Here is a 142994-nt window from a genome sequence, read left to right on the forward strand (position 1 = left end):
ACAGGCTCACACCACCACTCCTGGCTATTTTTGTATCTTTAGTAGAGATGGGGTTTCACTCATGTTGGCCAGGCTGGTCTTGAACTCCTGACCTCAGGTGATCCGCCTGCCTCGGCCTCCCAAACTGCTGGGAATACAGGCGTGAGCCATCATGCCCAGCCTCAGTCCCTAAAAGGTTTCTAACTGGAGCTTGAAACCTGAAACTTAACTCATAACATTCCAATTCAGATGCAATCACATGGGTAGCACTTTCAGATTTTACAAAGTGCTTTCATATCCATGATCTTAATTGACCCTCTTAGGGAATGCAGGGAGGGTTGGAATCAGGTCTCCAGTTCATTGGAGAAAACAGTCTCTCAGCAGTTCCCAACAGCAATAGTGATGGTGTCGGCCCAGGAGCCTGATCTATCTCTCAATCTTGGCTCCTCTTCCCCATGCGGTTATTAGTTAATCCCCATCCTGAAAGAATTCTGAGCGTTTGCCTGGGGGTGGCGATGGGGTTAGAACGTGACTCTAAGATCCTCAGAAGTGAGGCTTGTATTAGTAAAGTTGAAAGTAGTCATGGCCAATCTAAACTGCTGCTACTGTTTTTCTGGCTTTTGTCCCGGAGTTGAGACAGAGCAGAGAATTTAGCAAGGCTTGGGTGGAGCTGGGTGTTTCAGGAAAGGACTCAAGAGCCAGGAAATGCCCACTGTTCAGTTGCCCAAGGCCTGGATGAATGGATAGAAATGGGTTTCGCTGTGAATGAATGCTTTTCCTTCACCCTTAAACCATCTTTCGCAACTTTGTGAAACCATGATTCGCGACTTTGCGAGTCAAATAGTGTGAGATCTAATATCAAAGAGTTTTTTAATGAAATAAGCAACACTCATAAGAGACAACAATCACATCAAAGGATAAATCCACTATGGTTGCAATTATGAGAAACAAATTCTCTGAAAGAAAAAAGACAAGCGAGGCCAGGTGTGAAAGCTCATGCCTGTAATCCCAGAACTTTGGGAGGCTGAGGAGAGAGGAATGCTTGAGGCCAGGAGTTTGAGACCAGCCTGGGCAACACAGTGAGGCCCCATTTCTATGAGAAATAAAAAAAATTAACCAGATGTAGTGGTGTGTGCCTGTAATCCCAGCTACTTGGGAGTCTGAGGCATGAGAATCATTTGAGCCCAGGAGATGGAGGTTGCAGTGAGCCAAGATTGCACCACAGCACTCCAGCTTGGGTGACAGAGCGAGACTCTGCCTTGGAAAAAAAAAGAAAAAAAGAAAGAAAGAAAGACAGAAAAATTTGTGTTTGGGCCAGTCACTGTGGCTCACACCTGTAATCCCAGCACTCTCAGAGGCTAAGGCACTTAAGGCCAGGAGTTCATGACTAGCCTGAGCAATATAGTGAGACCCACCTCTACTAAAAAGAAAAGAAAGAAAGAAAGAAAAGCTCTGTGAGGGAAGGGACCTTGTGTGTTTTCCTTATTTGTAGGTCCCTGATGCCTGGTACATAGTTGTTTCTCTCTCATTCTCTCTCTCTATATATATATACACACATACACATTATATATATGTACACATTATATATATAGATATATATATATACACACACACATTATCTCTCTATATATAGATATATATATAGAGAAAGAGAGATAGAGCAAGCTGGGCATGGTGGCTCATGCCTGTAATCCCAGCATTTTGGGAGGCCGAGGTGGGCAGATCACTTGAGGTCAGGAGTTCAAGACCAGCTTGGCCAACATGGTGAAATCCTGTCTCTACTAAAAATACAAAAATTAGCCGGGCATGGTGACAGGCACCTGTAATTCCAGCTACTGGGGAGGCTGAGGCAGGAGAATTGCTTGAACCTGGGAGGCAGCAGTTGCAGTGAGCTGAGACCTCGCCATTGCACTCCAGCCTGGGCAACACGAGCGAAATTCCATCTCAAGAAGAGAAAAAAAAAAAAAAGAGAGAGAGATACTTTTTTTTTTAAAAGAGATAGGGTCTTACCCTGTTGCCCAGGTTGGAGTGCAGTAGCGCGATCATAGCTCACTGCAGCCTTGCACTCCTGGGCTCAAGAGATCCTCTTGCCTCAGTCTCTTGAGTTTATCTTGAATTTATATATTTTAATGAGTAAATGAATAAGTGAGGAATTCATTGCTTCATTTGTAAGAGTCCAGCAGGAAGCCCAATAAATTGTAGTTGTAGACACCGGGGAAGTGAAACACATTAGGTAAGGGAGCCTCACTCCTCAATGGAAAAAGGGGAAGTGAGGAGAAACTTCAGAGCAGCAAAGATGAACCTGACAGCAATTCAGTTCAGCCTTGCGGAATCCAGTGATGTGAGATAAAATCACTCAGTCTTTAACGGACACTGCTGAGCTTCTGATTACCCTGCCCTGGAGCCCCTGTCTGGCCTCTTTCTGTGATAGGATTCATGGGCTATTGTTTAAGTTTTGATCTCTATTATTTGTAGCTCAAAGCATCCCAACAGACATAATCTCTGTTGTAAATACTTGGCGTATAATCACATAACTTTTTTTTTTTTTTTTAGGGACTGGGTCTCACTCTGTTGCCGAGGCTGGAGTGCAGTGGCATGACTGTGGCTCATTGCAGTCTTGACCTCCTGGGCTCAAGTGATCCTCCTGCCTCAGCCTCCCGAGTAGCTGGGATTACAGGCATGTGCCACCATGCCTGGCTAATTTTGTATTTTTAGTAGAGACGGGGTTTCTCCATGTTGGTCAGGCTGGTCTCAAACTCCCGACCTCAGGTGATCCACTCCCCTTGGCCTCCCAAAGTGCTGGGATTACAGGCGTGAGCCACTGTGCCTGGCCTTTTTTTTTCTTTTCTTTTTTTAAAGACAGAGTCTCTTGTTCTATTGCCCAGGCTGGAATGCAGTGGTGTGAATTTTAAATTTTTTTGTAGAGATGAGTATTGGGGGAAATTCAGCCAGATATCGGGAGAAATTCACCCCTGATATCTCACATAGAATATTCTTTTCTATTTTCCCTAAGTGTCAGCCAGTCTGAGAAATAAAGGGACAGAGTACAAAAGAGAGAAATTTTCAAGCTGGGTGTCCAGGGGAGACATCACATGTCAGCAGGTTCGGTGATGCCCCCTGAGCCGTAAAACCAGCAAGTTTTTATTAGTGATTTTCAAAAGGGGAGGGAGTGTACGAATAGGGTGTGGGTCACAGAGCTCACATGCTTCACAAGGTAATAAGATGTCACAAGGCAAATGGAGGCAGGGCGAATTCACTGGACCACAGGACAGGGCGAAATTCAAATTGCTAATGAAGTTTCGGGAATGCATTGTCATTGATAACATCTTATCAGAAGCCAGAGTTTGAGAGCAGACAACCGGTCTGACCAAAATTTATTAGGCGGGAATTTCCTCGTCCTAATAAGCCTGGGAGCACTACAGGAGACTGGGGCTTATCTCATCCCTACAGCTTTGACCATAAATGATGGCTGCCCCCCGAAGCGGCCATTTCAGAGGCCTCCCCTCAGAGACGCATTCTCTTTCTCAGGGATGTTCCTTGCTGAGAAAAAGAATTCAGTGATATTTCTCCCATTTGCTTTTGAAAGAAGAGAAATATGGCTCTTCCACCTGGCTCACCGACAGTCAGACTTTAAGGTTATCTGTCTTGTTCCCTGAACATTGCTGTTATCCTGTTCTTTTTTCAAGTTGCCTAGATTTCATATTGTTCAAACACACATGCTCTACAAACAATTTGTGCAGTTAACGCAATCATCACCAGGTCCTGAGGCAACATACATCCTCCTCGGCTTACGAGATGACAGGATTAAGAGATTAAAGTAAAGACAGGCATAGGAAATCACAAGAGTATTGATTGGGGAAGTGATAAGTGTCCATGAAATCTTCACAATTTATGTTCAGAGATTGCAGTAAAGACAGGCGTAAGAAATTATAAAAGTATTAATTTGGGGAACTAATAAATGTCCATGAAATCTTCACAATTTATGTTCTTCTGCCATGGCTTCAGCTGGTCCCTCCATTTGGGGTTCCTGGCTTCCCGCAACATCTCTCCTTTTCTTTTTATATAAAAGTGCCATGGTGATGAAGGCTTGTTCATTCTCTCGATTTTGACACAGAATTCTTTGACTGGTTTGGCGCACTAAAAACAAGCCGATTAAACAGAGAAACATAATTCCAAAATTTACTACAGTGGAGCACCCCCCCCCCATAGACTTAATCCAAGTCATGGGACTTAATCCATAAAGATTTTATGCCACCTGATCTAACACCTCAGCTCCAGGCACAATGGATAAGTGAACTTGAGAGGCTTCAAAAATTTGTTTCTTTAATTTAGTTATGTCCAATGATAAATTTTCTTCCGTACCCAGAAGGTGTCCTTTGACCATTTCCCATGAATGATCAGTCTCCTTATAGGAATATGGGGGTGATACAGAAATCTGAAGTATTCCAATTGCACTGCATTTGCATGCGGTGTTCGAGACTCACCACCCGATGTCCAAGCCAAATAACAGATTGTCTTAAATCATTAATTTGATTTGCCAATTTTTGATCGATGCCTTGTTGAGAATTCCACATTTGGGTGGAATTGGCTTTCCAATCATTAACAAAATGAGCCGTTTGAATGGATTGGTGTAGTGCCATTCCACCAGTGGTGGCCATTGCAGTGACTGTAATTAGGCCCATGATAACAGCGATTAAAGTGAAAAGAAACCTCTTAGATCTTTTTTAGAATTTGCTGTAACACTTCATTAATTAAATGTATTGAGGGGGATGATTCCCAAGGTCTGGGCAAAGTTACTGGAATCCAGATTCCTTCTCAAGCTCCAACCAACATTACACTTTTCCTGGAGTCAAAATGAGAGTTAATACAAGTGTATAAATGACAATTAATGCATTGGACAGTTTGATTGTTCATCCAAATTTTGATATTTCCCACTAACAGCATGTAAGGAGGCTTAACACAACTCTGTATGGGAACAGTCAGGTTAGAGGTAAGTAAAGCAGAATGTCTGAATCTACGTTAATACTAAGAAAGTGGGACGGTAGTGGGGACAACAGACAGAATAGTTTTCCCTTCCCATACTCACAGTCCAGACATGGCAATAGCCAATTTCCAAAGTTCTGGGTGTTCTGGGCTCAGAATGGGGAGTATCATATGAGGCCTGGGCGGGAGGTAATGCCTTTATCTTCCCATTTTAAGGGAAAGAATGAGCTGAACCTCTTATGCAAAGTAGAATGATGATTCTTGTTCTCCTGATAAGAAATAAAATAAGTGGCCTCCAGGCATTCCCTTCCACCAGAGGAGCAATTGTTTTTTAAATAGCCCTTTGGTGCCCAGTCTGTTACTAAACCATATGAGTCATTTTTTAATATTACTGCATGTGAGTTAACACAATCTTCCCAAATTAAAGTTTTAGATGGGCCCTCAAAATTTTTAGGGCATGGTTTTCCTGCAGGTTTATACTGAAAGTATGGGGTATCTCCCATTACTCCCCATTTCATTTGTTTTAAAAGAGAAAGGGAGAGGCCAGAGACCAAATGTCCCAGTTTATCTGTAGCTGATCTTTCCAGAAGATAAGCAGCCCAGACTTGAGTTTCTAGATGGGTACAACCAGGTGCATGTCTGAGGCACAGAGGGGGGTATTTATAACCCATGGTAACATTAAATGCAGTGCCTTCTTCTCCTGCTTGAGCAGGGCAATGGTCATCTGTAGCTCCAGGCATCCACACACTATCATTAGTGGAGATTTCTGCAGAAGCATCAATCCAGGTGAGAGGTTGAATAAGTGGAGGAAAAGGCACGTAAGCCCAACAAGAATAATTATGTGTAGTAGGTAAATCAGTGTGAGAGGAAACTGGTGAGACAGAAAGTATAAGGAGGAAAATCATTAAATAAAACCTATTGTAAGCAAGATTGAGTGTTGAAGGAGGAAGAGAACAGAGGGATGTCATTTTAAGGCTAATAGAAATGGTGAGATTTTTAGGTTTACAAGGAGAAAAAGAAAGGTAATTAGAAGTGGGATTAGTTAGATGGGTCTCCATTGCCATCAGGGAGGACTGAATCAGACCCATTGTGATTTGGTGTGCCTGTTTCTGAGGAATCCGCACAGATCTCACCATGTCTGAGGGCAGTCTCTGACACAGGTGTCTTTTCTCTGTGGTTTTCTTTTGATGATCTCTTGGTGAAACACAAGCATATCCTGTTTCCCACGTTAAGTAGAATAAGAGACAATATTTAAAAGTTTGGGAAAATCCTGTAAGGCAGTAATTACAGCAAAAAATTCTGCCTTTTGAGCAGAGGTATAAGAGGTAGAAATAAGTTTGTCTGTAGGTCTTAAATAATTAATATTATCCAAAGTTTTTGGAAGTCATTTAAAGTTTTTAAAGAATCTCTCCTAATTTGAAGTTTTTGAGGTTGTATACGTTGTTTATCGACCACCGTTCCTAAATATTGAACAGGAGTGGTCTGTTGAATTTTATCCTGAGTGATGTGTAATCCAGCCTCTGTAACATGGCAGTTCAAAATTTGATAACTGTCAACTAATTTTTTATCAGTGGGGGCAGCAATTAAAACATCATCAGTATAATGATGAATATAGGCCTCAGGAAAGTGGGCTTGAACTAGTGAAACACTTGTCCAATATAAAGCTGGCAGATTGTAGGGCTATTCAGCATTTCCTGAGGAAGTACTTTCTATTGATAATGAGCTACAGGCTCCTGATTATTAATAGATGGTACAGTAAAAGCAAATTTTTCACAATCTGATTTATGTAAAGCAATATGAAAAAAGCAATCTTTAAGATCAATAACTATGAGAGGCCAATTTTTAGGTATTAGAGCAGGGGCAGGCATGCCAGGTTGGACAGCCCCCATAGGTTTAATTACAGTGTTAATGGCCTTTAAATCAGTTATCATCTGCCATTTGCCTGATTTCTTTTCTATTAGAAACACAGGAGAATTCCAGGGGAAAAGAGAAGGTTCCACATTTCCAAGTTGTAACTGTTCAGAAATCAATTGAGTTAAAGCCTCCAGTTTTTCTTTAGAAAGTGGCCACTGATGAATCCAAACGGGTGTGTCAGATTTCCACTGCAAAGGGATAGGATCAGGAGGCGTGGCAGTGGCCGCCACTAAAAAGGATAACCTAAACCAGCCCTGTCTTCTTTTATAGTAACTGGGAGGGGTTTAATAATCCCTTCATGCTTTGGACCGAGACTGAGTCCAGGAACAAACCCCATGTTTTCCATCATATGCTGACTGGGAGCACTGTAAGAGTTATGTAGAATATTAATTTCAGCCTCAGTATTTACTAGGCTCTCAAACTTCATTCCTTGAATGTGTATGGTGCAGGTGCACCGTTGTTTAGAAATTACATTAATCCAATAAGCGGCCTTTTCACCGCTGGAGCCCATCCCCTGGCCACGTGTCTTATATCCTTTGTTTAAAATGATATTAGGTAGTAAAAGCAATTGAGCTTGTTTAACAGTAGTAAAAGAAACAGGAGCTTGGCCTGGGGAGTGTAATTTATACCAAGGTCTCATACACACCTTTGTTACTTGTTTTGTGGTAAGAGTATCAAAGCCTAATTGGGCGTAAGTATCAGAGAAACTATTGGAGCCTGTGAGCTTGAGTAGCTAGAATGCCAATAGTTTGATTTAGCTGAGCCTGCAGACGGGCCTCCTTTGCCCACCAGGCTGAGATGGGGTTAGAACAGCTTTTTGTCAAAAGGTCACAGTCTAAAGGAAGCAAAACAACCTAAGTACAAAAATTTTCAATACCATTTTAACATAAGGAAAAATAGGACCATATTGAACTGAGTACAAGCATCCTTAAATTGTTTTAAAAAAGTAAGATTGAACGGTGCATATCGACGCAGACTGGTTGAGGAACTGAAATGACAGGAGGTTGAGGGGCTGTAGTGATCGGGGAGGGCCTGGAGAATTATAGATAAATTGTAGTTTGGTCCTGGAGCCATTAGCTGATGCCAGAGGTTTGAAGAGAAAAGAATTAGCATACTTATGGTCCCAGGCTGTGTGAATCGTGGCCGTGGGAGTTTCAATTACCGGCTCTTCATGAAAAGAAGTAAGATGAGTAGGGGGTAGTGTTAAGCCAAAGTCACCAGAGTTAGACATTGAATTTTCAGCATCATTAGGTGGGGGAGGAGTAGCTGAAGGGAGAGTCCGTGAAACTGAGGAAAAGGCACAAAACTGCAGCAACTGCTGGGGGTCACGGGATCTGCACGCCACTAAGACGGCATGCACCAAGGCCCAACCACCCCAAACAGTGACAGGAACAAAATTCCCTGTTGAGACCAGTTTCCGGAATGCTGTACCAACACAATCACATAGTTTTACATATACGGTTCATTTTTTAGGAAACCAAGGACAGTATTTTCCTACCGCCCTGAATAGAGTGACCATATTTTCCATGGGCACTCAAACCCTTTTCTGTTTTAACCAGAGTTTAATATAGAAGAGATAGGTATAATTTTTATACTCCATGTGACCCATAGTTAACGCGGACCATACACAGACTACTCACCACTCGTCAGGGAGTTGAACATGCGTATCTGTGGACCAAACCGATGATGTTTCTCCACACCTACCAAAGGGAATCGGGTTCCCTCATGCACTTAGGAAAAAAGAAAGACCACGTGGGTGCCAGATATCAGGGGAAATTCAGCCAGATATCGGGAGAAATTCACCCCTGATGTTTCACGTAGGTTCTTTTCTATTTTCCCTAAGTGCTGGCCAGTCTGAGAAATAAAGGGACAGAGTACAAAAGTGAGAAATTTTCAAGCTGGGTGTCCAGGGGAGACATCACATGTCAGCAGGTTCGGTGATGCCCCCTGAGCCGTAAAACCAGCAAGTTTTTATTAGTGATTTTCAAAAGGGGAGGGAGTGTATGAATAGGGTGTGGGTCACAGAGCTCACATGCTTCACAAGGTAATAAGATGTCACAAGGCAAACGGAGGCAGGGCGAGATCACTGGACCACAGGACCGGTGCAAAATTCAAATTGCTAATGAAGTTTCGGGAATGCATTGTCATTGATAACATCTTATCAGAAGCCAGAGTTTGAGAGCAGACAACCGGTCTGACCAAAATTTATTAGGCGGGAATTTCCTCGTCCTAATAAGCCTGGGAGCACTACAGGAGACTGGGGCTTATCTCATCCCTACAGCTTTGACCATAAATGATGGCCACCCCCCGAAGCGGCCATTTCAGAGGCCTCCCCTCAGAGACGCATTCTCTTTCTCAGGGATGTTCCTTGCTGAGAAAAAGAATTCAGCAATATTTCTCCCATTTGCTTTTGAAAGAAGAGAAATATGGCTCTGTTCCGCCTGGCTCACCGGCAGTCAGAATTTAAGGTTATCTGTTTTGTTCCCTGAACATTGCTGTTATTCTGTTCTTTTTCAAGGTGCCCAGATTTCATGTTGTTCAAACACACATGCTCTACAAACAATTTGTGCACTTAACGCAATCGTCACCAGGTCCTGAGGCAACATACATCCTCCTCGGCTTACGAGATGACAGGATTAAGAGATTAAAGTAAAGACAGGCATAGGAAATCACAAGGGTATTGATTGGGGAAGTGATAAGTGTCCATGAAATCTTCACAATTTATGTTCAGAGACTGCAGTAAAGACAGGCGTAAGAAATTATAAAAGTATTAATTTGGGGAACTAATAAATGTCCATGAAATCTTCACAATTTATGTTCTTCTGCCATGGCTTCAGCCGATCCCTCCATTTGGGGTTCCTGGCTTCCCGCAACAGATGATGTCTTGCTATGTTATCAGTCTCGAACTCCTAGCTTCAAGTGATCCTCCCACCTCAGCCCCACGAAGTCCTGGGATTATAGGCGTGAGCCACTGCACCCAGCCTAGTTACATAAATTCCATGTGCCTCAGTTTCTTCATCTGCAAAATGGGGCTAGAATACCTTCTTCATAGGGTTTCTATGAAGGGTCAGTGAGTGAACACATGCTAATCACTTAGAACCATGTCTGGCACTGAGTAAATTCTCAATCAGTGTCAATTTTTATTATGTATTATTATTATTATTATAAAATACAGTATGTCATTATAGTATGTATTGACTATTTGTTCTACATTTTCAATTTTCAAGAATTAGGCACTTTTAGTTATATTTTCCATATTTTCTGTTTTTACCTTAATCTATCATTTCTGATTTTACCTTAATCAGGGATGTGGTATGTATCATTTCTGCCTTTCTGTGGCATGAAATTGGAATGGCATTTGTGAAATGTGTTTTAGTGCTTAAAAAGCTATGTTTTATTCATATTTTTTATTTTATTTTATTTATTTATTTTTTTGAGACAGAGTGTTGCTCTGTCGCCCAGGCTGGAGTGCAGTGGTGCGATCTCGGCTCACTGAAACCTCTGCCTCCCAGGCTCAAGCGATTCTAATGCCTCAGCCTCCCAAGTAGCTGGGATTACTTAAAGGCATGTGCCACCATGCCTGGCTAATTTTTGTATTTTTAGTGGAGATGGGGTTTCGCCATGTTGGCCAGGCTGGTCTCAAACTCCTGGCCTCAAGTGATCCATCCGCCCTCGCCTCCCAAAGTGCTGGGATTACAGGTGTGAGCCACCACACACCGACACACAGCCTATTCATCTTTTTTTTAAAGACAGGATCTTGCTCTTTTGCCCAGGCTGGAGTGCAGGAGTGCAGTACATCATAGCTCACTGCAACCTTGAACTCCTAAGCTCAAGCCATCCTCCTGCCCTTGACCTTCCAAGTAGTTGGCACTACAGGCATGACATACATCTAGTAATGCTACCTTATTAGCTGTGTCATTCAGATCAACCAGTTAATTTGCATGCCTATAACTACATCTGAATTTGTGGTCTCTGTCTTTTTTTTGACGGAGTCTTGCTTTGTCCCCCAGGCTGGAGTGCAGTGACATGATCTCAGCTCACTGCAACCTCCACCTCCTGGGTTCAAGTGATTCTTCTGCCTCAGCCTCCCAAGTAGCTGGGACTATAGATGCCCACCACACCCGGCTAATTTTTGTATTTTTAGTAGAGACGGGGTTTCACCATGTTGACCAGGCTGGTGTGGAACTCCTGACCTCAAGTCATCTGCCCACCTTGGCCTCCCAAAGTGCTGAGACTATAGGCATGAGCCACTGTGCCCAGCCTGTCCTCTCTTTTCTACTTTCTAAATCTTTGCAATATCCACTTCTCCTTTCTGTGTTTGAACTGGGTATTTATTATTCCAACCTCTTCTCAAATTCCTGTTTGTTTTTAGGCTTAGTGTCTTACCTGTGAGACTTTCCCACTCTCTACCCTCCAAATCATTTTCATCATCAAGATTCTGGAAAAAGATATTCAACCCATGGCTCTTCTAGCTCCCTGGTGAGTCCCATATTAAGCCACATTTCCCCTTGCTCTGTCTGTGAGCAGGAAGTGCCTGAAACCAGATGTTATTTCTAGATATGGTCAAGATTCAGCCTCCTTATGTTTCCCTGTCATGACCTTGACACTCGGCTTTGGACCACATTATTGCTTTTCTTTTCTTTTCTTTTTTTTTAAAGACAGGGTATTGCTCTGTCATCCAGGCTTGAGTGCAGTGGTGTGATCATAGCTCACTGCAGCCTTGATCCTCCAGAGCATGGGTGATCCTCCCACCTCAGCCTCCCGAGTAGCTAGAACTACAAGTGTGTGCTACCATATCTGGCTAATTTTTGTAATTTTAGTGGAGATGAGGTTTCACCATGTTGGCCAGGCTGGTCTCAAACTCCTGACCTTAAGTGATCTGTGTGCCTCGGCCTCCCAAAGTGCTGGGATTACAGGCATGAGTCAACACATCCAGCCATTGGCTCCAGTTCTATTTTGAAATGGTTCTCATCTTTTCCTATCCTTAGACTAATTTTTTGAGGGCAAAAGATATTATGGAACCACCCACTATAGCTTATGTAGCCTTAGTTGGCATTTTTATGACCAGGGAAAGGGGTTTTCAATGTGAGCTAAAGAGCTAGGAGCTAGATCAATAATATCTTCAACCCTTCTCTCCATTCTTTCTTTTTTTCTTTATTACCTCTGCTTTACTCCCAAAACCAGTGGAAGGCATTCTTTGTCTTTTTTTTTTTTTTTTTGGACAGAGTCTCGCTGTATCGCCAGGCTAGAGTGCAATGGCACGATCTCAGCTCACTGCAACCTCTGCCTCCTGGGTTCAAGTGATTCTCCTGCCTCAGCCTCCAAAGTAGCTGGGACTACAGGCGCTCGCCACCATGCCCGGCTAATTTTTGTATGTTTTAGTAGAGATGGGGTTTCACCATGTTGGCCAGGATGGTCTCGATCTCTTGATCTTGTGATCCTCCTGCCTCGGCATCCCAAAGTGCTGGGATTACAGGCATGAGCCACCGCACCCTGCCAGCATTCTTTGTCTTGTCCACAGCTAAAGTTTCCATTATTTATTTATTCAACCAAACTGCATCAAACTCCTTTTAATGTAGCACATAACCATGCTCAATCTTGGGAGTACGCATTTGGATAATTCAAAATTGTTGCCTTCAAAAAGCTATAGTGAGAGAAATAACCTCATAAACAATAAGATTACAGTGTGAGGACTGCTAATAGAGTTATGTGTAACAGAGCTTGGGGCTAAGCAGGAAAATTAGGGCAGGCTTCTCAGAAGAGGTGACAACTTGAGTTGGCCCTTGGAGAGCAAGTAGGAGTTTCTAAGGAAAACAAAAAGAAGCAGAAGGATGGTATTCCAGACACACCCAACAGTCAATTGTACTATTAGTTTGATACAAACGTAATTGCAATTTTGGCCATGACTTTAATTACTTTAATTACATTTGCACCCACCTAATAATTATCTGAAACTGCATGACAAATGACCCTAAGCTTAGAGGTTTAAAACAACAGTAATTATTTCTTATCTCCCTTGATTTCTTTTCTTAAATTTTAAAAAATTTTTGGCCGGGTGCAGTGGCTCACATCTGTAATCCCAGCACCACAGTAGCAAAAATAGCTGCAGTGGTTCCAGGTTTTACATCACACTAGGAGGAGAAAAAACACCTTTGTCCTGAGATCCACTTTGATCAGATGCATGCCCACACTTGAACCAACGACTTATGTCAGAGCAATAGAATAGTTGGGTTGTCTTAGTGTAGTTCACATGATCCACCCTCAGACCTGGGACAAAGTCAATTCTTCCCAAACCCCATAGTCCTCCAAGTGGAAATTGGGAGTCGCTGGGAAGGGGGAAACTGGATGCTGGGGAGATAACCACAAGTGTCCAACACAAAATCAATTGTGATGTGGTTCATCTAAGCAACATTCAGTGAGCCCCAGCCAGATAAGTTGCTGGGTCCTGGGATAAAGCCATGAGCAGGACATAGTCACTGCTCTCAAGGCAGCCATTGTTTATCACTCCTCAAGAATATAAGCTCCTTAAAGGTAAGGAGGTTTCCTCTCTTGTTCACATCCATTTCCCTGAGCCTGGAGCAGCACCTGGCACATAGTTAATACCTGTTGAGTGAAGAGTCTAGTGGAAAGATGGGCATAATCTACAAATCATCACACCATATACAGTTTAATGCTAGCTCTAGGGACTTTGAGGGGCCAGGGGGTGTGATCCACGCTTTTACTTCTCCTCCTTCTTCTCTTCCTTCTGTTTGTGGCTCCCCCAGGGTGAGAGATTGAGAGGAAAGAACTGGAGGGATGGCAGGGGTTCCACATGCCTGGTACCCATTTGTGGTTGGAAATGCCCTGATTCTCTGTAGACTCCAAGCTGGGTCCATCTCTTGCTTGTGGTCCCCAGTAGCTGAAGTACAGCTGAGGTGTTCCTGGGGGTGCTATTTAGCTTTACCATAGCTCTCTTCTCTGCTGAGGAGCCCCTTGGAGTGAGAGACGCCTGCCTCCCCTCAGGGCTTTGCCTCCACCCTTTCTCCAACTTCTGTGTTCCTTCATGTGGAACCAGGAAGCCCCTGTCTCCCTCAATTTCCCCACTTTATTTAAGCATATGAAACTTTTCTGGAGGAAAGCTCTTGTTGAATCTGCAGCCTCTCCCCAAACCCCAAGGCCTGTAAAGCTCTGAATACAGAGGCCCTGAGCTGAATGTGACAGTAATGATACTTATATCAGGTCAAGGATGCCTAAGGACCATGGTTACTTTGTCAAATTGTACAAGATGTTTCATCCAGAGCGTGCTTAGGGTAATGATAATGATATGTGGCAGAGAGAGCTAGTTGCCTCCATGTGCTTTCCTCTTCTTCCTTTAGTAATGCAACCCCATTAATTGGCACACAGATACTTAGGATAACACTACATTTCCCAGTCACCACTGCAGTTGTGTGTGGCCATGTGACTAAGTCCTGGCCAATGAGATGTGAAGGAAATGATGTGTGCAACATTTGGTGTCACCTTTAAAGGAAAGGGGCCTTCCCACCCTTTTTTTTTCTTTGTTATGAGACAGAGTCTCACTCTGTCACCCAGGCTGGAGTGCAGTGTCATGCTCTTGGCTTACTGCAACCAACCTCTGCCTTCCAGGTTCAAGCGATTCTCCTGCCTCAGCCTCCCAAGGAGCTGGGACTATAAGCGCCCGCCACAATGGCTGGCTAATTTTTGTATTTTTAGTAAAGGCGGGGTTTCACCATGTTTGCCAGGCTGGTCTTGAACTCCTGACCTCATGTGAACCCACTTCGACCTCCCAAAATGCTGGGATTACAGGTGTGAGCCACTGTGCCTGGCTTTTTTTTTTTTTTTTTTTTGATACAGATTCTTGCTCTGTTACCCAGGCTGGAGTAAAGTGGTGCAATCTTGGCTCACTGCAGCCTTGACCTCCCAGGCTCAGGTGATCCTCCCACCTCAGCCTCCCAAGTAGCAGGGACCACAGGCACACGCCACCATGCCCAGCTATTTTTTTTTTTGTAATTTTTATAGAGACAAGGTTGTGTCACGTTGCTGGGCTGGTCTTGAACTCGTGGGCTCAAGTGATCTGCCTGCCTCGGCCTTCTAAAGTGCTGGGATTACAGACATACGCCAACGTGCCTGGCCTCAATTCTTTTTTTTTTTTTTTGAGACAGAGTCTCACTCTGTAAGGCTGTAATACAGTGTTGCCCAGGCTGTAATACAGTGTTGTAATACAGGCTGTAATACAGTGGCTTGTACCGTAAGGCTGTAATACAGTGTTGCCCAGGCTGTAATACAGTGGCTTGAGCTCGGCTCACTGCAACCTCTGCCTCCTGGGTTCAAGTGATTCTCCTGCCTCAGCCTCCCGAGTAGCTGGGATTGCAGGCATGTGCCACCACACCCAGCTAATTTTTGTATTTTTAGTAGAGATGGGGTTTCACCATGTTGGTCAGGCTGGTCTTGAACTCCTGACCTCAGGTGATCTGCCTGCCTCGGCCTCCCAAAGTGCTGGGATTACAGGCATGAGCCACCACTCCCTGCCAGGCACCACTTCTTTTTATCCTTCCTGTCAGCCCAAGGGTGGACTTGGCGGTGGGCCGTCTTTGACCAGGCAGATGAAGACAAAACCCTCAGGATGACAGAGCAACGTGCTGTAGGGAGCCTGGATCTCCAACACAATGGAGCCTCTGTAACCCCCAAATGCTGATGCTGGGGCCATCAAAGGACAGTCTGGGCTAAGCCTCTGTGATTTTGGGTCTTATTACAGCAGTTGAACCTTAGTCTCCACCAATACAAATAATCATCTTTGCCGGTGGGGGGCACATCTTACATGCCAGGCACTGTGCTAAGCTTTTCACATGCATTATTTAATTTGACCCTTACAAAAACTCTGTTAAGTCACACATCAGTTAGGGCCTTTTGGGGAAAAACAACAGAACAAGTAGAACATGAGATTTACTGAGTACCAAGTAGCCTATTCCAGGAATTAGTAGTGTTGTTTCCTGCCCTGCTCAGGTTAGGCCCTGAGCAACTCCTGCTTTCAAGGTTGGGAGGCAAGAGCAACTATTTTAGAGATGGTGAAATGGCTGTCACTGCCCTGCAAGTCACCTCCGGCCAACCATGCTCTTTGTGTGACCTTGGTCGAAACACCTGGGACTCACAAAGCCTGTGGTAGAACAATTTGCTTGGCCTGCCAGATATTTGGCCTGCTGCGTGGGCAACTGAGGCAGCAAGGGAAGCATCCAGAATGCTTCCCACTGAGCGACAGGCAGCTTTCAGCCACCAACCTCTGTGTGTCATCGAGGGTGCGCTGGCCAGGTCATCCATCAACCCAACGCAGTTGGTAGAATGATTACAGCGAATGTTGACTACATGCACTTTGGCATCTATTATTATCTCATTTAACTATCACAATCACCCCAAGATGTTAGTATAATTATTGCCCCCATTTTCCAGATGAGGACAGTGAGGTCCAGAGAGTAAGTTGTTCAAGGGCATACTTATAGACCTAGGATATTTTTATTCTTATTTTATTTTATTTTTTTGAGATGAGATCTTGCTCTGTTGCCCAGGCTGGAGGGCAGTGGTGTGATCTTGGCTCATTGCAATCTCCACCTCCTGAGTTCAAGTGATTTTCTTGCCTCAGCCTCCTGAGTAGCTGGGATTACATGCGTGTGCCACCATTCCCGGCTAATTTTTGTATTTTTAGTAGAGACAGGGTTTCGCTATATTGTCCAGGCTGGTTTCAAACTTCTGACTTCAGGTGATCCACCTGCCTTAGTCTCCCAAAGTGCTGGGATTACAGGTGTTAGCCACCGCGCCTGGCATAGACCTAGGATTTTAGTGCCCTTAGTCTGATTCCAGACCCAAAGGCTTAACAAGATGGCTGAGGATGACATTCGGGTGGAATTTTTCTTTCTTTCTTTCTTTCTTTCTTTTTTTTTTTTTTTAAAGACAGGGTCTTGCTGTGTTGCCCAAGCTGGAGTGCAGTGGTGCAATCATAGCTCACTGCAGCCTCAATCTCCTGGGCTCAAGTGATTCTCCCACCCCAGCCTCCTGGGTAGCTGGGGTTGTCTCACGTGTCCATGTGAAGAGACCACCAAACAGGCTTCATGTGAGCAACAAGGCTGTTTATTTCACCTGGGTGCAGGCGGGCTGAGTCCAAAAAGAGAGTCAGCAAAGGGTGGTGGATTATCATTAGTTCTTATTTATTTATTTATTTATTTATTTATTTTATTTTATTTTTTATTATTATACTTTAGGTTTTATGGTACATGTGTGCAATGTGCAGGTTAGTTACATATGTATACATGTGCCATGCTGGTGCGCTGCACCCACTAACTCGTCATCTAGCATTAGGTATATCTCCCAATGCTATCCCTCCCCCCTCCCCCCACCCCACAACAGTCCCTGAAGTGTGATGTTCCCCTTCCTGTGTCCATGTGTTCTCATCGTTCAATTCCCACCTATGAGTGAGAATATGTGGTGTTTGGTTTTTTGTTCTTGCAATAGTTTACTGAGAATAATGATTTCCAATTTCATCCATGTCCGTACAAAGGACATGAACTCATCATTTTTTATGGCTGCATAGTATTCCATGGTGTATATGTGCCACATTTTCTTAATCCAGTCTATCATTGTTGGACATTTGGGTTGGTTCCAAGTCTTTGCTATTGTGAATAATGCCGCAATAAACATACGTGTGCATGTGTCTTTATAGCAGCATGATCTATAGTCCTTTGGGTATATACCCAGTAATGGGATGGCTGGGTCAAATGGAATTTCTAGTTCTAGATCCCTGAGGAATCACCACACTGACTTCCACAAGGGTTGAACTAGTTTACAGTCCCACCAACAGTGTAAGTGTTCCTATTTCTCTACATCCTCTCCAGCACCTGTTGTTTCCTGACTTTTTAATGATTGCCATTCTAACTGGTGTGAGATGGTATCTCATTGTGATTTTGATTTGCATTTCTCTGATGGCCAGTGATGGTGAGCATTTTTTCATGTGTTTTTTGGCTGCATAAATGTCTTCTTTTGAGAAGTGTCTGTTCATGTCCTTCGCCCACTTTTTGATGGGGTTGTTTGTTTTTTTCTTGTAAATTTGTTGGAGTTCATTGTAGATTCTGGATATTAGCCCTTTGTCAGATGAGTAGGTTGCGAAAATTTTCTCCCATTTTGTAGGTTGCCTGTTCACTCTCATGGTAGTTTCTTTTGCTGTGCAGAAGCTCTTTAGTTTAATTAGATCCCATTTGGCAATTTTGGCTTTTGTTGCCATTGCTTTTGGTGTTTTAGACATGAAGCCCTTGCCCATGCCTATGTCCTCAATGGTAATGCCTAGGTTTTCTTCTAGGGTTTTTATGGTTTAGGTCTAACATTTAAGTCTTTAATCCATCTTGAATTGATTTTTGTATAAGGTGTAAGGAAGGGATCCAGTTTCAGCTTTCTCCATATGGCTAGCCAGTTTTCCCAGCACCATTTATTAAATAGGGAATCCTTTCCCCATTTCTTGTTTTTCTCAGGTTTGTCAAAGATCAGATAGTTGTAGATATGTGGCGTTATTTCTGAGGGCTCTGTTCTGTTCCATTGATCTATATCTCTGTTTTGGTACCAGTACCATGCTGTTTTGGTTACTGTAGCCTCGTAGTATAGTTTGAAGTCAGGTAGTGTCATGCCTCCAGCTTTGTTCTTTTGGCTTAGGATTGACTTGGCGATGCGGGCTCTTTTTTGGTTCCATATGAACTTTAAAGTAGTTTTTTCCAATTCTGTGAAGAAAGTCATTGGTAGCTTGATGGGGATGGCATTGAATCTATAAATTACCTTGGGCCATATGGCCATTTTCATGATATTGATTCTTCCTATCCATGAGCATGGAATGTTCTTCCATTTGTTTGTGTCCTCTTTTATTTCCTTGAGCAGTGGTTTGTAGTTCTCCTTGAAGAGGTCCTTCACATCCCTTGTAAGTTGGATTCCTAGGTATTTTATTCTCTTTGAAGCAATTGTGAATGGGAGTTCACTCATCATTTGGCTCTCTGTTTGTCTGTTATTGGTGTATAAGAATGCTTGTGATTTTTGCACATTGATTTTGTATCCTGAGACTTTGCTGAAGTTGCTTATCAGCTTAAGGAGATTTTGGGCTGAGACAATGGGGTTTTCTAGATATAAAATCATGTTGTCTGCAAACAGGGACAATTTGACTTCCTCTTTTCCTAATTGAATACCCTTTATTTCCTTCTCCTGCCTAATTGCCCTGGCCAGAACTTCCAACACTATGTTGAATAGAAGTGGTGAGAGAGGGCATCCCTGTCTTGTGCCAGTTTTCAAAGGGAATGCTTCCAGTTTTTGCCCATTCAGTATGATATTGGCTGTGGGTTTGTCATAGATAGCTCTTATTATTTTGAGATATGTCCCATCAATACCTAATTTATTGAGAGTTTTTAGCCTGAAGGGCTGTTGAATTTTGTTAAAGGCCTTTTCTGCATCTATTGAGATAATCATGTGGTTTTTGTCTTTGGTTCGTTTATACGATGAATTATGTTTATTGATTTGCATATGTTGATCCAGCCTTGCATCCCAGGGATGAAGCCCACTTGATCATGGTGGATAAGCTTTTTGATGTGCTGCTGGATTCGCTTTGCCAGTATTTTATTGAGGATTTTTGGATCAATGTTCATCAAGGATATTGGCCTAAAATTCTCTTTTTTGGTTGTGTCTCTGCCCGGCTTTGGTATCAGGATGATGCTGGCCTCATAAAATGAGTTAAGGAGGATTCCCTCTTTTTCTATTGATTGGAATAGTTTCAGAAGGAATGGTACCAGCTCCTCCTTGTACCTCTGGTAGAATTCGGCTGTGAACCCATCTGGTCCTGGATTTTTTTGTTGGTAAGCTATTGATTATTGCCACAATTTCAGCTCCTGTTATTGGTCTATTCAGAGATTTAACTTCTTCCTGGTTTAGTCTTGGGAGGGTGTATGTGTTGAGGAATTTATCCATTTCTTCTAGATTTTCTAGTTTATTTGCGTAGAGGTGTTTGTAGTATTCTCTGATGGTAGTTTGTATTTCTGTGGGATCGGTGGTGATATCCCCTTTATCATTTTTTATTGCATCTATTTGATTCTTCTCTCTTTTTTTCTTTATTAATCTTGCTAGCGGTCTATCAATTTTGTTGATCCTTTCAAAAAACCAGCTCCTGGATTCGTTAATTTTTTGAAGGGTTTTTTGTGTCTCTATTTCCTTCAGTTCTGCTCTGATTTTAGTTATTTCTTGCCTTCTGCTAGCTTTTGAATGTGTTTGCTCTTGCTTTTCTAGTTCTTTTAATTGTGATGTTAGGGTGTCAATTTTGGATCTTTCCTAGTTTCTCTTATGGGCATTTAGTGCTATAAATTTCCCTCTACACACTGCTTTGAATGCATCCCAGAGATTCTGGTATGTTGTGTCTTGGTTCTCGTTGGTTTCAAAGAACATCTTTATTTCTGCCTTCATTTCGTTATGTACCCAGTAGTCATTCAGGAGCAGGTTGTTCAGTTTCCGTGTAGTTGAGCGGTTTTGAGTGAGATTCTTAATCCTGAGTTCTAGCTTGATTGCACTGTGATCTGAGAGATAGTTTGTTATAATTTCTGTTCTTTTACATTTACTGAGGAGAGCTTTACTTCCAAGTATGTGGTCAATTTTGAAATAGGTGTGGTGTGGTGCTGAAAAAAATGTATATTCTATTGATTTGGGGTGGAGAGTTCTGTAGATGTCTATTAGGTCTGCTTGGTGCAGAGCTGAGTTCAATTCCTGGGTATCCTTGTTGACTTTCTGTCTCGTTGATCTGTCTAATGTTGGCAGTGGGGTGTTAAAGTTTCCCATTATTAATGTGTGGGAGTTAAGTCTCTTTGTAGGTCACTCAGGACTTGCTTTATGAATCTGGGTGCTCCTGTATTGGGTGCATATATATTTAGGATAGTTAGCTCTTCTTGTTGAATTAATCCCTTTACCATTATGTAATGGCCTTCTTTGTCTCTTTTGATCTTTGTTGGTTTAAAGTCTGTTTTATCAGAGACTAGGATTGCAATCCCTGCCTTTTTTTGTTTTCCGTTTGCTTGGTAGATCTTCCTCCATCCTTTTATTTTGAGCCTATGTGTGTCTCTGCATGTGAGATGGGTTTCCTGAATACAGCACACTGATGGGTCTTGAGTCTATCCAATTTGCCAGTCTGTGTCTTTTAATTGGAGCATTTAGTCCATTTACATTTAAAGTTAATATTGTTATGTGTGAATTTGATCCTGTCATTATGATGTTAGCTGGTTATTTTGCTCGTTAGTTGATGCAGTCTCTTCCCAGTCTCGATGGTCTTTACATTTTGGCATGATTTTGCAGTGGCTGGTACCAGTTGTGCCTTTCCATGTTTAGCACTTCCTTCAGGAGCTCTTTTAGGGCAGGCCTGGTGGTGACAAAATCTCTCAGCATTTGCTTGTCTGTAAAGTATTTTATTTCTCCTTCACTTATGAAGCTTAGTTTGGCTGGATATGAAATTCTGGGTTGAAAATTCTTTTCTTTAAGAATGTTGAATATTGGCCCCCACTCTCTTCTGGCTTATAGGGTTTCTGCCAAGAGATCTGCTGTTAGTCTGATGGGCTTCCCTTTGAGGGTAACCCGACCTTTCTCTCTGGCTGCCCTTAACATTTTTTCCTTCATTTCAACTTTGGTGAATCTGACAATTATGTGTCTTGGAGTTGCTCTTCTCCAGGAGTATCTTTGTGGCATTCTCTGTATTTCCTGAATCTGAATGTTGGCCTGCCTTGCTAGATTGGGGAAGTTCTCCTGGATAATATCCTGCAGAGTGTTTTCCAACTTGGTTCCATTCTCCCCGTCACTTTCAGGTACACCAATCAGACGTAGATTTGGTCTTTTCACATAGTCCCACATTTCTTGAAGGTTTTGCTCATTTCTTTTTATTCTTTTTTCTCTAAACTTCCCTTCTCACTTCATTTCATTCATGTCATCTTCCATGGCTGATACCCTTTCTTCCATTTGATCGCATCGGCTCCTGAGGCTTCTGCATTCTTCACGTAGTTCTTGAGCCTTGGTTTTCAGCTCCATCAGCTCCTTTAAGCACTTCTCTGTATTGGTTATTCTAGTTATACATTCTTCTAAATTTTTTTCAAAGTTTTCAACTTCTTTGCCTTTGGTTTGAATATCCTCCCATAGCTCGGAGTAATTTGATTGTCTGAAGCCTTCTTCTCTCAGCTCGTCAAAGTCATTCTCCGTCCAGCTTTGTTCCGTTGCTGGTGAGGAACTGCGTTCCTTTGGAGGAGGAGAGGTACTCTGCTTTTTAGAGTTTCCAGTTTTTCTGCTCTGTTTTTTCCCCATCTTTGTGGTTTTATCTACTTTTGGTCTTTGATGATGGTGATGTACAGATGGGTTTTTGGTGTGGATGTCCTTTCTGTTAGTTTTCCTTCTAACAGACAGGACCCTCAGCTGCAGGTCTGTTGGAGTACCTGGCCGGCTGTGTGAGGTGTCAGTCTGCCCCTGCTGGAGGGTGCTCCCAATCAGGCTGCTCAGGGGTCAGGGGTCAGGGACCCACTTGAGGAGGCAGTCTGCCTGTTCTCAGATCTCCAGCTGCTTGCTGGGAGAACCACTGCTCTCCTCAAAGCTGTCAGACAGGGACATTTAAGTCTGCAGAGGTTACTGCTGTCTTTTTGTTTGTCTGTGCCTTGCCCCCAGAGGTGGAGCCTACAGAGGCAGGCAGGCCTCCTTGAGCTGTGGTGGGCTCCACCCAGTTCAAGCTTCCTGGCTGCTTTGTTTACCTAAGCGAGCCTGGGCAATGGCAGGCGCCCCTCCCCCAGCCTCGCTGCCGCCTTGCTGTTTGATCTCAGACTGCTGTGCTAGCAATCAACGAGACTCCGTGGGCGTAGGACCCTCTGAGCCAGTTGCGGGCTATAATCTCCTGGTGCACCATTTCCTAAGCCCCTCAGAAAAGCACAGTATTTGGGTGGGAGTGGCCCGATATTCCAGGTGCCGTCTGTCACCCCTGGAAAGGGAACTCCCTGACCCCTTGTGCTTCCCGAGTGAGGCAATGCCTCGCCCCTGCTTCGGCTGGTGCACGGTGCACTCACCCACTGACCTGCGCCCACTGTCTGGCACTCCCTAGTGAGATGAACACGGTACCTCAGATGGAAATGCAGAAATCACCTGTCTTCTGCGTCGCTCACGCTGGGAGCTGTAGACCAGAGCTGTTCCTATTCAGCCATCTTGGCTCCTCCCCCTTATCATTAGTTCTTATAGGTTTTGGGATAGGCAGTGGAGTTAGGAGCAATGTTTTGTGGGCAGGGGGTGGATCTCACAAAGTACATTCTCAAGGGTGGGGAGAATTACAAAGAGCCTTCTTAAGGGTGGGGGAGATTACAAAGTACATTGATCAGTTAGAGTGGGGCAGAAACAAATCACAATGGTGGAATGTCATCAGTTAAGGCTATTTTCACTTCTTTTGTGGATCTTCAGTTGCTTCAGGCCATCTGGATGTATACGTGCAGGTCACAGGGGATATGGTGGCTTAGCTTGGGCTCAGAGGCCTGACAGGATCACAGGAACTTTTCTTGACAGTCCAGTGCAATGGAAAAACAGTATTTTGTTCTTGTTCTTCCCACAACTTTCTCAGGAGGGTGGATCTTGTAGCAAGTTTCTTCGAGTGTGGTGAGCGAAGCAAATTGGAGGAGCTCAGACAGAGATAATTTGTCTGTGTAGACAAGGAAAGAAATTTGGAGAGGTGGGACTGGGAGATTTTGTTGGGAAGAGAGAAGCCGTGACCCTGGGTGCTGTGCAGGAGAAGGGAAGATGAAGACCTGATACCTTCATTCCCCTGAGAGCAAAGCTGGAAAATGTTGAAGAATGTGGCAAAGAAGGTTTGCGAAGTTGAGTATAGAGGGTCATGTGATGCAAAACCCACTTGTTTGAAGGAGGTGGGCCAGTGAGCCTGCCAATCCCTGGGGGAAGAGTGGTCCCATCAGAGGGAACAGCCAGTGCCATGGCCTTCAGGTGGTGGTGTGCCTGGCAGGTTTGAGGAACGGCAAGGAGACCAGGGTGGCTGCTGCCCCAGAAAATGAAGTAAGCTCAGAGAGGTAAGGATTGGGGGCTGGGATGACAGGTCATGCAGGTCCTTGTAGGTTGTAGAAAGGACTGGCTTTTACTATCAGTAACGTGGGAGCCTTTGCAAGGTTTTGAGCAGAGGAGTGGCATGATATGTCTTGTGTTTTGAAACAATCCCTCTGACTGCTGTACTGAAAATTGACTTTGGCTGGGCACGGTGGCTCACACATGTAATCCCAGCACTTTGGGAGGCTGAGGTTGGAGGATGGCTTGAGGCTAGGAGTTTGAGACCAGCCTGGGCAACTTGGTGAGACCCCGTCTCTACAAAAAGATTGAAAAATTACCTGGACATGGGGGCGCCTGCCTGTAGTACCAGCTATTTAGGAGGCTGAGGTGGGAGGATCATTTGAACCCAGGAGTTGGAAAAAAAAAAAAAAGGCAGTCAAAGGACTGAGCTCTGAGATCCTTCTGAAGAGGTTGGGAGAAGAGGAGAATCAGCAAGAGAAACTGAGAAGGAGGGTCCAGGGTGGTAGGCGGGAAGCAGGAGCATGTGGGGTCAGAGGACAGATGTAGAAATCGGTTCCAGGAAGCGAGGGCTGAGTGTCGGAAGCTGCTGCTGAGTCACTCAAGATGAAGACAGAACTCATCACTGGAGTCACTCAGGCAGCTTTGGTGACCTTGATAAAAATAGTTTAGGTGGAGTAGGTGCCGGGTTGGAGCACAGCCTTGGTTGGAATGGGATTAAGGGAGGATGTGAGCAGTAGAACAGGGTGCAGACAACACAGACAACTACTTTGGAGAAGTTTTGCAAAAGGGAAGTAAAAAATGGGCAGTGGTTGATGAGGGGAGTGGAATCAAAGAAAGGCTTGTTTGCTTTTTCAGTAGGAGAAATGAATTGTTTCTGATGGGAACACCAAATTTCTATATACGTATTTTGTATTCTTTCTGAGGGTCTTATATACTTATTCCAGAGCCAATACTGTACTTTTACCTACTGTGGCTTTAGAATATTGCTTTGATAGGGTATTCGTTATGGAATAACATGACATTGTAAGGTAGGTCCCATTGCTTTATAGGCTATTCCTGTGTGTTTTCTAGTCCAGTCAATTTTTGAATCAGCACATCAAATTCTAGAAAAATTCTGCTGGGTGAGATTATAATGAGTTTGAGTATAAATGGAGAACCAACATCTGTACTGACACCTGTAGTCTTGTCATCCATGAAGATGACATAGCTCTCTATTCTTTTTTTTTTTTTTTTTTTTTTGAGATGGGGTGTTGCTCTGTTGCCCAGGCTGGAGTGTGGTGGCACAATCTCAGTTCACTGAAACCCCTGCCTCCCGGGTACAAGCAATTCTCATGCCTCAGCCTCCCGAGCAGCTGGGATTACAGGCATGCACCATGATGCCCAGCTAATTTTTGTATTTTTTGTAGAGATGGGATTTCACCATGTTGGCCAGGCTGGTCTCAAACTCCTGGCCTCAAGTGATCCCCCCATTTCAGCCTCCCAAAGTGCTAGGATTACAGGAGTGAGCTACTGCACCAGGTCAATAATCTTTTTTTTTTTTTTTGAGGACAAAGTCTCGCTCTGTTGCCCAGGCTGGAGTGCAGTGGCATGATCTCGGCTCACTGCAACCTCCACCTCCCGGGTTCAAGCGATTCTCCTTTCTCAGCCACCCAAGTAGCTGGGACTACAGGCGCACGCCACCATGTCTGGCTAATTTTTGTATTTTTTAGCAGAGACGGGCTTTGCCATGTTGGCCAGGCTGGTCTCAAACTCCTGACCTCAGGTGATCCACCCGCCTCAGCCTCCCAAAGTGCTGGGATTAGAAACGTGAGCCATCATGCCCGGCCAGTAATTTGTTTAATTACATATCTTTTATAAGCTCTTTCTTTCTTCCTTTTTTTTTTTTTTGAGACAAGGTCTCACTCTGTTGCCCAGGCTGGAGTGCAGTAGTGTGATCATGGCTCACTGCAGCCTCCAACACTTGGGCTCAAAATGTTCAAGGGACATTTTGTGAAGTGCGTTTTCAGGGAGATAGTTTGATTTCCCACACCTGTTTGATACATATTAATAATTAATTAATTAATTAATTATTTAATTAAAAAAATTTAAGCGATGGGGTCTTATTATGTTGCCCAGGCTAGAGTACAGTGTATGGTGGCATGATCATAGCTCACTGCAACCTCGACCCCTTGAGTGCAAGTGGTCCTCCTGCCTCAGCTTCCTGAGTAGCTGATAATTAAAAGAAAATTTTTTTTAAGAGACAGAATCTTCCTATGTTGCCCAGGTTGGTCTTGAATTCCTGGGCTCAAGCAATCCTCCCACTCTGGACTCCCAAAGTGCTGGGATTACAGGCAATGAGCCATTGTGCCTGGCATTAGCTCCTTCTTTTCCTCACTTTCCCACCAATGTTTCCGGAATCACCTTCCAGATAAATTACTTACACTTGAAGCCTTGTCTCAGAGTCCACTTACAGGGGAAATCAAGCTAAGATTTTATCAAGAGTGGGGATGGGGGACAGGTAGGAGGGAACAGCCAACAGCTTATAGATATGTCCCCACCCACGGTCACCAGGTCAGGTGCACACTTGGTGGTGGCTCATTGAGAAAGCCTCTGCAGGTTGGACAGCCAGTCTGAGATCTTGCCTATATGTTTACAGAGAGTGGACCCTTGGCCACTGTTCAGGGCAAGGAGGGGCCTCCACGTCTGAGTTCAAGCAGCCCCCATAGTGGCCAGAGTGTGAAAACTTTTCCCAAAGCAAACCCAGCTGATCTACTAAACTCCCCCCCCGGCACCCTGGTTGGTATCTTCTCATCTTGGGCTCATGACTTCATTCTTCCTTTCCTCAGCCTCTTTACCTGCTAACAAATACAGGTAACCTGTTGTTTTAAATTATCTATTGGTATTTTTTATGAGTCTTTTTTTTTGTATAAAGGTCTTCTTTCTTTTTGTTCTCTTTGGGACATGGTCTTGCTCTGTTGCCCAGGCTGGAGTGCAGTGTTGAGGTCATAGCTCGCTGTAGCCTCAAACTCCTGGGCTCAAGTGATCCTCTTGCCTTGGCCTCCCAAAGCGTTGGGATCACAGGCATGAGCCACTGCACCCAGCCTGTATAAATGTTTTAAGTACAAATAATATAGAAAAGAATATTAAAGTCATCTTGTAGCAGATTGAATACAACCACAAATTCCTCCCATTGGGAGGTGGGATCTGTGTCCCCTTTGCTTGAATGTGGATGAGCTCTGTGACTGCCTGATCAATGGAACGTGGTGCAGATGACTTGGCACCGGTTTCCAGATCAAGACCTTAGTAGCCTGGAAATTTCTGCTTCCTGTCTGTTGGAACACTTGCTCTTGAAGTCCAGCCACCATGCTGCGAGAAGCCCAAGCCACATGGAGAGGGCACGTGGGGGTGCCCAGGTGACAGCCCCAACTGAGCTCCTAGCCCACGGCCAACTGCCAGCTGTGGGAGTAACCCATTTAGGGAGCCCAGCCCAATTGAGCTTTGGATTACTCTAGCCCTGGTCATGATCCGACTGCAATCATGTGAGAGACCCCGCTGAGAACTGCTGAGGCCAGGTGATTCACAGATACGCAAGAGATTATAATACGCTGCTGTTTTTAACTACGAAGTTTTGGAGTAGCTCACTCTGCAGCAATAGATACTGGAACATACCTGTAATCCTTCCATCTTGGAGATAACGACTATTAACATTTGGTTTTCCTGCATATATATATATAAAATTTTTGTATGTATGTACTTATTTAATTTTAATTTTTTATTTTTTGAGACTGAGTCAAGCTCTATTGCCCAGGCTGGAGTGCAATCGTGCAATCTCAGCTCACTGCAACCTCCACCTCCCAGGTTCAAGTGATTCTCCTGCCTCAGCCTCCCAAGTAACTAGGATTACAGGTGCCCGCTACCACGCCTGGCTAATTGTTGTAGTTTTAGTAGAGATGGGGTTTCACCACGTTGGCGAGGCTGGTCTCAAACTCCTAACCTCAGGTGATCCTCCCACCTCGGCCTCCCAAAGTGCTGGGATTACTGGCGTGAGCCACCATGCCCTGCCTATATATATTTTAGAGACAGGGTCTGGCTCTGTTTTCCAGGCTGGAGTGCAGTGGTGCAATCATATCTCACTGCAGCCTCAACCTCCTTGGCTCAAGCGATCCTCCCACCTCAGCCTCTTGAGTAGCTGGGACCACAGGTGTGCATCACTATGCCCAGCTAATTTTTTAAAATTTTTTTGTAGAGTCAGGGTCTTGCTGTGTTGCCCAGGCTGGTCTTGAGTTCCTGAGCTCAAATGATCCCTCTGCCTTGGCCTCCCAAAGTGCTGAGATTACAAGCAGGAGTCACCATACCTGGCTATATATAAAAATTATAAACAGATAATTTTTAACCAAATGTACATAATTTTAATTGCTTTTTCTTTTTTTCAGCCGGCAAGCATTTTTTTCCATCTAGTCATCAGGAAAGTAGAACTAGAGGCAAAAGAAAATGTGTTGAACGGTGAAACCCTGTCTCTACTGAAAATACAAAAAATTAGCCAGGCGTGGTGGCATGCGCCTGTAATCCCAGCTACTTGGGAGGCTGAGGCAGGAGAATCACTTGAACCTGAGAGGCAGAGGTTGCAGTGAGCCGAGATCACGCCACTGCACTCCAGCCTGGGCGACAGAGGGAGACTCCGTTTCACAAAAAAAAAAAAAAAAGAAAATGTGTTGAGAAAGAGTGAACAAAATCATTGGCTTGAGAATCACATTGGCGGTCACATAAAGGTGAGGTTTGTGTTCCATGTATGTGTGGAAGGATACCTATTTTCCTGTGCCTTTGAAAACAGAATTAAAAGTGACAGACACAGGGAAGGGTAAGGATATATCACAGAGTGAAGTATCATTGAACCATTCCTCTGTTGAATATTCAGGTTTTTTTTAGCTTTTCACTATTAACAATAATGCTGCAATGAACAAGCTTGCAAATATATATATATATATATATATATATATATTTTTTTTTTTTTTTAGAGATAGAGTCTTGCTCTGTCGCCTAGGCTGGGGTGCAGTGGCACAATCTCTGCTCACTGCAACCTCCGCCTCCAGGGTTCAAGTGATTCTGCTGCCTCAGCCTCCCAGGTGGGATTACAGGTGACTGCCACCACGCCTGGCTAATTTTTTTGTCTTTTTAGTACAGATGAGGTTTCACCATGTTGGGCAGGCTGGTTTCAATTGCTGACCTCAAGTGATCCACCCGCCTCAGCCTCCCAAAATGCTAGGATTACAGGCATGAGCCACCGTGCCCAGCCAAGCTTGTACATATATTTTTGACTACACTTCTTAACTATTCTTAGGATAAATTACTAGAAGTGAAAATTCTTGGGTGAAGAGCTTGAGGCCTTTAAACACACGCACACACACACACACACACACAAAATAGGCTGGATGCAGTGGCTCACACCTGTAATCTCAGCACTTTGGGAGGCTGAGGAAGGAGGATCACTCGAGTCTAGGAGGTTGAGAATAGCCTGAACAACATAGCAAGATCTTGTCTCTACAAAAAATTAAAAAAAATTAGCTGGCTATGGCAGCACGTGCCTGTAGTACCAGCTACTCGGAAGGCTGAGGTAGGAGGATCGCTTGAGCCCAGGAGGTTGATTGAAGCTGCAGTGAGCTGTGATTACACCACTGCACTCCAGCCTGGGAACAGAGCTAGACTCTGTCTCTAAAAAAAGCACAAAATAATACTTAAAAAGCACCAGGTATGCCTGTACTTGAGTTGTCCTTGTTGATGACTACAAATGAGGACAGCTCTGGCTGAAGGGCGCTCCCATTTCCATGGGCTGAAGGAGGGACATTTTGCAAAGTGTGTTTTCAGGAAGACACAGAGTTTTACCTCCTACACTTGTTTGATCTGTATTAATGTTTGCTTATTTATTTATTTAATTTTTTTTTTGAGACAGGGTCTCACTCTGTCACCTGGGCTGGAGTGCAGTGGCATTATTGAGGCTTATTGCAGTTTCAGACTCCTGAGCTCAAACAATCCTCCTGCCTCAGACTCCGGAGTAGCTAGGACTACAGGCATGTGCCACCACGCTTGGCTAATTTTTTAAATGTATTTTTTTGTAGAGACGGGGTCTCCCTATGTTGCCCAGGCTGGAGTGCAGTGGTATGATCATAGCTCACTGCAGCCTGGACCTCGGGCTCAAGTAACTCTCACACCTCAGCCTCTTGAGTAGCAGGGGCTACAGGCACGCACCACCATGCCCAGCTAATTAAAAATATTTTTTTGTAGAGACAGGGTCTCTCTATGTTGCCCAGGCTGGTTTCAAACTCCCAGGCTCAAGCAATCCTCCTGCCTTGGCCTCCCAAAGTGCTGGCATTACAGGCGTGAGCCACTGTGCCTGGCCCGTATTAATGTTTAGAACACGAATTCCAGGAGGCAGGCTAAGTCTATTCAGCTTGTTCATATGCTTGGGCCAACCCAAGAAACAAGTGGGTGACAAATGGCACCTTTTGGATAGTGGTATTGACTTTGAGGGTTTGGGCCAGGAAGCTGGGGAGGAAGGGTAGGCAGGCTGTGGGCAGTCCTGGGAGGAAGACCAGGCAGGGCTATGTGCTCACTGAGCCTCCGCCCTCTTCCTTTGAATTTCTGATAGACTTCTGCCTCCTACTTCTCCTTTTCTGCCCTTCCTTGCTTTGGTGGCTTCCTTGGGGTTCCTCAGTGGTGCCTGCAACCCCCGGTTCACCTCCTTCCAGGTTCTGGCTCCTTCCAGCCATGGCTCTCAGAGGCCTTCTGTTAACAGGTGCATGGGGGTGGGGCAGGGGACTCTGGTTGGGGAGGAGGGGAACTTTTGGGTCTGTCATAAATAGAGGGCCCAGAATATGTAGGAGTCAGTCTGGGGAGAGGCAAAGGGGATTTGGGGAAGGAGAAAGGGTTCAAGAAGAAGCAGGGAGAACAGCTAGACCCAGACAGGCTGGCCAGGGAAGCCTGGTTGAATGACCACATTCATGGACTGTGCAAGGCTGCTTGCCAGTCCCCTTGCTTCACATATGAGGAGACGGAGGCCCAGGGAGGAGAAGTGACATGGCCCAGGGTGCACAGCAGGTGTGAGACCCCCTTCCTGAGTGCTTCCTCCTGGATCACCTCTCACCATCTCCACTTTGCCTCCGGTTCTATTTTCAAAGGTCCCAGGTGCAAATGTTTGTTGAATGACTGATGAATGAAAATGGTTTGAGTTTGTTTCCTTTTATGCTTCTTTGTTGTGGAAAATGAAATTCTCCTCAAAAGGGAAGGAAATATTTGAGAGCTGCATAGGAAGGAAATTATCTAATTAAGAATGTATAGAAACTTCATTGTTGGGCAAATCATTGTGGTGACACCGGGGGAAGAAGCCATTTGGGTGCTCAGAAGGGAGGCTGGAATTCAGAGCAGGACTGGATGTGCCCCACAACGGTGGTTCTTAGGTCAGGAGTCAGCAAACAGTGGCCTGGGGGCCCGATATGGCCCACCACCTGTTTTTGCACAACTTGCCAGCCAGAGATTGAAGATGAACACTGATAATCAATTTGATGATAGGGAGCACCACCCCCAAAGAATTCTATTTGTCTCATTTGTAAACCTGTATTACAAACAAATTGTACTCAATCATTATGTTTGGAATTTCCCTAATGACAAATTTGTAGAAAAGTATTTTCTGTCTTGTTATATAAGTACTTGTGCAACATATTCTATCAGTCTCTTGGTCTGCAAAACCTAAAATTTACTATCTGGCTGTTTATAGAAAAAGTGTGCTAATCCCTGCCCCAGGCTATCAGAGCTGGACCTGGGAGGCAGACATCTGGATGCTGGGTTAGTTAGGCTGACCGAATGGATGGGAAAGGGAATGGAGCAGGAAGACATGCTGCTATCTTTTTTTTTTTTTTTTTTTGATACAGGGTCTTGCTCTGTTGCCCAGGCTGCAGTGCAGTGGCATGATCATGGTTCACTGCAGCCTTGACCTCCTGGGTTCAAGCAATCCTCCCACCTCAGCCTCCTGAGTAGCTGGGACTACAGACATGTACCACTACACCCGGCTAATTTTTTATTTTTTGTAGAGATGGGGTCTCACTGTGTTGCCTAGGCTGGTCTTAAACTCCTGAGCCCAGGTGATCCTCCCATGTCAGCTTCTTAAATTATTGGGATAACAGGCCTGAGCCACCACGCCCAGCCATTGCTTTCTTTTAAATTATTATTAGTTTTTGTTTTTTTTGTGTGTGTTTAATTTTGAGATAGGATCTCTCTCTGTTGCTCAGGCTGGAGTGCAGTGGCACAATCAGGGCTCACTGCAGCCTCAACTTCCTGGGCTCAAGTAATCCTCCTGCCTCAGCCTTCCAAAGTGCTAGGACTACAGCCCCTAGCTGGCATGCTACTTTCCTCTGCTTGACCCTTCCCCCATTCTCCCTTTAGCCTTGACCTTATGTCATGGATTCAACTTGGACACTGAAAACGCAATGACCTTCCAAGAGAACGCAAGGGGCTTCGGGCAGAGCGTGGTCCAGCTTCAGGGATCCAGGTGAGACCCTCAGATGGAGCCCCCTTTCTCAGTGCTTTCTCTCCAAGACTTACATACCTGAAAAATATCAGCGATTTCATTGAGTGATTTTTTCAATAGATAAATCAATTCAAAATATACAACAAATTCATCTTTTGAATTTACAGTGTTCTAAATTCAAAAGATGCAAAAGGATGTAAGAGTAAAAATCTCTTCCTTACTCCCTTCCCCTAGTTCCCTTCCCAGGAGGGACCTGACGAATGGTTTCTTGTGTGTTCCTTCGGGGAGACTCTGTGTGTACATAACACATACACGTTCCCTCCCTCAGCCAACACACCATGTGTAGCACACATTGTACTGAAATTAAGGCCTGCCTGCAGGCTGCCGCCTATTTTTGTGAGTAAATTTTATTGAAAACAACCCCGTCCACTTGTCACTTACTGTTTATTGCCTCTCCATCCCTCCCTCCCTCCCTCCCTTCCTCCCTCCCTCGCTTCCTTCCTCTCTCTCTCATTCCCTGCTTCCCTCTTTCCCTCCTTCTCTCCTTTCCTTCCCTCCCTCCCTCCCTTCCTTCCTTCCTTCCTTTCTTCCTTCTTCCTTCCTTCCTTCCATTTCTTTATTCCTTTCCTTTCTGACACGGTCTTGTTCTGTCATTCAGCCTGGAGTGCACGAGTGCAATCATAGCTCACTGTAGACTCAAACTCCTGGGCTCAAGCAATCCTCCCACCTTAGCCTCCTGAGTAGCTGGGACTACAGACATGTGCCACCACACCTGGCTAATTTTTTGATTTTTTTGTGTAGACGAGGTCTCACTCTGTTGCCCAATCTGGTCTCAAACTCCTGGCCTCAAGTCATCCTCTTGCTTGGGCCTCCCAACTTGCTGGGATGATAGGCGTAAACCACTGTGCCTGGCTATGGCCACTTTTGAGCTGTAATGGCAGAATTCAGGAGCTGTGATAGAGGTTGTATGGACCATGAAGCCTAAAACATTTACCTTTACAGAAACAGTATTTGTGGAGGTGATAGTACCTTTCCAGAAGAAGGGGGCTGGTCTCTGCTCTTTGCTTTATCTCCCATAATACAGCCCAGTGATTTGAGTCCATTAATCCCATGTTATGCTTGCATTGCATGCCAGAATTGGGAGATACTATAATTTATTTATTTATTTATTTATTTATTTATTATTTTTATTTTTTTTAGAGACTCGCTCTGTCGCCCAGGCTGGAGTGCAGTGGCATGATCTTGGCTCACTGCAACTTCCGCCTCCTGGGTTCAAGCAATTCTCCTGCCTCAGCCTCCTGAGTAGCTTGGATTGCAGGTGCCTGCCACCACGCCTGGCTAATTTTTGTATTTTTGTAGAGACAGGGTTTCACCATGTTGGCCAGGTTGGTCTCGAACTCCTGAGCTCAGGTGATCCACCTGCCTCGGCCTCCCAAAGTGCTGGGATTACAGGCTTGAGCCACCACGCCTGGCTTGTAATCTCCTTTTACGTTACATTAGATCTCTTGTTAATGAACATTTAGATTGTTCCCAAACTTTTGCTCTATGAACAATGCTGTCATTTTGCACATGTGCAAGCCTATTTGGAAGTAAAGGCTAGGACTGGGATTGTGGTATCCAGGGGTACATGAGCACGTGCAATTTTAATAGATTTTTCCAGATCACCCTCTACAGTGGTGGCAGCAATTTACACTCACACCAGAAATTCATGAAAATACCTACTTCCTCATACTCCCTCACTCATTTGCCAACTCAGTGTGCTATCAAGCTTACTGATCTCTGCAAATCGAGTAGGTGAGAAGTGGTATCTTAATTTAGCTTTAAATTGCTTCTTTTTTTTTTTTTTTATGAGAGAGGCACTTTGTGAACATGTTTTTCTTATCTGTTGGCCACTTTTCTTTCTTTTTTTTTTTTTTACTAGTTTGTATAAGCTTTGAGTACACTGAGGAAAGTAGTCTGGGGTATGAGTTGTGAATCTCTCTCCCTTGTGTATTATTTTTCTTTTCAGTATGCTTATGGTAGTTTATCACATATAGAAATTTATTTATTTATTTATTTATTTATATATATATATATATATATTTATTTATTTATTGAGACGGAGTCTCGCTCTGTCGCCCAGGCTGGAGTGCAGTGGAGTGATCTTGGCTCACTGCAACCTCTGCCTCCTGGGTTCAAGCGATTCTCCTGCCTCAGCCTCCCGAGTAGCTGGGACTACAGGTGTGTGCCACCACGCCTGGCTAATTTTTTTGTATTTTTAGTAGAGATGGGGTTTCACCATGTTAGCCAGGATGGTCTCGATCTCCTGACCTCGTGATCCACTTGCCTCAGCCTCCCAAAGTGCAGGGATTACAGGTGTGAGCCACTGAGCCTGGCCCAGAAATTTATTGAAAATGACTGTGTGGAGGCCGGGTACAGGGACTCACGCCTGTAATCCCAGCATTTCGGGAGGCTGAGCTGGGCTGGTAGCTTGAAGCCAGGAGTTCGAGACTACCCTGGCCAACATAAGGAAACCTCATCTCTACTAAAAATACACAAATTAGCCAAGCATGGTGGCACACACCTGTAATCCCAGCTACTCAGGAGGTTGAGGCAGGAGGAATGCTTGAACCGGGGAGGCAGAGGTTGCAGCAGTGAGCCGAGATCGCACCACTGTACTCCAGCCTGGGTGATGGAGTGAGAATCTGTCTCAAAGAAAGAAAATAAATAAAAATAAAAATAAATAAAATGACTGTGGGCCGGGTCCAGTGGCTCATGCCTGTAATTCTAGCACTTTGGGAGACTGAGGTGGAAGGATTGCTTGAGCCCAGGAAGCAGAGGTTGCAGTGAGCTATGATTATGCCACTGGACTCCATCTTGGGCAACAGGGTGAGACCCTGTCTCAAAAAAAAAAAAAAAAGGTTGGCCTGGGACTACAGGTGTGTACCACCACACCTGGCTAATTTTTAAAAACATTTTTTGGGGGTAGGGGGTAGGGATAGCATTAGGAGATATACCTAATGCTAAATGACGAGTTGATGGGTGCAGCACACCAGCATGGCACATGTATACATATGTAACTAACCTGCACATGGTGCACATGCACCCTAAAACTTAAAGTATAATAATAAAAAAAAAATTAAAAAAAAAACCAAAAAACATTTTTTGTAGAGATGGGGTCTGGCTATGTTGCCCAGGCTAGTTTCAAACTCCTGGCCTCAAATGATGCTCCTGCCTCAACCTTCCAAGGTGCTGTGATTAAAGGCATGAGCCATGGTGCCCAGCTTGAATTGACCTATTTTTATTTTTAAAATTTATTCATTTATTTTTTTGGACAAAGTCTTGCCCTATCTCCCAGGCTGGAGTGCAGTGGTGCTATCTCGGCTCACTGCAACCTCTGCCTCCCGGGTTCAAGCAATTCTCTTGCCTCAGCCTCCCGTTTAGCTGGGATTACAGGTACGCACTACCATGCCTGGCTAATTTTTTGTATTTTTAGTAGAGACGGGGTTTCACCATGTTGCCCAGGCCGATCTTGAACTCCTGAGCTCAGGCAATCTGCCCCCTTGGCCTCCCAAAGTGCTAGGATTATAAGCATGAGTCACTGTGCCTGGTCCTATTTTTAAATGACTTCTGGTTTTTGTGTCATTCTTAGGAAGACCTTTTCTCATTCTGAGTCTTAACATTTTCCCATTTTTTTCTTTGCTAATTCTTCCTCCTAGTCATACAAATTTAGGAATCCAGGTATGGGCCCCCACCTTCCTCTGGGTGGCAGAACTTCCTCTGTGGTCTCCTTCTCTCCCCACATGTCGGAGTTTTCTCTATTCCCACTTCTCCCCACAGGGTGGTGGTTGGAGCCCCCCAGGAGATAGTGGCTGCCAACCAAAGGGGCAGCCTCTACCAGTGCGACTACAGCACAGGCTCATGCGAGCCCATTCGCCTGCAGGGTGAGTCACTGCCCCGCCGGGCCAGGACTGGGATTCCCACTGTGAACACATAGAGACTTGCCAGGCACTCCTGTGTCCTGGGAATCTGTGGTGGGGACACAGGTGTCTGCCTCCCTACCCTCTCCTCTGCCTGCAGTCTCTACCCCAGACATCCCCAGGCAATCCCTCTGTGTTCCTTTCTTTCCCAAGATTTAGGATCCCCCTTCACCGTCAGACCTCCTTGTCTCCCGCATGGAGGTGACCCCTGCCCAGCTCTTCCACAGCCTTCTCTGTCCCCCGCCGAGGGTGACCATGCCCATATCTGTCCCCGCAGTCCCCGTGGAGGCCGTGAACATGTCTCTGGGCCTGTCCCTGGCAGCCACCACCAGCCCCCCCCAGCTGCTGGTGAGTGGGGCTGGATCAGAGGAGCATCCTAATGGGGGTGTTTGGGGGCCCACACATGGTGGGGCTGGGGGTCTTGTGGAGGGTGGAGGTGCTGGGGTACAAGGACAGGAAGCAGGGGCAGCCCCTTCCACTGGCTCCTGCCCCCTAGGCCTGTGGCCCCACCGTGCACCAGACTTGCAGTGAGAACACGTATGTGAAAGGGCTCTGCTTCCTGTTTGGATCCAACCTGCGGCAGCAGCCCCAGAAGCTCCCAGAGGCCCTCCGAGGTGGGTTGCCTTTGGCAGAGGGAACAGACGGGCAGCAAAAGGCCAGGGGAGGGGGCAGGACTGAGGTGACATCTGCTCAAGGTCTGGGCTCTGGGTGCAGAAGGGTGGGGGAACTGGGTCCCATTAGAGAGAGAAGCTAGGGAGGTGCTAGGGTCTCGTACTTTAGGAAAGCTCCTTGGCTAGGCACAGTGGCTCACACCTGCAATACCAACACTTTGGGAGCCCAGGGGTTTATCAGCCCGGGCAACGTAGTGAGACCCTGTCTCTAAAAAAAAAAAAAAAAAAAAAAAAAAATTAGCTGAGTGTGGTGATGACCACCTGTAGTCTTAGCTATTTGGAGGCCAAGGTGGGAAGATTGCTTGAGGCCATGAGTTCAAGACAAGCCTGGGCAACATAGGGAGACCCCCCCGTCTCTCCAAAAAAAAAAAAAAAAAAAAAAAAAAAATTAGCCAGGTGTGGTGGCACACACCTGTAGTCCCAGCTTCTCAGGAGGATCACTTGAGCATGGGAAGTTGAAGCTGCAGCAAGCTATGATTGCATCACTGTACTCCAACCTGGGTGACAGAGCAAGATCCTGTCTTTAAAAAATAAGTCCAGGTCACACTGCAGAGGAGGGGATGGTGCAAGGTGTCATTGGCAGGAAGTGGGAATCTTGAGGACCATCTTGGGGGGCTGCCTTCCACAACCCTGTTCCCCAAACCTCCATTGATTGAGATTCTGAGTGACTGTATGGATTTTTTTTTTTTTTTTTTTTTTTTTTGAGGCAGAGTCTCGCTCTGTCACACAGGCTGGAGTGCAGTGGCACAATCTCGGCTTACTGCAACCTCTGCCTCCCGGGTTCAAGTGATTCTCCTGCCCCATCTTCCCAAGTAGCTGGGATTACAGGTGCCCGCCACCACGCCCGGCTAATTTTTGTATTTTTAGCAGAGACGGGGTTTCACCATGTTGGCCAGGCTGGTCTCAAACTGCCGAGCTCTGGTGATCTGCCCACCTCGGCCTCCCAAAGTGCTGGGAATGAGGCAGGGAATGAGTGTGGGCATGAGCCCCCATGCCTGGCCAGAATGCATGGATCCTTCAAGCTGCTTTTTCCCACTGCTTTGTTCAATGGCTCTGCTATCTTTTTGCTTGTCTTCATGTTGATTCTGCCACCACAGGCGAATGTTTCTCCCTTGCGTTTTTTTTCTTTCTCAAGCCCTGTTCCTCTATAGTTCACCCTCCACAGACAATCCTCCTTCCTCCACAGAGAAAACAAAAGCTTCAGGCATGGACTCCCTCCACTTTCCCCTTCTCTTATTTTATCTTAATAAGCGGTTTTCCAGTCTTCACTGGAATTTGTTAGACAAATTCTAAAAGAGCTGTAACACCGCACTTTCTCCTTTTTCTCAAATTTCCATAATGACAGCACTCCTGGCAGTGACTCACTGGTTTTAGAGGAAGACCTGTTTCTCCTCTGTCCCATGACTAAAATCTTCCATCTGGGCTTTTGAGAATCTCTCATGTACCAATTAAAGTGATCACCTATCTTTTTTTTTTTTTTGAGACAGGGTCTCACTCTGTCACCTAAGCTGGAGTTCAGTGGCACAATCTCGGCTCACTGCAGCCTCTGCCTCCTGTGCTCAAGAAATTCTTGTGCCTCAGTCTCCAGAGTAGCTGGGATCACAGGTGTGCATATACTGATTTTTGTATTTTTTGTAGAGATGGGGTTTCACCTTTTTGCCCAGGCTGGTCTCGAATTCCTGGGCTCAAGAGATCTTTCCACCTCAGCCTCCCACAGTGCTGGGATCACAGGTGTGAGCCACTGCGCCTGGCCCAGCATCTCTTGAATCACTCGTTTTCTCTCTAGGACATTTAACTTCTCCCTTCCTCTGGCTGTAAACACTCTCATTCTGTCTGTATCTGAAAAGCGATCAACCACCACAATCGATAGCCATGAAAACAATCTTCTCTCTTCCAGTCTCCTCCTCATCTCCTGCCATCTCTCCTCACCCTCACCACCCAAGCTTCCTGAGTGCATTCTCCACCTAGGGGCACTGGGTTCCGGGTTCTCTTTTCACCCACGTGTTCTTCTTTCCTGAAAGCACCCAGTTCTGTGGCTTCAGCTAACACTTCTACCTCTCCCTCTTTAGACCTCACTCTCAGGGTTCAAGACTACTTCTTTAAAAAAGTTTTCATTTATTAAAAAATATATAATACATACACTTGGTTCAAAATTCGAAAGGGTGCGGTAGCTCACACCTGTAATTCCAGCACTTTGGGAGGTCAAGGCAGGAGGATTGTTTGAGGCCAGGAGTTTGGGACCAGCCTAGACAACATAATGACACCCCATCTCTACAAAAAACACAATTAGCCAGGCATGGTGGCACGTGCTTGTGGTCTTAGCTATTCAGGAGGCCTCCCAAAGTGCTGGGGTTACAGGCATGAGCCACTGTGCCCTGCCAGTCTTTCTAAAATACAAAACAAATCACCTCACTTCCTTTTCTAAGAACCTTCCGTGGCTCCCCATTGCCTACAGATAAAGTCGAGCTCCTTATTGGAGTAGAGAGGCCCTTGCCCACTGTTCTTTGCTTAATGCCACTGCTGTGTCTCCATTGCTATCACATACGTTTGTCCCTGTAGTGCTGTTTCCATCAAACGGCATCCTGGATTCTGCCAGAATCCTTTTGAGGCCCTTGTCCCATGTATCAGTAGGAGTCTCAACTGGGACCAAAAGCACATTCCAGTAATGTAACTGCCCAAGGGGTTCACCTTGCCTGCTGCCTAGACAGGGCTGATTCATCAAGACAGCAGAATTGCAATAGAGAAAGAGTAATTCACACAGAGCCGGCTGTGCAGGGGACCAGAGTTTTATTATCACTCGAATCAGTGTCCCCGAGCATTTGAGGAGTAGAGTTTTTAAGGATAACTTTGTAGGTCGCGGGGGAAGCCAGTGAGCTGGGAGTGCTGATTGGTCAGGGATGAAATCATCGGGAGTTGGAGCTGTCTTCTTGTGTTCAATCGGTTCCTGGGTGGGGGCCGCAAGATCGGATGAACCAGTTTATTGATCTGGGCAGTGCCAGCTAATCCATCAAGTGCAAGGTCTGCAAAATAACTCCAGCGCTGATTTTAGGAGCAGTTTAGGGAGGGTCAGAATCTTGTAGCCTCCAGCTGCATGACTCCTAAATCATAATTTCTCATTTTGTGGCTAATGTTAGTCCTACGAAGGCAATCTAGTCCCCAGGCAAGAAGGAGGTCTGCTTTGGGAAAGGGCTGTTACTCTTTGTTTAAACTATAAACTATAAACTAAGTTTCTCCCAAAGTTAGTTCAGCCTACGCCCAGGAATGAACACAGACAGCTTGGAGGTTAGAAGCAAGATGGAGTCAGTTAAGTTAGATCTCTTTCACTGTCTCAGTCATAATTTTGCAAAGGCGGTTTCAGTAAGATTTATTTACAAAGAGGGGGGTTTATTTATAAAGGGAGTAATTATAAAGCTGTGACAGGCCTAAGGGAGCCATCAGGGACTTTCCAAGCCCTGGGCAAGCAGGTCTGTTGCCACTCCTGGGTTTATGGGTTGAGGAGAGGGAGAGCTCACCAGGGTCTGGAGAGAGTCATGTGGAGCTGGCCTCCTTCTGAGGAACAGTTGGTCTTTTGTGAAGGACATAGCTGTCCCCAAGCAACCTCAATGAGAGAACACCAGGACCTCACTGCCCTCCTCCCTCCAGTCTTCTGTTGAGCCCCCTCATCCACCAAATCCAGTGGGAATCCAGAGGGCAACAGAGTCCTGGTGATGGGGTCCCTGCAGGTTGACCTCCCAGGCCACAGAGCTGAGTGGCGATGGGTAGAAAGTGGATTTGGGGATGGGGCAGAAGGCAGAGGAGCACATTCCACAGCACTTTATATGTGTGCGCCATTCCCTTTTCTAGGATCTACACCTTTTGTATATCTGGCAAATCCTTCCTTCCTCCTTTCCTTTCCTTCCCTTTCCTTTCCTTTCCTTTCCTTTCCTTTCCTTTCCTTTCCTTTCCTTTCCTTTCCTTTCCTTTCCTTTCCCTTCCTTTCCCTTCCTTTCCCTTCCTTTCCCTTCCTTTCCCTTCCTTTCCTTTCCTTTCCTTTCCTTTCCTTTCCTTTCCTCTTTCCTTTCCTTTCCTCTTTCCTTTCCTTTCCTTTCCTTTCCTTTCCTTTCCTTTCCTTTCCTTTCCTTTCCTTTTCTTCCTTTCTTCCTTTTCTTCGAAGTCTTGCTCTGTGACCCAGGCTGTAGTGCAGTGGTGCGATCTCAGCTACTTTTTGTATTTTTAATAGAGATGGGGTTTCACCATGTCGGCCAGGCTGGTCTCAAACTCCTGATTTCAAGTGATCCACCTACCTCAGCCTCCCAAAGTGCTGGGATTACAGGTGTGAGCCACCTCGCCCAGCTGGGCAAATTATTTCCTGTTCTTCAAGATCCAGTCAAACATCACCATGTTCCCTGATTCCCTTGGGCAGAATTAACGAAAATTTTCCATACCACTTTGTCCTCATTTATTTACTTATTTATTTATTTTTTAGAGACAGGGTCTTTCTCTGTGGCCCAGGCTGGAGTGCAATGGCGTGATCATAGCTCACTGAAGCCTCAACCTTTTGGGCTGAAGTGATCCCCCACCCTAAGCCTCCTGAGGAGCTGGGACTACAGGCATGTGCCACCGTGCCTGGCTAATTTTTAACGTGTATATATATTACATATATATATATGTAATATATATACACATATATATGTTAAAAATTATATATTATATATAATTTTTATATATATTTAACATATTTTTTTTATAGAGACGGGGTCCTATATTCTCATTGTTCAGCAGAGGGCTGACATGCAAAAAAACCCAAAACACCAAGTGTCGAATTACTTGATTCATACTCTTTTTCCCCTTCCCCAGGGTGTCCTCAAGTGGATAGTGACATCGCCTTCTTGATTGATGGCTCTGGTAGCATCAACCCAAATGACTTTCGGCAGATGAAGGAGTTTGTCTCAACTGTGATGGAGCAATTAAAAAAGTCCAAAACCTTGGTGAGGGCCCATGGGTAGGTTAGGGAAGAGCCCACACGGGGCTGGAAGATACATGGCAACCGGGCCACCACATTCTCCTCCCAGTTCAACTGCAGACATTGCCAAATTGGCAATTGATTATGGTTTGCCTTCCTGAGTCCCTTTTCTGCTCTGTTGGAGGCAGCCTCGGCATTCTTTCAGCCTTTTATAAAGCGGGCAGCTCTAATTGTTAAGGTTGGCATGGGAGATGAAGCCCATGTGTCATTGCTGGCTGAGTTCTATTTTCATTTTTATTTCTTATATTTTTGAGACAGAATCTCACTCTTTCACTCAGGCTGGAGTGCAGTGGCATGATCTCGGCTCACTGCAACCTCCGCCTCCCGGGTTCAAGCAATTCTCTTGCCTCAGCCTCCCGAGTAGCGGGGATTACAGGCACATGCCACCATGCCCGGCTAGTTTTTGTATTTTTAGTAGAGACGGGGTTTCACCATTTTGGCCAGGCTAGTCTCGAACTCCTGACCTCAGGTGATCCACCCACCTCGGCTTCCCAAAGTGCTGGGATTACAGGTGTGAGCCACTCCTCCCGGCCGCTGGCCGTGTTCTAGTATTGAGGAGAGATGGGAGTTGCTGGCAGCTCTCTGTCCTGGTGAGGCAGGGGATTAGGGGCAGCACAGAGGAGGAATTTGGAGACTGGAGTGTTTAAGATCTTTGTGGCGCTTGCTGGGAGATGTCTGAGGGGTGGGGGCACCTTCTCCAGCATCACACCAGCTGCCCCCTCCGCAGTTCTCTTTGATGCAGTACTCTGAAGAATTTCGGATTCACTTTACCTTCAAAGAGTTCCAGAAAAACCCTAACCCGAGATCACTGGTGAAGCCAATAGTGCAGCTGTTGGGGCGGACACACACGGCCACAGGCATCCGCAAAGTGGTGTAAGCTTCCCCTTTTCACTTAGGATGGAGGGAGGAGGAGACACTTAGCTGGGCTTTGATGGATGAAGGGAACCGTTCAGACAGGGGTGGTAGAGGATGCTTCCCCACCGGCAGAGGTGGGGAGGCTGTGTGTGGTGTGTTCGTCAAAGGACAAGTCGTGAGTGAAAGGTGGGAGTGGAGTGGGGAAGTGAGGGAAAGGTGTCTGGAGGGAAGCTACAAAGATCAGCTCAGGCCAGGGGACCAAAGGCAGCTTTACAGCCCGTGGTGAGATATCGCCATGTCTCATTTTGGGAAGTTCACTCTGATTTTGAGGTGTGTGTAGAGGCAAGGATGGGGTTGGAACAGAAGTACAAGAAGCACTGGAGAGTCCTAGAGGGGCTGGGGAGCTGGTGCAGTGCTCTGGGAGAGGTTTCCTGAAGGCCAATTAAGTTTATATATATATATATGTATATATATATATATGTATTTATTTATTTTTTGAGACGGAGTCTCACTCTGTCACCCAGGCTGGAGTGCAGTGGCCTGATCTCGGCTCACTGCAACCTCCACCTCCCGGGTTCAAGCAATTCTCCTGCCTCAGCCTCCTGAGTAGCTAGGATTACATGCGCCGTCCACCACCATCAGCTGATTTTTGTATTTTTAGTAGAGACAGGGTTTCACCATGTTGACCTGGCTGGTCTTGAACTCCTGACCTCAGGTGATTCACCCGACTCAGCTTCCCATAGTGCTGGGATTACAGGTGTCAGCCATAAATATATATATTTTTAAAATTCAAAAGTAATAATACTCAGTTAAAAAACCCAAATTATGCGAAAGTATAAAAACAAAAACCGTGAAGGCTTCCTTTCCCTTCCCTGCTGCTTTTCCAGGTCTCGGGGCAGTTGTGTCTCAGTGCTAAGTCTCAGGGGAGATGGAGCCCCTCCGAGACCTCGCCTAGCTGTATCTGTGTCTGGGACTCTGCTGACATTTCCTTTCTGATGCTAATAGCATCTCTGGCTAGGTGCAGGGGCTCACACCAGCAATGTCAGCACTTTAGGAGGCCGAGGTGGGAGGATCACTTGAGGCCAGGAGTTCGAGACCAATTGACAACATAGTGAGACTCTATCTCTAAAGAGATAAAAAAATAAACCAAGTGTGGTGGTACATGCCTGTAGTCCCAGCTACTCAGGAGGCTGAGGCAGGAGAATCACTTGAGCCCAGGAGTTCAAGTCTGCAGTGAGCTATGATTGTGTCTCTGCACTCCAGCCTGGATAACAGAGTGAGTGTCTATTTCTTAAAAAAAAAAAAAAATAGCGTGTCATCTACTTGCATTTGACTTTGTCCCTCCTGTTTCCTGCACAGACGAGAGCTGTTTAACATCACCCACGGAGCCCGAAAGAATGCCTTTAAGATCCTAGTTGTCATCACAGATGGAGAAAAGTTTGGCGATCCCTTGGGATATGAGGATGTCATCCCTGAGGCAGACAGAGAGGGAGTCATTCGCTACGTCATTGGGGTATGGAATGCAGCTCTCAGGGTGATGCTTCTGTGTAGGGTTTCTATGTGGATCCATCCTCCCTTCAATTTGCAAATATTATTAAAATCAAAGTGACATGAGAGCTAATGCTAGCTCATATACACCGTATCAGCTATCTGTTGCCACATCAATGCTGTGTAATAAACTATCCCAAAATTCAGCAGCTTAAAATAATAAGTAAGCCCGTGGGTCAGCCGGCCAAGAGTTCTGGTCTCAATGGCCTTCCTCACTGTCATTAGCTGCAGGTTGGCAGGCTGCTCTGCTGATCTTGGCCAAGCTCTCTCTGTTTCTGAGGGTTGCCAGCTATGTCATCTGCTGGACCAGATGGCCTTGGGTGGAACCACTGGGGTGACTTGGCCCTTTGGCAACCTGGCTCTCATTCTCCAGGGCTAGCCTGGGTATGTCCTCATGGTGAAGGCAGGAGAGCAAGAGAACAGTGGAGATGTTGCAAGTGCTTTTTCATGCCTCTGCATCATGTTTGATAACATCAATGGATGTCATGAGCGGTGCAAGGTTAGCGATAACCAGGTCCATGCAGGTTTGTGTCTTTCCACAACAACTTTCGTTGATGCTATTTCAATCACAAATGCCACGAGCTGCATGGAATTCCCAAGGAGGCAGTTCTCCTTAGTGCATCCTGTTCCCTCAGACACTCTGGCTCAAGCCACCCACAAGTCAGTCAATATTGCAAACCATATATAATAGTATACTTAATCAATATATAAAAGTTATAGGTTAAACATTCCACAGCAAACAAAGTAACATTTAACATCAGAAGAAAAAGAAAGAGGAGAAAGGATGAATGAAAAGGACTCCTGGTCTGGGCCCAAGGGTCCTGGTCCCATTAGTCCTGCAAGGCAGAGTCTCTGATGCAGCGGAGCCCTTGGCAGCAAATGCCAGGCTCTCATCATGAGCGACTGCGAGGTGTGAGTTCCAACGGCTGCTTTGAGCTGCTGAAGGCCTGATCTCTTCTAGTCACAGAGCTGTCTGGTGAGAACAGACAGAGAAGCATGTGCTTGTTTGCATCCTTATCTGGTTGGATGTAGTCTTTATTTGTCATTTTATTTATTTATTTGTTTATTTATTTATTTATTTATTTATTTATTTATTTATTTATTTTGAGACTGAGTCTTGCTCTATCGCTCAGGCTGGAGTGCAGTGGCATGATCTTGGCTCACTGCAATCTCCACTTCCCGAGTTCAAGCAGTTCTTGGGCCTCAGCCTCCTGAGTAGCTGGGACTACAGGCATGCACCACCATGCCTGGCTAATTTTTTTTTTTTCTGTTGTTAGTAGAGACGGGGTTTCACCATGTTGGCCAGGTTGGTCTTGAACTCCTGACCTCAAGTGATCCACCCACCTTGGCCTTCCAAAGTGTGGGATTATAGGCATGAGTCACTGCACCTGGCCTATTTTAAAAATTTGTTTAAAACAACCTTATCCTTGTTGGCAAAGCACCCTGTGAAATATAGAATGGAGACTTTTTCTAAGATGGAGTCAGTTATGTCAAGGGTGCTCTGTATACAATGGGCTAAAGCAAGACTCATGCCTGAGCCCAGAGGCAATGAAGGGAGCAAATGACTCCACCAAGAGCAGGAGGGCAGAGCAGAGCGCCGGGGGAAAGGGCTTGGATACAGGAAGAGGCAAGGAGTCAGGATCATCAGTGTAATCAAACTACTACAGCACCTGCATGACACAGAAAGCGATATCACCATGGATACATGCCTTGGCACGTAGGACATACTTTCATATAAAGAAAAAGGCTCCCCTTCCTCTAGGGGGAGGTCAGCTCCATACCAGGAGATGTGGCACAGCAGATGGATCAGCAGCCGGGTTTCTGCCCCAACTTACTTCCTTGGCACAGTGCCTTGTGCAGTGTACGACCTGCCCAACTATACCTGGCAACCCTGTCCTAGGGACCTTCTGATGCATTTCCTCACTTGATAAATAATGGTTCAGACCAGTTTCCTGCAGAATTGTCTTTGCCAGGTGATACTGCTAGCCTCAGACCATGATTTGGCCTCTGTTCCTTGGTAACAGGTGGGAGATGCCTTCCGCAGTGAGAAATCCCGCCAAGAGCTTAATACCATCGCATCCAAGCCGGCTCGTGATCACGTGTTCCGGGTGAATAACTTCGAGGCTCTGAAGACCATTCAGAACCAGCTTCGGGAGAAGATCTTTGCGATCGAGGGTGAGTCAGTCATCTGTGTTCCCAGAGCAGCTCCAGAGGCAGCCCCCCACCCCAGAACACATAGTCCCCTCTAGAATCCAGACCTTCCTAACCCTTGGTATCCCCCAGCATCAACTCTCTCCACTTCCTTCAGCTCCCACTCCCAGCCTCACTTGGTCAATTCCTTTGAAGTCAAAGAATCCATACTTTTACCTGTAATTTTGCAAATCTTGGCTATAGGCTGGTAAATTGGAGTATGGGGGAGTCAAATCCCACCCAGTATTTTAACAAAAATTGGATGTGTTGCCAGCAGTAGTCTGTTTGGTTCTCTGTTGTATCCCAATTGTCTAGAATAGTGCCTGGTACTCAGAAGGTGCTCAATAAATGTTTGTTGAATAAAAGGAATTTAGAAATTGGGGGATTTCATATACAGTCTGGGTTTATGGCTTATCTTGAAAAGCTGGAAGATTAGACACCTTGAAGACCTTGAAGACCGCATTCCCACTTGGCAGGAAGTGGCTGGAGGTGAATGGCTGCCACCCTTCTAAGAGGGACGTATGCTGTCCAGCTTGACACAGATCCCGTCGGAGTCTCCTTTGTCTGTGGCCACCAGAGCATTTGGGTTTTCAGTACCTGTTCTAGGTTCTTCTGCTTTCTTTTCTTTTCTTTTTCTTTTTTTTTTGAGACTGAGTCTCGCTCTATTGCCCAGGCTGGAGTGCAGTGGTGTGATCTTGGCTCACCGCAACCTCTGCCTCCCAGGTTCAAGTGATTCTCCTGCCTCAGCCTCCCGAGTAGCTGGGATTACAGGCACATACCACCACGCCCAGCTAATTTTTGTATTTTTGGTAGAGACGGGGTTTCACCATGTTCGCCAGACTGGTCTCTAACTCCTGACCTCAAGTGATCTGCCCATCTCAGGCTCCCAAAATGTTGGGATTACAGGCGTGAACCACCATGCCCGACCTTCTGCTTTCTTTAATGTAGAAACTTCTCCTCTTCACAGGTACTCAGACAGGAAGTAGCAGCTCCTTTGAGCATGAGATGTCTCAGGAAGGCTTCAGCGCTGCCATCACCTCTGTAAGTGGCCCTTCATTAAATTGCAGGGGTGGGGCAGGGGTAGCAAGAAGAGATAGGAGAGATGTGGGGGTTTGGGGACTCTTCTCTGTGATAGGTACTTGGGAAGTAGCTCTGTGAGGGGCAGCGGTGGTCCCTTCTTCCTTCCTCATCAACCCTGTTCTACATCTTTCCCAGAATGGCCCCTTGCTGAGCACTGTGGGGAGCTATGACTGGGCTGGTGGAGCCTTTCTATATACATCAAAGGAGAAAAGCACCTTCATCAACATGACCAGAGTGGATTCAGACATGAATGATGCTTACTTGGGTAAGTGGGGAGGGCAAGAATTACTCTAAGAAGGGGTCAGGATTTGACATAAGTCAACTAGCATAGATGTCTGGGTCTTGAATGAATGGGATACGTATGTATGGGACACCAGTTATGAGGCTCTTGGGATAGCTTTAAAGACAGAAACTTCAATTTTTTTTTTGAGGTGGAGTTACTTTCTTGTCGCCCAGGCTGTAGTGCAATGGCACTCGGCTCACTACAACATCTGCCTCCTGCGCTCAAGTGATTCTCCTACCTCAGCCTCCCGAGTAGCTGGTAATACAAGAATGCACCACCACCCCTGGCTAATTTTTTTTTTTTTTTGAAATGGGGTTTCACTCTTGTTGCCCAGGCTGGAGTGCAATGGCGTGATCTTGGCTCGCCACAACTTCCGCCTCCCAGGTTCAAGTGATTCTCCTCCCTCAGCCTCCTGAGTAGCTGGAATTACAGGCATGTGCCACCACGCCCGGCTAATTTTGTATTTTTAGTAGAGATGGGATTTCTCCATGTCGGTCAGGCTGGTCGCGAACTCCCAACCTCAGGTGATCCACCTGCCTCGGCCTCCCAAAGTGCTGGAATTACAGGCGTGAGCCACTGTGCCCGGTCTTTTTTTGTATTTTTAGTAGAGACTGGGTTTCACCATGTTGGCCAGGCTGGTCTGGAACTCCTGACCTCAGGTGATCCGCCTGCCTCAGACTCTCAAAGTGCTGGGATTATAGGTGTGAGCCACCGCACCCGGCCAGAAACTTCTAAATTAAATTATAATTATGTTCATAAAGAGAAATATAGCGTAGGGATCAGTTACCCCAACACAGCAAGCGTGGGGCTGCCCCAGTGCCCCTACTCAAGGGGTGGGTCTGCAAGGTGGAGGAGGGGGCAGGGAATGCACTTCACCTCTCAGACCCCCACCTTCAGGTTATGCTGCCGCTATCATCTTGCGGAACCGGGTGCAAAGCCTGGTTCTGGGGGCACCTCGATATCAGCACATCGGCCTGGTAGTGATGTTCAGGCAGAACGCTGGCATGTGGGAGTCCAACGCTAATGTCAAGGGCACCCAGGTGAGTGCGGTTTGTGGAGCATGAATGTGCAAACAGAGGCGCCCTGGGGGCATAGAGATTCCAGGAGGGGCATTCAGATGACATGCATGGCCCTCTTGTAAAGGAGCCTTTGGGGGCTATGAGCTGGGGAGTTGTGGGATCAGCTTAGCATTTGAGCATGCTGTGTCCTCAGCTTTTTTAACAATGATAAATAACAATGCTTGCCTGTACAGAGCTCTCTATGGGTCTTTCTGTACTCAGAGCTGGTATTCAACCCATATATAACCAGGATAGCCATGTTAGTTAATAAAATATTGAAATAATTCCGTATTCATTGATAAATGGTGGATTCCCCCTCACCCATGCACTCTGGTGCTTCCCCAGTCTCTGTGGGCTTCCCCATGATCCAGCAACTATGAGGTCAGGCAGGACACTTCACAGACCCTCTAGGATCTGCTCCAGCCACGCCCCTGCTCAGTACCTGTGCAGCTTCAGCTGTTCATTATTTTGAATATCACCACTGCAAAAGCAGCATGGTCACATATTATGTGGGAACTAGTGAGTGAGGCAAAACTCTCTAGTCAAAATCATTCTTGCAAATTCCTGAAATAGGACTGCACCCATGATATGGTGCCTATAGTTCTTTATTTTATTTTTATTTTATTATACTTTAAGTTCTAGGGTACATGTGCACAACATGCAGGTTTGTTACATATGTATACATGTGCCGTGTTGGTGTGCTGCACCCATTAACTCGTCATCTACATTAGGTATATCTGCTAATGCTATCCCTCCCCCCTCCCTCCAGCCCACGACAGGCCCCGGTGCGTGATGTTCCCTACCCAGTGTCCAAGTGTTCTCATTGTTCAATTCCCACCTATGAATGAGAACATGTGGTGTTTGGTTTTCTGTGCTTGCAACAGTTTGCTCAGAATGATGGTTTCCAGCTTCATCCATGTCCGTACAAAGGACATGAACTCATCCTTTTTTATGGCTGCATAGTATTCCATGGTGTATATGTGCCACATTTTCTTAATCCAGTCTATCATTGATGGACATTTGGGTTGGTTCCAAGTCTTTGCTATTGTGAATAGTGCTGCAATAAACATTTGTGTGCATGTGCCTTTATAGCAGCATGATTTATAATCCTTTGGGTATATACCCAGTAATGGGATGGCTGGGTCAAATGGTATTTCTAGTTCTAGATCCTTGAGGAATCACCACACTGTCTTCCACAATGGTTAAACTAGTTTACAGTCCCACCAACAGTGTAAAAGTGTTCCTATTTCTCCACATCCTCTCCAGCACCTGTTGTTTCCTGACTTTTTAATGATCACAATTCTAACTGGTGTGAGATGGTATCTCATTGTAGTTTTGATTTGCATTTCTCTGATGGCCAGTGATGATGAGCATTTTTTCATGTGTCTGTTGGCTGCATAAAAGTCTTCTTTTGAGAAGTGTCTGTTCATATCCTTCGCCCAGTTTTTGATGGGGTAGTTTGATTTTTTCTTGTAAATTTGTTTGAGTTCTTTGTAGATTCTGGATATTAGCCCTTTGTCAGATGGGTAGATTGTAAAAATTTTCTCCCATTCTGTAGGTTGCCTGTTCACTCTGATTGTGGTTTCTTTTGCTGTGCAGAAGCTCTTTAGTTTAATTAGATCCCATTTGTCAATTTTGGCTTTTGTTGCCATTGCTTTTGGTGCTTTAGTCATGAAGTCCTTGCCCATGCTTATGTCCTGAGTGGTATTGCCTAGGTTTCCTTCTAGGGTTTTTATGGTTTTAGGTCTAACATTTAAGTCTTTAATCCATCTTGAATTAATTTTTGTATAAGGTGTAAGGAAGGGATCCAGTTTCAGCTTTCTACATATGGCTAGCCAGTTTTCCCAGCACCATTTATTAAATAGGGAATCCTTTCCCCATTTCTTGTTTTTGTCAGGTTTGTCAAAGATCAGATGGTTGTAGATGTGTGGTATTATTTCTGAGGGCTCTGTTCTGTTCCATTGGTCTATATTTCTGTTTTGGTACCAGTACCATGCTGTTTTGGTTACTGTAGCCTTGTAATATAGTTTGAAGTCAGGTAGTGTGATGCCTCCAGCTTTGTTCTTTTGGCTTAGGATTGACTTGGCAACGCGGGCTCTTTTTTGGTTCCATATGAACTTTAAAGTAGTTTTTTCCAATTCTGTGAAGAAAGTCATTGGTAGCTTGATGGGGAAGGCATTGAATCTGTAATTTACCTTGGGCAGTATGGCCATTTTCACGATATTGATTCTTCCTATCCATGAACATGGAATGTTCTTCCATTTGTTTTTGTCCTCTTTTATTTCCTTGAGCAGTGGTTTGTAGTTCTCCTTGAAGAGGTCCTTCACATCCCTTGTAAGTTGGATTCCTAGGTATTTTATTCTCTTTGAAGCAATTGTGAATGGGAGTTCACTCATGATTTAGCTCTCTGTTTGTCTGTTATTGGTGTATAGGAATGGTTGTGATTTTTGCACACTGATTTTGTATCCTGAGACTTTGCTGAAGTTGCTTATCAGCTTAAGAACATTTTGGGTTGAGACAATGGGGTTTTCTAAATATACAATCATGTCATCTGCAAACAGGGACAATTTGAATACCCTTTATTTCTTTCTTCTGCCTGATTTCCCTGGCCAGAACTTCCAACACTATGTTGAATAGGAGTGGTGAGAGAGGGCATCCCTGTCTTGTGCCAGTTTTCAAAGGGAATGCTTCCAGTTTTTGCCCATTCAGTATGATATTGGCTATGGGTTTGTCATAAATAGCTCTTATTAATTTGAGATACGTCCCATCCATACCTAGTTTATTGAGAGGTTTCAGCATGAATGGCTGTTGAATTTTGTTAAAGGCCTTTTCTGCATCTGTTGAGATAATCATGTGGTTTTTGTCTTTGGTTCGTTTATATGATGAATTATGTTTATTGATTTGCGTATGTTGATCCAGCCTTGCATCCCAGGGATGAAGCCCACTTGATCATGGTGGATAAGCTTTTTGATGTGCTGCTGGATTCAGTTTGCCAGTATTTTATTGAGGATTTTTGCATTGATGTTCATCAGGGATATTGGTCTAAAATTCTCTTTTATTTTGTTGTGTCTCTGCCAGGCTTTGGTATCAGGATGATGCTGGCCTCAAAAAATGAGTTAGGGAGGATTCCCTCTTCTTCTATTGATTTGGATAGTTCAGAAGGAATGGTATTAGCTCCTCTTTGTACCTCTGGTAGAATTCAGCTGTGACTCCATCTGGTCCTGGACTTTTTTTGGTTGGTAGACTATTAATTATTGCCTCAATTTCAGAGCCTGTTATTGGTCTATTCAGAGATTCAACTTCTTCCTGGTTTAGTCTTGGGAGAGTGCATGTGTCGAGGAATTTATCCATTTCTTCTAGATTTTCTAGTTTATTTGCGGAGAGGTGTTTATGGTATTCTCTGATGGTAGTTTGTATTTCTGTGGGATCAGTGGTGATATCCCGTTTGTCATTTTTTATTGCGTCTATTTGATTCTTCTCTCTTTTCTTCTTTACTAGTCTTGCTAGCAGTCTATCAATTTTGTTGACCTTTTCAAAAAACCAGCTCCTGGATTCATTGATTTTTTGAAGGGTTTTTTGTGTCTCTATTTCCTTCAGTTCTGCTCTGATCTTAGTTATTTCTTGCCTTCTGCTAGCTTTTGAATGTGTTTGCTCTTGCTTCTATAGTTCTTTTAATTGTGATGTTAGGGTGTCAATTTTAGATCTTTCCTGCTTTCTCTTGTGGGCATTTAGTGCTATAAATTTCCCTTTACACACTGCTTTAAATGTGTCTCAGGATTCTGGTATGTTGTGTTTTTGTTCTCATTGGTTTCAAAGAACATCTTTATTTCTGCCTTCATTTTGTTATGTATCCAGTAGTCATTCAGGAGCAGGTTGTTCAGTTTCCATGTAGCTGAGCGGTTTTGAGTGAGTTTCTTAATCCTGAGTTCTAGTTTGATTGCACTGTGGTCTGAGAGACAGTTTGTTTTAATTTCTGTTCTTTTACATTTGCTGAGTGCTTTACTTCCAACTATGTGGTCAATTTGGGAATAGGTGTGGTGTGGTGCTGAAGAGAATGTATATTCTATTGATTTGGGGTGGAGAGTTCTGTAGATGTCTATTAGGTCCGCTTGGTGCAGAGCTGAGTTCAATTCCTGGATATCCTTGTTAACTTTCTGTCTCGTTGATCTGTCTAATGTTGACAGTGGGGTGTTAAAGTCTCCCATTATTATTGTGTGGGAGTCTAAGTCTCTTTGCAGATCTCTAAGGACTAGCTGTATGAATCTGGGTGCTCCTGTATTGGATGCACATATATTTAGGATAGTTGGCTCTTCTTGTTGAATTGATCCCTTTACCATTATGTAATGGCCTTCTTTGTCTCTTTTGATCTTTGTTGGTTTAAAGTCTGTTTTATCAGAGACTAGGATTGCAACCCCTGCTTTTTTTTGTTTTCCATTTGCTTAGTAGATCTTCCTCCATCCCTTTATTTTGAGTCTCTGTGTGTCTCTGCACGTGAGATGGGTCTCCTGAATACAGCACACTGATAGGTCTTGACTCTTTATCCAATTTGCCAGTCTGTGTCTTTTAATTGGAACATTTAGCCCATTTACATTTAAGGTTAGTATTGTTATATGTGAATTTGATCCTGTTATTATGATGTTAGCTGGTTATTTTGCTCATTAGTTGATGCAGTTTCTTCCTAGCCTTGATGGTCTTTACAATTTGGCATGATTTTGCAGTGGCTGGTACCGGTTGTTCCTTTCCATGTTTAGTGCTTCCTTCAGGAGCTCTTGTAAGGCAGGCCTGGTGGTGACAAACTCTCTCAGCATTTGCTTGTCTGTAAAGGATTTTATTTCTCCTTCACTTATGAAGCTTAGTTTGGCTGGATATAAAATTCTGGTTGAAAATTCTTTTCTTTAAGAAGGTTGAATATTGGCCCCCACTCTCTTCTGGCTTGTAGAGTTTCTGCTGAGAGATCAGCTGCTAGTCTGATGGGCTTCCCTTTGTGGGTAACCTGACCTTTCTCTCTGGCTGTCCTTAACATTTTTTCCTTCATTTCAACTTTGGTGAATCTGACAATTATGTGTCTTGGAGTTGCTCTTCTCGAGGAGTATCTTTGTGGCATTCTCTGTATTTCCTGAATTTGAATGTTGGCCTGCCTTGCTAGATTGGGGAAGTTCTCCTGGATAATATCCTGTAGAGTGTTTTCCAACTTGGTTCCATTCTCCCTGTTACTTTCAGGTACACCAGTCAGATGTAGATTTGGTCTTTTCACATAGTCTCATATTTCTTGGAGGCTTTGTTCATTTCTTTTTACTCTTTTTTTCTCTGAACTTCTCTTCTTGCTTCATTTCATTCATTTGATCTTCAATCACTGATACCCTTTCTCCACTTGATCGAATTGGCTACTGAAGCTTGTGCATGCATCACGTAGTTCTCATGCCATGGTTTTCAGCTCCATCAGGTCATTTAAGGTCTTCTCTATGCTGTTTATTCTAGTTAGCCATTCGTCTAATCTTTTTTCAAGGTTTTTAGCTTCTTTGTGATGGGTTCGAACATCCTCCTTTAGCTCGGAGAAGTTTTTTATTACCGATCATCTGAAGCCTTCTTCTCTCAACTCATTAAAGTCATTCTCCATCCAGCTTTGTTCCATTGCTGGTGTGAGGAGCTGCGTTCCTTTGGAGGAGAAGAGGTGCTCTGATTTTTAAAATTTTCAGCTTTTCTGCTCTGGTTTCTCCCCATCTTTGTGGTTTTATCTACCTTTGGTCTTTGATGATGGTGACGTACAGATGGGGTTTTGGTGTGGATGTCCTTTCTGTTTGTTAGTTTTCCTTCTAACAGTCAGGACCATCAGCTGCAGGTCTGTTGGAGTTTGCTGGAGTTCCACTCCAGACCCTGTTTTCCTGGGTTTCACCAGTGGAGGCTGCAGAACAGCAAATATTGCAAAACTGCAAATGTTGCTCTCTGATCCTTCCTCTGGAAGCTTTGCCACAGAGGGGCACCCAGCCGTATGAGGTGTAAGTCGGCTTCTACTGGGAGGTGCCCCCCAGTTAGGCTACTCGGGGGTCAGGGACCCACTTGAGGAGGCAGCCTGTCTGTTCTCAGATCTCAAACTCCGTCCTGGGAGAACCACTACTCTCTTCAAAGCTGTCAGACAGGGATGTTTAAGTCTGCAGAAGTTTCTGCTGCCTTTTGTTCAGCTATGCCCTGCCCCCAGAGGTGGAGTCTACAGAGGCAGGCAGGCTTCCTTGAGCTGCGGTGGGCTCCACCCAGTTCGAACTTCCTGGCTGCTTTGTTTACCTACTCAAGCCTCAGCAATGGCAGACGCCCCTCCGCCAGCCTCACTGCCACCTTGCAGCTTGATCTCAAACTGCTGTGCTAGCAGTGAGCAAGGCTCTGTGGGCGTGGGACCCTCTGAGCCAGGCGTGGGATATAATCCCCTGGTGTGCCGTTTGCTAAGACCATTGGAAAAGTGCAGTATTAGGGTGGGAGTGTCCCAATTTTCCACATACTCTCTGTCACGGCTTCCCTTGGCTAGGAAAGAGAATTCCCCGACCCCTTGCACTTCCCAGGTGAGGCGATGCCCCGCCCTGCTTTGGCTCATACTCTGTGGGCTGCACTCACTGTCCTACAAGCCCCAGTGAGATGAACCCAGTACCTCAGTTGGAAATGCAGAAATCACTCGTCTTCTGCGTCGCTCATGCTTGGAGCTGTAGACTGGAGCTGTTCCAATTCGGCCATCTTGGAACCTCCTCTGCCTATAGTTCTTTAAAAAAAAAATTTCAGGCAGGGCATGTTGGCTCATGCCTGTAATCCCAGTGTAGCAGGACAAGCTGCAGACAAAACCCCTCAGACACTGAGTTAAAGAAGGAAGGGCTTTATTCAGCCAGGAGCTACAGCAAGACTCATATCTCCATAAACTGAGCTCCCCGAGTGAGCAATTCCTGTCCTTTTAAAGGCTTAAAACTCTAAATGGGTCCACGTGAGGGGGTCATGATCGATTGAGCAAGCAGGAGATACATGACTGAGGGCTGCATGCACCAGTAAACAGAACGGAACAGAACAGGACAGGGATTTTCACAATGCTTTTCCATACCATGTCTTGAATCTATAGATAACATAACTGGTTAGGTCAGGAGTTGATCTTTAATCAGACCCAGGGTGTGGCGCCGGGCTGTCTGCCTGTAGATTTCATTTCTGCTTTTTAGTTTTTACTTCCTCTTTCTTTGGAGGCAGAAACTGGGCATAAGACAACATGAGGGGTGGTCTCCTCCCTTACCAGCACTTTGGAAGGCTGAGGCAGGTGGATCACCTGAGGTCAGGAGTTTGAGACGAGCCTGGCCAATATGGTGAAACTTTGTCTCTACTAAAAATAAAAAATATATAAAAAAATTAGCCAAACGTGGTGGCGTGTGCCTGTAATCCCAGCTACTTGGGAGGCTGAGGCAGAAGAATCACTTGAACCCGGGAGGTGGAGGTTGCAGTGAGCTGGGATCGTGCCACTGCACTCCAGCCTGGGTGACAGGGCGAGACTTCATCTCAATTAAAAAAAAAAATTTCAACTTTTAGATTCGGGGTACATGTATAGGCTTGTTACATGCATACATTGCATGTTGCTGAGGTTTGGGCTGCAGATCCCATCACACAGGTAGTGAGCATAGTACCTGTGGTGGTTTTTCTTTTTTCTTTTTCTTTTCTTTTCTCTCTCTCTCTCTCTCTTTTTTTTTTTTTAGAGACAGGGTCTCACTATGTTGCCCAGGCTGGTTTTGAACACCTGAGTTCAAGCAATGCTGCCCAGGCTGGTTTTGAACTCCTGAGCTCAAGCAATCCTCCTGCCTTGGCCTCCCAAAATGCTGAGATTACAAGGGTGAGCCACTGAGCTTGGCCCAATAGGTGGTTTTTCAACCCACACCTCCTGCTCCTCCATCTGGTAGTCTGCAATATCTATTGTTCCCATCTTTATGTCTACGTATACGCAATGTTTAGCTCCCACTTATAAGTGAGAACATGCAGTGTTTGATTTTCTGTTCCTGTGTCAATTCACTTAGGATTATAGCCTCCAGCTGCATCCATGTTGCTGCAAAGGACGTGATTCATTCTTTTTTATGGCGGCGTAGTATTTGATGGTGTATATGTACCACATTTTCTTATCCAATCCACCATTGATAGACACCTAGGTTGATTCCATGTATTTCTATTGTGAATAGTGCTGTGATGAACATACGAGCATGTATCTTTTTGGTAGAACAGCTTATTTTCTTTTGGATATGTGGCCAGTAATGGGATTGCTGGGCTGAATAGTAGCCCTGTTTTATATTCTTTGAGAAATCTTCAAACTGCTTTCCACAGTGGCTGGACTAATTTACATTCCCACTGTCCAACAATGTATAAGCCTTCCTTTTCCTTCATTGCCTCACCAGCATCTGTTATTGTCTTTTTAATAATAGCATTCTGACTGGTGTGAGATGGTATCTCATTGCGGTTTATGATTTGCATTTCTCTGGTGATTAGTGATAATGAACTTTCTTTTTCAAATGTTTTTTGGCTACTTGTATGTCTTCCTTTGCGAAGTGTCTGTTTATGTCTTTTACCCACTTTTTAATGGGGTTATTTGTTTCTTGCTTGTTGATTTGTTGAAGTTCCTTATAGATTCTGGATTTCCGACCTTTGTCAGATGTGGTTTGCAAATATTTTCTCCCATTCTGTAAGTTTTCTGTTTACTCTGTTGATAGTTTCTTTTGCTCTACAGAAACTCTTTAATTAGTTCCCACTTGTTGATTTTTGTTTTTGTTGCAGTTGCTTTTGAGGACTTAGCCAAATTTCTTTGCCAAGGCTGCTGTTGAGAAAGTATTTCCTGGGTTTTCCTTCTATGATTTTAATAGTTTGAGGGCTCACATTTAAATCTTTAATCCATGTGATTTAAGTCTTTAATCACATTTAAATCTTTAATACACCTTGAGTTGATTTTTGTATAAGGTGTAAGGAAGGGGTTCAGTTTCATTCTTCTGCATATGGATAGCCAATTATCTCCACACTATTTATTGAATAGGGAGTTCTTTCCCCTTGCTTGCTTCATAGTCTTTATTGAAGATCAGGTGGTTATAGGTGGGTGGCTTTATTTCTGGGCTCTCTGTTCTATTCCATTGGTCTATGTATCTGTTTTTGTACCAGTAACATACTGTTTTGGTTACTATAGCCTCATATTCGGATAGTGTGATGCCTCCAGCTCTGTTATTTTTGCTTAGGATTGCTTTGGCTACTTAGGCTCTTTTTTTGTTCCATATTAATTTTAGAATAGTTTTTTTCTATCTGTGAACAATGGCATTGGTAGTTTGATACAAATAGCATTGAATCTGCAAATTGCTTTGAGCAGTGTGGCCATTTTAACAATATTGATTCTTCCAATCCATGAGCATGGAATACTTTCCGCTTATTTGTGTCGTCTCTGATTTCTTTCAACAGTGTATTTCTCTTTGTAGAGACCTTTTACCTCCTTGGTTAGCTGTGTTCCCAGGTACTTCATTTTTCGTGTCTGCCTGTAGTTCTGTGTGTTTTTAAAATTTTTGTCAGTGGTTCTCTTTGACTTGTAATTAATGCATTGTATGGAGATGAAACCAGTTTCTCCTGATACCTGAACAGCTTGTCATAATTCTTTGCCAATAGTCAAATTCTTCACGTGGTCTCTCTAAACACATACTGGCCATTGATGGTGTCAATGCCTGACATGTATAAGGGATGGGGTGGGGAAAAAAGTGTAGAGGAATTACGGGAAGTCAAGTGTGGATTGGATGCCACTTCTCTGTTTTGGGTGTGTGGTCAGGACCACATGAGGAAGGCTGGCTGGTCAACTCCCACACCCCACACAAGTACACGCACATTACCATCAAGGGTGATAGATGCTTAAAGTGGGACAGTCTGGGAGTTATGAGAGCAAATGGAAGGGGCACCCACAGAAAGGCAGTATGGAAGCCTTCCTGGTGGAAGTGGCAGCTAAGCCAAGGCCTGAAGTGGAAGCACAAGAGAAGTGAAAAGGGGTGTGGGGAAGCAAGGGGCAAGAGGAGGGAGAGAGAATGGAATGAAGGGTCAGAATATGCGTATATGGGGGTGGGAGGAGTGGTGGGAGAAAATGGGAAAGAAGGGTAGGTGTGGCTTATCCCAGAGATGCAGGGCTTGTTCAACATCCCAAATATCAATATTGCAGAAATGGACAAGCTGATCCTGAAGTCCATATGGAAACAGAAGGGATCAATATATTAGACTTATACCTAAATATTTCATGGCCTTTGGCACTATTGTAAATTGTACTGGTTTTTAAATTTAAATTTCCAATTGTTGGAACAGAACAGAGCCCTCAGAAATAATTCCACACATCTACAACCATCTGATCTTTGACAAACCTGACAAAAACAAGAAATGGGGAAATGATTCCCTATTTAATAAATGGTGCTGGGAAAACTGGCTAGCCATATGTAGAAAGCTGAAACTGGATCCCTTCCTTACACCTTATACAAAAATTAATTCAAGATGGATTAAAGACTTGAATGTTAGACCTAAAACCATAAAAACCCTAGAAGAAAACCTAGGCAATACCACTGAGGACATAGGCATGGTCAAGGACTTCATGTCTAAAACACCATGTTGCAATGGCAACAAAAGCCAAAATTGACAAATGGGATCTAATTAAACTAAAGAGCTTCTGCACAGCAAAAGAAACTACCATCAGAGTGAACAGGCAACTTACAGAATGGGAGAAAATTTTTGCAATCTACTCATCTGACAAAGGGCTAATATCCAGAATCTACAAAGAACTCAAACAAATTTACAAGAAAAAAACAACCCCATCAACAAGTGGGTGAAGGATATGAACAGACACTTCTCAAAAGAAGACATTTATGCAGCCAACAGACACATGAAAAAATGCTCATCATCACTGGCCATCAGAGAAATGCAAATCAAAATCACAATGAGATACCATTTCACACCAGTTAGAATGGTGATCATTAAAAAGTCAGGAAACAACAGGTGCTGGAGAGGATGTGGAGAAATAGGAACACTTTTACACTGTTGGTGGGACTGTAAACTAGTTTAACCATTGTGGAAGACAGCGTGGCGATTCCTCAAGGATCTAGAACTAGAAATACCATTTGACCCAGCCATCCCATTACTGGGTATATACCCAAAGGATTATAAATCATGCTGCTATAAAGGCACATGCACACGAATGTTTATTGCAGCACTATTCACAATAGGAAAGACTTGGAACCAACCCAAATGTCCATTAATGATAGACTGGATTAAGACAATGTGGCACATATACACCATGGAATACTATGCAGCCATAAAAAAGGATGAGTTCTTGTCCTTTGTAGGGACATGGATGAAGCTGGAAACCATCATTCTGAGCAAACTGTTGCAAGCACAGAAAACCAAACACCACATGTTCTCATTCATAGGTGGGAATTGAACAATGAGAACACTTGGACACTGGGTAGGGAACATCACACACCGGGGCCTGTCGTGGGCTGGAGGGAGGGGGGAGGGATAGCATTAGCAGATATACCTAATGTAGATGACGAGTTAATGGGTGCAGCACACCAACACGGCACATGTATACATATGTAACAAACCTGCATGTTGTGCACATGTACCCTAGAACTTAAAGTATAATAAAAAAAATAAATTTCCGATTGTTTAGTGATATAGAAATACAACTGGCCGGGCCCAGTGGCTCACACCTGTAATCCTAGCACTTTGGGAGGCCGATGCAGGTTGATCACCTGAGGTCAGGAGTTTGAGATCAGCCTGACCAACATGGAGAAACCCTGTTGCTACTAAAAATACAAAATTAGCCAGGTGTGGTGGCACATGCCTGTAATCTCAGCTACTTGGGAGGCTGAGGCAGGAGAATCGCTTGAATCCGGGAGGCAGAGGTTATGGTGAGCCGAGATCATGCCATTGCACTCCAGCCTGGGCAACAAGTGTGAAACTCCATCTAAAAAAAAAAAAGAAAGAAATACAACTGATTCTTACATATTGATCTTGTATCCAAAACAATCTTAGAAAAGGGGAACAAAGTTGGAGGGTTCACACTTTCCAATTCAAAACTTACAAAGCCATAAAGCCAGAAAGTAAATTAGTGGTTTCCAGGGTCTGGGGGTTGGATTGGGGATTGGAAATACTGCTAACAGATACAGAATTTCTTTCTGGGAAGATGGAAATGTTCTGGAGGTAGTGGTGATGACTACACAACATTGTGAATGTACTAAAACCCAGTTAACTTTATACTTTAAAATGGTAAATTTTATGGTCTATACATTTAATCTAAATTATAAAAGCTACTTTGAAGAAAACAATGTGATTCACCATAACAGCAGATTAAAGAAGAAAAAACATGTAACCACCTGAACAGATATAGAACTATAATTTGACAACATACAACATCGTTTCATGATTAAAAATACTCTCAGCCAACTAGGAACTAAAGGGAACTTCCTCAACCTGAAAAAGAGAATTTACAAAAAGTCTCTACCAGGCATTATACTTAAAAGTGAAAGAGAATGCTTTTCACCTAAAATTGGAAACAAGACGAGAATATCTACTTTTATAATTGCTATTCAACATTGACCTAGCCAATGCAATAAAGCAAGAAAAAGAAGAAAAAAAAATACAAAGAGGAAAGGAAGAAATAAAACCCTTGCTATTTGCAGATGATACAATTGCATGGAAAATTCCAAAGAATCTATAAAAAAGCTATGATAATAGGTTTTTTCAGTAAGTTCTCAGGATATAAGAGCAACGTATAAAAATCAGTTGTATTTCTATAATATAACTGAACAATTGGAAATTTAAATTAAAAAGTACCATTTACAATAGCATAAAATACCATGAAATATTAGGTATAAATCAAACTAAACATGTACAATAATTTTATGCTGAAAAGTGCAAAACACTAATGAGAGAAATAAAAGACCTAAATAAATGGAGAGATACACTGTGGTCATGGATTCGAATATTGGAGTTCCAATATTGTTAAGATGTCAATTCTCCCTGAGTTGATCTACAGATTCAATGCAGTAAAAATCCTGGATAATATTCCACTGTGCACATGTACCACATTTTCTTTATCCATTCATCTGTTGATGGACACTTAAGTTGATTCTATATCTCGGCTATTGTGAATAGTGCTGCGATAAACATGGGAGTGCAGTTATCTTTTCAGTATACTGATTTCCTTTCCTTTGGCAATATACCCAGCACTGGGATTGCTGGATCATATGGTAGTTCCATTTTTAGTTTTCTTGAGGAGCCTCCATATTGTTCTCTATAGTGGCTTTACTAATTTACATTCCCACTAACAGTGCATGAGGGTTCCTCTTTCTCTGCATCTTTGCCAGCATCCATCATTGTTTGTCTTTTCGATAAAAGCCCTTTTAACTGGAATGAGATGATATCTCATTGTGGTTTTCATTTGCATTTTTCTGATACACAAAGGAATATTATTCAGCCATAAGACGAATGAATCTTGTGATTTGCAATAACAGGATTGGAACTGGAGGACATTATGTTAAGTAAAACAACCCGGGCACAGAAAAACAAATATTGCATGTTCTCATTCATGTGTAGGAGCTAAAAATAAATGGATCTCATGGAGGTAGAGAGTAGAATGATGGGTTACTAGAGACTGGGAAGGGTAGCAAGGAGGATGGGGTAAAGAGGGGATGGTTAATGGGTACAAAAATACAGTTAGGAAAAATAAGACCTAGTGTTTGGTAGCACAGTAGGGTGACTATAGTTAACAATAATTTATTGTGTATTTCAAAATAACTACAGGAATGGAATTGGAATGTTCCCAGCAAAAGAAATGATAAATACTTGAGGCAATGGATATCCCAGTTACCCTGATTTGATTATCACACATTGTATGCTTGTATCAAAATATCACATATTCCCTATAAATATGTGCAATTATTATGTATTCATAAAAAAGTAAAAATCCTGGAAGTATATTTTGCAGAATTTAGCCAATTCTAAAATTTATATAAAAAATAAAAAAGTAGAGTATCCAAAATAATTTTGAAAAGAATCTTGATACATACCATTAAGTAGCTGTCACTTTTTATTTATTTATTTAATTTTAAAAAATTAGATTGATATTTTATTATTTTTTAACTTTTACTTTAGGTTTGAGGGTACACATGAAAGTTTGTTATATAAGTAAACTCGTGTCATGGGAGTTTGTTGTACAGAGTATTTCATCACCCAGGTATTAAGCCTAGTAACCAATGGTTATTTTTTCTGCTCCTGCCTCCTCCCAACCTCCACCCTCAAGTAGACCCCAGTGTCTGTTGTTTCCTTCTTTGTGTTCATAAGTTCTTTATTGCTTAGCTCCCACTAATAAGTGAGAACATGCAGTATTTGTTTTTCTGTTCCTGTGTTAGTTTGCTAAGGATAATGGCCTCCAGCTCCATCCATGTTCCCACAAAAGACATGATCTTACTATTTTTTATGGCTGCATAGTATTCCATGGTGTATATGTACCACATTTTTAAAAATCCTATTTGTTATTGGTGGGCATTTAGGTTGATTCCATGTTTTGCTATTGCAACTAGTACTGCAATAAATATTCATGTGCATGTGTCTTTATGGTAGGATGATATATATTCCTCTGGGTATATCCCCAGTAATGGGATTGCTGGGTTGAATGGTAGTTCTGCTTTTAGCTCTTTGAGGAGTTGCCATACTGCTTTCCCCAAGTGGTTGAACTGATTTACCACTCCCACCAACAGTATAAGTGTTCCCTTTTCTCCACAACCTCACCAGCATCTATTTTTTAACTTTTACTAATAGCCATTCTAACTGGTGTGAGATAATGATAATGATATTGAGCTTTTTTTATATGCTTGTTGGCTGCATGTATGTCTTCTTTCGAAAAGTGTCTGTTCATTTCCTTTTCCCACCTTTTAATGGGGTTGTTTTTCTCTTGTAAAATTTTTTAAGTTCCCTGTAGATGTTGGATATTAGACCTTCGTTGGATGCATAGTTTGTGAATATTTTCTTTCATTCTGTATGTTGTCTGTTTACTCTCTTGATAGTTTCTTTTGCTGTGCAGAAGCTCTTGCATTTAATTAGATCCCATTTGTCAATTTTTGCTTTTGTTGAGATTGCTTTTGGTGTCTTTGTCAGGAAATCTTTGCCTATTCCTGTGTCTAGGATGGTGTTGCCTAGGTTGTCTTCCAGGGTTCTTATAGTTTTGGGTTTTACCTTTAAGTCTTTAGTCTATCTTGAGTTGATTTTTGTATATGGTGTAAGGAAGGGGTCCAGCTTCAATCTTCTGCAGATGGCTAGCCAGTTATCCTAGCACCATTTGTTGAATAGGAATTCTTTTCCCCATTGCTTATTTTTGTCGAAGATCAGATGGTCATAGGTGTATGGCCTTATTTCTGGGCTCTCTATTCTGTTCCATTGGTCTATGTGCCTGTTTTTGTACCAGTACCATGCTGTTTTGGTTACTGTAGCCCTGTAGTATAGTTTGAAGTCAGGTAATGTGATGCCTCCTTCTGTGTTCTTTTTGCTTAGGATTGCCTTGGTTATTCAGGTTCTTTTTTGATTCCATATGAATTTTAAAATAGTTTTTCCTAGTTCTGTGAAGAATGTCATTGGTAGCTTAATAGTAATAGCACTGAATCTATAAATTGCTTTGGGAAGTGTGTCCATTTTAATGATATTTATTCTTCCTATCCATGAGCATGAGATGTTTTACCGTTTTTTTGGTGTCATCTCTGATTTCTTTGAACAGTGTTTTATAATTCTCACTGTACAGATCTTTCACCTCCCTGGTTAGCTGTATTCCTAGTTGTTTTATTCTTTTTGTGGCAATTGTGAATAGGATTGCCTTCCTGATTTGGCTCCCAGCTCTTGTTGGTGTATAGGAGTGCTGGTGATTTTTGTACATTGATTTCGTATCCTGAAACTTTGTTGAAGTTATTTATCAGCTGAAGGAGCTCCTCGGCCAAGACTATGGGGTTTTCTAAATATAGAATCATGTTGTCTGCAAACAGGGATAGTTTGACTTTTTGACTTCCTTTCTTCCTATTTGTATGCTCTTTTTTCTTTCTTTTGCCTGATTGCTCTGGCTAGAACTTCCAATACTATGTTTAATAGGATTAGTGAGCAAAGGCATCCTTGTTTTGTGCTGGCTTTCAAGGGGAATGCTTTTGCCCATCCAGTATGATGTTGGCTGTGGGTTTGTTGTAGATGGCTCTTATTATTTTGAGGTATGTTCCTTCAATACCTAGTTTATTGAGAATTTTTAACATAAAGGGGTGTTGATTTTATTAAAGCCTTTTCTTCATCTATTGAGATAATCATGTGGTTTTTGTCTTTAGTTTTGTTTATGTGATGAATCATATTTATTGATTTGCATGTGTTGAACCAACTTTGCACCCCGGGATGAAGCCTACCTGATCATGGTGGATTAGATTTTTGATGTGCTGCTGGATTTGTTTTGCAGGTATTGTGTTGAGGATTTTTGCATTAGTGTTCATCAAGAATATTGGCCTGACATTTTCTTTTTTTGTTAAGCTGACACTTTTTAGTTTGATGCCACCCCATTTGTCTGGTTTGCTTTTGTTGCCTGTGCTTTTGGGGTCATATCCAAAAAATCATTGCTCAGAAGCTTAATTGTCAAGAAGCTTTTCCCTTTGTTTTCTTCTAGTAGTTTTACAGTTTCAGGTCTTGTGTTTAAGTCTTTAATCCATTTTAAGTTGATTTTGTGTATGGTTTGGGATAAAGGCCTAATTTAATCCTTTTGAATATGAATATCGAGTTCTCCCCACACCATTTGTTGAAGAGAATGTCCTTTCTCCTTTGCATATTCTTGGCACCTTTATTGAAGATCAATTGACCATAAATGCATAGTTTTATTTCTAGCCTCCCTGTTCTGTTCCATTGGTTGATGTGTCTGTTTTTATGCCACCACCTTGCTGTTATGATTACTAGAGCTTTCTTGACACGGTATGTTTTGAGATCAGGAATTATGATGCCTCTAGTATTTTTTTCTTGAGGATTGCTTTGGCTATTTGGGGACTTTTGTGGTTCTATATAAATTTTAGTATTTTTTTCTATTTTTGTAAAAAAAAAGTCATTGGGATTTTGATAAGGATTGTACTGAATCAGAAGATTGCATTAATACTCCAATCCATGAACATAGCATATCTTTCCATTTATTTTTGTCTTAACTTCCTTAATCAATGTTTTATAGTTTCAGTGTAAATGTTTTTCACCTCTCTGGTTAAATTTACTCTTAGGTATTTTTTTTGATGCTATTGTAAATGAGATTGTTTCTTGATTTCTTTTTCAGATAGTTCATTGTTAGTGTATAGAAGCACTATTGATTTTTTACACTGATTTTGGAACCCGTAACTTTACTGAATTTATTCATTAGTTCTAGTAGTTATTTTTTGGTGGAGTCTTTAGGGTTTTAAAAATATATTTATATATATATATGTTTTTATATTTGTATCATTTTAAGTGTAAACAGAGACAAATTTCCTTTTTTTATATCTGATTTGGGTCTCTTTCATTTATTTTTCTTTCCTAATTGCTGTGACCAGGACTTCCGGTACTATGTTACATAGAAGTAGTGAGAGTGGGCATCCTTGCCTTTTTCCTCATTTTAGTGGTAAAGCTTTCAATTTTTCACCATTGAGTATAATGTTTGTTGTGGGCTTGTCATATATGGCCTTTATCATATTGAGGTACATTCCTTCTGTAGCGAATTTATTGAGAGTTTTTATTATAAAAGAATGTTGAATTTTGTCAAATGCTTTTTTTTTGCGTATATTGAGATGATCATGTGGTTTTAGTCCTTCATTCTGTTAATGTGATATGTCACATTAATTGATTTGCATATGTGGACTCATCCTTGCATCTTGCATCCCAGGGATAAATCACACTTGATCATGGTTATTATCTTTTTATCTTTTTTTTTTTTTTTTTTTTTTAACAGAGTCTCGCTCTGTTGCCCAGGCTGGAGTGCAGTGGCATTATCTCGGCTCACTGCAAGCTCCACCTCCCAGGTTCATGCCATTCTCCTGCCTCAGCCTCCTGAGTAGCTGAGACTATAGGCGCCCACAACCACGCCCTGCTAATTTTTTTTTTTTTGTATTTTTAGTAGAGATGGAGTTTCACCATGTTAGCCAGGATGGTCTTGATCTCCTGACCTCATGATCCACCCATCTCAGCCTCCCAAAGTGCTGGGATTACAGGTGTGAGCCACCACACCTGGCTGGTTATTATCTTTTTAATGTGCTATTAAATTCAGTTTGCTAGTATTTTGTTGAAGATTTGTGCATCTATGTTTATCAGCGATATTGACCTATAATTATATCTTGTAGAATTTTTGTCTGGCTTTGGTATCAGGGTAATGCTGGACTCAAAATAAATTTGGAAGTGTTCCTTGCTCTTCAGTTTTTTTTACATGAGTTTGAAAAGGATTGACATTAATTCATTTTTTTTTTTGAGATGGAGTTTTGCTCTTGTCGCCCAGGCTGGAGTGCAATGGCACAATCTCGGCTCACTGCAACCTCTGCCTCCTGGGTTCAAGTGATTCTCCTGCCTCAGCCTCCCAAGTAACTGGTATTACAGGTGCTCACCACCACACCCGACTAATTTTTGTATTTTTAGTAGAGACAGTGTTTCACCATGTTGGCCAGGCTGGTCTCAAACTTCTGACCTTAAGTGATCCACCCACCTTGGCCTCCCAAAGTACTGGGATTACAGGCATAAGCCACTGCGCCTGGCAACATTAATTCTTTAAATGTTTGCATTCACCTATGAAACATCAGGTCCTGGGCTTTTCTTTGTTGGGAGGTTTTGGATTACTGGTTCAATCTCCTTACTTATTACTGGTCTTTTCAGATTTTTAAATTTCTTCTTGACTCAGTCCTGGTAGGTTGTATTTTTCTAGGATTTTATCCATTTCTTCCGGTGTATCTAATTTTTTGGCATTAAATATTCATAGTTATCTCCCATGATCCTTTGTATTTTGGTGGCATCTGTTGTAACGCCTCCTCTTTCATTTCTGATTTTATTTACTTGAGTTTTTTTTCTTTAGTTTAGCTAAAGGTTTGTCAATTTCATTTATCTTTTTAAAAAAGCAACTCTGGCTGGGTGTGGTGGCTCACACCTGTAATCCCAGCTCTTTGGAGGCTGAGGTGGGGGGATGGTTTGAACCCAGGAGTTTGAGACCAGCCTGGGCAACATAGTGAGACTCCACCTTTATAAAAATAGATAAAAAAGCAACTCTTAGTTTTATTGACATTTTCTATTGTTTTTCTAGCCTCTATTTGATTTATTTCTGGTTTGATCTTTATCATTTTATTTCTCATGCTGACTTTGAGCTTAGCTTTTTTTCTTTTCTTTTTCTATTTTCTTGATGTGTAAAGTTAGGTTGTTTCTTTCCTTCCTTCCTTTCTTCCTTCCCTCCTCCCTTTCTTCCTTCCTTCCTTCCCTCCTTCCTTCCTATCAAAATTAAAGTTGTGTTTTTATTTTTATTATAAATGGAATGCAACATCATGTAGAAATCAGAAAACACAAACATATTATAAGAATAAAAGAAAAAATTTCCATACCACTAGAAATGATCAATCAATATTTAGGTGATTTTTAATGTAGGTGTTTAACTCTATGAAATTCCCTCTTAAATCTGCTTTTTCTGCACCCAATAAGTTTTGGTATGTTGTGTTTTCATCATCATTTTTCTTAAGATTTTTTTGATTTCTCTTTTGATTTCTTCTTTGACCCACTGGATGTTCGGTAATGTGTTGTTTAATTTTCACCTGTTTTTGACTTTTTAAATTTTCCTCTTGTTGATTTCTAGTGTCATAACCATTGGGTCAGAAAAAATACTTGATATGATTTATTTATTTATTTATTTATTTATTTATTTGAGATGGAGTCTTGCTCTGTCACCCAGGCTGGAGTGCAGTGGCATAGTCTTGGTTCACTGCAACCTCTGCCTCCCGGGTTCAAGCAATTCTCCTGCCTCAGCCTTCTGAATAGCTGGGATTACAGGTGGCCGCCACCAAGTCTGGCTAATTTTTGTATTTTTAGTAGAGATGGGGTTTCACCACATTGGTCAGGCTGGTCTTGAACACCTGACCTCAAGTGATCTGTCCACCTTGGCCTCCCAGAGTGCTGGGATTACAGGTGTGAGCCGCTGTGCCTGGCCAATACTTGATATGATTTAAATCTTGAATTTCTTAAGACTTGTTTTGTGGCCTAACATATGATCTACTTAGAAAATGTTCCACATGTGCTTGAAAATACTGTGTATTCTGCTGCTATTGAATGGAAAGTTCTGTACATGTCTGTTAGATCCATCTGGTCTATAGTATTATCCAAGTCTGCTGTTTCCTTGTTGATTTTCTGTCTGGATGATCTAACTATTGTTGAAAGTGGGATATTGAAGTTCCCTACTATTATTAGAATATAATAATGGTAATACTATTATTGTATTGCTGCCTACTTCTCCCTTTAGTTCTGGTAATATTTGCTTTATGTATTTAGGTGCCCTGATGTTGGGTGCATATATATTCACAATTGTTACATTCTCTTGGTTAATTGACTTATTTATCATTATATGATGACTTTCTTTGTCTCTTGTGGAAGTTTTAACATAAGGTCTGTTTTTTCTGATATAAGCATAGTCCTCCCTGATCTCCCTTGGTTATCATTTGCATGGAATATATTTTTCCATCCTTCCACTTTCAGCCTATGTGTGATCTTAAATCTAAATTGAGTTTCTTATAGGCAGCATATAGTTGGATTTTAAAAAATCCATTCAGCCACTCTATGTCTTTTGACTGGCGAATCTAATCCATTTACGTATAAAGTAATGATTGGCAGGTAGGGACTATTATTGCTATTTTGTTTATTGATTTCTGACTGCTTTATAATTCCTTTGTTCCATTCTTCCTCTCTTGCTGTCTTCCTTTGTTATTTGATTTTTTTTTTGTAGTGATATGTTTTGATTCCTTTTTCTATGTTTGGTGTATCTACCACAGTTTTTTTTTTCTTCGTGGATACCATGAAGCTTACATAAAACATCTTATAGTTATAACAGTCTATGCCAAGCTAATAACAACTTTGACCACATACGAAAACTTGACCCTTTAACTTCTCCTCCCCACACATTTTACATTAATGTCACACTTTACCAGTTAATTTGCATTAAAGGTGCAAAGATAAAGTTTAAGAGTTTTTCACCCAATGGTTCTGGAACATTTGGACATTCATAGTAAAAAAATAAAAATAAACCTCCATTCATACCTTATGCCATGTAAAAATTAGTTCAAAATAAGCAATTTCTTAAAAAGTTTAACATACAGTTACCATAGCAGAAATTCCACTCCTAAGCCTTTTTTTTTTTTTTTTTTTTTTGAGACGGAGTCTCACTCTGTTGCCCAGGCTGGAGTGCAGTGGCGCGATCTCGGCTCACTGCAAGCTCCGCCTACTGGGTTCACGCCATTCTCCTGCCTCAGCCTTCCGAGTAGCTGGGACTACAGGCGCCAGCCACCAGGCCTGGCTAATTTTTCTATATTTAGTAGAGACAGAGTTTCACCGTATTAGCCAGGATGTCGATCTCCTGACCTCGTGATCAGCCTCCCAAAGTACTGGAATTACAGGCGTGAGCCACTGTGCCCGGCCTCCTAAGCCTTTACTTAAGAGAAATGAAAACAGATGTCCACATGAAAACCTGTATGCAAACGTTTCTGGTCGCTCTATTAATAATCACCCCTTAGAAAAAAATCCAAAATGTCCTTCAACTAAGGAATGGATAAACCAACTGTGGCACACCCATACAATGGGAATACTAATCAGCAATAAAAGAGAGCAAATTACTAATACGTGCGACAACACAGATGAATCTTAAAAGCATTATTGTAGGTGAAAGAAGCCGAATTAAAAAGGCCACATACAATATAATTCCATTTATATGACATTGCAGAAAAGCCAATAAGGGCAGAAAACAGTTGAGTGGTTGCCAGATGTTGGTAGTTGGAGGGGAGAGATAGACTATGATGGGGCATGAGGGAATATTTTGGGGATGATGAAACTATTTTCTTTTTTGGCTGTGGTGTTGGTTATATGACTTTATTTATTGTTTTTGCAACAGAGTCTTGCTCTGTCGCCCAGGCTGGAGTGCAGTGGCATGATCTCAGCTCACTGCAACCTCCACCTCCTGGGTTCAAGTGATTCTCCTGCCTCAGCCTCCCAAGTAGCTGGCCCTTGCCATCACGCCCAGCTAATTTTTGTATTTTTAGTAGAGATGGGGTTTCACCATGATTTCCAGGCTGGTCTCGAACTCCTGACCTCAGGTGATCCACCCGCCCTGGCCTCCCAAAGTGCTGGGATTACAGGCATGAGCCACTGCATCTGGCCGGTTATATGACTTTATATGTTTGTCAAAACTCATAAAACTATGTACTAAAAGGCTGAATTTTATTGTATGTAAACTCTTCCCCAATAAATCTGACCTAAAAAACAATCAAATTCTGTTGACTCTAGGATAAAGCTTAAATACCTGTATGAGTTATCAATGAGTCTTCCCTCAATGGTGTATGAGGCAGAAATCATGTTGCAGAGCCGTGGCATTATGTCCCCTGCACATTCCCTTCCTAGAACTTGTCCCAGTTTGAAATGGCTGTGCACATCTCCCTGTTAATCCATCAGTTACTCTCCTCCCCTCCACCGGGCTGCACTGAGGGCCCTGGAAGGCACTGTGTCTCTACTACCCAGCCGTGTGCTTAGCGATAAGGAACACTTGTTTGTTGAATGAACGAATAAATGAATAAATGAATGGATGATTAAATTGATGAATTTTATGGATGAATTCTACATATTGACCTTGAAGATATTTCTTAATATCACAACAAATATTCAAATAACAAATAACAAAGTTATTTTTAATCTAAACCAGTTATTAGCCTTATTAGAGTGCCAACTTTGACTTTTTACCTCCCTAAAGATTCCCAATATATTGCAAGGGTGGTATTCTGTCTTCTCTTCTGGAATTTTCTATCTGTATTTTCCAACCCAAATCCTTCTTTGCTGCCTTAATAATCTCCCAGAAATACCATCTGGGGTAAATCCTCACTCACTGCCTATTGACTCTACTATAGGCTTCTTTATTTTTTATCTTTTAAATTATTAAAAAATATATATACACTTAGAGATTGGAGTCTTGCTCTGTTGCGCAGGCTGGAGTGCAGTGGTGACAAAGCTCACTGCAGCCTTAAACTCCTTGGCTCAAGGGATCCTCCCACTTCAGCCCCCCGAGTAGCTGGGATTACAGGCAGAAACCATTCTGCCAGGCCTATTATATAGGTTCCTTCATCTGGCAGCACATTCAATGATAATTTATCATGAACCATATAGAAGATCACATCTGCTCCAGAGGGATTCCCCCAGCAGGCATAACTTTTCTTCAGAGAGAGAAAACCCCCACATCTGCTTTAGGTGGGAAGAGGTGTGTGATTATGGTCCTGTCTCTTTCAGATCGGCGCCTACTTCGGGGCCTCCCTCTGCTCCGTGGACGTGGACAGCAACGGCAGCACCGACCTGGTCCTCATCGGGGCCCCCCATTACTACGAGCAGACCCGAGGGGGCCAGGTGTCCGTGTGCCCCTTGCCCAGGGGGGTGAGTGGAGATGGGACCTGGGCTGGGTGGGGCCCGGTGTGGGTGGAGGGGTCACTTGGGTTGGGGCCTGATACTGTTTGTGTTTAGCAGAGGGCTCGGTGGCAGTGTGATGCTGTTCTCTACGGGGAGCAGGGCCAACCCTGGGGCCGCTTTGGGGCAGCCCTAACAGTGCTGGGGGACGTGAATGGGGACAAGCTGACGGATGTGGCCATTGGGGCCCCAGGAGAGGAGGACAACCGGGGTGCTGTTTACCTGTTTCATGGAACCTCAGGATTTGGCATCAGCCCCTCCCATAGCCAGGTGAGACCTGGTCACTGTCCTTGTCATGACAGCAGCCTCTTTGTTGATCTTTCTCCTTCTAATTCAGTGTGCCCACAGCTGCCAGATAAGTTCTCACAGTACTCCTTTCAGAACCTTCAAAAATGATAACATGTGGCTGGGCCTGGTGGCTCACGCCTGTAATCCCAGCACTTTGGAAGGCTGAGTTGGGAGGATTGTTTAAGCCCAGGAGTTCAAGACCAGTCAGGGCAACATAGTGAGAACCCATCTCTCCAAAAAAAAAAAAAAAAAAAAAAATTAGCCAGATGTGGTGGCACACACCCATGGTCCCAGCTACTCTGGTGGAGGCTGAGGCTGGAGGATTGCTTGAGCCTGGGTACTCACTGCAGCCAGAGTGACAGAGTCAGACTTGCACATGCATGCGCGCACGTGCACACACACACACACTTCACAGAAATCTCAAAGACTCTTAGTTCCAGATTGATTATTTCTACAGCAATAGAAAGTGCATGATAGCCTCATCACCCCCACTTTGCAGATGAGTAGATCCAGGCCCAGCGATGGCAAATGGCAAGCTAGCAGTATTGGGATGCAGGCATTCCTTTCTTCTGAATCTCGGTCCTGGTAAGGTGACCAAGAGCTCTAGTTTTCCTAGCTCTGTCCCAGATTTAGCACTGAAATTCCACATCCTGGGAAACCTATGCGGTTGGCCACCTTACGGGATTGCACACTTCACAGATGTGGAATTGTGCAGTCACACGCGCCCCTCTCTCAGAAGGGCCCTGTTCTTGGCTTAATGCTCTGCTATTGCCGTCTTCAATTCTTAGTAATTTTTCAACAAGGGGTCCTACATTTTTTTGCACTGGGTTTTGCAAAGCACGGAGCCTATCCTGATGACTTGTCACCTTATATTCTGGCCCTGACAACTGTTTTCCTCTGTAAGTTGGCTTTCTGTCTTCTGCCAGGTGGAGCCCACTGTCTGGAGGGACCCTTACAGTCTGGTTCCATCTTCCCTGTGTCATATTCTTTCCCACCATAGCCACCTGAGACCATCTAGTCTTCTGGCCTCTGGTCTCTGGGTTTTTACCAGCCTTACATTTTTCTTTCTTTATGTTTAAGAATTTTTTTATTGTGGTAAGAGCACTTAACATGAGACCTATCCTTTTAACAGATTTTAAAATGTACAATGTAATACTGTCATCTATTGGTGCAGTGTTGTACAGCGGACCTCTTGAACTTCATCTTGCATATTGAAAATGTATACCCATTGATTAGCAACTCCTCATTGTTCTCCAGCCTCTGGCAGCCACCATTATATTCTTTGCTTCAATGAGTTTGGCTATTTTATTTTTTTTTAGTTTTTGAGACAAAGTTTCAGTCTGTCGCCCAGGCTGGAGTGCAGTGGCACAATCTCGGCTCACTGCAACCTCTACCTCCTGGGTTCAAGCGATTCTCCTCTCTCAGCCTCCCAAGTGGCTGGGATTACAAGCCTGCACCACCATGCCTGGCTAATTTTTGTATTTTTTGTAGAGACTGGGTTTTGCCATGTTGTCCAGGCTGGTCTTGAGCTTCCGGGCTCAAGTGATCCACCTGCCTTGGCCTCCCAAAGTGCTGGGATTAAAGGTGTGAGCCACCACACCCCGCCAGTTTGGCTATTTTACATAACTCATATAAGTGAAACCACACCATATTCAACCTTTGGTGACTGGCTTATTTCACGTAGAATAATGTCCTCCAGGTTCATCCATGTTGTCACAAATGAAAGAATATCTTTCTTCTTCTTCTCTTCCTCCTCCTCCTCCTCCCCCCCCTCCTCCTCTTCCTCCTCACCCTCCTCCTCCTCCTCCTCTTCTCCTCCTCCTCCTCCTCCTTCTTCTTCTTTTTTTTTGACAAAGTCTTGTTCTGTCACACAGGCTGGAGGGCAGTGGTGCAAACACGGCTCCCGGAAGCCTTAACCTCCTGGGCTCAAGCGACCCTCCCACCTCAGTCTCCTGAGTAGCTGGGACTGTGGGCCCATGCCACCATGCCTGTCTAATTTATTTTTATTTTTTGTAGAGATGGGGTCTCCCTATGTTGCCCAGGCTGATGTCTTTCTTTTTTAAGGCTGAATAATATCCCACTGTATGTATATACCACATTTAAAAAAATCCATCATTTCCTGGTAGAGAGGGAAGGAAAAATCCCTCATCTGTTGATAGGCATTTAGGTTGTTTTCACATCCTGGCTATTGTGAATAGTGCTGCAATGAACATGGGCATGTTCATATCTCTTTAAGATCATAATCCCAATTCCTCTGGATAAATAACCAGAAGTGGGATTATTAAATCATATGGTAGTTCTATTTCTAATTTTTTGAGGAACTTCCATACTGTTTTCCCTAGGAGCTGCACCATTTTGCATTCTCGCCAACAGTGTGCAAAGGTTCTGATTTTTCCATGTGTTTACGAACACGTGTCTTTTGTTTTTTTGACAATAGCCAAGCTAGCAGGTGTGCAAGTGATATTTCATTGTGGCTTTGATTTGCATTTCCCTGATGATTAGTGATGCTGAGCATCTTTTCATGTATGTATTGGGCATTTTTGTGTCTGAAAAAAATGTCTCTTCAAGCCCTTAAGCTTATTTTTAAATCAGGTTATTAAGGCCGGGCGCAGCAGCTCATGCCTGTAATCCCAGCACTTTGGGAAGCCGAGGCGGGCATATCACCTGAGGCTGGGAGTTCAAGACCAGCCTGGCCAACAGGGTGAAACTTCATCTCTACTAAAAATACAAAAATTAGCCGGGCTGTGGTGGTGCATGCCTGTAATCCCAGCTATTCCAGAAGCTGAGACGGGAGAATCACTTGAACCCGTGAGGCGGAGGTTGCAGTGAGCCGAGATTGTGCCACTGCACTCCAGCCTGGGAGACAGACGGAGATCTTGTCTCAAAAAAAGAGAAAAGTTATTAGATTTTTTGCTATTGAGTTGTATAAGTTCACTATATATTTTGGAGATTAACGCCTTATCAGATACATGGTTTGCAAATACTCTCTCCCATTCTGTAGGTTATATTTTACTCTGCTTATTCTTGCCTTTGCTGTGTAGAAGTCTCACTTGGTTTGATGCAGTCAGGCTTGGTTATTTTTGTCACCTGTACTTTTGGTGTCATAGCCATAAACTCATTGCTCAAACCACCATCTTTATAGCTTCTCCCCTGAGTTTTATTCTAGATGTTTTACTTTTTCATTGAAGTCTTTAATTCATTTTGAATTGATTTTTGTGTATGGTATAAGAGTCAAGTTGCATTCTCTTGCATTTGTATATCCAGTTTCCCAATACCATTTGTCTAAGAGAGTATCCTTTACCCATTGTGTGTTCTTGGCATTATTTAGGAGAATCAGTTGGACCCATATGGATGGGTTTATTTCTGGGCTCTGTATTCTGTTCCATTTGTCTATATGTCTATCTTTATGCTAGTACCATACTATTTTAAGTACTATAACTTTGTCATTTATATATATAATCCTGCATTTTATTAGAGTCAAATAACATTAAATGAAAGACACATATTAGTTTTAGAAAATCCATTGATGTTGCCCAATTTGGCACATACTTGTAAAAGCAAGGCTTATTAGCTCATATATTTGGAACTAAAAAATATTTGAAGTTGATCGCGGCACAATGAATCCTCAATTTCCAGAGTACTAGAGATGATTATGTACAAAAATCCAGTGAAACTTATTTTACTAATTTACCAGTTCTATATCACTCCTAAATTTCCCTAAAAATATGGCTTTATAAAAAGTAGTGTTCTATAATTCACAAATATGAAGAGTTTTATTATAATTTGAGTATGAACTGTGTATCACCCATATCATGGCTTCAGAAAACTATTGCTTTTCTTACTAACTTATTTAAGGTTTCACTACATGAATCAGTACGCAGAACTCACTATGTTGTAACTATGATCTGTAATGATAAAAATATAGAACCTCTTTGACTTTAATCTAAAAAAGTCACCTTATCATAAAACAGTGTTAACATAATCAAGAATTAACCCTGACAAATAAATAAACCACTTATTTTGGCTTTTAAAAATAGCTCATGCTCATGGTTCTTTCAAAATGATGTTGTAGCTACCGTCTTTTCTAACAAAGGAATATTTTCATCATAGCAACCATTTCTGAGCCAAAAATAAACCACACTAAAAACAGAAGAAAATTCTCAGTGTAGAAAGGAAAAGGCTCATCTGTTGTGCAATAGCAGGCGTCGGGCTCTGTGAGTGCTTTTCAGACATCCTCAATCAACCCAACTAGAGGCACTATTGAGTTTATCCAGTAAGTGCACCGTGCAATCTAGTGCTGTGAAGGCATTACTTAATTAGCCAAAGGAAGAACAATCTTTTCTTTTTTTCTTTCTTTTCTTTTCTTTTCTTTCTTTCTTTCTTTTTCCTTCTTTCTTTCTTTTTCTTTTTTCTTTCTTTCTCTCTCTCTCCCTTTCTTTTCTTTCTTTCTTTCCTTTCTTTCTTTCTTTCTTTCTCTTTCTTTCTTTCTTTCTTTCTTTCTCTCTCTCTCTTCTTTCTTTCTTTCTTTTTCTTTCTTTCTTTCTTTCCTTCCTTCCTTCCTTCCTTCCTTCCTTCCTTCCTTCCTTCCTTCTTTCTTTCTCTCTGTTTCTTTCTCTTTCTCTTTCTTTTTATTTTTTTGAGACAGGGTCTCCCTCTGTTGCCCAGGCTGGAGTGCAGTGACGAGATCATGGCTCACTGCAGTCTTGACACCCAGGCTCAAGCAATTCTCCCTTCTCAGCCACCCAAGTAGCTGAGACTATAGGTGTGCACCCCCACACTTGGCTAATTTTTCAATTTTTTGTAGAGATGAAGTCTCACTATGTTGGCCAGGCTGGTCTTCTGGCCTTAAGCCATCCTCCTGCCTCGGCCTCTCAAAGTGTTAGGATTACAGATGTGAGCCACTGCACCCAGCCAAAGCAGTCTTTAAGTTATGTACCAGTAATTTATATAGCTTTTCTAAAATTTAAGAAAGTACTGAATGGCCTATAGTTATTATCTAAAATTTAAGCAAGTACTGAGTGGACTATAATCATTATATGATTTTTAAAAAATTTTCAGTAGCTTTTGGGGTACAAGTGCTTTTTGGTTACATGAATGAATTCTATAGTGGTGAATTCTGAGATTTTAGTGCACCTGTCATCAAAGCAGCATACACTGTACCAAATATATAGTCTTTTGTCTCTTACCTCCTCCCAGACTCCCCTTCCCCAAGTCCTCAAAGTCTGTTATATCACTCTTGTCTTTGCATCCTTATAGTTTAGTTCCCACTTATAAATGAAAACATATATTTAGTTTTCCATTCCTGTGTTACTTCAGTAATGGCCTCCAGTTCTATCCAAGTTGCTGCAAAATACATTATTTTGTTCCTTTTTATGGCTGGGTAGGACTCTGTGGTGTGTGTGTATATATATATATATATATATATATACACACACATATGTATATGTATATATACACACACATATATATATAACTTTTTTTATCCACTCATTGGTCGACGGGTACCACAGGTTGGTTCCATATCTTTGCAATTGTGAATTGTGCTGCTATAAACATGCATGTTCATGTATCTTTTTCATATAATGACTTCTTTTCCTTTGGGTAGATACCCAGTAGTGGGATTACTGAATCAAATGGTAGATCTACTGTTAGTTATTTAAGGAATCTCCATACTGTTTTCCATAGAGGTTGTGCTAATTTACATTCCCACCAGCAGTGTAAAAGTGTCCCCTTTTCATCACATCCATGCCAGATCTATTGTTTTTTGACTTTTTAGTTATGGCCATTCTTGCAGGAGTAAGGTGGTATTTTATTGTGGTTTTAATTTGCATTTCCTTGATGATTAGTGATGTTGAGCATTTTTTTCATATATTTATTGGCCATTTGTATATCTTCTTTTGAGAATTGTCTATTCATATCCTTTGCCCACTTTTTGATGGAATTATTTGTTTTTTCGTTGCCGATTTGTTTGAGTTTCTTGTAGATTCTGGATAGTAGTCCTTTGTCAGATGCATAGTTGGCAAATATTTTCTTGTATTCTGTGGGTTGTCTGTTTGTTCTGATGATTATTTCTTTTGCTGTGCAGAAGCTTTTTGGTTTAATTAGGTCCCATTTATTGGTTTTGTTGCATTTGCTTTTGGGGTCTTGGTCATGAATTCTTTGCCTAGGCCAATGTCCAGAAGAGTTTTTCCAATGTTATCTTGTAGAATTGTTATGGTTTCAGGTCTTAGATTTCAGTCTTTGATCCATCTTGAGTTGATTTTTGTATAAGTTGAGAAAAGGGAATCCGGTTTCATTCTTCCATGTGTGATTTGCCTGTTTTCCCAGCACCATTTACTGAATAGGGTGTCCTTTTCCCAATTTATGTTTTTGTATGCTTTGTAAAAGATCAGTTGACTGTAAGTATTTGGTTTTATTTCTGGGTTCTTTATTTTGTTCCATGGGTCTAAGTGCCTATTTTTATATGAGTACCATGCTGTTTTGGTAACTATAGCCTTGTAGTATAATTTGAAGTCTGGTACTGTGATGCCTCCAGATTTGTTCTTTTTGCTTAGTATTGCTTTGGCTATTTGGGCTCTTTTTTTTTTTTTGTTCCATATGAGTTTTAGGATTGTTTTATTCTAGTTATGTGAAAAATGATGTTGGTATTTTGATGGGAATTGCATTGAATCTGTAGATTGGGCAGTATGGTCATTTTCAGAATATTGATTCTTCCTATCCATGAGCATGGGATATATTTCCATTTGTTTGTGTCATCTATAATTTATTTCAGCAGTGTTTTGTAGTTTTCCTTGTAGGGAGCTTCACCTCCTTGGTTAACTATATTCCTAGGCATTTTATTTTATTTTTGTAGCTGTTATAAAAGGGATTGAGTTCTTGATTTGATTCTCAGCTTTGTCGTTGTTGGTGTATAGCAGTGCTACTGATTTGCATACATTGATTTTGTAACCTGAGACTACTGAAATTGTTTATCAGATCTAGGAATCTTTTGGATGAGCCTTTAGGATTTTCTAGGTAAACGATCATATCGTTGGCAAACAGCTCTAGTTTGACTTCCTGTTTTCCAATTTGGACCCCTTTATTTCTTTCTCTTGCCTGATTGATTTGGCTGGGACTTTCAGTACTGTGTTGAATACAAGTGCTGAAAGTGGGCATTCTTGTCTTGTTCCAGTTCTTAGTGAGAATGCTTTCAACTTTTCCCCCTTCAATATGAAGTTGGCTGTGCGTTTGTCAGATATGGCTTTTATTATTTTGAGATAAGCCCCTTCTATGTCTAATTTATTGAAAGCCTTTTTTTTATCATAAAAGGATGCTGGATTTTATCAAATGCTTGCTCTGCATCTGTTGAGATGATTATGTAGTTTTCTTCTTTAATTCTGTTTATGTGATGTATCACATTTATTGACTTGCGTATATTAAACCACTCCTGCGTCCTTGGGATGAAACAGACTTGATCATGATGTATTATCTCTTTGATGTACCGTTGGATTTGGTTAGCTAGTATTTTGTTAAGGATTTTTGCTTCTATATTCATCAGGGATACTGTTCTGTAGTTTTCTTTTTTTTTGTTATGTCCTTTTCTGGTTTTGATATTAGTGTGATACTGGCTTTATAGAATGATTTAGGGAGGATTACCTCTTTCTCTATGTTTTGGAATAGCATCATAGCATTAGTACCAACTCTTTGAACGTCTGTTAAAATTCAGCTGTGAAACCTGCTGGTCCTGGGCTCCTTCTGATTCGATCTCGCTGCTTGTTATTGGTCTGTTCATGGTATCTATTTCTTGCTATAGCTATTATATGATTAATCCAAGGTACCAAAAAGCGTTTTTGAATGATTTAGCAGGCCATCCTTTTTCCTTGTGTCCTAATGAGGAATTTTTTTGATGCTTCATAATTCTCTTAACAAGGAATTTTAGCTCCTCCTCCATCATTTTGTAAAATAATGATGATAATTTAAAACTTCCAACAACATATTAAATTTTCAAAATTAACCAACTAAAAGCTACAAAAATCTCAAAGTTTGAGTTTTAAACTGAATATTTGAAGCTAATGTAGAAATTTTTGATAAGAATATCAGTGCAGACATATAAAACTCAAAGCTTCACAGCTAATGGCAATGTCTATTAGCATTTTTAAGAGTGCTAAGGCAAGGTACTCTTTTTTTTCTTTTTGAGATGGAGAATTTTGCCCTGTTGCCCATGCTGGAGTACAGTGGCATGATCTTGGCTTACTGCAACCTCTGCCTCCTGGGCAAGAGATTCTTTTGCCTCAGCCTCCTGAGTAGCTGGGATTATAGGCGTGCACCACCATGCCCAGCTAATTTTTGTATTTTTAGTAGAGATGGGGTTTCACCATGTTGGCCAGTCTGGTCTCAAACTACTGACCTTGTGATCTGCCCATCTCAGCATCCCAAAGTGCTGGGATTACAGTCATGAGCCGCCATGTCTGGCCGCAAAGTACTCTTAATGGCTTTTAAATCATGTTTAACAGAGAGTTTACACAAGTCAGTCCAATGTAGTTAGTGTTAGTGTCCAATAATATGTGAACATCCTTCAAGACAATTGCTGCTACATTTTCAATATAATTATTAATTGTTGTCTGAAAAACACACATAAATGCAAGTGAGATTAAAAGCTGTGTCACAAAAGAAAAAAAAGAAAAGACCAGTACCATGCTGTTTTGGTTACTGTAGCCTGGTAGTATAGTTTGAAGTCAGGTAGCGTGATGCCTCTAGCTTTGTTCTTTTGGCTTAGGATTGACTTGGCGATGCGGGCTCTTTTTTGGTTCCATATGAACTTTAAAGTAGTTTTTTCCAATTCTGTGAAGAAAGTCATTGATAGCTTGTTGGGGATGGCATTGAATCTATAAATTAGCTTGAGCAGTATGGCCATTTTCACGATATTGATTCTTCCTACCCATGAGCATGGAATGTCCTTCCATTTGTTTGTATCCTCTTTTATTTCATTGAGCAGTGGTTTGTAGTTCTCCTTGAAGAGGTCCTTCCCATCCCTTATAGGTTGGATTCCTAGGTATTTTATTCTCTTTGAAGCAATTGTGAATGGGAGTTCACTCATGATTTGGCTCTCTGTTTGTCTGTTATTGGTGTATAGGAATGCTTGAGATTTTTGCACATTGATTTTGTATCCTGAGACTTTGCTGAAGTTGCTTATCAGCTTAAGGAGATTTTGGGCTGAGACAATGGGGTTTTCTAAAATACAATCATGTCATCTGCAAACAGGGACAATTTGACTTCCTCTTTTCCTAATTGAATGCACTTTATTCCCTTCTGCTGCCTGATTACCCTGTTGAGAACTTCCAACACTATGTTGAATAGGAGTGGTGAGAGAGGGCATCCCTGTCTTGTGCCAGTTTTCAAAGGGAATGCTTCCAGTTTTTGTCCATTCAGTATGATATTGGCTGTGGGTTTGTCATAGATAGCTCTTATTATTTTGAGATACGTCCCATCAGTACCTAATTTATTGAGAGTTTTTAGCATGAAGGGTTGTTGAATTTTGTCAAAGGCCTTTTCTGCATCTATTGAGATAATCATGTGGTTTTTGTCTTTGGTTCTGTTTATATGCTGGATTACGTTTATTGATTTTCGTATGTTGAACCAGCCTTGCATCCCAGGGATGAAGCCCACTTGATCATGGTGGATAAGCTTTTTGATGTGCTGCTGGATTCGGTTTGCCAGTATTCTATTGAGGATTTTTGGATCAATGTTTATCAAGGATATTGGTCTAAAATTCTCTTTTTTTGTTGTGTGTCTGCCAGGCTTTGGTCTCAGGATGATGCTGGCCTCATAAAATTAGTTAGGGAGGATTCCCTCTTTTTATATTGATTGGAATAGTTTCAGAAGGAATAGTACCAGCTCCTCCTTGTACCTCTGGTAGAATTCGGCTGTGAATCCATCTGGTCCTGGACATTTTTTGGTTGGTAAGCTATTAATTATTGCCACAATTTCAGAGCCTGTTATTGGTCTATTCAGAGATTCAACTTCTTCCTGGTTTAGTCTTGGGAGAGTGTATGTGTCGAGGAATTTATCCACTTCTTCTAGATTTTCTAGTTTATTTGCGTAGAAGTGTTTATAGTATTCTCTGATGGTAGTTTATATTTCTGTGGGATCGGTGGTGATATCCCCTTTGTCATTTTTTATTGCGTCTATTTGATTCTTCTCTCTTTTCTTCTTTATTAGTCTTGCTAGTGGTCTATCAATTTTGTTGATGTTTTCAAAAAACCAGCTCCTGGATTCATTGATTTTTTGAAGGGTTTTTGTGTCTCTATTTCCTTCAGTTCTGCTCTGATCTTAATTATTTCTTGCCTTCTGCTAGCTTTTGAATGTGTTTGTTCTTGCTTCTCTAGTTCTTTTAATTGTGATGTTAGGGTGTCAATTTTAGATCTTTCCTGCTTTCTCTGGTGGGCATTTAGTGCTATAAATTTCCCTCTACATACTACCTTGAATGTGTCCCAGAGATTTTGGTATGTTGTGTCTTTGTTCTCATTGGTTTCAAAGAACATCTTTATTTCTGTCTTCATTTTGTTATGTATCCAGTAGTGATTCAGGAGCAGGTTGTTCAGTTTCCATGTAGTTGAGTGGTTTTGAGTGAGTTTCTTAATCCTGAGTTCTAGTTTGATTGCACTGTGGTCTGAGAGACAGTTTGTTATAATTTCTGTTCTTTTACATTTGCTGAGGAGTGCTTTACTTCCAACTATGTGGTCAATTTTGGAATAGGTGTGGTGTGGTGCTGAAAAGAATGTATATTCTGTTGATTTTGGGTGGAGAGTTCTGCAGGTGTCTATTAGGTCCGCTTGGTGCAGAGCTGAGTTCAATTCCTGGATATCCTTGTTAACTTTCTGTCTCGTTGATCTGTCTAATGTTGACAGTGGGGTGTTAAAGTCTCTCATTATTATTGTGTGGGAGTCTAAGTCTCTTTGTAGGTCACTAAGGACTTGCTTTATGAATCTGGGTGCTCTTGTATTGGGTGCATATATATTTAGGATAGTTAGTTCTTCTTGTTGAATTGATCCCTTTACCATTATGTAATGGCCTTCTTTGTCTCTTTTGATCTTTGTTGGTTTAAAGACTGTTTCATCCGAGGCTAGGACTGCAACCCCTGCCTTTTTTTGTTTTCCATTTGCTTAGTAGATCTTCCTCCATCCCTTTATTTTGAGCCTCTGTGTGTCTCTGCACGTGAGATGGGTTTCCTGAATACAGCACACTGATGGGTCTTGACTCTTTATCCAATTTGCGAGTCTGTGTCTTTTAATTGAAGCATTGAGCCCATTTACATTTAAGGTTAGTATTGTTATGTGTGAATTTGATCCTGTCATTATGATGTTAGCTGGTTATTTTGCTCGTTAGTTGATGCAGTTTCTTCCTAGCCTTGATGATCTTTACAATATGGCATGTTTTTGCAGTGGCTGGTACCGGTTGTTCCTTTCCATGTTTATTGCTTCCTTCAGGAGCTCTTGTAGGGCAGGCCTGGTGGTGATAAAATCTCTCAGCATTTGCTTGTCTGTAAAGTATTTTATTTCTCCTTCACTTATGAAGCTTAGTTTGGCTGGATATGAAATTCTGGTTGAAAATTCTTTTCTTTAAGAAGGTTGAATATTGGCCCCCACTCTCTTCTGGCTTGTAGAGTTTCTGCCAAGAGATCAGCTGCTAGTCTGATGGGCTTCCCTTTGAGGGTAACCCGACCTTTCTCTCTGGCTGCCCTTAACATTTTTTCCTTCATTTCAACTTTGGTGAATCTGACAATTATGTGTATTGGAGTTGCTCTTCTCGAGGAGTATCTTTGTGGTGTTCTCTGTATTTCCTGAATTTAAATGTTGGCCTTCCTTGCTAGATTGGAGAAGTTCTCCTGGATAATACCCTGCAGAGTGTTTTCCAACTTGGTTCCATTCTCCCTGTCACTTTCAGGTACACCAATGAGATGTAGATTTGGTCTTTTCACATAGTCCCATATTTCTTGGAGGCTTTGTTCGTTTCTTTTTATTCTTTTTTCTCTAAACTTCTCTTCACGCTTCATTTCATTCATTTGATCTTCCATCACTGATACCCTTTCTTCCAGTTGATCGCATCGGTTACTGAGGCTCGTGCATTCGTCACGTAGTTCTCGTGCCGTGGTTTTCAGCTCCATCAGATCCTTTAAGGACTTCTCTGCATTGATTATTCTAGTTATCCATTACTCTAATTTTTTTTCAAAGTTTTTAACTTCTTTGCCATTGGTTCGAACTTCCTCCTTTAGCTCAGAGTAGTTTGATCTTCTGAAGCCTTCCTCTCTCAACTCGTCAAAGTGATTCTCCGTCTAGCTGTGTTCCGTTGCTGGTGAGGAGCTGCATTCCTTTGGAGGAGGAGAGGCGCTCTGATTTTTAGAGTTTCCGGTTTTTCTGCTCTGTTTTTTCCCCATCTTTGTGGTTTTATCTACCTTTGGTCTTTGATGATGGTGACATACAGATGGGTTTTTGGTGTGGATGTCCTTTCTGTTTGTTAGTTTTCCTTCTAACAGTCAGGACCCTCAGCTGCAGGAGATATAGACCAATGGAACAGAACAGAGCCCTCAGAAATAATGCCGCATATCTACAACTATTTGATCTTTGACAAACTTGACAAAAAGAAGAAATGGGGAAAGGATTCCTTATTTAATAAATGGTGCTGGGAAAACTGGCTAGCCATATGGAGAAAGCTGAAACTGGATCCCTTCCTTACACCTTATACAAAAATTAATTCAAGATGGATTAAAGACTTACATGTTAGACCTAAAATCATAAAAACTCTAGAAGAAAATCTAGGCAATACCATTCAGGACATAGGCATGGGCAAGGACTTCATGTCTAAAACACCAAAAGCAATGGCAACAAAAGCCAAAATTGACAAATGGGATCTAATTAAACTAAAGAGCTTCTGCACAGCAAAAGAAACCACCATCAGAGTAACCAGGCAACCTACAGAATGGGAGAAAATTTTTGCAACCTACTCATCTGACAAAGGGCTAATATCCAGAATCTGCAATGAACTCAAACAAATTTACAAGAAAAAACAAACCCATCAAAAAGTGGGCAAAGGATATGAACAGACACTTCTCAAAAGAAGACATTTATGCAGCCAAAAAACACATGAAAAAATGCTCATCATCACTGGCCATCAGAAAAATGCAAATCAAAACCACAATGAGATACCATCTCACACCAGTTAGAAAGGTGATCATTAAAAAGTCAGGAAACAACAGGTGCTGGAGAGGATGTGGAGAAATAGGAACACTTTTACACTGTTGGTGGGAATGTAAACTAGTTCAACCATTGTGGAAGTCGGTGTGGCAATTCCTCAAGGATCTAGAACTAGAAATACCATTTGACCCAGCCATCCCATTACTGGGTATATACCCAAAGGATTATAAATCATGCTGCTATAAAGACACATGCACACGTATGTTTATTGCGGCACTATTCACAGTAGCAAAGACTTGGAACCAGCCCAAATGTCCAACAATGATAGACTGGATTAACCAAATGTGGCACATATACACCATGGAATACTATGCAGCCATAAAAAAGGATGAGTTCATGTCCTTTGCAGGGACATGGATGAAGCTGGAAACCATCATTCTCAACAAACTATCGCAAGGACAAAAAACCAAACACCGCATGTTCTCACTCATAGGTGGGAATTGAACAATGAGAACACATGGACACAGGAAGGGGAATATCACACACCGGGGACTTATGTGGGTTGGGGGGAGGGGGGAGGGATAGCATTAGGAGATATACCTAATGCTAAATGACGAGTTAATGGGTGCAGCACACCAACATGGCACATGTATACATATGTAACAAACCTGCACATTGTGCACATGTACCCTAAAACTTAAAGTATAATAATTAAAAAAAGAAAAAAAGAAAAGAAATCCAATGGATCAATTAATGCTATCAACAAAGAATATGCAAGAATGTAACATTACATGTAATTTTTGTTTTCAAAAAAGACACTAAAATGCCACTGGATTAAAATATATTTATTATTATTATTTTTGAGACAGGGTCTTGGTCTGTCACGCAGGCTGGAGTGAAGTGGTGCAATCATGGCTCACTGCAGCCTTGACCTCCCAGGCTCATGTGATCCTCCTGCCTCAGCCTCCTGAGTGTCTTTGACTGCAGGTGTATGCCACCATACCTGGCTAATTTTTAAATTTCTTTTGTAGTGACAGGGTCTGTCTATGTTTCCCAGGCTGGTCTCCAACTCCTGGGCTCAAGTGATCTTCCCACCTTGGTCTACCAAAGTGCTGGGACTACTGGTGTGAGCCACTGCATTCAGCCAGACTACAATTTATTCAGAACATCTTTAGTGTTCATTCCCAGAGATCTTGATCTGCTCAGTAATGCTTTCACAAGGTCGATTATAGCCATCTTTTGCAGTGAATGCTTAGGCTGGTCCTCCTGTGGTAGTAGGGGGCAGTCTTTTTTTTTTTTTTTAAATCTTCATGTTTTTATTTATTTTTTCTTTTTTAAATTATACATTGGGCCAGGCACGGTGGCTCATGCCTGTAATCCCAGCACTTTGGGAGGCCGAGGCGGGTGGATCACGAAGTCAGGAGTTCAAGACCAGCCTGGCCAACATGGTGAAACCCCATCTCTACTAAAAATTCAAAAATTAGCTGGGCTTGGCGGCGCGTGCCTGTAATCCCAGCTACTTGGGAGGCTGAGGCAGGAGAATTGCTTGAATCTGGGAGGCAGAGGTTGCAGTGAGCCAAGACTGTACCACTGCACGCCAGCCTGGTAACAGAGCGAGACTCCGTCTCAAAAAAAAAAAAATTATATGTTAAGTTCTGTGATACATGTGCGGAACGTGCAGGTTTGTTATCTAGGTATACAAGTGCCATGGTGGTTTGCTGCACCCATCAACCCATCGTCTAGGTTTTAAGCCTCACATGCATTAGGTATTTGTCCTAATGCTCTCCCTCCCACTTGATACCCACCCCTCAACAGGCTCCAGTGATGTTCCCCTCCCCGTGTCCATGTGTTCTCATTGTTCAATTCCCACTTATGAGTGAGAGTATGTGGTGTTTGGTTTTCTGTCCCTGTGTTAGTTTGCTGAGAATGATGGTTTCCAGTTTCATCCATGTCCCTGCAAAGGACATGAACTCATCCTCTTTTATGGCTGCATAGTATTCCATGGTGTATATGTGCCACATTTTCTTTATCCAGTCTATCATTGATGGGCATTTGGGTTGGTTCCAAGTCTTTGCTATTGTAAATAGTGCTTCAGTAAACATGCATGTGCATGTGTCTTTATAGTAGAATGATTTATAATCCTTTGGGTATATACCCAGTAATGGGATTGCTGGGTCAAATGGTTTCTGGTTTTAGATCCTTGAGGAATCGCCACACTGTCTTCTACAATGGTTGAACTGATTTACACTCCCACTAACAGTGTAAAAGTGTTCCTATTTCTCTACATCCTCTCCAGCATCTGTTGTTTCGTGACTTTTTAATGTTCATCATTTTAACTGGCATAGTTAAATGATGGTATCTCATTGTGGTTTTGATTTGCATTTCTCTAATGACCAGTGATGATGAGCTTTTTTTTTCATATGTTTGTTGGCTGCATAAGTGTCTTCTTTTGAGAAGTGTCTGTTCATATCCTTTGCCCATTTTTTGATGGGGTTGTTTGTTTTTTTCTTGTAAATTTGTTTATGGTCCTTGTAGATTCTGGATATTAGACCTTTGTCAGATGGATAGATTGCAAAAATGTTCTCTCATTCTGTAGGTTGCCTGTTCACTCTGATGATAGTTTCTTTTGCTGTGCAGAAGCTCTTTAGTTTAATTAGATCCCATTTGTCAATTTTGGCTTTTGTTGCAATTGCTTTTGGTGTTTTAGTAAGGAAGATTTTGCCCATGCCTATGTCCTGAATGGTATTGCCTAGGTTTTATTCTAGGGTTTTTATGGTTGTAGATTTTACATTTAAGTCTTTAATCCATCTTGAGTTAATTTTTGTATAAGGTGTAAGGAAGGGATCTAGTTTCAGTTTTTTGCATATGGCTAGCCAGTTTTCCCAGAACCATTTATTAAATAGGGAATCCTTTCCCCATTTCTTGTTTATGTCAGGTTTGTTGAAGATCAGATGGTTGTAGATGTGTGGTGTTATTTCTGAGGCCTCTGTTCTGTTTCATTGGTCTATACACCTGTTTTGGTATCAGTACCATGCTGTTTTGGTTACTGTAGCCTTGTAGTATAGTTTGAAGTCAGGTAGTGTGATGCCTCCAGCTTTGTTCTTTTACTTAGGATTGTCTTGGCTATATGGGCTCTTTTTTGGCTGCATATGAAATTTAAAGTAGCTTTCACAAGATTGACTACAGCCAACTTTTGCAGCAAATGGTTAGGCTGGTCCTCCTGTGGTAGTAGGGGCCATTTTTTTTTTTTTTTTTTTTGAGATGGAGTCTCAGTCTGTCACCCAGGCTGGAGTGCAGTGGCATGAACTCAGCTCACTGCAACCTCTGCCTCCGGGTTCAGGTGATTCTCCTGCCTCAGCCTCCTGAGTAGCTGGGATTACAGGTGCCCACTACCACACCCAGCTAATTTTTGTATTTTTAGTAGAGATGGCATTTCACCATGTTGGCCAGGCTGGTCTCAAGCTCCTGATCTCAAGTGATTCACCTGCCTCAGCCTCCCAAAGTGTTGGGATTACAGGTATGAGTCACTGAACCTGGCCCTCTTTGCCCATTTTTAAATTGGGTTATTTATTCTCTTGCTGTTGAGTTCTTTATGTGTTATGGATATTAACCATTTATCAGTTGTGTGGTTTGCAAATATTTTCTCCAGTCTGTAGGTTGTCTCTTCACTCTGTTAATTATTCCTTTATTGTGCAGAAGCTTTTTAGTTTGATGCAATTCCATTTGTCTGTTTTTGTTTTTGTTGCTTGTGCTTTCAGGATCATATAAAAAATTCATTGCCCAGACCAATGTCACGAAGCTTTCCCTCTATGTTTCCTTCTAATAGTTTATAGTGTTAGATCTTACATTTAAGCCTTTAACTCACTTTTTAATTTTTTAAATTTTTAAATTTAATTTTATTTTAGATGGAGTCTCACTGTATTGCCCAGGCTGGAGTGCAGTGGCACGATCTCGGCTCATTGCAACCTCTGCCTCCTGGGTCCAAGCAATTCTCCTGCCTCAGCCTCCCAAGTAGCTGGGATTACAGGCCTCTGCCATCACGCCTGGCTAATATTTTTTGTATATTTAATAGAGATGGGGTCACACTATGTTGGCCAGGCTGGTCTTGAACTCCTGATCTAAGGTAATCCACCTGCCTTAGTCTCCTAAAGTGCTGGGATTACAGGCGTGAGCCACTGCACCCAGCCCAACACTTCTGATTTTTGTATTTGGTTTGAGATAAAGGCTCAGTTTCATTCTTCTGCCTGTGGATATCCAATGTTCTTAACACCATTTGTTAAAAAGACTGTCCTTTCCCCATTGTATGCCCTTGGCACCTTTGTTGAAAATTAGTTGATTGTTAGCTGGGTGCAGTGGCTCACACCTGTAATCCCAGTACTTTGGAAGGCCGAGGCGGGCGGATCGTGAGGTCAGGAAATCGAGACCATCCTGGCTAACATGGTGAGACCCCGTCTCTACTAAAAATACAAAAAAAATTATCCAGGCATGGTGGCAGGCACCTGTAGTCCCAGCTACTCAGGAGGCTGAGGCAGGAGAATGGGGGAATCTGGGAGGAAGAGGTTGCAGTGAGCCTAGATCATGCCACTGCACTCCAGCCTGGGTGACAGAGCAAGACTCTGTCTCGAAAAAAAAAAAAAAAGAAAAGAAAATTAGTTGATTGTAAATGCATGGGTTCATTTCTGAGCTCTGTATTCTGTTCCACTGGTCAATGTCTCTGTTTTTATGCCAGTGTCATGCTGTTTTGCTGACTATACCTTTGTAGTGTATTTTGATGTCAGGTAGTGTGATACCTCTACCTTTGTTGTTTATGCTCAAGATTGTCTTGGATATTTGAGATCTTTTGTGACTTCATATTAATTTTAGTATTGTTTTTTCTATTTCTGTAAGAAATGCCATTGGGATTTTGGTAGGAATTACATTGACTCTATAGATCACTTTGAGTAGTATGGACTTTTAAAAAATATTCTTTCAATCCATAATATGGGATATGTTTCCATTGATTTTTGTCTTAACTTTCTTTCATCAATGTTTTATAGTTTTAATGTGTATATTTTTCACCTTCTTGGTTAAATTAACTCGTAAGCATTTTATTTTTTGATGCCATTGTAAATGGGATTAATTTCTTTTTCAGATAGTTTGTTGTTAGTATATAGAAACACAAATAATTTTTGTATGTTCATTTTGTATTCCACAACTTTACTAAATTTGTTTATTAAATTTGATAACTTTTTTGTAGAGTATTTATAACAAGTTTCTTATATATAAGATCATGTCAATTGCAAACAGGGACAATTTTTTTTCTTTATTTCTAACGTGGATGCATTTCTTATCTTTTTCTTGCCCAATTGCTCTGGCTAGGAATTTCAGTACTGTGTTGAATAGAAGTGGTGAGTGTGGGCATCCTTGCCTTGTTCCTAATTTTAGTGGTAAAATCAATTTTTCACCACTGGGTATGATGTTAACTAGACACTTTTTTTTATGTTCTTTATCATGTTGATGTAATTTCCCTGTATTTCTAGTTTGTTGGGGGTTTTTAATCATGAGTGGCTATTCCTGCGGCCTGAATGTTTGTGTCCTCCCCAGATTCATATATTGAAGCCTAATTCCTTGTGTGATGGTATTTGTAGATGGGACCTTTGGAAGGTGTTTAGGTCATGAGAGTGTGGCCCTCATTAATAGGATTAGTGCCCTTAGACAAAAGCAAAATGATTGTTGCCTATGAACCAGAAAATAGGCTCTCACCAGATATTGAATCTGCTCGCCCCTTGGTTTTGGATGTCACAAGTCTTCAGAACTATGAGAAATAAATTTCTATTGCTTATAACCCATCCAGTCTGTGTTATTTGTTATACCAAATAAGCTAAGACAGATGTTTAATTTTGTTAAATGCTTTCTTTTCTTATTGATATGATCATGTTATTTTTATTCCTTATTCTGTTAATGTGGTGCATCACATTTATTGATTTGCATGTGTTGAGCCATCCTTGCATGCCAGGAATAAAGCCCACATGGTCATGGTGTATGATCCTTTTGTGCTATTGAATTCAGTTTGCTAGTATTTTATTTAGGATTTTGGATCTATGTTCAATAGAGAAATTGGTATGTAGTGATCTTTTCTCATGGTGTGTTTGTTGGGATTTAGTGTCAGGATAGTGCTTGCCTCATACAACAAGTTTAGAAGTATTCCCTCCTCTTCAATTTTTTGGACGAGTTTGAGAAGAATTCATATTAATTCTTATTTAAATGTTTGGTTGGTAGAATTTGCCTGAGAAGCCATCAGGTCCTGGGCTTTTCTTTGTTAGGAGGTCTTTGATTACTGATTCAATTTCCTTACTCATTATAGATCTGTTTAAACTTTCTATTGCCTTATGATTCAGGCTTGGTAGGTTGTATATTTCTAGGAATTTATCCATTCCTTCAAGGTTATCAAGTTTGTTAACATATAATTGTTCATAGTAGTCTCTTATGATCCTTTTTATTGCTATGGCATCTGTTGTACGTTCTTTCATTTATAATTTTACTTATCTGTTGTTTCTGTTTTTTCTCCCTTTTTCCTTGGTCTACCTAAAAGCTTGTCAGTTCTTTTTTTTTTTTTTTTTTTTTCTGAGATGGAGTCTCACTCTGTTGCCCAGGCTGGAGTGCAGTGGCATGATCACAGCTCACTGCATTCTCCACCTCCCAGGTTCAAGTGATTCTCCTGCCTCAGGCTGGCATTACAAGCACATGCCACCACACCTGGCTGATTTTCGTATTTTTAGTAGAGACAGGGTTTCGCCATGTTGGCCAGGCTGGTTTTGAACTCCTCATCTCAGGTGATCCACTTGCCTCGACATCCCAAAGTGCTGGGATTGCAGGCGTGAGCCACCGCACCTGGCCAAAGCTTGTCAATTGTATCTTTTTGAAAAATCAACTTAATTTCATTGATTTTTTTTTCTATTCTCTATTTGATTTATTTTCCTGTAATCTTTATTATTTTCTTCCTTCTATTAACTTTAGGTTTAGTTTGTTCTTTTATTTCTCATTTCTTGAGGTGTAAAGTTAGGTTTTGTAATTGAAATTTTTCTTTTTGTTTTAAAATTAAGTGTTTATCACTCTGAACTTCCCTTTAGTACTGCTTTTGCTGCCTCCCATTAAGTTTGGTATATTGCGTTTTTGTTTTCATTTATCTCATGTTATTTTCTAATTTCTTTTTTTATCCATTAGTTGTTCAAGGGTGTATTGTTTAATTTTTACATATGTATGTTTTTTCCAGTTTTTCTTCTGGTATCGATTTTTAGTTTCATTCCATTGTGGTTGGAAAAGATTCTTGATATAATTTAAATCATTTTAAATTTGTTAAGACTTGTTTTGTGACCTAACATGTGGTCTGTCCTGGGGAATGGTCCATGTGCACTTGAGAAGAATGTATATTCTGCAGTAGTTGGCTTGTGTATTTTGTATATGTCTGTTAAGTCCATTTGGTCCATTCTCTCTTGTTTTTTTTTGTCTAGTTGTTCTATTTGCTATTGAAAGGATTTTGAAGTTCCTTACTATTAAATTGCTGTCTATTTCTCCCTTCAGTTCTGTCATTATTAGCTTTATATATTTAGATGTCTGATGGGTGTGTATATAATTAATTGTTGTAACTCCTGGTGAAATGGCCATTTCATCATTATATAATATCATTATTTGTTTTTTGACTTAAAGTCTATTTTGTCTGATATTAGCATGTCATCCTGCTCTCTTTTGGTTACCATTTTCATGGAATAGCATTTTCTACTCCTTTACTTTTAGCCTATGTGTCAGTAAATACAAAGTGGGTATCTTGTAGATAGCATATAATTGGATTTTGTATTTTTATTAATTCTGCCACTCTGTTTTGAGAGTTTACTTCTGTTTACATTTAAAGTAATTATTGACAGAGAAGGATTTACTACTGCCATTTTGTTAATTGTTTTCTGTTAGTCATGTAGGTCTTTTGTCCCTCTTTTCTTCTCTTGCTGTCTTCCTTTGTGTTTTATTGTTGTTAATTTTTGTATTAATATGCTTCCTTCTGTTCTCTTTTTGTACTTTTTTTTTTGAGACGGAGTCTCACTCTGTCGCCCAGGCTGGAGTGCAGTGGAGCGATCTCGGCTCACTGCAAGCTCTGCCTCCCGGGTTCAGGCCATTCTCCTGCCTCAGCCTCCCGAGTAGCTGGTACTACAGGTGCCCACCACCTCTCCCGGCTAATTTTTTGTATTTTTAGTAGAGAGCGGGTTTCACCACGTTAGCCAGGATGGTCTCGATCTCCTGACCTCATGATCCGCCCGCCTCGGCCTCCCAGAGTGCTGGGATTACAGGTTTGAGCCACCACATCAGGCCCTTTTTTTGTGTATATAACTTTTAAAGGTATTTTCTTTGTGGTTTCCACAAAACATCTCATAATTATCATGGTCTATTTTAAGCTGATAACAACTGAACTTAAATCACATGCACTCTATACTTTTATTCCCCACTACACGTTTTATGTTATTGATTCACAATTTACAGTTATTTATATTGTGCATCCAGTAACATAATTTTAGCTATAGTTATTTTTACTATCTTTGTCTTATAACTTTTATACCATAATTAAAAGTGTCCAATTCACTGGCATTAAGGACATGACAAAATCACTTTTAAAATTTCTTTAAAATTTATTATTTGGCTGTCATTTTTTTCAATATTACTCTTGCACATACTTTAAAGAGTCAAAATAGTTCCAAAAAGCTCACTGTAAAAAAACAATTTCCACATACAGTATGGTTTTGGCTTCATTTCCCTTGCTCTTGAGGGAACCACTTTCAGCTCTTTCAATTCTCTATTTGTTCAAATTACATAATAATAATTTTGCTACTTTTTGATTTTTGTTTTACCACCGACTTCCCACCATGGAAGGTGGAAATTGATCTCTCTTTCAGTTTTCCTTTTGCCACATAGTAGCACTCTTTTACCCCCCATTCACTCCTCATGTTTATGTGATCATTTTGGTTAGATCAACATTCAGTGTTTGCATTATTCTGACTATGTAAATGAAATTCAGCTGATCCAAATAATATACTTTTACTTTTCCCTGTACCCAGGGAAATGCAGGTAATTAATAGAAACTTGGGGTTGGGCATGGTAGCTCACACCCATAATCCTAGCACTTGAGAGGCTGATAGGGCAGAATTGCTTGAGCCCAGGAGTTCAAGACCAGCCTGGGCCACAAAGTGAGACCCTGTTTTTATTTTAAAAGTGTTTTAAAAAAAGAAATTGTAGGTACCCTCTTGAGGTTGTGGTCTAAAGGTGAATAATTCCTTGATAAGTTCTAAGCTGTCCTAGTTCCTTGGTTAGTTGCAAGAGATGAGACTTGAGTAGAGCTTAGAGAACCTCTGTCTGGGCCATGCTGGATGACTGAGTTATACATCTTCTGTCTTTCCTACCCCCTTCTCTCTCCACCTCATTTTTACCCTCAGCGGATAGCAGGCTCCAAGCTCTCTCCCAGGCTCCAGTATTTTGGTCAGTCACTGAGTGGGGGCCAGGACCTCACAATGGATGGACTAGTGGACCTGACTGTAGGAGCCCAGGGGCATGTGCTGCTGCTCAGGTGAGAATGCCTTTTGGAGTCAACCAGACATTCTCCCTTGAAGGAATGTTTCTTGTTTGAAGGTCCCTGATGGTTTTCTGGTGTCCCTGCAGGTCCCAGCCAGTACTGAGAGTCAAGGCAATCATGGAGTTCAATCCCAGGGAAGTGGCAAGGAATGTATTTGAGTGTAATGATCAGGTGGTGAAAGGCAAGGAAGCCGGGGAAGTCAGAGTCTGCCTCCATGTCCAGAAAAGCACACGGGATCGGCTAAGAGAAGGTGAGGCTTGGTGGGTGAGTCTCAAGAGGTTAAACGACCGAGGACATGAATGGGTGCTGCAACCCACTCTGCCCAGCCTTCTGGCTGTCCTGAACTGAGTTCTCACAGGCTCTGACAACCTTCTCCAAGCCTTACCTGAGTGAGCAGGCTATCGCCCTGCTGGGTAGGGAAGTCCAGTGGACCTCCCTAAAGAGGTGAGCATGTGGCACTTCCTTACTCCCTCAGTTCTGCAGAGAACTGAAGGCCCCATGCCTGTGAACAAACCATGTTTTTGTTTTTTAATAAATGGAGAGAAAATCTATTTGGGGAGATTGAATTGATGAAGCTAAACAGAGATTTACAAAGCACTCACATATGCATTTTATCACCAGTGACGACTTCTCTTGTTCCTATTCTCAAAGAGTAGAACTGTGTTTGGGGTGGGAGAATAATAATGACAGTACTAAGAATAACTGTCTCTAGTAGTGACAGCACTAAGAATAACTGTCTCTAGTAATGACAGCACTAGGAATAACTGTCTCTAGTAATAACAGTACTAGAAAGAATTGTATCCTCTTTAAAGGTAAAATTATTAGCTGGGCATGATGGCATGTTCTTGTAGTCTCAGCTACTTGAGAGGCTGAAATGGGAGGATCACTTGAGCCCAGGAGGTTGAGGCCAGCCTGGGCAACATAGCAAGACCCATCCCTAAAAAATGATTACCTTTCTAGGAACAGTTTTCCTGTGCTGAGGAGATAGCATTCCAGATATGAGAGCAGCCAGCATGGCTAGAAATTAAGAGCAAAATGTTAGAGAGTAGGGAATTGAAGAAAAGGTACCCTCAAACCTACACAGAAGTCCCCCTCTACTCTTTGGCTGACTCCTAAGACACGAATGCCTAGGTCAGTACTCCAAGAAACCCAGTAGCAAACAGCAACTGAAAAGCCAAAGAGCTGATCAGAGAATTCAGCAGCTCCTCAGTGCTGGGGAGACAGAGATTTGAGAGGCCTTGGTAAATACCTTGGTCTTACTATTGAGACAACTGACTAGCAACCAAGAGAAACAATATACAATAAAAATAGACCCACAGGTGATTCAGAAATTGGAGTTATTGGATAGGAATTTTTAAAAGGTAACTATAATTAATATCTTCAAGAAAAAAGGGAAAGGATGAGAACTTCAGCGAAAACCTGGAATTCATAAAATAGAGTCAAATGGAAACTCTAGAACCAAAAATCGCAATGACTGAAATGAAGAATTCAGTAAATAGATTTATAGCAGATTAGAAGCAGAACAGAGAATTAATGAACAAGAAGACAAGTCATTTGAAAGTATCTGGATAAATAAGCGATAAAAAGAATGAAAAATACAGAAAAACATCATAAAAGATGTGTGGGATATGGTGAAAGATCTAACACACGTAATTGGAATTACAGAAAGTGGTGGTGGGGGAGGGGAGAGAGAGAGAGAGGGAGCCAGAGAAAGAAAATAGGAAAGATGGAATAGGAAAGATGGAATAGGATGGAATAGGAAAGATGCAGTAGTTAAAGAATTTCCCCAAACTGGCCAGTCATCGTGGCTCACGCCTGTAATCCCAGCACTTTGGGAGGCCGAGGCAAGTGGATCACCTGAGGTCAGGAGTTTGAGACCAGCCTGGCCAACATGGTAAAACCCCATCTCTACTAAAAATACAAAATTAGCAGGTGTGGTGGTGTGCGTCTATAATCCCAGCTACTCAGGAGGCTGAAGCAGGAGAATTGCTTGAACCTGGGAGGCGGAGGTTGCAGTGAGCTGAGATCGCCCCATTGCACTCCAGCCTGGGTGACAAGAGCGAACCTCCATTGAAAAAAAAAAAAATTTCCCCAAACTGATGAAAGACATCAAGATTCTTTACAAAATCAAAGCAGGATAAATATGAAGGACATTATATCAATGTACATTATAATCAAACTGCTGAAGACCAAAGACAAAGAGAAAAAAATTTAAAGTAGTCAGAAAAATACAATAAATTTTTTAGTGAGTAACAGAATAGCTACCATTTATTGAGCACTTATTGTATAAAAGACACTGTGCTAAATACTTGATAAGCATTATTTCATTTCCTTTTTACCATTGGGAGGTTATCATTATTATCATTATTATCCTCACTTTAAAAATAAAGAATGGAGGCCAGGCGCAGTGGCTCACGCCTTTTATCCCAGCGCTTTGGGAGGCTGAGGCAGGTGGATTAGTTTGAGACCAGCCTGGCCAACATGGTGAAACCCCATCTCTACTAAAAATACAAAAATTAGCAGGGCGTGGTGGCACGTGCCTGTAATCCCAGCTACTCGGGAGGCTGAGGCAGGAGAAATGCTTGAACCTTGGAGGCAGAGGTTGCAGTGAGCTGAGATTGCACCACTGCACTCCAGCCTGGGCAACAGAGCGAGATTCTGTCTCAAAAAAGAAAATAAAGAATAAAAAGAAAGGAAGGAAGAAGGGAAGGAAGGAAAGGAAGGAAGAAAAGGAGGGAAGGAAAGGAAAGGAAAAAAGAAAGGAAGGAAGGAAGGAAAGGGAGGAAGGGAGCAAGGAAAGAAAGAAAAAGGAAGGAAGGGAGACTCAAAGAGGTCAGATAACATACCCCAAGTCGCACAGCTGAGAAGCAGAGGAGCTGGGCCTCGAACTCCCATCTGCTGGGCTCAGAGGCTCAGACCCCTCACCGCTGTGCCACCCTGTCCCTTCAGGGCAGATCCAGAGTGTTGTGACTTATGACCTGGCTCTGGATTCCGGCCGCCCACGTTCCCGTGCCGTCTTCAGTGAGACAAAGAACAGCACACGCAGACGGACAGAGGTCTTGGGGCTGACCCAGACTTGTGAGACCCTGAAACTACAGTTGCCGGTGAGCAGGCTAGTGGCCAGACCCTTGGGTCCTCCAAGCATGGAGTGGGCTTGGGGAGCTGAGGGCAGATCCCCAAATCCCGGCTATCTCTTAGAATTGCATCGAGGACCCAGTGAGCCCCATTGTGCTGCGCCTGAACTTCTCTCTGGTGGGAACGCCCTTGTCTGCTTTTGGGAACCTCCAGCCAGTGCTGGCTGAGGATGCTCAGAGACTCTTCACAGCCTTGGTGAGTCTGGAGTTGGGGTCCTGCGTGGGTGTGGAAGAGACCAGAGACCAAGGTGGTTGAAACTGATTTTATTTGATTGCATCTAATTTTACTTCAACATTTGATTTTATTGTTTAATTTCACAATACTTGGTTATTTCCTTTCCTTTCATTTGATCATATTTATTTTTTAAAAGTTTCCCTTTGAGAAGAATTGTGGCAATGACAACATCTGCCAGGATGACCTCAGCATCACCTTCAGTTTCATGAGGTGAGTTTCCTTTCCTCCTCATCTCCTCCAGAGAAGGACCCGTACCATGACCCGCTCTGTTCTCCTGGCCCCCAAGGGAGCCGGGTGTTCCTGGGCTATAAGGTCTGGTGTGGCTGCCCCTCTACTGTTGTCTCTTCATCAAGTGCCTGCATCTCTGTTCTGCTGGAGCAGGCTTGCCACAGGGAAGCCCAGCGCCCCATCCCCTGGCCTGTCTTCTTCTTCCCACAGCCTGGACTGCCTCGTGGTGGGTGGGCCCCGGGAGTTCAACGTGACAGTGACTGTGAGAAATGATGGTGAGGACTCCTACAGGACACAGGTCACCTTCTTCTTCCCACTTGGCCTGTCCTACCGGAAGGTGTCCAGGCTCCAGGTAGCCACATCCTTCTCAGGCTCTATCTGAACTTTGCTTCCCCATCCTCATGGCTAGAGGTGGATATCACCGCCTTTGCCTCCCCTGCCTTCCAGAACCAGTACTCACGGCGATCCTGGCGCCTGGCCTGTGAGTCTGCCTCCTCCACCGAAGTGTCTGGAGCCTTGAAGAGTGCCAGCTGCAGCATAAACCACCCCATCTTCCCGGAAAACTCAGAGGTCAGAACTCCGGGCTCCTCCCCTCCTTTTCTCTTTGATTTCTTTGGGGATTCTTTTCTTCTTCTTCTCTTCTTTAGTAGTGGTTCCTTTTTGTACAAAGCAGCTTTATTGAGATATAATTCACATACCATCCAATTCACCTATTTAAAGCATACATTTCAAGCCCGGCACAGTGGCTCATGCTTGTAATCATAGCACTTTAGGAGGTCGAGGCAGGAAGATCGCTTGAGCCCGAGAGTTTGAAACCAGCCTGGGTGACATGGCGAGACCCTGTCTCTACAAAAAATGTAAAAATTAGCTGGGTGTGGTGGTGCACACCTGTAGTCCCAGCTACTCGGGAGGCTAGGGTGGGAGGATCGTCTGAGCCTGGGAGGTTGAGGCTGCAGTGAGCTATGATCACACCACTGCACTCTAGCCTGGGCGACAGAGTGAGACCCTGTCTCTAAAATAAATAAAATGAAATAAAATAAAATAAAGTATACAGTTCAGTGGCTTTGAGTGAATTCACAGGGTCTTGCATCCGTCATCATGATCCATTTTGGAACATTTTCATTACCTCACAAAGAGCCTCTGTTCCCGTTGGCCCTCAGCCCCAATCCTCCCATATCCCCCAGCCCTGCGCAACCACTAATCTACTTTGTGTCTGTAGATTTGCCTATTCTGGACATTTCATATAAATGAAATAATCCCGTACGTGATCCTTTCCCTAGCATAATATTAAGCAAGGACTTAGCAAGGATCATTCATGTCGTAGTATATGTCAGTACCTCATTGCTTTAAACAAATTGTTTTTAAATTTTTTATATATTTTTTTGAGATGGAGTCTCACTTCATTGCCCAGGCTGGAGTGCAGTGGTGCAATCTTGGCTCGCTGCAACCTCTGCCTCCCAGGTTTAAGCGATTCTTGTGCCTCACTCTCCCAAGTGGCTGGGGTTACATGTGCCTGCCACCACACCCAGCTAATTTTTGTATTTTTAGTAGATACAGGGTTTTGCCATGTTGGCCAGGCTGGTCTCGAACTCCTGACCTCAGGTGATCCACCTGCCTCAGCCTCCCAAAGTGCTGGGATTACAAGTGTGAGCCACCGCACTTGGCCTTCATTGCTTTTTATTTGGTGAACAATATCCTGTTGCATGGATGGGCCATATTTCATGTTTCCATTAGTCAGATGACGGGCATTTGGGTTATTTCCTATCTCCTATTTCCGTCATTGTCTCTCCTTTCTCTCACTCCAGGTCACCTTTAATATCACGTTTGATGTAGACTCTAAGGCTTCCCTTGGAAACAAACTGCTCCTCAAGGCCAATGTGACCAGGTGCTCTCTGCTGCCAGGCTTCCGCAGGCAGTTGCCCGGCTTCCGCAGGCAGTTGCCCGGCTTCCGCAGGCAGTTGCCCATCTGAGGCCCCAGCCCCTGGCCCATGGTGGGCCTTTGCCCTTTGCCCACTGGTTCTCCCTTCAACTCATTTGTTCACTCAGCAAACGCTCACTGACCACCCACCACTTGCTGGGCCTTGTGCTGAGTGCTGGTGGGACGGTGGTGGATCAGTCGATGGTGGTTCCTGCCCTCTCGGAGATGATAAATTAGTGGCAAAGACAGACAAAGAAAACTAGCCATTAATCTTGCATCTCAAATCCAGTATGAGATGCAAGATTAGATGGGGGATGGCCAGTGTTCTTGGGAGTTTGGTGTTCAGAGAAGATTCCTAAAGAAAATATATTTAGGAGCTGGGCATGCTGGCTCAAGCCTGCAATCCCAGCACTTTGGGAGGCTGAGGCAAAACAATTGCTCGAACCCAGGAGTTCAAAATCAGCCTGGACAACATATCAATACCCTGTTTCTACAAAAAAAAAAAAAAAAAAAAAGCAAAAATTAGCCAGGCATGGTGGTGCATGCCTGTAATCCCAGCTACTCAGGAGGCTGAGGCACGAGAATTGCTTGAGCCTGGAAGATTGAGGCTGCAGTGAGCTGAGATTGTGCCACTACACTCCAGCCTGGGCAACAGAGTGAGACCTAGTCTCAAAATAATAATAATAATAATTAAAAAAAAGGGAAAAAAAGAAAGTCTATTTAGACAAAGCAAAGGCACGAACTGAGGGCGGGCGTGAAGACAAAAGGCAGGAAGCAGATAACAGGGATGGGAAGATCAGGGTGTGTTTAAGAAGCGTGGCCTCAGCATGAACTGCAGGGTTGAAGGAGTTGGTGGTGGTTAGATTCAGGCCATGTCCCAAAATGACTGACGGGTGTTGTTTGGGATTTGCAGTTTTGCCTCTGGGAGTGACATAATCATATTTGCATGTCAGAATGATCACTCTTCAGGAGGGCTGGCGATTGGGGTGGGAGCAGGTGTGAACTCAGGGGACCAGTTAGAAGAAGGTGGTTGCAGACACCCAGGTAGAGAGGGATGGGCCTGGGCTAGGCGGGGGCAGGGGTTGGAGAACAGTGGGGTTTCAGATGCAGAGATAACAGAACTTGGTGGCTGATTGGAGGCAGGGAGTGAGGGAGAGGGAGGAGGAAAGACTAACTGTCAGTTCTCAAGAGCCGGCTGGAGCTCTTTCTTTCTCTCCAGTGAGAACAACATGCCCAGAACCAACAAAACCGAATTCCAACTGAAGCTGCCGGTGAAATACGCTGTCTACATGGTGGTCACCAGGTGCTGGCTTCCAGGACTTTAGCTGAGCCTCCACTTCTGGGCTGGACATGGCTGATTGTGTATCTGTGTGCATGAGTCTGTGCATGTTTGTGTGTGTGTGAGTCTGAGGATCTATGTGCATGTATGTGTGCATGGGTGTGTATTTGGGCATGGGTGTGTGAGTGTGATGATCTATGTGCATGTTTGTGTGCATAGATGTGTATTTGTGCCTGTGTGTGTCTGAGGATCTATCTGCATGTGTGTATGTGTGCATGGGAGTGTATTTGTGCATGTGAGTGTGATCTATGTGCGCGTGTGTGTGCATGGGTGTGTATTTGTGCGTGTGTGTGAGGATCCTTGTGCATGGGTGTGTATTTGTGCGTGTGTGTGTGAGGATCTATGTGCATGTGTGTGTGCATGGGTGTGTATTTATGCGTGTGTGTGTGAGGATCTATGTGCATGTGTGTCTGTGCATGGGTATGTGTGCATGTGTGTGTGTCTGAGGATCTATGTGCATGTGTGTGTGTGCATGGGTGTTTGTGCATGTGTGTATGAGGATCTATGTACATGTATGTGTGCATGGGTGTGTATTTGTGCGTGTGTATGTCTGAGGGTCTATGTACATGTGTGCACATGGGTGTGTATTTGTGCATGTGTGTGTGAGGGTCTGTGTGCATGTGTGTGTGCATGGGTGTGTATTTGTGCGTGTGTGTGTCTGAGGGTCTGTGTGCATGTGTGTATGTGCTCATGGGCGTGCATTTGTGCACGTGTGTGTGAGTGGCCCAAATGGGCACGCACTGTGTGTCCAGCACACATTGCTTCCCCCATCCCCCTGCACCCCACCCCATCTCCACCCCCCAGGCCTTCATACCTATTACCCATGTGCCTGTTCGCTCCTTACACACTTAGCCTGAGACACCCTCCCAGGGCACCCCTCATGTTTTGTCACCTCCTGTCCCTTTTTTCTCCCTTCAGCCATGAGGTTTCCACTAAATATCTCAACTTCACGGCCTCAGAGAATACCAGTCGGGTCATGCAGCATCAATATCAGGTGGGGAGCTGGGACGTCTGAGTCCTGAGAAGGAGGCTGGGGAGGAAAATCGATGGTAGAAAATGCAGAAACAGGGATGGGAAATGTGCGCAAGGCACCTGTGGTGTGCCAGGCTTGGTTCCACGCTGCTATCACTCAGTATGCACACATACGCGCACGTATGTATGTGACATGCACGCACGTAATTATCTTGTGTTACCTTCGTAACGACTCTGTGGGGCACTGTCATGATCCCCAGTTTACAGATGAAGACACTGAGGCTCAGAGAGGTTTACAGAACAAGTCCGAGGTCTCCCACCGAGTAAGTGGGAGAGCTAGGACTGGAGACCAGGCCGTGTGGCACTGGAATGTGTATTAGGTATACACTCTACTCTCTCAAACAGGAAGGGGCAGGACGCCCGGGCCTATGGCCTGCCCCGTGGGGAGGGGAGGCTGATTCTCCAGGCTGGTGGGGGAGGAAGGCCAGAGCCCTGATCCCGCCCTCCCCGGTGCAGGTCAGCAACCTGGGGCAGAGGAGCCTCCCCATCAGCCTGGTGTTCTTGGTGCCCGTCCGGCTGAACCAGGCTATCATATGGGACCGCCCCCAGGTCACCTTCTCCGAGGTGAGCGGAGCTGGACCTGACTCCTGCATGGCCCTGCGCCTTCCTCTCACTTCTGTTAATGCTGTTGGGTTTTGGAGCCGCTCCGCCCCTCTCCTGGACCCAGGCCATCTCACCTCCTGAGATGAGGCTCTGGAGCCTTCATATCTGCCCCTTCTCAGTGCGTCTCTTTTCTCAGAACCTCTCGAGTACGTGCAACACCACGGAGCGCTTGCCCGCTCACCCCGACTTTCTGCCTGAGCTTCGGAAGGCCCCCGTGGTGGTGAGAAGCTAAGTCAGCCCCAGGGCCACACAGAGACCCAGAGTGCTTCCCTGCTGGAACCTGTATGGTCTCTGAGCAAACGGGGAGGGGTGTTCTCTGCCTTCGGCCTCCTTACCCGTCCCCTCCCCTCCTGCGTTCCCCAGAACTGCTCCATCGCTGTCTGCCAGAGAATCCAGTGTGACATCCCGTTCTTTGGCATCCAGGAAGAATTCAATGCTACCCTCAAAGGCAACCTCTCGTTTGACTGGTACATCAAGGTGTGTGGGGTCCTGAGGCTTCGCCGGGCACAGGCGTGGTGCTCAGGGGCCAGGTGCAGTGCCCACCCGCTGTCTTCCACAGACTTCGCATAACCACCTCCTGGTCGTGAGCACAGCTGAGATCTTGTTTAACGTTTCCGTGTTCACCCTGCTGCCGGGACAGGGGGCGTTTGTGAGGTCCCAGGTACCTGTCTTGGGCGCTGAGGAACTATTGGAGGGAGAGGGGCTGGGCTTGTGGAGATTTCTGGGGGAGGAGAGAGAGACACAAAGAGAGAGGGAGAGAGAGACAAAGCGACAGACAGAGATACAGAGACGTAAGGAGAGAGACAGACAGAGACAGAGAGATAGAGACAGAGGAAGAAACAGATAGAGACAGACACAAAGGAGAGACAGAGACAGAGACAGTGAGAGATGGAGATAGACAGAGAGATAGAGATAGAGAGATACAGAGCGCGACAGAGACAGAGACAGTGAGTGATGGAGATAGACAGAGAGAGGCAGAAAGAGATAGAGAGATAGAGGACAGAGAAACGGAGGAGGGAGAGGAGGGAGAAGAGGTGGGGGAAGAGGACTGAGGGCTGGGGTTCTGGGGGACATGAGGAGGGGTTCCCCACTTGATTCAGGGGTGCACACGGTGTGAATGGGGAACCCCCAGAAATCCAGAGTCGTCTCCCCTGACGCCCCTCCTTCCTCCCCCAGACGGAGACCAAAGTGGAGCCGTTCGAGGTCCCCAACCCCCTGCCGCTCATCGTGGGCAGCTCTGTCGGGGGGCTGATGCTCCTGGCCCTCATCACTGCCGCGCTGTACAAGGTGCTCCCCGCCGCTCCCCCACCCCCTCCCTTCATCCTCTCAGGCCTCGCGCTGCAGCTCCGTGCCTCGGTTTCCCCGGCGGGGCTGCCAGCTGTGTGGCTGGGGCGAGTCCGGGAGCCTCTCTGCGCCTCAGTCTCTTAGGGAGGGTGGCCGGGTTCATGCGCGAGGCGCGCTGAGAACGACTCGCCCTCCTTGTTGTAGTTTCTGTTTCTCTCCAGGCCCCGACGCGGATGTCACTCCCCTCCCGCCCCGCCCTCCTGGGTCCCTTCTGTCTCCGCCGGCCCTCCCGCCCCCTCCCCCTGGTCTGCGGAGCCGCCCGCTCCCTGGCTGCTGTCGCTCTCACTGCCCTTCTCTGCCCCGCAGCTCGGCTTCTTCAAGCGGCAGTACAAGGACATGATGAGTGAAGGGGGTCCCCCGGGGGCCGAACCCCAGTAGCGGCTCGTTCCCGACAGAGCTGCCTCTCCGTGGCCAGCAGGACTCTGGCACACGCAGACCACACGCAGCCCCCAGGCTGCTGGACACGTCGGACAGCAAAGTCTCCCCCAGACAGGACGGGCTTGGGCTTCCATTTGTGTGTGTGCAAGTGTGTATGTGCATGTGTGTGTGTGTGCAAGTGTGTGCGTGCATGTGCACGCAAGCGTTCATGTGTGAGTGTGTGCAAGTATGTGTGTCCAAGTGTGCGTGTGCGTGTGTCCGTGTGTGCAAGTGTGTGTGTGTGCATGTGTGCGAGTGTGTGCATGTGTGTGCTCACGGGCGTATGGCTCACGTGTGTGACTCAGATGTCTCTGGCGTGTGGGTAGGTGACGGCAGCGCAGCCTCTCCGGCAGAAGGGAACTACCTGGGCTCCCTTGTGCGTGGGGGAAGCGGCTGTTGGGTTTTCCTCCGGGAGAGGGGACGGTCAATCCTGTGGGTGAACACAGAGGGAAACGCAGCAGCTCCTCTCCACTGAAGGAAGTGGGACTTCCCGTCGCCTGCGAGCCTGCGGCCTGGTGGAGCCTGCGCAGCTTGGATGGAGACTCCGTGAGAAGCCGTGGGTGGAACCAGGAGCCTCCTCCACACCAGCGCTGATGCCCAATAAAGATGCCCACTGAGGAATGATGAATTTTCCTTTATGGATTCATTTATTATTTCATTGTGACTTTAATTTTTTGGATGGATAAGCCTGTCTACGGTACAAAAATCACAAGGCATTCAAGAGTGTACAGTGAAAAGTCTCCCTTTCCAGATATTCAAGTCATCTCCTTAAAGGTAGTCAAGATTGTGTTTTGAGGTTTCCTTCAGACAGATTCCAGGCGATGTGCAAATGTATGCACGTGTGCACATACACACACCACACATACACACACACAAGCTTTTTTACACAAATGGTAGCATGCTTTATATTGGTCTGTATCTTGCTTTTTTCCCACTAATAGTTCTCAGACATCGGTTCATATTAAGACATAAATTACTTTTTCATTCTTTTATACCACTGCATAGTATTCCATTATGTGAGTGTATCACAATGTATTTAACCAGTCTTCTTTTGATGTATTATTTTTAATCTCTTGTTATTGCATCAATGCTGAGTTAATAAATCAAATATATGTCATTTTTGCATATAAGCAAGGATAATTTATAGGATATGTTCCTGGAAGTTTGGGTTCTCCCAGAAGCAAACCCAAGAATTTGGGTGAAACAAGCGTATTTAAGAGGTGGCAGCCTAGGCACGGTGGCTCACACCTGAAATCCCAGCATTTTAGGAGGTGAAGGTGTGAAGATTGCTTGAGCTCAGGAGTTCGAGACTAGCCTGGGCAACATATTGAGAACCTGTCTCCACGAAAAATTAAAAAAATTTAGCCAGGCCTGGTGTTACGTGCCTGTAGTCACAGCTACTCCGGAGGCTGAGGCAGGAGGATTACTTGAGCCCAGGAGGTCTAGACTGCAGTGAGCCATGATCGCACCACTGCACTCCAGCCTGGGTGACAGAGTGAGATCCTGTCTCAAAAATAAAATAATAAAATGAAGGCCGGGCATGGTGGCTCACACCTCTGTAATCCCAGAACTTTGGGAGGCCGAGGCAGGTGGATCACCTGATGTCAAGAGTTTGAGACCAGCCTGTCGAACTTGGTGAAACCCCGTCTCTACTAAAAATACAAAAAAATTAGCCATGCATGCTGGCAGGCACCTGTAATCTCAGCTACTTGGGAGGCTGAGGAAGGAGAATTGCTTTAACCTGAGAGGTAGAGGTTGCAGTGAGATATGATTGCATCACTGCACTCTAGCCTGGGCGACAGAGCAGGACCCCATCTTTAAAAAAATTATAAATAAAATAAAATAAAGAGATGGCTCCAGGAAATACCGAGGAAGGGAAGGCTGCCAATAACAGGTGTATCATCCACAGAGAAGCTGCTGTGAGTTCCTGGAGCTTCATCCCACTGGGCGGTTCTGGGAGGCAGTGCAGAACACGCACCTCAGTATCACCCCACCCAGGGGAGAAGGCTGGAGCGGGTAGACACCGATTCCACTTAGCTATTGGATGAGGGCTGCTCTTGGTAGGGAGAGAGTGTTAATTTCCTACCACTTCTGGCCTGCCCTGAGTGTGGGGAGAGCGGGCTCTAGTGGCCAGAGAAAGTGATACCAGTGCTGCTGGCTGGATGTTTGACAGGTGAACACAGCCCCTGACACGGCCTCTTTGGTTCAGGTCAGGGCACCAGGAGCACTTGCTGCCAAGGTGTGTGCAGGTGACATTTTGGTGTCTGTTTCCTCAGAGAGAGGATGCCCAGTGCCTGTCCCTCGTACTTTGCAAACACAGTAAACATTACCCTGGCCTGAATATACATCCTCTCTAATCCTCACACCAGTCCTTGGTATTTATATGAATTTCACTTATGAGAAGACCGAGGCTTAGATAGATCATACCAGTTGCCTGAGGTCATACAGCTGGGAAGGAATGGAGCTAGGAGTTAATCCCAGCTCTGCCTAGCTCTAAAGCTTTTCTCTTTTACTGTCCTGACAGCCTCATGGCCCCAGAACAGGCATGAGGGAGTGTGGGGAGAGGGTGGCTGTTATTTAACTGTTATGATATTGGGTTAAAGCATGTGAAATTGATGACATGTTTTTGGACAAAAATGGTTTGTTCTTTTCTTTCTTTCTCTCTCTTTTTTCTTTCTTTCTCTCTTTCTCTTTCTTTCTTTCTCTCTTTCTCTCTCTTTCTTTCTCTTTCTTTCTTTCTCTCTCTCTCTCTTTCTTTCTTTCCTTCTTTCTTTCTTTCTTTCTCTTTCTTTCTTTCTTTCTTTCTTTCTTTCTTTCTTTCTTTCTTTCTTTCTTTCTTTCTTTCTCTCTCTCTTTCTCTCTTTCTCTCTTTCTCTCTTTCTTTCTTTCTTTCCTCTTTTTCATGGAGTCTCACTCTGTCACCCAGACTGGAGTGCAGTGGTGTGATCTCAGCTCACTGCAACCTCTCCCTCCAGGGTTCAAGTGATTATCTTGCCTCAGCCTCCTGAGTAGCTGGGATTGCAGGCGTGCACCACAATGTTTAGCTAATTTTTTTTTTTTTTTGTATTTTTGGTAGAGATGGGGTTCCACCATGTTGGCCAGACTGGTCTTGAACTCCTGACCTCAGGTGATCCATCTGCCTCAGCCTCCCAAAGTGCTGGGATTACAGGTGTGAGTCACTGTGCCCGGCCAAAAAATGGTAATTTCATGATCTTCATTGAAATACAAGAAAATCATGGCTTAGAGGGACACTTGTTTCACATGTGGCAGGAGGAGAGAGGGCTTACTCCTTAGGGAGGTGAAGGAAGGGTCCCCAAGGGAGGTGACACCTGACTGAAGCAGGGCCAGAAGCCCTCCAGGCAGAAAGGAGGGCGGGGAGGCTGGGAGAGTGGGCAGGGCTTGGGCACGAGTGCTTTGTAAGCCAGAGCAAGTAGTTTCAATTTCACTCAAAGTGAAGTGAGATGCCCTCAAAAGGTGGCTGATGAGACAATGGCCCTTTGTATCTGTGGGGGTGACACAAAACACAGTCACCTTCAGACGGTTCTTTGCTATTTCCTCTCCTGACTTAAATAAATTCTGTTAAGAATTTCTCTGTTTCCTTATGTTGAAAGATAAAAGTCCCCAATATCTGCAGAAGTCCTGAATTGCTCCAGGAACAGAGAGAGCTCCATACCTCTAGTCACCTGTCCTTTCACCCTCCATGTCTGTGGCCACCTGTCCTTGCAGCCTCTGTACCTAGTCGCCTGTCCTTGCAGCCTCTGTACCTAGTCGCCTGTCCTTGCAGCCTCTGTACCTAGTCGCCTGTCCTTGCAGCCTCCATGCTGGTCCTTGCAGCCTTCGTACCTAGTTGCTTGTCCTGGCAGGCTCCATACCTGTAGTTGCCTGTCCTTGCAGGCTCCGTGCCTGTAGCTGCCATCCTTGCAGGGCAGTTGAAGTCCTGTGAGCTCAGAGTTCACCTCCGCATCTTCAAATGGAAGCTTGTGTTGAATTCAGCCAGATAGGAGCTTTATGACAGGTTAGAAAAGTAAATCATTTCAAGCGACAAATTTCCCTAGCATGACCACAAAGTGACTAATAAACAGGACCATAAATCTGGTGATAAGTGGCCAAGTCCAGGAACGTCTGCTTGCTTTTATTTTTGGGGATTTCTCACTTCAGAATAAATGAATCCCTTCAGTATCCCCTCTCCTTTTCCTACTTAGAGTAGAATCTTAATTTGGGCCACATGGGAGATGGTTACAGTTCTGACTCCCAGTGAATTGTGCTTCCCAGCCCCACACCCTTGCAGTGTGACATTGCTGCCCCTGACATCACATGGTGCGGCCTGTCTATCTCCTTGAATCTGGGCTGGTCCTGTGGTTTGCTTTGATTAATAGAATACAGTAGGAGTGTGGTCATGTGAGTTCTGGAGCCTAGACCTTTAGGAGCACAGCAGCTCCTGCCCTGCACCCCTCGGAACACTGAGGCCACCACGCCGTGATCCATACGGCACACTGGAGAATGAGTGGCCTCATGGAGGAGACAGCGGAGGCCACTGCCACTGTGCATGCATGAGGCCACTGTGGTTCTTCCATCCAGCTGTCCAACACCTGCAGCCACTGGAGAGTCCCACAGAACTGCCTGGATTGTCACCTCATGCAACTGTGAGAAATAATCAATTGCTGATGTCTCAGTCTTGTGTGGTGGTTTGTTATGCTCCAGTGGATATTGCGTATAGCCCCTTAGTTAAAGGGCGCGTCTCCCCACCTCCTGTGCAGCTGGCGTGGCTGCCTGGCAAGGTTCTTGCTGATGGGATGTGAGCAGCAGTGAAGTGGGCAACTTTGGAGCCAGGTCCTTTGAGGGAAGAAGTGTCCTTTCTTTTCACCATCTTCCCGCTGGCTGGAGTGTTGGCATCACGGTGCACCATTTGGGACCTTGAAGATGAGTTTGACATCGAAGAACTCAAGAGTGGAACAGAGGAGGCTGGGTCCCGCCTCTGCGGAGGCACCATGTCAGCCCTGGAGTCCATATTCTCATGCCATTATAGGAGAGAGATGAGAACACTGGTCTTGTTGAAAACACTATCACTCAGAGCCTCCGATACAGCAGTTTATCTGTTTTGTAACTAATATCACCACCTTCCCAAAGATTCTGTTCTCCTACTTGCGGTAAAGCCTGAAGTCTTCTTCTTCTTCTTTTTCTTTTTTCAGACAGTGTCTCACTCTGTTGCCAAAGCTGGAGTGCAGTGGTGTGATCACAGCTCACTGCAACCTTGGGCTCCTGGGCTCAAGTGATCTCCCACCTCAGCCTCCCGAGTAGGTGGAACTAACTACAGGCATGTGCCACCATGCCTGGCTGATTGTTTTATTTTCTTTTTGTAGAGACGGGGTCTTGCTATGTTACCCAAACTGGTCTTGAATTCCTGGTCTCAGGTGATCCTTCCTTCTTGGCCTCTCAAAGCACTGGGATGACAGGTGTGAGCTGCCACTCCTGGCCTCTGAAGGCCTCTTGATGGTGCAGCTACCCCAGCTCCTAGCATTTCAATTCCTTTCCTCTTATCACTATTCATGATAAGGCCAGAACTCAAAATAGAGGGTCCCCAAGATGGTCACAGGTGCAGTTATGTTTTCTCCATGTGTAGGACCTTTCTTGATAAGCCCATGTGGCTTGGTCTCTAGGGATTGACCCTCCACCTCTGAGAGCACTGTGGGGTGGGTCCTCTCCCTTCATTCCTTCCCACGTGGTGGCAGGATGACCTGATAGAGAAATAGGCTGTGACTTGTCCCCGTGCAGATGCATGAGAAAGCTACTGGAAAGGTGCTTCCCTCCCTCTCTGGAGTGATTCCCGAGAGACGTGTGCCCAGATGGTGTGGATTTCCATTTCCCAGGGAAAACACACAGGCTTTGTTTTTGGAGATTCTTAGCTTGTAATCACTTCCAATTCAGAAAAGAGATTCCAAACTTGCAGCCTTTGGGCCAAATCCAGCTGTCAGGTCTTATTTGACCCACGTGGTTTTGCTTGTTTGTTTTTGATTAGTTGCTGACATTTTAAAATTGAGAGATTTCTGAGAGAAATCTGTATTTATAGCTTTTCTTGAAAAATTGGAGGCCAGTGGGGGGTGGAGCCAAGATGGCCGAATACGAACAGCTCCAGTCTACAGCTCCCAGCGTGAGTGACGCAGAAGACGGGTGACTTCTGCATTTCCAACTGAGGTACCGTGTTCATCTCACTGGGGAATGCCAGACAGTGGGTGCAGGACAGTGGGTGCAGCACACCGTGCATGAGCCAAAGCAGGGTGAGGCATCACCTCACCCAGGAAGTGCAAGGGGTCAGGGAATTCCCTTTCCTAGTAAAAGAAAGGGGTGACAGATGGCACCTGGAAAATCGGGTCACTCCCACCCTAATACTGCGCTTTTCCAATGGGCTTATCAAATGGCACACCAAGAGATTATATCCCGCACCTGGCTCGGAGGGTCCTACGCCCACAGAGCCTTGCTCATTGCTAGCACAGCAGTCTTGAGATCAAACTGCAAGGTGGCAGCCAGGCTGGGGGAGGGGCACCCACCATTGCTCAGGCATGAGTAGGTAAACAAAGCAGCCAGGAAGCTTGAACTGGGTGGAGCCCACCACAGCTCAAGGAGGCCTGCCTGCCTCTGTAGGCTCCATCTCTGGGGGCAGGGCACAGACAAACAAAAGACAGCAATAACCTCTGCAGACTTAAATGTCCCTGTCTGACAGCTTTAAAGAGAGTAGTGGTTGTCCCAGCACGCAGCTTGAGATCTGAGAATGGGCAGACTGCCTCCTCAAGTGGGTCCCTGACCCCCGAGTAGCCTAACTGGGAGGCACCCCCAAGTAGGGACGGACTGACACCTCACACGGCTGGGTACTCCTCTGAGATAAAACTTCCAGAGGAACAATCAGGCAGCAGCATTTGCAGTTCACCAATATCTGCTGTTCTGCAGCCACCGTTGCTGATACCCAGGCAAACAGGGTCTGGGGTGGACCTCCAGTAAACTCCAACAGACCTGCAGCTGAGGGTCCTGACTGTTACAAGGAAAACTAACAAACAGAAAGGACATCCACACCAAAAACCCATCTGTATGTCACCATCATCAAAGACCAAAGGTAGATAAAACCACAAAGATGAGGAAAAAACAGAGCAGAAAAACTGGAAACTCTAAAAATCAGAGCACCTCTCCTCCTCCAAAGGAATGCAGCTCCTCACAGCAATGGAACAAAGCTGGATGGAGAATGACTTTGACGAGTTGAGAGAAGGCTTCAGAAGATCAAACTACTCCGAACTAAATGAGGAAGTCCAAACCAATGGCAAAGAAGTTAAAAACTTTGAAAAAAAATTAGACGAATGGATAACTAGAATAAGCAATGCAGAGAAGTCCTTAAAGGACCTGATGGAGCTGAAAACCATGGCACGAGAACTACGTGACAAATGCACAAGCCTCAGTAACCGATGTGATCAACTGGAAGAAAGGGTATCAGCAATGGAAGATGAAATGAATGAAATGAAGTGTGAAGAGAAGTTTAGAGAAAAAAGAATAAAAAGAAATGGACAAAGCCTCCAAGAAGTATGGGACTATGTGAAAAGATCAAATCTACATCTCACTGGTGTACCTGAAAGTGACGGGGAGAGTGGAACCAAGTTGGAAAACACTCTGCAGGATATTATCCAGGAGAACTTCCCCAATCTAGCAAGGCAGGCCAACATTCAAATTCAGGAAATACAGAGAATGCCACAAAGATACTCCTCGAGAAGAGCAACTCCAATACACATAATTGTCAGATTCACCAAAGTTGAAATGAAGGAAAAAATGTTAAGCGCAGCCAGAGAGAAAGGTCAGGTTACCCACAAAGGGAAGCCCATCAGACTAGCAGCTGATCTCTTGGCAGAAACTCTACAAGCCAGAAGAGAGTGGGGGCCAATATTCAACCTTCTTAAAGAAAAGAATTTTCAACCAGAATTTCATATCCAGCCAAATTAAGCTTCATAAGTGAAGGAGAAATAAAATACTTTACAGACAAGCAAATGCTGAGAGAGTTTGTCACCACCAGGCCTGCCCTACAAGAGCTCCTGAAGGAAGCACTAAACATGGAAAGGAACAACCGGTACCAGCCACTGCAAAATCATGCCAAATTGTAAAGACCATCAAGGCTAGGAAGAAACTGCATCAACTAACGAGCAAAATAACCAGCTAACATCATAATGACAGGATCAAATTCACACATAACAATATTAACTTTAAATGTAAATGGACTAAATGCTCCAATTAAAAGACACAGACTGGCAAATTGGATAAAGAGTCAAGACCCATCAGTGTGCTGCATTCTCTGCGCCCATCTCACGTGCAGAGACACACATAGGCTCAAAATAAAGGGATGGAGGAAGATCTACCAAGCAAATGGAAAACAAAAAAAGGCAGGGGTTGCAATCCTAGTCTTGGATGAAACAGACTTTAAACCAACAAAGATCAAAAGAGACAAAGAAGGCCATTACATAATGGTAAAGGGATCAATTCAACAAGAAGAACTAACTATCCTAAATATATATGCACCCAATACAGGAACACCCAGATTCATAAAGCAAGTCCTTAGTGACGTGCAAAGAGACTTAGACTCCCACACAATAACAATGGGAGACTTTAGCACCCCACTGTCAACATTAGATAGATCAACGAGACAGAAAGTTAACAAGGATGTCCAGGAATTGAACTCAGCTCTACACCAAGCAGACCTAATAGACATCTACAGAACTCTCCACCCCAAATCAACAGAATATACATTCTTTTCAGCACCACACCACACCTATTCCAAAACTGACCACATAGTTGGAAGTAAAGCACTCCTCAGCAAATGTAAAAGAACAGAAATTATAACAAACTGTCTCTCAGACCACAGTGCAATCAAACTAGAACTCAGGATTAAGAAACTCACTCAAAACCGCTCAACTACATGGAAACTGAACAACCTGCTCCTGAATGACTACTGGATACATAACAAAATGAGGGCAGAAATAAAGATGTTCTTTGAAACCAATGAGAACAAAAACACAACATACCAGAATCCTGAGACACATTTAAAGCAGTGTGTAGAGGGAAATTTATAGCACTAAATGCTCACAAGAGAAAGCAGGAAAGATCTAAAATTGACACCCTAACATCACAATTAAAAGAACTATAGAAGCAAGAGCAAACACATTCAAAAGCTAGCAGATAGCAAGAAATAACTAAGATCAGAGCAGAACTGAAGGAAATAGAGACACAAAAAACCCTTCAAAAAATCAATGAATCCAGGAGCCGGTTTTTTGAAAAGATCAACAAAATTGATAGACTGCTAGCAAGATTAATAAAGAAGAAAAGAGAGAAGAATCAAATAGACGCAATAAAAAATGACAAAGGGGATATCACCACCGATCCCACAGAAATACAAACTACCATCAGAGAATACCATAAACACCTCTCCGCAAATAAACTAGAAAATCTAGAAGAAATGGATAAATTCCTCGACACATACACTCTCCCAAGACTAAACCAGGAAGAAGTTGAATCTCTGAATAGACCAATAACAGGCTCTGAAATTGAGGCAATAATTAATAGCTTACCAACCAAAAAAAGTCCAGGACCAGATGGATTCACAGCTGAATTCTACCAGAGGTACAAGGAGGAGCTGATACCATACCTTCTGAAACTATTCCAATCAATAGAAAAAGAGGGAATCCTCCCTAACTCATTTTACGAGGCCAGCATCATCCTGATACCAAAGCCTGGCAGAGACACAACCAAAAAAGAGAATTTTAGACCAATATCCTTGATGAACATTGATGCAAAAATCCTCAATAAAATACTGGCAAACCGATTCCGGCAACACGTCAAAAAGCTTATCCACCATGATCAAGTTGGCTTCATCCCTGGGATGCAAGGCTGGTTCAACATATGAAAATCAATAAACGTAATCCAGCATATAAACAGAACCAAAGACAAAAACCACATGATTATCTCAATAGATGCAGAAAAGGCCTTTGACAAAATTCAACAACCCTTCATGCTAAAAACTCTCAATAAATTAGGTATTGATGGGACGTATCTCAAAATAATAAGAGCTATCTATGACAAACCCACAGCCAATATCATACTGAATGGACAAAAACTGGAAGCATTCCCTTTGAAAACTGGCACAAGACAGGGATGCCCTCTCTCACCACTCCTATTCAACATAGTGTTGGAAGTTCTGGCCAGGGCAATCAGGCAGGAGAAGGAAGTAAGGGGCATTCAATTAGGAAAAGAGGAAGTCAAATTGTCCCTGTTTGCAGATGACATGATTGTATACCTAGAAAACCCCATTGTCTCAGCCCAAAATCTCCTTAAGCTGATAAGCAACTTCAGCAAAGTCTCAGGATACAAAATCAATGTGCAAAAATCACAAGTATTCTTATACATCAATAACAGACAAACAGAGAGCCAAATCATGAGTGAACTCCCATTCACAATTGCTTCAAAGAGAATAAAATACCTAGGAATCCAACTTACAAGGGATGTGAAGGACCTCTTCAAGGAGAACTACAAACCACTGCTCAATGAAATAAAACAGGATATAAACAAATGGAAGGACATTCCATGCTCATGGGTAGGAAGAATAAATGTGAAAATGGCTATACTGCCCAAGGTAATTTATAGATTCCATGCCATCCCCATCAAGCTACCAATGACTTTCTTCACAGAATTGGAAAAAACTACTTTAAAGTTCATATGGAACCAAAAAAGAGCCCGCATTGCCAAGTCAATCCTAAGCCAAAAGAACAAAGCTGGAGGCATCACGCTACCTGACTTCAAACTATACTACCAGGCCCCTCCCCCTCCCCCTCCCCCTCCCCCTCTCCCTCTCCCTCTCTGGTCTCCCTCTCCGGTCTCCCTCTCCTTCTCTCTTCGGTCTCCCTCTGTTGCCGAAGCTGGACTGTACTGCCGTGATCTCAGCTCGCTGCAACCTCCCTGCCTCGGGCTCCCGGGATTCTCCTGCCTCGGCCTGCCGAGTGCCTGGGATTGCAGGCGCGGGCTGCCACGCCTGACTGGTTTTTGTATTTTTGGTGGAGATGTGGTTTCGCCCTGTTGACCCGGCTGGTCTCCAGCTCCTGGCCCCGAGTGATCTGCCCGCCTCGGCCTCCCGAGGTGCTGGGATTACAGACGGAGTCTCGCTCACTCAATGCTCAATGTTGCTCAGGCTGGAGTGCAGTGGCGTGATCTCGGCTCGCTACAACCTTCACCTCCCAGCCGCCTGCCTTGGCCTCCCAAAGTGCTAAGATTACAGCCTCTGCCCCGCCGCCACCCCGTCTAGGAAGTGAGGAGCGTCTCTGCCTGGCCGCCCATCGTCTGGGATGTGAGGAGCCCCTCTGCCCGGCGGCACCATCTGGGAAGTGAGGAGCGCCTCTGCCCGGCCGCCATCCTGTATAGGACGTGAGGAGCGTCTCTGCCCGGCCGCCCATCGTCTGGGATGTGAGGAGCGCCTCTGCCCGGCTGCCCCGTCTGGGAAGTGAGGAGCACCTCTGCCCGGTCGCCCCGTCTGGGAGGTGAGGAGCACCTCTGCCCGGCCTCCCAATGTCCGGGAAGTGAGGAGCGCCTCTGCCCAGCCACCCCGTCTGGGAGGTGAGGAGCGCCTCTGCCCGGCCGCCACCCCGTCTGGGAGGAAGTGAGAAGCGCCTCTGCCCGGCCGCCCCCTGGGAGATGAGGAGCACCTCTGCCTGGCTGCCCCGTCTGGGAAGTGAGGAGCGCCTCTGCCTGGCCGCCCCGTCTAGGAGGTGTACCCAATAGCTCCGAAGAGACAGCAACCATCGAGAACAGGCCATGAGGATGATGGCAGTTTTGTTGAAAAGAAAAGGGGGAAATGTGGGGAAAAGAAAGAGAGATCAGATTGTTACTGTGTCTGTGTAGAAAGAAGTAGGCATAGGAGACTCCATTTTGTTCTGTACTAGGAGAAATTCTTCTGCCTTGGGATGCTGTTGATCTATGGCCTTTTCCCCAACCCCCTGCTCTCTGAAACATGTGCTGTGTCAACTCAGGGTTAAATGGATTAAGGGCGGTGCAAAATGTGCTTTGTTAAACAGATGCTTGAAGGCAGCATGCTCTTTAAGAGTCATCACCACTCCCTAATCTCAAGTACCCAGGGACACAAACACTGCAGAAGGCCGCAGGGACCTCTGCCTAGGAAAACCAGAGACCTTTGTTCATGTGTTTATCTGCTGACCTTCTCTCCACTATTATCCTATGACCCTGCCATATCTCCCTCTCCGAGAAACACCCAAGAATGATCAATAAATACTTAAAAAACAAAACAAAACAAAACAAAACCCAACATCAAGCTGTCTGACAAAAAATAAATAAATAAATAAATAAAATCTCAAAAGATAAAAAACAAAAACAAAAACAAACAAACTGTACTGCCAGGCTACAGTAACCAAAACAGCATGGTACTGGTACCAAAACAGAGATATAGACCAATGGAACAGAACAGAGCCCTCAGAAATAATGCCGCATATCTACAACTATCTGATCTTTGACAAACCTGACAAAAACAAGAAATGGGGAAAGGATTCCCTATTTAGCAAATGGTGCTGGGAAAACTGGCTAGCCATATGTAGAAAGCTGAAACTGGATCCCTTCCTTACACCTTATACAAAAATTAATTCAAGGTGGACTAAAGACTTACATGTTAGACCTAAAACCATAAAAACCCTAGAAGAAATCCTAGGCAATACCATTCAGGACATAGGCATGGGCAACGACTTCATGTCTAAAACACCGAAAGCAATGGCAACAAAAGCCAAAATTGACAAATGGGATCTAATTAAACTAAGGAGCTTCTGCACAGCAAAAGAAACCACCATCAGAGTGAACAGGCAACCTACAGAATGGGAGAAAATTTTTGCAACCTACTTCTCTGACAAAGGGCTAATATCCAGAATCTACAAAGAACTCAAACAAATTTACAAGAAAAAAACAAACAACCCCATTAAAAAGTGGGTGAAGGATATGAACAGACACTTCTCAAAAGAAGACATTTATGCAGCCAAAAGACACATGAAAAAATGCTCATCATCACTGGCCATCAGAGAAATGCAAATCAAAACCACAATGAGATACCATCTCACACCAGTTAGAATGGCGATCATTAAAAAGTCAGGAAACAACAGGTGCTGGAGAGGAAGTGGAGAAATAGGAACACTTTTACATTGTTGGTGGGACTGTAAACTAGTTCAACCATTGTGGAAGTCAGTGTGGTGATTCCTCAGGGATCTAGAACTAGAAATACCATTTGACCCAGCCAAAGGATTATAAATCATACTGCTATAAAGACACATGCACACGTATGTTTATTGCGGCACTATTCACAATAGCAAAGACTTGGAACCAACCCAAATGTCCAACAATGATAGACTGGATTAACCAAATGTGGCACATATACACCCTGGAATACTATGCAGCCATAGAAAATGATGAGTTCATGTCCTTTGTAGGGTCATGGATGAAGCTGGAAACCATCATTCTCAGCAAACTATCGCAAGGACAAAAAACCAAATACCACACGTTCTCACTCATAGGTGGGAACTGAACAATGAGAACACATGGACACAGGACGGGGAACATCACACACCAGGGACTGTTATGGGGTGGGGGGAGGGGGGAGGGATAGCATTAGATGATATACCTAATGCTAAATGACGAGTTAATGGGTGCAGCACACCAACATGGCACATGTATACATATGTAACAAACTTGCACGTTGTGCACGTGTACCCTAATACTTAAAGTATAATAATAATAATAAAAAAAGAAAAATTGGAGGGCAGTCACAGTGGTGCAGTTCTGTAATCCCAGCATTTGCGAGGCCAAGAGGGGCAGATTGCTTGAGCCCAGGAATTCTAGACCAGCCTAAGCAACATAGCAAGACCTGTCTCTTAAAAAAAAAAAAAAAAAAAAAAAAAAAGGGCCAAGTTCAGTGGCTCACACCTGTAATCCCAGCACTTTGGGAGGCTGAGGCTGGTGGATCACCTGAGGTCAGGAGTTCTAGACCAGCCTGGCCAACATGTCAAAACCTTGTCTCCACTAAAAATACAAAAAATTAGCTGGGAGTGGTGGCGGGTGTCTGTAATCCCAGCTACTCAGAAGGCTGAAGCAGAAGCATCGCTTGAACCCAGGAGGCGGGGGCTGTAGTGAGCCAAGATCACACCATTGTACTCTAGCTTGGGCAACAAGAGTGAGACTCCATCTTAAAAAAAATAAGAATAATTAGCCAGGTGTGCTGGTGCACACCTGCGGTCTCAGCTACTCAGGAGGCTGAGGTGGAAGGATTGCTTGAGCCCAGGAGGTCAGTGCTGCAGTGAGCTATGATGGCACCACTGCACTCCAGCTTGGACAACAGAACAATACCCTGCCTCAAAGGAAAAAGAAAAAAAAGAAAGAAAAAGAAAAACTGAAACGTTTGGCAATATGAGGCTACAACAGAACTGCCCTATTAGGCAGGACACGGCTCTCCAATCACTCCAGTCCCCTGACTCCACATAGCACTCTGGCCTCTGAGCCCGGGCAGTTGTTTTTGAGGTGACCTTTGAGACCCTGGCTTCCTCTGTAGCTCAGCTTCTGCTCCGGCCCACCCCTCCCTCTTGAACCTCACATTTCCGAGGTAAGCCACACTTCGGGTGACCAACACACTTCTGAAAGTGAAAGGCATTGTGATTAGTAATTACCGGAGAAGCCCGGCTTCAACATGGCCTATCTGGGAAGGTCAGGACCTGTCTGTGTTCCCCTAACTCCCTCTCACCTCTCAACATTTGCCTATGCTGTATCCTCTGCCCAGAACTCACTTCCTTTTCTTGTTCACCTGACCCCTGCCTCAGCTGAAGTGATCTTCCTCCAGATCTTCTTGATACCCCGGCTGGGAGAAGTTCTGCCTCTCACTTGCTGCCATGGCAACCTGCATTTCTTTCCCCGGAGACTGTACATTCGCAGGGGACAGGAAGCCCTATCACACCCCTAGACCCTAGGACAATACGTGGAACATGTAACAAACAATTGCTGAGAGAGGGAATGAGTGAATGAACAGGTTTGGTTTTCCCCAGCTTCCTATTCTCTGTGCCCTCTTGAAGGACAGACAGCTCTCAGACATCCGTTTCCCTTCATCCTAACACACCTTTAGGACAATATAGTATCCAACTGCGCCACTTCACATTTTTCTTTCTTTCTTTTTTTTTTTTTTGAGACAGGGTCTCTCTCTTTCATCCAGGCTGAGTGCAGTGGTGCAATCATAGCTCACTGCACACTTGATCTCCTAGGCTCAAGGGACCCTTCTGCCTCAGCCTCCTGAGTGGTTGGGACTACAGGCCCACATTACTGTGCTAGCCTAATTATTTATTTATTTTTTTGAGATGGAGTCTTGCTCTGTCATCCAGGCTGGAGTGCAATGGCACGATCTCAGCTCACTGCAACCTCCGCCTCCTGGGTTCAAGCAATTCTCCTTCCTCAGCTTTCTGAGTAGCTGGGATTACAGGCACCTGCTACCATGCCTGGCTAATTTTTGTATTTTTAGTAGAGATGGGGTTTCACCATGTTGGTCAGGCTGGGCTTGAACTCCTGACCTAGTGATTTGCCCACCTTGGCCTCCCAAAGTGCTGGGATTGCAGGTGTGAGCCACTGTGCCCAGCCAGTACTAGCCTAATTTTTAAATTTTTGTAAAGTCAGGGTCTTGCTGTGTTGCCCAGGCTGATCTTGAGCTCCTGAGCTCAAGTGATCCTCCTGCTTTCGCCTCCCAAAGTGCTGGGATTACAGGTGTGAGCCACTGCGCCTGGCATACTTCACATTTTCTAGAGTCTAAGAGACTGAATATACAAAGGGATAGTGGTCAGACTAGACATAAAAATAGACATCTGCCCCCCCAGCCTGCAGCAACCAGCCCAGGAGGCCTATCAATAACTAACAATCGGCCCCATGTCCAGGACTTAATCAATAACTGATGGCTTCCGTAATTTTTGTCCCTACTTCCAACTTAGGACCAACCAGACAAAGCCAAATATGTCCGCTAGTCAATTGCACAGGATGCCCGCTTCCAGTGAGCCACATACAGCCTCCCAGGCCAACAGCTTCTACTTGGGGCATCCCTGAAGCCTTCCCATTTTCCACTACAAAGCTCTCCTACTGTACTGCCCATTTTTGAGTCTCTGCCAAAACACAAGTGATGGCCACTGACTCCCTTGCCTGAGCCAGCTCTGAATAAATAGGCTTTGCCTGTTCTCATTTGGTTGGTCTTTGTGTCTTTCCGCAATCCTCTGGGCCAGCTACTGTGATAAATAGATCAATAGAGCAATTTCCTTTCTGCTTCCTCTGTGGGCATTCCCATCTTGGCGCAGACTTGAACTATTGCTAGAATCCTTCCCCTTATCTGCCCCCTATCCCCCACTGCCATTAAAGGATAAGATCCCTCTGCAGGCTGGGCTGAGTGAACGTGAACGGAATGCATTGGTTGCCAAGTTCTGCCATATATGCATTTGCCTGTTGAGACCAATCTTGCTGCCATGCCAGGGCCAGGAGAGAGAAGCTGAGCGGGATGACCCCGCCTTACTCCTCCTCTTTGGAATTCTCCCTTTCTTAATTCACATAGGCATCTCCAGCCCAGCCCCTCCCAGGCACGGCCCCACTGGCTCAAGTTCTCACAGAGACCCTGGATTTCTGCCCTGTTCTATTCTCTCACCCCATCTTCCTAGGGATTCCCTCACTCCCTCCTTTTACCCTAAAAAGGGATTAAGATGAAATCATTCTGTGGTCAATAGATGTTGTCTGTGCCTGAGACAGAGCGTGGACCCCTCTTAGAGGCCTGCTGGGTTCCCCTTCACATGGAAATAAAGAACAATCTTGAGTTTCTTCAAGGAGAATTCCAGGCACCTTGCTAATCTAGAGAAGTATATGAGCAGCCTGGTAAGCAGGAAGATAACAGTCACTTCAAACAATAGCCGAGGAAGTGAGAGCCACAAGATGTGTGGTTCCCCAGAAAACCAAGGGTTTTAACATACATCCCTGAGTTGTTTTTCAGAAACCTGGACCCCCACTGTATTAGTCCGTTCTTGCATTGCTACAAAGAACTTCCTGAGACTGGGTAATTTATAAAGAAAGGAGATTTAATTGGCTAATGGTTCCTCAGGCATTATAGGAAGCATGGCTGGGGAGGCCTCCGGAAACTTACAGTCATGGTGGAAGGCGAAGAGGAAGGAGTCATGTCTTACACGGCTGGAGAAGGAAAGAAGAGAGACCAGGGCGAGGTGCTACACACTTTTAAACAACCAGATCTTGTGATGACTCACTCACTATCACGAGAAGAGCAAGGGAGAAATCCGCACCCATGGTCCAGTCACCTCCCACCAGGCCCCTCCTCCAACACTGCAGATTATAATCCAACATGAGATTTGAGTGGAGACACAAATCCAAACCATATCACCCCCAGATGGAAAATGCCATCTGCTGGTATGTAGGCCACTGATAAGGAGGAAGTGAAGACTGAACTCTGATCACGATTCTTTGCTCTAAATTTCTTCCTGAGGGCCTTGGAGAGACAGGCACTCCCATAGGCCAGACCTTAACATTCCTTCCTGCTGACCCCAAGTTTTTAGATGAAGCTTTCCTTCCTTAACCAATTGCAAATCAAAGAATCTTTGAACCCACATATGACTTGTAAGCCTTGCTTCAAGATATCCTGGCTTTTTAGGCCAAACTAATGTATAACCTCCAGGTATTGGTTTATGATTTTGCCTATAACTTCTGCTTTCCTGAAATGTACCTCGTCCTTAAAAACTCTTGCTTGGAGGGTTAACATTGGGTTAACACCAATTTCTCAGTTGCTGTGTTGATGCTCAAGGCTCACAAGTGCCCCCAATCTCTGGGGAATGGTCTTGGCGACAGGGGAGCAGCCCCTTCTCCTGGGTGGCAGTGGGATAAGCTGGAGGAAGAGGGTAAGAATGACCCACCCAGGGAGAACCAAGGGCCATACTTCAGTCTCAAGGAAGGACCCATTCATGCTCACAGCTTCCGAGGACTAGGCTGGAGTCAGGGTCAGGGGAGAGCTCCTTGTCACTTAGCCTCTTTCCCCACTCCACCCTGCTTTCTTCTCCTCATCTCTCCAATGATGGGCATTGGACATTGAGCAGATACAACCAGGGGTCAGTTCCTGTCTGTGGGTGTAGGACGGATGGGTGATGGGAGGGTGGATGGGTTTGTGTGTGGACAAATGGATGGATGGAAGGATGGGGTGGTGGGTGGATGGGCAGATGGGTGGGTGGATGGGTGAACAGGTGGATGGGTGGGTGGAGGGGAGCCTCCACATTCAAATGGAAGTCTTCAAATGGAAAGTATGGGTGTTGTCACCAACACTGCAAACCCAAGCCCCCTTCTGTGACCACCTCTTTTCTATAATCTTTCCTCTTCTCTCACTTCTTCCCTGGTTTCTCAGTGACTTGTCTTCACTTCCCCTTTTCTCCTGTGTGTCTATTTCACTGAATTTAAGTACAAATTAAATCCATATTCTTCTCATTCTGGTGAAATCGCTTGCCTGAGCATTTGGTCCATTTGCTTCAAACCTGTGCAGTCTCTCCTTCACCCACCCAACTACCAATCCACTTACCACCCCATCCTTCCATCCACTCACCTGTTCACCCACCCATCTACCCATCTACCCATCCACCCACCACCGTATCCTTCCACCTATCCACCTGTTCACCCACCCACCTACCCATCTACCCTTCCACTCATCCACTTGTTCACCCACCCATCTACCCATCTACCCACCACCCCATCCTTCCACCCATCCACCTTTTCACCCACCCACCCACCCATTTGCCCATCCACCCTCCACCCCATCCTTTCATCCATCCACCTGTCCATACACAAATTTATCCACCCTCCCATCACCCATCCATCCTACACCCAGAGACAGGAACTGACCCGTGTTTATATCTGCTCGGTGTCCAATGCCCATTGTTGGAGAGACAAGGAGAAGTGAGATGCAGTATCTCCCTTCAATGAACTCTCATCTAGAGAGTGTCACCTTTTATCCTTCACTGAGAGGACTGATTATTAACTTCCCCTCTCCCACCCTCAGCTTAGAACCATTGCAGCAAATGCTCTTTCCCAGGCACATAACTGAGCTGCAACCGTGACTGGGACTGGAACTATCAGATCCTTGTGTTGCCTGGATAACATTCTGCCATTCTTTCACTTGATTCATGAGCCAAGTATGGACTGTGTGCCTCCCATGTATCAGGCATTGTGTGAAGAACTGGGGATAAAAGGGTTAAAACTGCCGGGCGTGGTGGCTCACACCTGTAATCTCAACACTTTGGGAGGCTGAGGTGGTGGGGGTGATTGCCTAAGGCCAGGAGTTCAAGACCAGCCTGGGCAACATAGCAAGGCCCCCAACCTCACAAAACATTTAAAAATTAGCTAGGCATGGTGGTGCATACCTATAGTCCCAGCTACTCAAGAGGCTGAATTGGGAGGATCACTTGAGCCCTGGAGGTTGAGGCTGCAGTGAGCTCTTATCACACCACTGCACTCCAGCCTGGGTGACAGAGTAAGACTTTGTTTCTGAAAAACAAAACAATAAAAGAAATGTTAGAAGGACACGGCCCCAGTGTGTGGAAGCCAGCAGTCCCTGCCCAAGCCCCTGGAGCACCAGGAACTGCCTAATTCATCTCAAGCCTCTCCCTCTGCGATTCGTCAAGCAGAGCTAATCACTTCCTTCCTTGGGTCACTCTGCTGTCTAGTAAAACTTCTGGGGTGTAATCTCCTTCTGGGGTGTGACTCTTTGAGGGCTGAGACCCTTTCCTGTTTGTCTTGCTTCTCACAGTGGTCAGCCCAGAGCCTATGTCATGTGGGCAGCCCATGCATGTGGGATGAGTGGTTGAGGGAACAAATATGACACAGGCAGCGTTTAGGGCAGAGAGGAGGAAGTAAAGTCATTAGCAAAATAGTCAAGACTCCAGCACCTTGAGTCTTGTCCACAGCCCACACTAGCTGGGTGACCTGAGGAGGACGACCCAACTTCTCAGGGCCTCAGCTTTGCATCTGTGAAACAGGGGTGACAGCAGTTCCCGTCACAGGGCTGCTATGAGGGTTCAATTAGCTAGTATAAATAAAGTGCAATAGCAAAGACGTAGAATCAACCTGGGTGCCCATCCATGGTGGACTGGTTAAAGAAAACGTGCTACACACACCATGGAATACTATGCAGCCATGAAAAAGAATGAAATCACGTCCTTTGCTGCAACATGGATGCAGCTGGAGGTCATAGTCCTAAGTGAATTAATGCAAGAACAGAAAACTAAATACTGCACATTCTCATTTATAAGTGGGAGCTGAACATTGGGTACACATGTACATAAAGTTGGGAACAACAGACACTGGGGTCTCCAGAAGGGGAGAGGGAGGGAGGGGAGCAAGGGTTGCAAAACCACCTATCAGGTACTCTGCTCACTATTTGGGTGACAAGATCAACAGAAGTGCAAACCTCAGCACCCTGCAATATACCTGTGTAATAGACCTGCAAGCGTACCCGCTGAATCTAAAATTTTAAAAAAGAAGCCGAGTGAGATGGCTCATGCCTGTAATCCCATAACTTTGGGAGGCCAAGGCAGGTGGATCGCCTGAGGCCAGGAGTTCAAGACCAGCCTGAGAAACCCCATCTCTACTAAATAAATAAATAAATAAAAATAAAAAAGAGACAAGAAAAAAACTGTTTTTACTAAGAAAATAAATAAAGTGTGTGGTGCTATAAACGTCATCATGGCAGCTCCTGTGTCAGCCGCCCGATATCATTACCCCATGCCTGCTTCTCCTTTCCACCTCCTGAGCTTCCCAGACAGTGCTCCCAAACTGTCACCACACCGGAACGCCATGCCTTCAGGATGGGTTTTTGGAGCAGAGCGTCTTCCTGAGTACCTCTGTATGTGTGTATTTCTACACTTTAGAATTAAAATAAATTGTATTTTAAGAAAATGTAGGGGTACAACAGGGATTGTCCTTCAAAGAGAGAAGTGAGAGCGACTGCAGGCAGGGAGAGGAAGGGCAGAAACTTTAGGGTAACTCCACTCGGGCCCCGTGGGTGAACATGGGGCAGAAATGGACCCAGAAATCCGAGGGTTTCTGCCCACCAGGTTTCTGTTCTCTTCTTTCCACAGAAAACAAAGGACACAGGAGACAGACCCCAAATTTTTCAGTTCCACTGAGGTAAATCAGATCCGAATTAAGGCAGCAGCGTCCGATCTGGCTTCTCCATATCCACCTCCTCCCCTGTTTGTGACAGAACCAAACCCCGCTGCCCTGCTGCCCTGCTGGAACCTTTTTCAACCAGCGCCCCTGGGTTCAGGGATGGAGCAGGGATGGTGAGGATCAGCCCAAGACAGGCTAGCTGCTCTGCAGACTCCCCCAGACCCTCCCTCTGCCCTTGACCTCTCTCCATGGGCACAGCCTAGGCTCTGAGCACCCCAGGAGGCTAGATGGGGAACTGGGCTCTGCTGACTCAGGGTCCCACGGTGCTGAGGAGATGGGTGACGGGCAGCCCCCTCCTTCCTCACTTACATCATTTCCCCAGCTGCCATCCTTTCTCTGGAAACATCATAGTCGTGATTCACTGAAGTGGGGCTATGAGTTTTAGACACCCTGAGGTCCAGGATGCAGCCACACGGCTCTCATCTGTAAAAGGGGTGGGTTGAGTTGAGGACACGTCCTGTCTTCCTCTTTGCTGAGCCTGAGTTGTCCTAAAAGCGAGTGGTCTCACCGTGGCTTTCTTCCAATTTGAGTTCACCTTGGCTGAGCCCGGGGCACCGTGGAAGTCGGTGGGCAGCTTGAGAGGAGACGGGGTCTTTCGTATGTCCAGGGTCCTCCTCTCCTGCCTCCTCCACCAGAGGTGGACCTCAACCCGGGGAAAGGGAGTGTGGAGAAGGCTGGGATCGTGGCCTCCTCGAAGGCGAGGGCTCTCTGGCCCTCACCCTGCCCACAAGCCCATCCCTGCATCCCCAATTGCCAGTTCCTTTTTTATCCTCTCCAGCCCCTGCACTACTTCCTCTTTTGGGGGGATTTTCTTTTGTTGTTTCCTTCTTGGCATTCAATCCTCCATCTTCTCTCTCTGCCAGCCCAGGTTCCTACCTGCTTTCCCGAGCCCTCCACACTACTCAACTCTCCCAGCAACGACAGGGTGTGTGAACTTTCTTGATCACCCCCATTTTGCAGATGAGGAAACTGAGGCACAGAGAGGTTGAAATAGTGCAAGCTCTTAAAGACTACACTCTGGTTTCCTCAAAACTGAGGTTGGCCTAACCCCCACCCTTCCTCCATCACCTCCGTCCTCCGTGCAGTGACCGATCAGCCTCCAGCCCATCCCCACAGCCACCAGCCCACCCCACAGACCCCCAACATCTCTCCCCTGGCAAATCAGTCTCAAGCTGCTTCCCAAAGAAACCATGCCCCATATAACCCACTTTCTAAAATGAAAATGTGAAGATCTCAATCCCCGTGAATTCCCTTCAATGCTCTCCTCCACCCTCAGGACAAAATCAATGTGTCTTCACCAGGTGCGGTGGCTCACACCTGTGATCCCAGCACTTTAGGAGGCTGAGGCAGGAGGATTGATTGAGACCAGAAGTTTGAGACCAGCCTGGCCAACATGGGGAAACTCTGTCCCTACTAACATTAAGAAAAAAAAAATATATATATATATATTTATTTATTTATTTATTCAGGTGCAGTGGTGCAATCCTATAGTCCTGGCTACTTGGGAGGCTAAGGCAGGAGGATCCCTTGGGCCCAGGAGTTCAAAGCAGCAGTGAACTATGATCACACCACTGCACTCCAGCCTGGGTGGCAGAGCAAGACCCTGTTTCTGAAATTAAAAAAAAAAAAAATTGATGTACATTAGGGGAGCTTCCAGGGCCTGAGGCCTGCTTCCCCTTCCTTTCCTCCCAGTGGCCCTGACCTTGTCTCTTACAACTTCCCACCCTGACTCTCTGGTTCCCATTGCTGATTTCACACACAGACGCTCCTGTCCCCTGCCTCATCCATGTCTGGCTGCCCTGTCATCTCCCAACTTTGGTTGCTTTCAATGCTCAGCTCAAGCGCCACCTCTTCCAGGAAGCCTTCTCAGAAAGCCACACCTTCACAGCCTGGGTGAGGCACCCTGTGGTCTCTGTGCTTCCCCCTCGCAGCAATGAACTTGCTGTTTATACATTTGCCTTTCCACTGACCCCAGGGCTGGGGCTTTGTGGTTTATGTTTTCTTCCCCACCTAGCAGAGGGCTTGTGTCTCCAGGCTCAAATTAGGCTTCTTGAATAAATGATGAATAAATGAGTGAATGAATGAATGAACAAATACTCACTCTGTGCTCCTCCTAGGGACCCGGATGACCTACTCCTTGGCCCAGACTTCCAGGTCAGAGTGGATGGCTCCCACCAGGGTTTCCTTTAGGGTCCTGAGGGGTTGGCATCTGCCCAAACCCCCTCCAGTCTGGCTGAAATTTCAAGGTCAAGGGGTGCCTCTGGCAGTCAAGAGTGAGCCTGGGAGGGGCAGGGCAGGGATTTGCATCCACCTAAGCAAAGGGCATCAAGCCAAGTCATCCGATGAGAGTGACTCCGGTCGGGGGGTGGGGGCGTGTGGGCGGCCGAGCCTGTCCTTGGATCAGTTGCGTTCTCTGCCCGCCCCCTCTGACTCATGCTGACAACCCTCCTTCTTCCTCTGGCCACCTCTCTGCCCACTTGCTTCCTCAGTACCTCGGTCCAGCTCTTCCTGCAACGGCCCAGGAGCTCAGAGCTCCACGTCTGACCTGCTCGTCATGACCAGGACCAGGGCAGCACTCCTCCTGTTCACAGGTGAGCCTGGACCCCAACGAAGTAGGGCTGCGGACCCAGGCCCAAGGGAGCCAGGGCTCTGAACTGGGGGCTCAGGCTGGGGGGTCAGGATCTGGGTAGGAAGAGAGACTCAGTCAAGCATGAGGGGGAGGCTGGCACATAGGGTTTGAGATTTGGAGTTTGTGGAGGGAGAGGATATTGATGAACCAATTTTGGGGGAGTTCCAGAGATGCTGGAAGAGAGGCCAGTTGTCTCTATACTCCAGAGATTTTTAAAATAGGCAGAACGCACCAAGCTTGTGCTCTGTGGACAGGATGCTTTGGTCTGCAAGTTTTCCTGGACTCACTCTCATAGCACCCGAGGGGCACGTTGGGGAAAGATCCTTTTTAGAGCCTGGGTACTGCTCTGCAGAAACGGAGAACTGAAACTCCATAGTGGATGGTGGGCAAGGGGCCTCCCTGGACCCTGGGAAGGAGAGAAGGGGATGAGTCGGATGTCCAGAAGACCCAGGCACCCTGGGCATCAGGCTCGGAGGGGAGATTGGGACGCTGGGGCTGGGGGTGGAGGGCAGCCAGGCAGGAGGAAGACCCTTCTCCAAAGCTCTCTTCCCACCTCTTTCCCAGCCTTAGCGACTTCTCTAGGTTTCAACTTGGACACAGAGGAGCTGACAGCCTTCCATGTGGACAGCGCTGGGTTTGGAGACAGCGTGGTCCAGTATGCCAACTCCTGGTGAGGCCCTGGTGGTGCTGGCCTTCGGCTCCATCCATCCTCTCCCTTCTCAGGGCCCCATGGCCCCGGCCCTGTCCTGTTATTTGCAAACTCTCCTCTCTGTCTGGTGTAGTGACTGCCCTGGCTAATGAAGATTTGCCCTGAAGGCAGGCACGGTCTCACAGCTAACATTTACAGAGCAGTAAGTGCAGTGCCAGGCTTATCACAGGTGGACGCTGATTTAGTCCACACGACAGCCTGTGAGTAGGAATCAGTTGTGCAACAAACACTTCTTGTTTTCTCTTTCTTTTTTTCTATACATTTAAAAATATATAGAGACAGGGTCTCACTATGTTGCCTGGGTTGGTCTCAAACTCCTGGGCTCAAGCAATCCTCCCGCCTCAGCCTCCCAAAGTGCTGGGATTCCAGGTGTGAGCTACCACACCCAGGCTCAACAAATATTTCTTGTCTCCATACGCCAGAGAATCCAACAGACAGAAATCCCTTCCACATGGAGTTTAAATTATTAAAATCCATCTTGCAGATGAGGAAGCTGAGGCTCAGAGAGGGAACGCAAACTCGCCGGAGTGGCAGCTGTGCCGCAGCGTCCACACTCTTACCTGAAGTGTTCTTTGTCTCCTCGCAGGGTGGTGGTTGGAGCCCCCGAAAAGATAACAGCTGCCAACCAAACGGGTGGCCTCTACCAGTGCGGCTACAGCACCGGTGCCTGTAAGCCCATCAGCCTGCAGGGTGAGTCACCACCCCTCCCGGGACCCAGGGCCGGGCTCCCAGGCTCCCCTGCTTCAGGGGCCCGCGGACTTACCGGAGTTTCACTTCCAGCTTCCACTGTGTCTGACCCTCACCCTCCGATATGCTTCCTGGCCCCTCAAAGCCTCCCCGCCCATCGCACCCCTGCAGCTCTGTCAAGACCCGACAGCTTCCTTCATCGTCAGACCTCCTTGTCCCCCAGGTGGAGGTGACCCCTGCCCAGCTCTTCCACAGCCTTCTCTGTACCCCCGAGAGTGACCATGCACATATCTGTCCCCGCAGTCCCCCTGGAGGCCGTGAACATGTCCCTGGGCCTGTCCCTGGCGGCTACCACCAGCCCTTCCCGGCTGCTGGTGAGTGGCCCTGGGTCACAGGAGGCTTCTGAGGGAGGGAGGGAGGAGCCGGGGCCACAGGGGCTGGGAGTCTCCTGTAGGGTGGAGGTGCTGGAATGTGAGGGTGGGAGGAAGCAGTGCAGCCCCCAAGCAGCCCGCTGTGTCCCCAGGCCTGCGGCCCCACCGTGCACCACGCGTGCGGGAGAAACATGTACCTGACCGGACTCTGCTTCCTCCTGGCCCCGGCCCAGCTCACCCAGAGGCTCCCGGCATCCAGGCAGGGTGAGTGTCGGGACCACCAAGGCTTTGAGGAGCTCACACACATCCAATTGGGGGTGCGGTGGGCTAGAGACAGTCTTGCCAGAGTGGATCAGAAAGAAGAGATCTAGAAAAAGAGTTACCACGTGTTGCAGTGATTCCTGACGCTGCTGCCCACACATCCTGCTGGTCGCCCGCACGCTGCCAGACCTTTCCTGTGACCTTAACCTCTCCAAGCCTCAGTTTCTTCATCTGTTGGATGGGATAATAACACACCCAGCACTGAAAGTAACACAGGATGATTCATGGCCAGGGGTTAGCACAGTAGCTAGCACCAGGCGACAGCCCCATGAAGGCCAGCTGTTGTTATTTTTAGAGGAGAGGATCTATTTTCATCCATTGGGTCCTGGGATATGACCAATTGGTTTGTGCAGTAGTTTAGGAAAGGTCAGTGAAAGTACAGTGTGAGCAACATGTGTGTGTGTGCGCGTGTGTACATGTGTGTATATGTATGCACGTGAATACATGTGCACATGCTCGCATGTACATGTATGTGTGTGCATGTATGTGTGTGTGCGTGTGCACATGCAGGTTGAGATGCAGGGCCTGGCTTCCTTGGTGCTGATGGGGAAGAAAGATAAGGAAGCGGAACAGTTGGCTTTTCAGACCTGGCAGGCTGAGGCCTCCCCCTGGTTTCGCATTTGCTCTCAAGCCCTTGGTGAGACTGACATCTGGCTGCAAATAGGGTGCGCCTTCCAGCACCTCCTTGGGTCCAGACTCCATCCACAGGGGTCTGAGCACCCATCAGAATGCCCAGGACACCTGTCTCTCCGGTGGAGGCCTCTGGGGCAGAGGGGATGCTTGAGAGGTCACATGGAAGGGGGTTTCCTCTCCAGGTGCTGGAAGAGCATCTCTTCTCAGGACAGATGCTGCCTTCACACAGGAGGGGAGTGGGGGCCTGTATTTAAGCTGAGAACAGAACAGGCCCAGTGTGTGGCTGTTGCCTAGGATGATTTGTTTAAAATATTTACAATCAAGGCAGGAGGCCTGGAGTTTGAGACCAGCCTGGGCAACATAGTGAGACCTCATCTCTACAAAAAATAAATATAAAATACAAAGTAGCTTGGCATGGTGTTACATACCTCTAGTCCCAACTACTGGGGAGGCTGAGGCAGGAGAATCGCTTGAGCCCAGGAGTTGGAGGCTGTAGAGAGCTTTGATCACACCACTGCACTCCAGCCTGGGTGACAGAGCGAGAATCCATCTCAATTAAAAAAAAAAAAAAATTAACAAAACTACCATTCAGCACTGAGCAGTGAGGACAAATACTGGCTAGGGACTGGTGCCAGTTTGTGTCATTGCTGGATGGGGTGACGTTAAGGGACGAAGGAGGGATGGGTCCAGGGAGGGGCACAGATATCCAGGGTGGTGGAGGGGGAGGCCCTCTGCTTCCTACCCTCTGAATTGGAGAAACCTTCCTGTTTTTTTTTTTTCTTTTTTTCTTTTTTTTTTTTAGAGACAGTCTTACTCTGTCACTAAGGCTGGAGTGCAGTGGTACAATCACAGCTCACTGCAGCCTCCAACTCCTGGGCTCAAGTGATCCTCCCACTTCAGCCTCCAGAATAGCTGGGACCACAGAGAAGAGCTACCATGCCCAGCCGATTTTTAACAATTTTTAGTAGATGTGAGGTCTAACTATGTTGTCCAGGCTGATCTTGATATCCTGGGCTCAAGCAATTCTCCTGCCTAGGCCTCCCAAAGTGCTTGGATTACAGGAGTAAGTCACTGCACCCGGTCTAACCTTCACTTTTTTGTCGACAGGGCTGAGCAGCTTCATCACAGCCTTTTTCATTTTTAATTGTTTTGAGATGGAGCCTCACTCTGTTGCGAGGTTGGAGTGCTGTGGTGTGATCTCAGCTCACTGCAACCTCCACCTCCCAGGTTCAAGCAATTCTGCCTCTGCCTCCCAAGTAGCTGGGACCACAGGCACGTGCCACCACACCCAGCTAATTTTTGTATTTTTAGTAGAGACGGGGTTTCACCATGTGGGCCAGGATGGTCTCGATCTCCTGACCTCGTGATCCGCCCGCCTCGGCCTCCCAAAGTACTGGGATTACAGGCGTGAGCCACCATGCCTGGCCGATCACAGCCTCTTTAGGCAACTTTAAGAGAATGAAGGGCCTTGTTCCAGGCAAGGGGTTAGGGAAGCCCTGCTCCCGATGAGGAGAGGACCCAGGGTATGCAGCCTGACTCCCATTGCCAGACTAGGGGCTTAGGGGAGGAAGGGTTTTGGGAGAGTGAGCTCTTGTGGCCAGGAGGCCACGGTCCTGGACTCCAGGAGTGTCCCTTGGAGGACTGGTGCCACCTCCTTCCCTAGAGTGCCCAAGACAGGAGCAGGACATTGTGTTCCTGATCGATGGCTCAGGCAGCATCTCCTCCGACAACTTTGCCACGATGATGAACTTCGTGAGAGCTGTGATAAGCCAGTTCCAGAGGCCCAGCACCCAGGTGTGCCTTTGGGGGAGGGAGGCTACTGGGGGCGGGTGCTTGGATCCTGGTGAAATGGCCTCAGCCCCGGCCCTGTGTGCTTCTTCCAGTTTTCCCTGATGCAGTTCTCCAACAAATTCCAAACACACTTCACTTTTGAGAAATTCAGGAGCAGCTCAAACCCCCTCAGCCTGTTGGATTCTGTTCACCAGCTGAGAGGGTTAACACACACGGCCACCGCCATCCAAAATGTCGTGTGAGTCCTGACTTCTTCCAGGCACAGTCCCAAAGCACCCAGGTCTTCCCTTGGACCTCGTCTGTCTCCACAAGAAGGGGACAGGCAGGGACCGAAATCCAGCCCGTGATACCCTTGCCAAGCTGGGGCCTCTGGGTGGGACTGGGGCCTCCCAAAGGAAAAGCCATCTTCTCATTTTCACAAGGGCACCAGGGGCTAGTGTGGTTTTGTTCACAGGCCTCTAAGACCTCTTCTTTCCTGATAGGCACAGATTGTTCCATGCCTCATATGGGGCCCGTAGGGATGCTGCCAAAATTCTCATTGTCATCACTGATGGGAAGAAAGAAGGCGACAGGCTGGATTATAAGGATGTCATCCCCATGGCTGACGCAGCAGGCATCATCCGCTATGCAATTGGGGTAGGGTGTGGGATGGCTTCCCGCTTCTCCCACAGCTTCCTCTCAGGGCAACTTCCCTTTTTGTGTATGTTCTTTTCTCTTTGAGACAGGGTCTTGCTCTATCACCCAGGAAGTGGTGCAATCCTAGCTCACTGCAGCCTCGAACTCCTGGGCTCCAGTGATCCTCCCACCCCAGCCTCCCCAGTAGCTGGGACCACAGGCGTGTGCCATCAAGCCTGGCTATTTTCTTTTTGGTTGAGATGGGGTCTTGCTATGTTGCCCAGGCTGGTCTCAAATTCCTGGCCTCAAGCAATTCTACCACCTTGGTCTCCCAAAGCACAGGGATTACAGGCGCGAACCACCGCCAAAAACATCCCTTTCAAGGATAGAAACACCGGCTCTCTCGGCTCTTACTGCCCTAAGGATGAAAACTCTGCCCCAGACTGGAGACCACGATCCTTTCTCCTAAACTCCCTGATGCCGTCCGGGCTTCATGTTTCTCCTGTGTCCACGGGGTGTGATCATGTTGATCTTGTGGGGTTATTGGAGGATGTTGCATGCAGTGCACACAGGCACATATGATTTATTATTTTTACTGAGTTAATCTTTTCTGGGGACAGGTTGGATCAGCTTTTGAATACATAAATTCTTGGAAAGAATTAAATGACATTGCATCGAAGCCCTCCCAGGAACACATATTTAAAGTGGAGGACTTTGAGGCTCTGAAAGATATTCAAAACCAACTGAAGGAGAAGATCTTTGCCATTGAGGGTGAGTCTGAAGGGAGCTCTTCGCTTGGGGAATCCTCAGCCGTTAACACCTTTCCACTTAGAACCTGAGGCTCCGTGAAACAGATAGACAGCATCCTGGTTCTCCTGCTTTCCTGGGACCCCGATAGCCACGTCTGTCAGTTTGTCCCCATTGATGTCCCCCAGCACTGTCAGAGCTGCCCAAAAGTGGTCCCAGGGATGGCCCTGCTCCCCACAGAGAATGATCTCACACCACCACCGGCTCCACTGCGGAACAAAAAGCAGTGCCAGGCCCAACCCAGGAGACCCTTCCACCCACACCGGGCCCTACCCAGCCCATGTCCCACCAGCCACTCACTCCCCTGGGCAAGGCGCACACGGACACCTGGCCCCCTCAGGTCTGCTTGTAGACCTGTGGGGGGCCCTGATGAGGACCAGATCAGTGCTGCCATTGCTGTCCACATCCATGGAGCAGAGGGGGGCCCTGAAGTCGGAGCTGATCTGGAGGGCAGAGCCTGATCCCTGTCACAGGCACCAGCTCTCCCTGTAGCCTCCAGTCTTAGCTTCTCCTAAAGCTGAAGTGTTCTTGGACCTGGCAAAGCCCGTCTCCCTCCCTGGCACTCAAGCGTCATGCTTTCCCCCAGGTACGGAGACCACAAGCAGTAGCTCCTTCGAATTGGAGATGGCACAGGAGGGCTTCAGCGCTGTGTTCACGCCTGTGAGTGGGGCCCCTTAGGCCGATGATGTGCCGTAAGGGGAGGCGGAGCAGGGAAGGCCAGGGTGGGTGTCAGGTGGGTAAGGGGCGCAGGCGGAAGGCATATCTCTGGTACATGCTGTCTTCCTGCTCCGGCCTCTGCCCAGCCCTGGAATCCTTTTCTCCCAGGATGGCCCCGTTCTGGGGGCTGTGGGGAGCTTCACCTGGTCTGGAGGTGCCTTCCTGTACCCCCCAAATATGAACCCCACCTTCATCAACATGTCTCAGGAGAATATGGACATGAGGGACTCTTACCTGGGTGAGAAACAGCCAGGGGTTGGGGACAGCTGGGAGAAGCACTGCCCAGGGTGGGGTCCAGGATTCTGGGGAAGAGGGATGGGGGCTGTGCTGCCCAGGGTGGGGTCCAGGGTTCTGGCAAGCGGGGATGGGCACTGTGCTGCCTAGGGTGGGTTCCAGGGTTCTGGGGAGGGGGGATGGGGGCTGTGCTGCCTGGGGTGGGGGTCCAGGGTTCTGGGGAGAGGGGATGGGCGCTGTGCTGCCTGGGGTGGGTTCCAGGGTTCTGGGGAGGAGGGATGGGAGCTGTGCTGCCTGGGGTGGGGGTCCAGGGTTCTGGGGAGGGGAGATGGGGGCTGTGCTGCCTGGGGTGAGGGTCCAGGGTTCTGGGGAGGGGAGATGGGGGCTGCGCTGCCTAGGGTGGGTTCCAGGGTTCTGGCGGGGGGGATGGGTGCTGCTGCCCAGGGTGGGGGTCCAGGGTTCTGGGGAGGGGAAATGGGGGCCTTTGTGCTGAGGCCTGGGCCCTTCAGGTTACTCCACCGAGCTGGCCCTCTGGAAAGGGGTGCAGAGCCTGGTCCTGGGGGCCCCCCGCTACCAGCACACCGGGAAGGCTGTCATCTTCACCCAGGTGTCCAGGCAATGGAGGATGAAGGCCGAAGTCACGGGGACCCAGGTTGGGCATGACAGGAGCCAGAGGGGAGGATGAGGGTAGGGGCGGTGGCTGGGGCAGAGGAGAGGATGAGGGGCTTTGAGGGCCTTGGGGGAGGTCCTGGTGCCTGGGGAGAGGTGGGACCAGGCCCACAGGGCTGCCTCTGGCAGGGACAGGCAGCATGACCCAGGCTCTGCCCTCCAGATCGGCTCTTACTTCGGGGCCTCCCTCTGCTCTGTGGACGTGGACAGCGACGGCAGCACTGACCTGGTCCTCATCGGGGCCCCCCATTACTACGAGCAGACCCGAGGGGGCCAGGTGTCTGTGTGTCCCTTGCCCAGGGGGGTGAGTGGCTGATGGGCCTGGGCTGGGTGGGATCTGGTGTGGGTGGAGGGGTTGCCTAGGTTGGGCCTGGCACTGCTTTTGTTCTGCAGTGGAGAAGGTGGTGGTGTGATGCTGTTCTCTACGGGGAGCAGGGCCACCCCTGGGGTCGCTTTGGGGCGGCCCTGACAGTGCTGGGGGATGTGAATGGGGACAAGCTGACGGACGTGGTCATCGGGGCCCCAGGAGAGGAGGAGAACCGGGGTGCTGTCTACCTGTTTCACGGAGTCTTGGGACCCAGCATCAGCCCCTCCCACAGCCAGGTGAGGCCGTGTCCCATTTCTGTCACTAGAGCAGCCTGCTTCTTGCCTCTCCCACTCTGTCATACTGGAAAACTGTCCCTTTTTACCTTTTCCTACCTCCCTTGCCCAGCTCTGAGCACCTTGTAGCAGTGGCGTGGTCTCAGCTCACTGCAACCTCCGCCTCCCAGGTTCAAGCGATTCTCTGCCTCAGCCCCCAGAGTAGCTGAGATTACAGGCATGCACCACCATATCCAGTTAATTTTTGTATTTTGGTAGAGACAGGCCTTCGCCATGTTGGCTAGGCTGGTCTTGAACTCCTGACCTCAGGTGATCTGCCTGTCTCGGCCTCCCAAAGTGCTGGGATTATAGGCGTGAGACACCATGCCCAGGCTCCTGCCAGTTTTACAAGTTACACAGGTCAGGCACAGAAAACCCATTTTACAGATGGAATCTGGGACACTGGGAAGACAAGGGCCTTGGTTTGTTGGAGGTTCAGAGTGGGTCCGAGATGGTGAAGGGTGCTCCGGCCTCCTGACCTCTAACCCGCTGCCCAGTCTCCTGGCTCCCTGCTGCTCACCACTTAGGTGCAGTCGTTTCAACCTTCCCTTCCACTCGCCCCTCGCCTCTCTGGATGCTACATGATTTTATTCCCTTCCTGCCATCGAGGTCCCACCAAATGCCCATCCCTGCAGCCGCCCTCCACCCAAGGGAGCAGGGTTCCCTGAGAACGAAGGGCTGCTTTTCTTGGCAAAAGTCAAGAAAGCCCTGTTAAAAAATAGGCAAAGGGGCTGCTCCAGGTGGCTCACATCTGTAATTCCAACACTTTGGGAGGCTGAGGCAGGAGGATCACTTGAGGCCAGGAGTTTCAGGCCAGCCTGGGCAACATACGGAGACCCCATCCCTAGAAAAAATTTTAAAAATTAGACAGACATTGTGGTGCTGTAGTAACTGCAGTCCCAATTACTCGGGAGGCTGAGGTGGGAGGTCACCTGAGCCCAGGAGGTTGAGGCTGCAGTGAGCTATGATTGCGTCACTTCACTTCAGCCCAGGTGAAAGAGCACAACCCCGTGTCAAAAAAAAAAAAAAAAAAAAAAAAAAAAAAAAGGGGCAAAGGATTTGGATAGGGATAGACGTTTCTCCAAAGAAGAGGTACAAACGGCCAATGAGTGCATAAAATGATTCTCAATGTCATTAGTCATCAGCAAATCAAAACTATAATGAGATGCCACTTCTCACCTACTAGAATGGCTAGAAACAAAGGCGGATAATGACAGGTGTTGGTGAGGATGTGGAGAACCGGGCATCCTCCCGCACTGCTGGGGATGATGTAAATCCACGCAGCTGCTTTGGAAATCAGTATGGCAGGTCCTCAAAACATTAAACATAGGCTGGGCACAGTGGCTCATGCCTGTAACCCCAGCACTTTGGGAGGCCGAGGCAGGTGGATAATCTGAGGAGTTTGAGACCAGCCTGGCCAACACAATGAAACCCCATCTCTACTAAAAATACAAAAAAAAAAAAAAAAAATTAGCTGGGCATGGTGGTGGGTGCCTGTAATCCCAGCTACTTGGGAGGCTGAGGCAGGAGAATCTATCGAACTTGGGAGGTGGAGGTTGTGGTGAGCCGAGATCACGGCACTGCACTCCAGCCTAGGCAACAAGAGCAAAACTCTGTCTCAAACAAACAAACAAACAAAAAGTTAAACATAGAGTTGCCATGTGATCTGGTAATTCCACCTATAAAAGATGCTAAGTGAGGGAAGCCAGACACAGAAGGTCACATGTATTCAGGCCAAATGTCCAGAACAGGCAGATCTGTAGAGACAGAAAGTAGATGAGCAGTTTCACAGGGCTGGGTGTGGGCGAAAGTCAGGGGCATGAGGGTGACTGCTAATGGGTGTGGAGTCTCTTTTTGGCGTAGTGGAAATGTTCTAAAATTGATTGTGTAGTGGTTTCACAACTCTCTAAACATACCAAAAGCCACTAAGTCATATACTTTAAAGGGGTGAGTTGTGTGCTATGTGGTCTATAGCTCAAAAAAGCTGTTACCAAAAAGAAAAAAGTGCCAAGGAAGGTCCCTGCAGTTCTGTCACACACCAGCTGTGTGATCTTTGACAGGTAACTCATCCTCTCTGTGCTCAGTTTTCTCACTGGTAAAATGGTGATACTAATAGAACCAACCTTATTGAGCTGCTGCTGTGAAGATTAAATGAGTTAGTATGCATGAAGTGCTTATCACAGTGCCTGCCACACAATAGGTGTCATGTTGTTATAATCTGTTTTAATTATCATTAAGATAGTTTAACAACTGGCCAGGCGCGGTGGCTCCCGCCTGTAATCCCAGCACTTTGGGAGGCTGAGGCAGGCAGATCACTAGAGGTCAGGAGTTCCAGACTAGGCTGGCCAACATGGGGAAACCCCATCTCTACCAAAAATACAAAAATTAGCTGTGCGTGGTGGCGCATGCCTCTAATCCCAGCTACTCGGGAGTCTGAGGCAGGAAAATGGCTTGAACCCAGGAGTCGGAGGTTGCAGTGAGCTGAGATTGTGCCACTGCACTCCAGCCTGGGTGATAGAGTGAGACTCCATCTCAAAACAACAAACAAAAACCACACAGTTTAACAACTGAAGAGGAATCTAAAGAGGAGGGTGAAAGACTGTTGAGAATAACAAGGGCCCACATGTTGTCATGAAACTGCAAACAGTTCGTACCAATTCCCACGACCCATCACATGCAGGCATACCTTGTTTTATGCACTTTGCAGATACTGCATTTTTTACACGTTGAAGGTATGCAGCGACCCTGCACTGAGCAAGTCTATCAGTGCTGTTTTCCCAGCTGCATGCACTCACTTTGCGTCTCTGTGTTACGTTTGGTAATTCTCACAATGTTTCAAACTTTTTTGTAATTATCATGTCTGTGATGGTGATCTGTGATCAGTGATCTTCGATGTTACTATTGTCCTCGTTTTGGGGCACCATGAAGCACGTCCATATACGAAGGTGAACTTCATAAATGTGTGTGTTCTGACTGCTCCACCACAATAGCGCCCCTGTCTCTCTCCCCCTCTCCTGTGGCGTCCCTATTCGCTGCAATGCAATGATATTGAAATTAAGCCAAATAATAACTCTACAATGGTCTTTAAGTGTTCAAGTGAAACGAAGAGTCACATGTCTCTCACTATTTATTTATTTATTGAGGCAGGGTCTCACTCTGTCACCCAGCCTGGAGTACACTGTTGTGATCTTGGCTCACTGAAACTTCCCCCTCTGGGGTTCAAGTGATTCTCTTGCCTCAGCCTCCTGAGTAGCTGGCATTACAAGTGGGTGCCACCATGGCTGGCTAATTTTTGTGTTTTTAGTAGAGATAGGGTTTCACCATATTGGCCAGGCTAGTCTCGAACTCCTGACTCTAAGTGATCTGCCTGCCTTGGCCTCCCAAAGCACTGGGACTACAGACGTGAGCCACCACGTCTGGCCACATATCTCTCACTTTAGATCAAAACCTAGAAATGATTAAGCTCGGTGAAGAAGCCATGTCAAAAGCCAAGACGGGCTGAAGGCCTTTTGCACCAAACAGCCAATTTCTGAATGCAAAGAAAAAGTTATTGAAGGAAATTAAGAGTGTTACTCCAGTGAACATATGAATGACAAGAAAGTGAAACAGCCTAATTGCTGATATGGAGGAAGTCTGAGTGATCTGGATAGAAGATCAAACCAGCCACAACATCCCCTTAAGCCAAAGCCAAATCCAGAGCAAGGTCCGAATGCTCTTAGTTCTATGAAGGCTGAGAGAGGTGAGGAAGCTGCAGAAGAAAAGTTGGAAGTCAGCAGAGGTGGAAGTCAGCAGGGTTCATGAGGTTTAAGGAAAGAAGCAATCTCCACAACATAAAAGTACAAGGTGAAGCAGCAAGTACAGATGGAGAAGGTGCAGCAAGTTCTCCAGAAGATCTCTGATGAAGGTGGCTACACTCAACAACAGGTTTTCAATGTAGACGAGATGGCCTTCGATGGAAGAAGATGCCATCTAGGACTTTCAGAGAAGTCAATGCCTGGCTTCCAAGCGTCAAAGGACAGGCTGACTCTCTTGTTAGAGGCTAATGCAGCTGGTAGGACTTCAGGGTGTAGCCAGTGGTCATTTACCATTCGGAAAATGCCAGGGCCCTGAAGAATGATGCTAAATCCACCCTTCTTGTGCTCTAGAAATGGAACAAAGCTGGGGTGACAGCACATCTGTTTACAGCATGCTTGACTGAGTGTTTTAAGCCCATTCTGGAGAACTGCTGCTCAGAAAAATAGATTTCTTTCCAAAGTTTGCTGCTTACTGACAGTGCACCTGGTCACCCAAGAGCTCTGATGGAGATGTTCAAGGAGATTAGTGTTGTTTCCATGCCTGCAAACACAACACCCATTCTGCAGTCCATGGACCAAGGAGTAATTTCGACTTTCAAGTCTGATTATTTCAGAAATACATTTCATAAGGCTATAGCTGCCATAGATAGTGATTCTTCTGATGGAACTGGGCAAAGTCAATTGAAAACCTTCTGGAAAAAAATTCACCATTTTAGATTCCATTAAGAACATTCATGATTCGTGAAAGGGGGTCAAAATATCAACATTAACAAGAGTTTGGGAGAAGCTGATTCCAACTCTCATGGATGACTTTGAGTGGCTCAAGGCTTCAGGGGAGGAAGTGACTGCGGATGTGGTGGAAATAGAGAACCAGAATTAGAAGTGGAGCCTGAATTGCTGCGATCTCATGATGAAACTTGCACAGATGAGGACCTGCTTCTTACGGATGAGGAAAGAAAGTGTTTTTTTTTTTTTTTTTTT

At 44.9% G+C, this 142994-nt stretch overlaps 2 protein-coding genes and 1 pseudogene across 7 annotated transcripts in view; 2 read left to right on the forward strand and 1 right to left on the reverse strand.

The window, feature by feature from the left end:
* The first annotated feature begins 30609 nt into the window (after nt 1-30609).
* ITGAM (integrin subunit alpha M) lies at nt 30610-107226 on the forward strand. 3 transcript variants are annotated; one of them, XM_054454551.1, is made up of 30 exons: nt 30610-30727; nt 32371-32476; nt 36275-36378; nt 36692-36762; nt 36911-37028; nt 41922-42052; nt 42815-42960; nt 44302-44455; nt 46515-46665; nt 47648-47721; nt 47896-48025; nt 48941-49083; nt 72640-72780; nt 72868-73080; nt 95723-95853; nt 95946-96109; nt 98809-98963; nt 99058-99189; nt 99365-99438; nt 99667-99808; nt 99904-100026; nt 101262-101341; nt 102594-102677; nt 103632-103707; nt 104202-104309; nt 104485-104568; nt 104712-104825; nt 104908-105009; nt 105525-105635; nt 105999-107226. In XM_054454551.1, the coding sequence occupies exons 1-30, from the start codon at nt 30700-30702 to the stop codon at nt 106068-106070; spliced, it is 3462 nt and encodes a 1153-aa protein (XP_054310526.1). In that variant the 5' UTR covers nt 30610-30699; the 3' UTR covers nt 106071-107226. The 3 variants fall into 3 exon arrangements, with proteins under 3 accessions (XP_054310526.1, XP_054310527.1, XP_054310528.1); XM_054454552.1 differs by having other exon boundaries at nt 72871-73080; XM_054454553.1 differs by lacking the exon at nt 72868-73080 and having other exon boundaries at nt 30632-30727.
* Nucleotides 38337-38394, reverse strand: LOC129016387 (U7 small nuclear RNA; annotated as a pseudogene).
* A 22289-nt stretch (nt 107227-129515) lies between the features above and the next one.
* Nucleotides 129516-142994, forward strand: part of ITGAX (integrin subunit alpha X) — a 29926-nt gene continuing 16447 nt past the window's right edge. For 3 of the 4 annotated variants that reach the window (XM_054454357.2, XM_054454360.2, XM_054454361.2), the window contains exons 1-14: nt 129863-129988; nt 130591-130696; nt 131322-131425; nt 131726-131796; nt 131946-132057; nt 134411-134541; nt 134631-134776; nt 135021-135174; nt 135774-135924; nt 136547-136620; nt 136786-136915; nt 137421-137563; nt 137744-137884; nt 137974-138183. In XM_054454357.2, coding sequence (XP_054310332.1) covers nt 129952-129988; nt 130591-130696; nt 131322-131425; nt 131726-131796; nt 131946-132057; nt 134411-134541; nt 134631-134776; nt 135021-135174; nt 135774-135924; nt 136547-136620; nt 136786-136915; nt 137421-137563; nt 137744-137884; nt 137974-138183 — 1710 coding nt within the window. In that variant the 5' untranslated portion in view covers nt 129863-129951. Of the gene's footprint in view, nt 129552-129862; nt 129989-130590; nt 130697-131321; nt 131426-131725; nt 131797-131945; nt 132058-134410; nt 134542-134630; nt 134777-135020; nt 135175-135773; nt 135925-136546; nt 136621-136785; nt 136916-137420; nt 137564-137743; nt 137885-137973; nt 138184-142994 lie in introns of those variants that run through there. The other variant, XM_054454358.2, reaches the window with a different exon arrangement.

This window comes from Pongo pygmaeus, chromosome 18 (assembly GCF_028885625.2).
Source record: "Pongo pygmaeus isolate AG05252 chromosome 18, NHGRI_mPonPyg2-v2.0_pri, whole genome shotgun sequence".
NCBI lineage: Eukaryota > Metazoa > Chordata > Mammalia > Primates > Hominidae > Pongo > Pongo pygmaeus.

Excerpts from the sequence above, each read along its gene's own strand:
- ITGAM (XM_054454551.1), top strand. The coding sequence starts at position 30,700 with ATGGCTCTCAGAGGCCTTCTGTTAACAG. Across the intron at positions 36,379-36,691 it reads CGAGCCCATTCGCCTGCAGG|TCCCCGTGGAGGCCGTGAAC; the intron begins GTGAGTCACTGC and ends CTGTCCCCGCAG. Across the intron at positions 42,961-44,301 it reads ACAGGCATCCGCAAAGTGGT|ACGAGAGCTGTTTAACATCA; the intron begins GTAAGCTTCCCC and ends TTTCCTGCACAG.